This window comes from Leptodactylus fuscus, chromosome 1 (genome assembly GCF_031893055.1).
Source record: "Leptodactylus fuscus isolate aLepFus1 chromosome 1, aLepFus1.hap2, whole genome shotgun sequence".
NCBI classification, from domain to species: domain Eukaryota; kingdom Metazoa; phylum Chordata; class Amphibia; order Anura; family Leptodactylidae; genus Leptodactylus; species Leptodactylus fuscus.
In genome coordinates, this window is record NC_134265.1 from 318218278 (window position 1) to 318362456 (window position 144179).

General features: G+C 42.4%; 3 protein-coding genes across 3 annotated transcripts; 2 read left to right on the forward strand and 1 right to left on the reverse strand.

Annotated features, from left to right (window-relative positions):
• Positions 1-4743: 4743 nt before the first annotated feature.
• On the forward strand, positions 4744-17286 carry SLC34A2 (solute carrier family 34 member 2). The gene is made up of 13 exons (XM_075266175.1): positions 4744-4773; positions 6819-6912; positions 7041-7175; positions 7479-7607; positions 8242-8385; positions 10426-10537; positions 12063-12258; positions 12987-13073; positions 14132-14246; positions 14482-14649; positions 14773-14889; positions 14981-15105; positions 16240-17286. Exons 1-13 carry the CDS (start codon positions 4762-4764, stop codon positions 16813-16815), a joined length of 2010 nt encoding a protein of 669 aa, XP_075122276.1. The 5' UTR covers positions 4744-4761; the 3' UTR covers positions 16816-17286.
• A 12088-nt stretch (positions 17287-29374) lies between these two features.
• On the reverse strand, positions 29375-75997 carry SEL1L3 (SEL1L family member 3). Its single transcript, XM_075259875.1, has 24 exons — positions 75870-75997; positions 71749-72304; positions 68410-68539; positions 67542-67663; positions 66185-66300; positions 65328-65386; positions 62317-62449; positions 59685-59817; positions 57164-57307; positions 53516-53715; positions 53229-53408; positions 52068-52187; positions 49770-49910; positions 47233-47295; positions 45602-45778; positions 41310-41437; positions 41039-41122; positions 39735-39825; positions 39034-39118; positions 37587-37696; positions 37322-37449; positions 36820-36922; positions 36664-36727; positions 29375-29749 (listed from the first exon to the last, which is right to left on the reverse strand). The coding sequence occupies exons 1-24, from the start codon at positions 75924-75926 to the stop codon at positions 29598-29600; spliced, it is 3276 nt and encodes a 1091-aa protein (XP_075115976.1). The 5' UTR covers positions 75927-75997; the 3' UTR covers positions 29375-29597.
• A 7362-nt stretch (positions 75998-83359) lies between these two features.
• On the forward strand, positions 83360-92282 carry SMIM20 (small integral membrane protein 20). The gene is made up of 3 exons (XM_075266189.1): positions 83360-83509; positions 88602-88658; positions 92226-92282. The coding sequence occupies exons 1-3, from the start codon at positions 83401-83403 to the stop codon at positions 92261-92263; spliced, it is 204 nt and encodes a 67-aa protein (XP_075122290.1). The 5' UTR covers positions 83360-83400; the 3' UTR covers positions 92264-92282.
• The last annotated feature ends 51897 nt before the right edge of the window (positions 92283-144179 follow it).

Genomic DNA, 144179 nt, shown 5'->3' on the forward strand with positions numbered 1-144179 from the left:
ACTATAAACTATGCAGGTATCAGCTCACACTTGGGATTTCCAGGTGTCAGACCCCAACTAATCTCCTACTGATGACCTATCCAAAGGACAGAGCATCAATATGTAGTCCTGAAAATTCCTTTGAAGATATCTGATTGTTCCGGTTCTTGGACCACCACCAATTCTGGCTAAAGGACAAAGTTATGCTTTAAAAAAAAATCATAATTATTGGCTATTCATCACTGGAATTTTTATTATGTGTATTATGTGACGCTTAATTTTCCTAGATGGCATCATATGACAGCACAGAAATCATACTTTACTCCTTATACTAAAGAGCAATTGGATAAGGAGACCTGGCTGCCAAATCATGCTGACGAGGAAACGGAATAAGATCAGAGTGGAGGCAGGTCCTTACCACACACGCAATCATTTATCAGATGCAAGATATAAATATAAAATAGCAGATATAAACCATGCATGGATATGTAAAAGAGAATGGAAAACTTTCAGGTTTATACAATTCACTTACGTTATTTGCTGCAGTCACTGGAATCAGGCCCGGGGTCAGGACTGCGCTGGTAGTACTGTCGTCAGGGGCTCAGAAAGGAATGCTTGGCACCAGAAATTAAAATTATGTGATGTACGTTTGGGCCCTTTTCCCATTATATTGTGTGGAGGTCACTGGAGATCATTGTACTGTATCTGGCGGGCGGTGGCTCTGAGGAGCATTATGCTGTGTGTAGGCCAATGAGAAGCATTATACTATGTGAGGGGCTACTGGGGAGCATTAGGGTTCATTCACATGGGGAAAAAGGGGGCGGATTTTGGTGCTGAATCCACGTCATAATCTGCCCCCTCACAATGGAGGTCTATGTAGACCACTAGCTAGGTAGACCACTCACGGAAAAAAGAAGCGAGCTGCCCTGTCTTCAGGCGGATTCCGCAGCTGATTCAGCCCCGGCGTCCGCCTCGTGGCAGCACCCTCTGGACTAGGCCCATTCATTCCCTATTATTTAGGCCCATAAACCTGGAGAACACGCGGACAGAGTATCACCTTTGTGAGTTTCATCGTGTGAATCTAGCCTTAGTCCCCCTTCAGTTGCCCCCACTGTATATATCAGACAAAGAAAAAAACCTTAAAGAGGACCTTTCATGGTTTGGGGCACAGGCAGTTCTATATACTGTTGGAAAGCTGACAGTGCGCTGAATTCAGATCACTATCGACTTTCCCGATCTGTGCCCCGGGTAAAGAGCTTTCAGTCCCAGTACCATAGCTTTTTACAGTCAGAAGGGCGTTCCTGACAGTCTGTCAGGTACGTCCTTCTTCAAAACAGCGCCTATCGCGCTGTGCTGTGCTCTGAGACCGGGGAGGAACTCCCTCTTCCCCTCCTGATAACACTTGTCTATGGACAAGTACTGTGAGCAGAGCGAGGGGGCGTTCCTCCCCGGTCTCAGAGCACAGCACAGCGCGATAGGCGCTGTTTTGAAGAAGGACGTACCTGACAGACTGTCAGGAACGCCCTTCTGACTGTAAAGAGCTACGGTACCAGGACCAAAAGCTCTTTACCCGGGGCACAGATCGGGAAAGCCGACAGTGCTCTGAATTCACTCGCCTTTCCTCTTTTCCCTGTTCTCTTCTTTCTCGGATCCAGGAGTCTTCAGAGACAACATGAGCAATGCAATTGACGTCACTACATCACGCCTCCTGCTCCCAGGACACCGGGAGCAAAGACAGCGGCTTGACCTGCTTCACCATTCTCTTCAACTCATTGACGTTCGGAGTACGCGGATGAGTTGGAGTCGGGGCAGCTCAGATCCACTGCCAGCAAATTCTAGGAACAACTACCCACTGTGTAGCATGTCAGGAGTAGGCAGATACAACCCACATTATAATGGCACCCCCTTGCTAATGGGAAGACTAGTTACAGCCGTGTGAATCTACAGGTACATGTAAAATTCTTCTGTGCTGCAATGCCACCTCTAAGTGACATACACTTTGTTGGTGAGAGAAGGACACCCAAAAAAAGCCATATTATAATCCATTAATGAATACTTATAACAAGTAAACTGTGTTGGATAGACAAAGAACATAGCCATAAGGCAGACATTGTGGGGTCTTCTCACTATGCAGTGGTTGGTTCCAAGCAAATGTGGTCCGATCAGTAAATTGGTGACAATATCATGAGCGCCAATGGCTCGTTGTGTGCCTTTCTTATCCGATCCCACCTAAGAGCTAATGTAGCACAAATTGATGAAAAAGTTAGTGCCCTGTTAAAACGTGTGTCCCATTGCCCTGCATGGCCTTATTGAACGTTACATAAATATGCATTACTAGTCAGCTCATACCAGATCCAAGGACGCACCATGCAGATAATTGTTACAAAAGATTCTTTTACACTCTGATCCTAAACTATATTGATTTCCTTTATCAAAAATGTGCGATGAGAGACTGGGCAGTGGAGTGTCAGCATAGGCGGCTCAGGTTGCAGAACACAACAATTCCACCCTCTTGTGCACATGTAGAGCCAGACGCACCTCCTACCAGTCAGCACAAGGCAGTTCTGCTATCAATGCTTATTATTATATGAGCCGGGCCCTGTCATCATGGAGGGCGACCTGATAAGAAAGACTCAGCAACTGCCTACACTCACTTATCAGCTCCCTGATTGGAAAGTGCTGATTGCAAAGACTGGGGTTAGGGAGTCAGGTAAGAGGGCAGTGCTTGTCCAGAAGGGGAGGGATGGCATTGTGTCACCTGGGTGTGTAGGCACAGATATAAGTGCACAGAGCATCCTTTCTCATCATCTTTCCCTGCCTGCTTCCTCATCTACCAGAACATCAGGTGAGTCACATTTCAGGTCTTGTATATGGTATTATTATTATGCTAGTAATCTTCTAAAATATATTATAGTCATTACCATTGTTATTGACTTGGGCGACTGGAATGAAATGTGTAAGGGTCTGTCCATGCTTGTGTAAAATAGTATACAGTATTTCTGCTTTATACTTTGTGTATATCCTATGCCAGATCAAGGGTTGGTCATTTCTGAGTCTCTCCATGCTGGGAGTTGTGGTTGCAACCAGAGAGCCACAAGTTATACTAACCTGTACAATGAATAAGATTTCATGTATTGCTTAATATCACGTGATATACTAATACAATATGTGTAATATGCAATATGTACTATGTGTAATATATATGTCACTTATGTTTATTGTCAGGAGTTGTAGTATTTGTAGAAAAAATGTATACAATAATTAGTCTGGAATCACACTTGCAGTTTTTCATGCCAAAAATATAAAAGGACTCTTTCAAAAGACAAACTTGGTGCAAATTCATACATGGCAGATTTTCTACAATTTGTGCAACTGAAAATTGTTTCCATGTATTTAAAGGAGATGTACTTGGCTAGAAAACACATGTCCACGGGTTGTGTCTGGTGTTGCAGCTTTGCTCAACTGAAGCGAATAGGTTTGAGCTGTAATTCCATACGCAACCTGTGAACAGATGTGGCGCTCTTTTCTGAAGAAAGCAGTGATGTTTTCTGAATAAATGCAACCCCTTTAAATGGGGCTTTGTTTGCAACATTTCGGTTGATGCTGCACGTTGCAGAAACACAGCTTTTTTGTTGCATAATTTGCTGCGGTTTTTAGAGCCAAAGACATGGATTTTAACAAATGTGATGCCCGTGAATTGACCATTGTTGTGCCAAATGACAAACTTAACTCTGCTACATCTCTGTTTACATAAGATAAGTTTATAAGATGACTTCAGAATGCCTTTTATCTCCTGTGAATGCAATGAAGCATCTTATAATAATAATGTCCTCTTGTCCAAGACTGCGCTCTCATATTTCACATTCCGGCTGCTCATTAGAGTACTTGGCGTGAGCACAGTAGATTTACAGTACTTCATCTACTAGGTGACCTCTTTGCCTACCTCGTGGTCCTTCTTATTGAGCTACCTAATGTAACATAATACTCACTTTGGTTGTCATGTAATGTGTAAGGGCCAGTTCTGAAAAAAGTGTCATTATAAAATATAATTCCTCCATAAAATAGACATATCTGCCGAATATAATTCATTCATAAATTAGACGTATCTGCCGAATGTAATTCTTGTACATAATAGACATATCTGCTGAATATAATTCATCTATAAATTAGACATATCTGCCAAATATAATTCATCCATAAAATAGACATATATTCCCTATCTGTGAAATATAATTCATCCATAATATAGACATATCTGTGAATATGGACATATCCATAAAATAGACATATCTTCAATATCTACCAAGTGTATTATAGCCATAAAATAGAGATATCTGCCAAAATATCTGCCACCAGCATGCTCTATATTCAATATACACCATGAGACAGCTCTGCAAAAGGCTCTGTACACAACTATATGTCTGTAGGCCTTTCCACTGATAATGACAAGAATAGAGCAACCTGTACATAGTAAAACTCCCAACCAAACCCCTGATGGGCGCCATATTTCCTGAAAGTAAATTTGACTCTGAAGCAACACTTTATCTACAAGCCCTTACATGTTCTTGCATTTTATTGCCTGTCATCCTGTTGTATTATTATCACTATAAGTGGACAGGGTGTTACAGCTAATATACGGTATAATTATGGGTTAATTGGACTTCCATAAATCCCAGAATATTTTTAGAAGGTATTAGTGGGCCAGGCACTGGTGTGAGATGGGATGTGATTCATTCTAATCATTTAATAATTGCTTTCCAGTACTTGTCTGAAGCTAGAAACATGGACAAAAAGGTACTTGTTATGTTATGGTGGAGGACATGTGGCCACGCAGGGCTTCTCGCATTTCTTGACTTTTTTGCTGGGAGAATGCGCTTCATGATATTGCTGCATTAAAAAAAATATAGTAGCTGAGTCAGCGTTTCATCCTGTATATGTCTACATAGCTTATTGTCATAGTTTATCATAGTAAGCTTGATAATAACTAGCAGGCGACTGTGTTTTCAGCACAGCAGTAAAAAATTAGGGCCCCACCTTCTGTAATAGCCTGTTTTTGTCTATCTATTATATAATAGACAATGAGGATTTAATTTTTCCACCATCAGCTCCAATTCTTTGCATCCTTTAGGCTTTATTCACACAACAGTGCAGTTTTTCACGGATCTAATGTCCATTATAGACAGGCATGTTAGTCAGTTGAAGCCCATTGAATTGACTGTGAATACCAGCCGTGTGATTCCCCTTTTTCAGTCACCATATGGCCATTCTAAGATCCATGAATGTCTTTGGGTTTTGGACCCATAAACATTCATGGTTGTAAAAACAGTCATGTGACTAAGGCACATGACTCCGGCACAGTTGGAATTTTTTCTATAGCCCCCACTGTTCCAAAGCACTTAGTGGTTAGTTTTGATGCCTGATATGCCAATTAGGTTGTGTACTGTCAGGTAGGCGGCATCAGACGAGGGGTCTGACACTGCCCAGAGAGTGTTGAATCACGCCCCATTACCTGGTTCTGCCTGACACGGCCTACCTGACAGTACAGAGCCTAATGCCAAACCAGGCACCAAACCTAACTGCACTGATTGCTCAGGAACAGTGTGTGGTAGAGAAAATAATCCCAACTGCACTGGAACCAGTGGAGTGGTGCCTACAAAAGGATGGAAAGCTCTGGAGTTGGTGGAGGTGGTGAAAGGTCCTCTTAAGTTTAAAACAAAACTTACCATAAACCACCGATGTCTACAGGACCTGTTAATGATATCTTGTCTATGAGGCCTCCTGACTGCTAGGCAAAGAAAGATTGGGCGTGATAAATTTCACAACTGTTAGCACTTGGGTGCGAGCGGGGACAGACATCAACGAATCCTCTTCCCCCTACATAATAAACATGCACACTTGGCTGAATAATGTTCTACATGTCTTTATATTTTCTCGAAATCCTCTTCAGAATAGGTTACCTTGTAGACAATCCAGCCCCGGTACTTTGTTCTAGGCTAACAACTTGTGTAGGTTCTGTGTATTGTATTTAATACACTACATGTCTTGTCTCTCTACGAGGCTCCAGGATTGCGTAAAATTGATTTATGTATGATAGAGGTAATTATTAATAACTTGCCCAGCAGGTTAAGGGAGATAGTCTAGTTGGAGATGGCACGGGCTATAATTAAAACAATGAGAGTAGAATGTGTGCATTGATGTGTCTAGGCGTTATTGTCTAGATGGTTCCCACCCTTACACTGGAATTTCTCCTAGTAATATTATATTTTGTGTTTAGGGGTATATTAGTATATCCAATTCTTCTTAGGGACGTTGATTATAAACTAGAGATCGGTGTGATTTACAAAACCATACATTGTTATTTTCCTTATGCCAACCTATAAGTCATTGGCCCATGTTCTTCTGCAAAATATCTCATCTAGTTAGTTGCTATGGGAAAAATTGACGAGCGTATCCCATTGGTGCCTACCTAGAAATAAATTCTCTCTTCCTTTCCAAGTAGCCACCCAAGTTAACAGTCTATCAGTTCATCATGGAGGAATAACATTTTCTATTCATTGACATATCTGGTCCCTTCTTGTCCTTTGTGTAAATTATGTGAGAAAATCCACCATAGTGTTGAAACCGCTCGTCAAGGTGTATACGATATACAGAACCCGCTTACGGCCTATTCACATCTCAGCTTTAGCACAGTCGCAGTTTATATCCTGCCATAAAAGGTGATGGGTCGTCTCCAACCTTATTGCTTGAAGTTACTGGTGAATGGGCTCTTTTGTTCAAGATGGTGGATGGCTGAGATTTGTGATGCAGTTTTCTTAACATTCACTTTTATTTGTTTGCAGAAGATGTCTCCTTTCCCAGAATTCCAGAACCATGTTCCAGAGGATCTTCCCAAGAAGTCCCATCCTCCTAATGGCAATGCAGACCCTCCACCTGGTGAGATTACATTTTCAAGCTCCATTGTTACCAATTTCCTATTGATATCCAATATTGGCCTCATGAATATAATGCAGGCCCCATTAAAATAGACATGTACTTATTGCATGTTTTCTATTTTCTACAAGACGGTAGCTCTATTGCCACAGAATCACTACCTCCATCTTACTCTACCTTGACGCTATGCAACGACAAAGCTGAAGAAAAAGAGTTTGACCCATGGGAGATGCCAGAACTGAAGAGTACTGGACCAAAGTGGGCAGGTGGGTCTATATATGCAGATGATCACTCAACGTTACATTGAAGAACATGATATAATAAGGTCAACAAAGCCAATCACAAATATACCTCTGCACCGGGTCTAGTATTTTTGTACTTGTCATTACCAGAACACTAAGGTAACAGTGCTTCTAATCTTTCCAAAAGGATGGATGGTATATAGTAGATCTGAACATATGGGAATCTAGTCTGGATTAGGGGGAGGTTTTGGATACGTTTCACTGGACATCACTGATATTTCTCCATCTTCAAGTGCATTTTAATTGACTGAAATTTTTGCTTTACAGAAATGAACACAAAACAACGTATCCTCTCAGTTCTGCTGTCAATCACAAAATTGATCCTCTTGCTGGCCTTGTTATATTTCTTTGTTTGCTCCTTGGATGTCCTAAGTTCTGCCTTCCAGCTGGTCGGAGGTAAGAGAATACGATTGTCCTGTTATAGCCATTGACTTCTTATTATGACCTCAAGCACACAGTAATATTAATATGGATACATTATATTGTATTAAGATAAACTATGAGTTCTAATAGTTTTTTTTATCAATTTTAATTAGTTTTTTCTGATGTCAATAGTTCAGAAATGATAAAAAGTCAAATGTCTTATTGCAGTTGGTTCAAGGCCAGGTGACTTGTATGAAATCACTTGGGTTAGGCTCGATTCATATCTGCCCCTGCCACTCCATATGGGGATTCCATTCTCCTCTCCACATGGAAAATGCAAGCAGCACTTTTCTTTCCGCATTTTTTGACCTTTTGGGGCGGAAACCGAATGGACATCACATGAACCCCATTATAGTCTAGGGGGTCCGTGGGCTTCCTAAGATAACTGCTTTGTTATTCAGATTAGGTTTCTGTTCAGGGCGTCCCTAAGCGAACCCCTCAAACAGAAACCCTTGAGCAGATGTGAACCAAGCCTAAGACATTATGTATGGGTAAACGTGAAATGGATATCCCCCTTGGCAATGAGATATTTACCTTTAATTCACCTTTAATATGGAATTTTCCATTCCTTATACATCTTAATGAACTTACAATTAACTCATTATAGGGAAGGCTGCTGGAGATATATTCAAAAACCACTCTGTACTGTCCAATCCTATTGCTGGACTGGTGATCGGCGTTCTGGTGACCGTCCTTGTACAGAGTTCAAGTACATCGACATCTATTGTGGTCAGCATGGTGTCATCTGGACGTAAGTATACCTGTTACTAATGTATATATTGTCTAACTATCTATCACACTCCAGTGCAAATGTTTAGGGGTTCTGATCTGGCAGATACAGCATGCTTATGTTATATTGGGGCAGTGTTAGGTTGGACTAGGATAGAACCTAGCATCATATAGAATGTATGACAGCAAGCCGAGATCTAGAAAACCGTGAGGAATTGATACAGAAAATACAGTCCTATGAAAAAGTTTGGGCACCCCTATTAATCTTAATCATTTTTAGTTCTAAATATTTTGGTATTTGCAACTGCCATTTCAGTTTGATATATCTAATAACTGATGGACACAGTAATATTTCAGGATTGAAATGAGGTTTATTGTACTAACAGAAAATGTGCAATATGCATTAAACCAAAATTTGACCGGTGCAAAAGTATGGGCACCTCAACAGAAAAGTGACATTAATATTTAGTAGATCCTCCTTTTGCAAAGATAACAGCCTCTAGTCGCTTCCTGTAGCTTTTAATCAGTTCCTGGATCCTGGATAAAGGTATTTTGGACAAACAATTCAAGTTCAGTTAAGTTAGATGGTCGCCGAGCATGGACAGCCCGCTTCAAATCATCCCACAGATGTTCAATGATATTCAGGTCTGGGGACTGGGATGGCCATTCCAGAACATTGTAATTGTTCCTCTGCATGAATGCCTGAGGATTTGGAGCGGTGTTTTGGATCATTGTCTTGCTGAAATATCCATCCCCGGCGTAACTTCAACTTCGTCACTGATTCTTGAACATTATTCTCAAGAATCTGCTGATACTGAGTGGAATCCATGCGACCCTCAACTTTAACAAGATTCCCGATGCCGGCATTGGCCACACAGCCCCAAAGCATGATGGAACCTCCACCAAATTTTACAGTGGGTAGCAAGTGTTTTTCTTGGAATGCTGTTTCCTTTTGGACGCCATGCATAACGCCTTTTTTTATAACCAAACAACTCAATTTTTGTTTCCAAAATGAAGCTGCCTTGTCCAAATGTGCTTTTTCATACCTCAGGCAACTCTATTTGTGGCGTACGTGCAGAAACGGCTTCTTTCTCATCACTCTCCCATACAGCTTCTATTTGTGCAAAGTGCGCTGTATAGTTGACCGATGCACAGTGACACCATCTGCAGCAAGATGATGCTGCAGCTCTTTGGAGGTGGTCTGTGGATTGTCCTTGACTGTTCTCACCATTCTTCTTCTCTGCCTTTCTGATATTTTTCTTGGCCTGCCACTTCTGGGCTTAACAAGAACTGTCCCTGTGGTCTTCCATTTCCTTACTATGTTCCTCACAGTGGAAACTGACAGGTTAAATCTCTGAGACAACGTTTTGTATCCTTCCCCTGAACAACTATGTTGAACAATCTTTGTTTTCAGATCATTTGAGAGCGGGCTGTCCATGTTCGGCGACCATCTAACTTAACTGAACTTGAATTGTTTTGTAGAAAGAAATGGTCCAAAATACCTTCATCCAGGATCCAGGAACTGATTAAAAGCTACAGGAAGCGACTAGAGGCTGTTATCTTTGCAAAAGGAGGATCTACTAAATATTAATGTCACTTTTCTGCTGAGGTGCCCATATTTTTGCACCGGTCAAATTTTGGTTTAATGCATATTGCGCATTTTCTGTTAGTACAATAAACCTCATTTCAATCCTGAAATATTACTGTGTCCATCAGTTATTAGATATATCAAACTGAAATGGCTGTTGCAAACACCAAAATATTTAGAACTAAAAATGATTAAGATTAATAGGGGTGCCCAAACTTTTTCATAGGACTGTATATTGGAAAATTGTACAACTTTTCATTATACACATAATAACATATATTTTCTGAAACTGGACAAGCCCTTTAAATTCAATCATATACAAAAGGTTACAGCCATTGCAATGACATAACATAGCCTTGAACGTAGAAGAATAGCAGTGTCGTAGTAGATGGTGTCGATATGGGAGTTTATAATGAATGTAATAAAAACAGAGGAGATTACAATGTAAAATGAATGCTGTTTGTGTCTTGACAGTTCTTACGGTTAGGACGGCCATTCCTATCATCATGGGAGCCAATATCGGCACATCAGTCACAAACACCATTGTGGCTTTGATGCAGTCTGGTGACCGGAATGAATTCAGAAGGTACAATGCCCGCTCTTATTATGTCAATTACCAGAATGAGGAACCAGTGAAGCACAGAAAGTCCTTTCCTGTTGTCACTGAATGAAATACTACCATGGTTGTTCTGTATGTTCTTTAAGGCGGACGTACAAGAATATTCTTTCATTACTTTCTGATGTTCTTTTTGATACATTGAATTCACTGAACGTATATTTCGATACACTTGCCCATACATGCTGTTCGTGTTTTATATATTACCCCTGTTTGTAGAGGCAGGAAACGAAATCATGGGCCACACCCCGAAAATAAAATTTTAGTCATATATATGGTTATAGATCACTTGCTCTTAGATGCCAAATACCATAAAATTATAATATTATCTCTAAATAAGCCCATAAATCCTGGGCAATATGGCTTCTAAGACAGGTACAGAGGCAAACACATATTTGTAAATTGGAACGTTGAGAAAACTTGCAGTCCAAAGAAAGCACAAAGCCAAAAATTACCGGTATAATGCAAAAAATACCCAAACTCTAATAGTATAAAACCCAAAAGTGTCTGAACAGATTGCATATAGGATATCTGTGCCTAGGGTATGCAAAGTATATAAAGATAAATGTCCTTACCAAGCACAGAGCCATATATTGTATAGTGAGTGTGCTTGGTATTACAGTTCAGTCCCATTCAAGTGGGACCTCTATCATGTAGAATCTGTATTTTGTATTCTGTATTATCTATACTTCTGTAACACACTGAATTTCCCCATGGTGGGACTATAAAAGGATTATCTTATCTTGATGTGACTAAGGTATGTGACGTCACTGGCTTGTGAACCGTAAGTGACACTCACCCAAGTACTACTGCCACATCATAAAGCTAATGGTGTGGGTGCTCAGTGTCAGCCCCCATCAACCTGATAGTGTTGATCTATTCCAAGACAGGTCATCAATATTATAACCCTTTAAGGTCTCATGTACATAAGTGTATTGTAGCTTTATACAGCCTCCATATTGTACATAGTCATAATAGGGTGCTCATTGACTTCTTTGGTGCACCATTGCCTTCAATTTCATATTGAGGCATCCATAGTTGTTTCCGTCAGAATGCCTATGTACCTAAAAGTAAAAATAAATTGGGACAAATTTATTATGACTGATATGTCGTATGCCATACTGTGCTGACAACTATTACTAGGTCTAGGTCTGAAGTGGAATGAATGGTAGAAAAATCCAAAAAGTGACACACGTGTGACAAACATTGCATCACTGTTAGAACAATATTCTGGTGCACAGATAGTAGTAAATTTCTTCCATTGTCCCATTCTATCAGGTGCCATATTGCTTGTAGGGGAGAATAATCCTGTAATATGTTGCTGTAAGGAGCACCATACACGGAACGCCTGTGGCTTTGTAATACGTAGCTACAGGGACTCTCTGTCACTCAGATCAGCGTCCATGCACATGGATAACAAGTGTAATGAATATAAGCAGTCACCATTAAACTGGTATCCAATGATATAAAAATATATTTTTTTTTTTCATTTCAGGGCCTTTGCAGGAGCCACAGTGCACGATTTCTTTAACTGGCTGTCAGTGCTGGTCCTACTGCCTATTGAGATAGCATCAGGATACTTGTATCACCTCACCAGCGCCATTGTTGACTCTTTTAATATAAAGTCAGGAGAAGATGCCCCGGATATGCTAAAAGTTATCACCGAACCCCTCACCAAAGGAATTATTCAGGTATACACATGGCTCAGGTGAAAAATGGAGAATGAAAACATAATGGTGTAGTGGGATTGCAATAGTAAACGCCAACCATTGTTACTGTTGTAATGTTTATTATAAATAAAGTTGGTGCAATTAGGTTAGAGGGGTGGAGCTATGTCTACTAGTCAGTTCTCACCACCAGTAGGGATCACTGTCACAGAAGAAAAGTAGGATAAGTGTCCATGTAAGAAAAAAATTGGATCTCATGAAAATAAAAATGTTTCAATCGATCAATCTGGGATAATATTACAAAGAAACTGAACTATATTTATTGTCTGAAACTGCCCTTAAATTTTTTTAGCATAGGGAAATTAAAAAAATATATATTTTACATGTCCTCCTTTGTCGCCCCTACACATTCAGTAGCTTGGAGCCAAATAATTATTCATCCAGTAGGTATCCCTCTCACTAATACACATGAATGCTCGGCTTGGACACGCATATATGTATTGTTAGTGGGTATAGGGAGCAAGCTGCAGATGAGAACTCTGGTGACAGCATATCTATGGGGAATACAAGGGCCAGGCATCGAAATTCCTGCATGCCTTCATTTCTCCTGTTGGGGAGAAGAGTTAGCTGGCCCTTGGACAATTAGCTGGTTCATCCTACTTTTTTCTTATAGTATGTGTATAGGGGCATATATACATCCCTTACATGTATTATATAGGCTACAGCGCATGACCATGTCTTTTCTATTGTAGCTTGACAAGAAAGTCATTCAGGAGATTGCCAATGGGAACCCCGCTGCTCAGAATATGAGTTTGATCAAGAGGGACTGTGGGTTCAAGGTAAGAAGACATCCCTGGACTATGATATACTATAAAGCCATACCATCTACAAATCATCTACCGTTTAAAAGACGTATTATAGGATGTACTGTATGCAAGTTATCTACCATGTACAAGTCATAATATACTGTGTGTTGTACTGTATACAAGTAATAATATATGATGTACTATACACAATATATCTACCATCTACAAGTCATAGTATATGATGTACAATTTATAAGTCATAATATCTACACAAGTGTATACAACTATACTCAAATGATACTATATGATATACTATATACAAGTTATGTACCATCTACAAGTTATATTATATGATGTACTATTTAGGGTGGGTTCACACCAGCGCCCGATCTCCGTTTCCTGCCTGAGAAACTGGACAGGAGACGGAAACCAGCAGGCAATTTTCAAACCCATTCATTTGAATGGGTTTGCAAAATGTCCGCCCGTGAGCGTCTTCTGCAATCTGCGTCAAAACAGTTTTTTTTTTAACCGGACACAATGTCGGACATGCAAAACTTTGTGTCAGGTTAAAAAAAAAAAAAAAAAAACGGTTTCGCCACAGAGACCAGAAGACGCTCATGGGCGCTCACCGGTGGACACAGAATGCCGGGTTTCTGTCTCCTGTCGCCAGAAGACGGAAACCTCAAAACGGTGATCGGGCGCTGGTGTGAACCCGCCCTTAGAAGTCATATTATATGATATACTATAATATACACAAGTTATTTAGCACTTACAAGTCATATCATAAGATCTAATATATATATATCATATACCATCTACAAGTCATATTATATGATGTACTTTATACAAGTTATCTACCATCTGCATGTCACATTATATGACATACTATATACAAGTTATTTACCGTTTAAAAGCCATATTATATGACGTACCATTTCTAAGTTATATTATATGATATACTATATGCAATTCATATTATCTGATGGAATAAGTTATTTATCATCTACAAATCATATTATATGATGTACCATTGTGTATCAGATCACTTTTTCAAGTGTCTACAAATAATATATGTTCATGATTTTACATAGGAATGGACAAACATTAGTGTGCCTGGTATGGATTACTGCACTGCCAACAGAACCTGCTGGACCGATGAAAATAATGTGACATGGACAGAGATGTATGAGAGTGTGAAAGTCAGCTGTAAGTTATTTTATTTACGTTGTTTTTTAATGCATTTTGAACTATCAGTGACAATTACAGAAATGTTCAAAACATATTCGGAGCACATGCATGCTCTCCTGAACCAAATGTTCATGTGTATAAGGGTCGCACTGACAGCTTTTAAATGTGCATGGTCCACTTTACTTTGATTAAATACAAGTTGGAAGAAGAACAGACCATTGTGGTAACTATTCCTATCTACGTTGTCTTCCAGGCTCTCACATATTTGCTAACACTACTCTCCCGGATCTAGCAGTGGGACTCATCCTGTTGGCACTGTCATTGCTAGTTCTTTGCGTGTGTCTAATTTTGATTGTCAAGCTTCTGAACTCCATGCTGAAAGGACAAGTGTCTGTCGTGATCAAGAAGATCATCAATACTGGTAACTATCAGTGAGACAATGTCCATGTAGATGTCTTCTATGGTTACCATATAGATTTGGAAGTCTTCATATTTTCCTTTTTCCATCATTTATGACACGTCCTTTCTTGTTTTTCTCCCCAAGACTTCCCCTTCCCATTCTCATGGTTGACTGGATACCTTGCAATGTTAGTTGGTGCAGGAATGACATTTATTGTACAAAGTAGTTCTGTCTTCACATCCGCCATTACTCCACTCATCGGTAAGGAACATGGATGACTCTAAGAACATGTACTTCATGGTTATATTGTTTCTAGTACATCATGTTATATATTAACATATGTTGCTTGTAGGTATTGGAGTGATCAGCATTGAGCGTGCCTATCCATTGACACTTGGGTCCAACATTGGAACAACTACAACAGCCCTGTTAGCGGCATTGGCCAGTCCAGGGGAGACCTTGCAAAATTCTGTACAGGTGTGTTTTACAGTACTGTCTTTAGTCACTCAACTTCAAAAAATATTGTCTAAATTGGGTCTCAACATCCAGAAATTCTGGAGCAAAATGTGGCTTTTGGCATTGACAGCTGAAGCTATATTGTATTGAGTGCACTGCTAAAATTGTTACCATGTCATAGCAGTTTACAGTAGGGTAAGGGTAAGTTCAACCAGTGCAAAATCAACAAGAATTTGAGGTGGAATTCTGTCTCAAATTCCTCTTCATTTTTAAGCCCTCCAAGCTTTCCACCAAGGCTTTTACGAGCTTGTTAGGCTCAGATGAATGGAGGTTATACCAAAGTGACTCAGTGGTGGGACCCCTAGTGAACAGACCATTATTATCTTCCCTGTGCATAAGCAATACTTTGTGATTGGGGCATAGACTTTTTAATACCAACTTAAAGTTTGCTATGCACCACCAATAGTTGCCAGTGAACATCGACCAGCTATTCCCACTGAACCCATTCCCATTTGGTTGAGTGTGCATGTGTTTTCAATGGGTAGAGGAGAAGTAGGAAGACCTCTTTAGTGGTGACTTTTCTTCCCTGAGAATAAAAGGATAAGGCATGAAAATTCCACATGCTCTATGCCTCCCCCCCCCAAGATCATCACCTTTATGAGGAATAGTTGGGATATCCGTATACACAGGAGATAGTTAGCTGGCCACACAAAAATTGCCAGATTCAGCTAACATTAATTTGGGCCCTTTAATATTCTGTGGAGTCTTCCAATCTGATCAGAATATCCTATCTAGAACTGAGGAGAGGAGGAGGAGGCCATCTCTAGATAGATTTTTATGTTAGCAAAATCTCAACTTGGACTTGAAGGAAGACATAGGCAAGGGGAATGCAAGTCTAAGGCTGGGTTCACACTAGCGCTTGGTTTCTGTTCAGGGATTCTATCCCACATTCCGCTTGGAAAATGCAGAGAGAAAAGTCCTGCAAGCAGACCCCAAAAAAGGAAACCCACAGGTGTGAACCTAGTGTAACAAAACCTCATGTAATGTTGGACCATGTATATTATGTATGAGCCAGAGTTATTAGCACAAAGTATCTTCTCATAGTTTTAATGTGTTTCGTCAAGTTAAAATAATATATTTCATCCTGTTTTTCAGATTGCGTTATGCCACTTTTTCTTCAATATATCTGGAATACTTGTTTGGTATCCCATCCCCTTTATGAGGATACCAATTCGATTGGCCAAAGGCTTGGGGAACAAGACAGCAAAATACAGATGGTTTGCTGTTATCTACCTGATCTTGTGCTTCTTCTTGTTACCGCTGGCTGTCTTCGGCTTGTCCATGGCTGGATGGGCAGCACTTGGGGGAGTTGCTCTTCCAATTGTGCTGGTAATTATCGCTGTAATCGTTATCAATGTCTTACAATCCAAATACCCCAGAATTTTACCAAATTTTCTAAAAACCTGGGACTTCCTACCCAAGTGGATGCATTCTATGAAGCCTTGGGATCACTGGATAACCGCCAGCACTCTGTTTTGTGGCCGATACTGTTGCTGCTGTTGTAAGAAATGTAAGTGCTGTAAGTGTTGCATGGAGAAAGAAGATGAAGAAGCAACACTGGACAAGCCCCAGGCTTTGGAGTGTCACGAAAATGTTGTAGACCTGACAGATGAGCTCCCGTCTAACGATAACAAAGATCGAGGAAAGAATATGAACCTTACTACCTTTTAAGACAAGTCGGAGGAGGATCTAGGGGATCTTGGGACTGTAAAATAACTTTTATTCTATGGAGTTCTCATCAAATTACTATTTATTTTGTGACCCAATTGGCGAAGAGAAGATTAGAAATAACATATAATAGCGGTGGCAATGATGTCTATGTCCACGTATTTCTAATCACTAGCAATATTATAACTAGGTTATGACATAGAAAAGGTTATAAGTGATACAATTGCTGCTATGGGCCTTTGGCTCCTATGGACTGTTGAATGTTTGATGGATAGAATGGAAAGACTGGGGAAACCATTAAATGTAGCACTCAATACACATAATAATATGAATACACATAAGGAATATACACATAAGACGTGTATTTGCAATTGAGACCAAGCCAGTCCAATACAGTCTGTGCTCTGTACTGTGTACATATTAATACAGATCTGTAAATCTCATTAAACTCATGTATATAGTTAAATAAAATGCATATTTTACTGTAAATACATGTAATATTTTTTTATCGTATACTCATGTTTCTTACGCATTTGGCAATTTTGGCCATGCTAGAATCCATGTCCAGTTGTCATATACTTCTAATGTAATATATAATAAATATGGTGATTTTAGAAATAATACTCAATTGTTTCAGTTTTATTACATTTATTAATAAATTACCGTATATACTTGAGTATATGCCGGTATACTCGAGTCAAGCGCAGGGGGGATATTGTTATATACACTCCAGACACTGTATTGTTTGCACGGTGTAGGTTGCACTCACATTCTACTGCGGTTGTCCAGCCAGAAGGTCCACGGGGAGTGCAGCGGGATGCCCTCACTGTCCGCCTCCTGCGGTAGCTCCAGGCTGGTGATGGTTCAGGTGCAGCTGCTCCTCGCTCTCCGCCTTCAGCTGCCGCCGGTCCGGACCCGTGGGGAGCACCAGCATCGTCACCGCGGGTCCGGACCGGCGGCAGTTGAAGGCGGAGAGCGAGGAGCAGCTGAACCTGAACAATCACCAGCCTGGAGTTGCACTCCCCGTGGACCTTGCTGCCAAAACTGCTGACTCTGCGCAGTTAAGTGACTGGCGGGGTCCACAGGAAGATGGTGCTCCCCGCGGGTCCAGGCCGGCGGGAGCAGAAGGCAGAGAGCAACGAGCAGCTACACTTGAACCATCACCTGGAGCTGTCACATGAGCCGGACAGTGAGGGCATCCTGCTGCATTCCCCGTGGACCTTCTGGCTGGACAACCTTCTCTCCCTGGAACAACTGCAGCATAATGTGAGTACAACCTACACCATACAAACAATACAGTGTCTGGAGTGTATATAACAATATCCCCTTCCACCCCCAGCCCCCCTTGAAATCAATAAGTAAGAGTGATCTTTCAACTATTTATCCCCTATCCATAGGATAGGGGATAAATACTAGATTGATGTTGATGGGGGTTTGGGGTGCAGTAGGTGCTGAAATTTTTGAAATTTTCCAGTAGCTGCTGCATTTCCCCCCTAGGCTTATACTCGAGTCAATTTTCCAGTTTTTTGTGGTAAAATTAGGGGGGTTGGCTTATATTCGGGTCGGCTTATACTCGAGTATATACGTATTAGCAGTAACATGAAAGTGAAACATCATGGCCGATGGGACATTGATCCATAAATGGAGTCAGGAAGGATTTTGGCATTGTCTACTTCTTGAGGATCAACATGGTTGAATTCTATTTTGGACATTTCAGCCATGTCAACTGTGTACTGTAAGTGAGCATGTCCTAATACACATGACTGAGATATTGGCACATTATATTTCAGCACATGGGTGGGCTAGCAGCTAAACATCGGCATGGTACACTGTTTTTACACACGATAGAAGAAAATTAGTATACTATGTATAATATATTATTAGTAAAAATTTGCACTAATTAGATTCAAGTTGAATCATATTTATCAAAAACATCTCTGTGCTTAAGTCTCCATCATCCTGAAATATTCCTTATTTTTTGCTTTCTTCTCCATTAAGCTTGGACTTTTCATAATATCCCAAAAAATTGTGATTAGTCCATCTATAAAGTCCTAGTGTAACACCCACAAAGACACAGCGGCAAACTATGTACACGTTTCATGTACTACATGACTGGGCATGACTGAAGACACGCTTAACGAAAAATTGGGGCCGGCCTGATACAATGATCGGCCTGAAGAACAGCGCTCACCCAGAAGATGACAGAGACTTCTTTAATAACAAATGGAACAGCACAACGCGTTTCACACATATGGTAGTCCTTCCTCAAGTGCACAGTCACTTCAAGCAACATAGATATATACATAAGAAACATTAAAAATCATCAAACAATAAGAATAAAAAATAATAAAAAAAAGAACAACTGTATGACAAATGAATCTTTCTTCTTTGTTCTTTTTTTTAATTTTTTTATTCTTATTGTTTGATGATTTTTAATGTTTCTTATGTATATATCTATGTTGCTTGAAGTGACTGTGCACTTGAGGAAGGACTACCATATGTCCGAAACGCGTTGTGCTGTTCCATTTGTTATTAAAGAAGTTTCTGTCATCTTCTGGGTGAGCGCTGTTCTTCAGGCCGATCATTGTATCAGGCCGGCCCCAATTTTTCGTTGTACGTTCCCGTTTGTGTAACGGTCCTGCAGCTGCTGCTCTCCACCTTATTCTACATACCCTGGACTTGCTTGCTCTCAAGGCTATTTGGGTTGTTGTGACCTCCTGACAACCCACCCAGGTGAGCAAGCACTTGTCTCTCCATTTAAACCACATTTTCTTCCAGTGGTAATACACGAGGATCGGCTTGGTGTTGTTTGTTTTTTGCCTTCTAAAGACACGCTTAGGCTGGTTCACATCTGCGTTCGGTACTCCGTTTGGGGAGTCCATTTGGGGACCCCTGAACGGAATAGCGAATGCATTAAAAAGAGGTTAGCTAAGAAACCATACGGACCACATAGACTACAATGGGGTCTGTGCGGTTTCTGCACAAAACATGCAAAGAGAAAAGTGCTGCTTCCCGAACGGAATACCAAATGCAGATGTGAATCGGGCTTCAGAATCTTACACAAAGGTGACTCAAATCCATGTCTTTGTGGACATTGCGCTGGATTCTATTCATGTAGTTGTAACCCATGATACTTTTCTCTCAAATGATTTTGGGCGGAAACCGGATGGACGTCGTATAGTCTATTAAGTCTGCGGGTTTCCTCAGGTAACTGCTTTAAAGTGGATTGGATATCCATTTTTCAGGTCCCCCTAGCGTGAACCTGCTGTAAGACAGTTATGTATATGGCTCTTTATGTCTTTCTGAATGTTGGGAACACGTCAAAACTCAACATTTCATCAACTGTAAGGCCTACTTCATTGCCCCACATGCCTGATGTATATGTCATTACCTAGATATTGCCACTTTATGACCATTTCTTATAGATATTCGCTTGATTGCAGGTGTCATGTATGTCATTGCCAAGGGTGGTAACATGTACAATGGCTTGGCTTACAGTGCGTCTCCTCCGCAGATACCTTATTGCTTTGGATAGATTAAATCATCTCTGGTAAATTCTTAGATCAGATCTAAATTGTCTAGATCCTTGGTTATTATTTTATTTATTATGCTTACTTATATAGCACCATCATATTCCGCAGGGCTTTACAGATATTGTCAGTCACTGTCCCATATAGAGCTCACAATCTACATTCCCTATCAGTATGTCTTTGGTGTGTGGGAGGAAACCGGAGTACCCGGAGAAAACCCACGCAAACACGGGGAGAACATACAAGCTCCTTGCAGATGTTGCCCTTGTATTTGAACCCAGGACTCCAGGCTGCAGTGCTAACCACTGAGCCACCGTGTTGGTTAACTTCCTTATATCTTTTGTGCTATGTAACTTCATTCTGGATTCTCTCTCTTCCTCATTCAGAAGGTGTCCACCCGTGACTTAAAAGTTTACACAAAAATTTTAACATTACTTAATTACTTATTAACCTTGACGATTCTTCTTATGTGCTCTGGGCCTCTATTGCTGAATTATACCAAGGATCTGTTTCATTTTTGGCCAAAGCAAACCAATGGTAAAGATAACCAAGTGAGTCTACTAAGGTGACAATTGAATGATAGCTCTACACTGTTCACGACACATACAGTATTCATTGTATCTTACTTTCTATGATGTGTCATTCTAAAAGACATAGCTATTTTTGACATGTAATATACAGTGAACTAAGTTGTCATTATAATAAGGTCATCAGCTCAACAGGAAGTCATATTATGTTGTCACATATTTGGCTTGATCCTAGCTATATTATATTGCCTGTACTAATAACCATTGGGCAATTATGAATCATTGGGAGGCATTGTCTGTAAACAATTTATGTTAAGTTCCCAGCGCACACCCTTGTAGTTACTATTCCCATACCTTAAACTATAAGCCAAAAATGATCAGGAACGCAGGGAAAATGCATCTTGTTATAATGGAGTGGTGCCCTATTGATGCATGTTGTGAGAACACTGTCTATGTGCACCATAAATTTGATCTTCTTCTCATTTATAAGAGTATGGACAACAAGCTCCTTTCTCGGTGTCCACCAGTGTAAGTCTGGCCATACAAATAACAGATATGTCAGCCATGCCTCACAATTCTGGTAGGACCCGATGACCATCTATGTGTACGGTGTCCTCCAAATTATCTCTCAATGGCAGGTCTGCAACGTTGAAACTTTTTTTCTCCAGAGAGATAAACCACCACCTTTGAATCCCACCAGACTTTGAATCCTCCGTTTCCTTGTTTATGGCATTTCTCACCCAGCGGCCCCATTAACCTTTGCTTCTTTCCTTAGTTACTTATTGCTATTATACCTTGCTATGCCTATTTTTCCGTCCAGTCTCTGAATATATTTGGCTAAAATTGTTTCAGTCAAGAAATGGCTTGTCTTGAATGTTACGTATTTAATACTTTTTATATGATTTGTACTTTCTATAAAGATTTTACGTATCGATCCTACTATTCTGTCGAGTTCCTCTAAACTGGTTTGACTTAGGTCTACTGCTGAGGACATTGCCTATATGATCATCCCCTTTGCTGCAGCCAGGTTGCTTCCTCAGAGTAGTCCCAGTTTAGTGACAGCTGACCAAGGTGGGTCAAAGAAATACCATTTGGCACCAAAGCGACAGGCAGTGATGTAGTTAGTAGGCCAGCCAAGATTGGGACAGGCGGAGTTCTCTTGTAATTTTACAACTAGCATAGATCAGAGCAGGTAGAATAGGTTCAGATAAACAGGCAGAGGTCAGACAATGAGAAGAAAGACTAGCTTTGCAGAGATACTAAGAACCTTATTGCTCAGGCACCTTCTAATGGGGAAGGTGCCTTAAATACCCCAATAAATAATGGGATTAGAAGGGGACAGGCTACTTTGTGTCTTTAAGAAGCAGCTAGGGAGCATGTGCACACCCTAAGGCCTTGGTGGTAAACCTATGGCACTTGTGCAAGGGGGCACCCTTGGAGCCTTCTTTGTGGGCAAGCATGCCATTGCCCCAATCAGGCCCCAACTAACCCACACACATTGACTGCTTGCTAATAGGGAATCCATGACAGCTGTACCAGATCACCCAGTGAGTGAGAACTCCTTTCAAGTGTATGTGCAAATGCACATATAGCTAAAAGCTGTCAGTGTAGGCCATGGGTCTATGGGACAGAAGATTGTGACCTCTGACTGTGGCCATACACATTAAACTTAGGTTGGCTGAACTTTACAATATTGTTGGGACTAACCTACCATCTAATGGGCATTTGGCATATGTTGAGGGAATAAAGTACTGCGCATTTAGAGTATACATGTGAATGGGGCGTTTGTTAGGAATACCTGTCAGCAGACAACCATTGAAAGTATAAGGCCAGCTTAAGGCCACTTGGTTGTATATGTATATATCATGTTGTAGACATAGGCCATATTTTACAGCATATACCCTGATTTATTTACTGAACAGTCCTAAGAAGTATGATCCTGTTAGGGGTTTCCCACCCTTCTAGAGTTAGGACAGTAGGAGGGGGTCATTTAGGGATAGGATAGCATGAGCTCCTCTATTTCCTCCTTGTAGTGGACTCCATATTGTAGTTTGATTAGTTCCAATTATCACTGAATCTTCAGTCTTTGGACTCCTTCAGCGATAGACACACCCCTTTGACTAATTTACTACCAGCAGGACTTTTCCCTCCACTGATTTTAGGTGGAAACTTATTGGACCCTATTATAGTCTATTGGGTCTGTGGATTTCCACGTGTACCTTGTTTTAAGCAAATAGTATTTCCATTTTTTGAGTCCCCAAGGGGACCCTAAGAACGGCAACCCAAATGCTAGTGTGAACCTAGCCTAAGTAACAGATGTTATTTAACTAAATCTTGTTTACCCCCAAATAAATAGAGGAGCAGGTAGCACATGTGTGCAATTTTATGGCCAGATAGATTTCTACCGATACGACTTTTGTATAAGTTGCTTTCATTGGAATTGCCTTTCAAAAGCAGAAAAAAGGTTAAAATAAATAGCTATAAATCTGAATATTTAAATAGAAATATCTGGACTTTTTCCGAGTATAATAAACCAATTTTCTGGAATTAGTGTTTTATAATATGGATTACAAAGTTCACCTCGTCCTCCAGTCATACAGATTATTATGGACATTGCCTGCGCTCCTGGCTAATGTGTGACAAATATAAGGGGGTAGTCAATAGACAGAGGTCGGCTGCTAACTGGATTCAGCCTGTCTGTAATCTCACTCTTTAGCATATGGTTTTGTAATACATAGGAGTCTGGATATGCGCAGGATCCATCAGGTCTTGGTCGGAGGCTGAAACTAGTAAAGATTTATTTTAAAGATGTGCAAATTCCAGTTCCAACAGTATTAGATAATATTGCTTAATAGCAGCGTTACATCACTATTGACTTCTATGAAGGGAAAAGTTACGTGACTCCAAAGACACAATAGTCTCTTTGTGTAGTGTAAACTGTGTCTTGTTCTTGGCCGAGCCATGGCACGTGAAGCCAAGAAACAGTAGACACAATAAGCTGCAGTCGCCATTGTGTTGCCTTTCACAGTGTTGGAGGCCGGATTCATGGACATTTGCATGAACCCACCATTGCCCCTGTAAGGGTAAGTTCACATGGTGGTTTTTTGGTCAGGGTTTCGAGGCCGTATCCGCTTCAAAATCCTGACCAAAAAGATAGGTCCTATTGAAATCAATGGGAGCCGCTCAGGTGTTTTTTCCGGGAGCCAGTTTGTTCCGGCTCCTGGAAAAAGAAACGAGATGCTCATTCTTCAGGCCGTTTCGCCTCGCAATTTGGCCTAAAAAGACACTCTCTCCTCCCGACTAGGCCCATTCATTGGGCCTAATCCAGAGCGAAGTATGCGGCTACCCAGTTTTTGGTCCGGAACCTGAGGCGACCTCCGCCTCAGGTTCCGGACCAAGAAACTCCATCTGAACTTACCCTAAACCTGCACAGGAATCAGACAAGCAAATGCTTATTTGTTGGATCTTTTACATGGGCATAAAATTGTTATTATCATTGAGGGCATCATATCTAAACATGTAAATAAGGGATATGCGGCCAACAAATGCATACCGTATGGGGTCAAACTACTGTATGGGGTCAATGATATTAACAATCAATGATACAATGATGGCTGCATGTGAATCGTGACCTAAAGAGACTTGACTGACATGGTACATTGTCAAATGGCACCCATTATGGCCAGCAAATCTGTCCATAGGGATGTGGCCAGGTTGCCTGTCATAGGCGCTTTCTACAGTACATAGCTGTGGGTGGAAAATATCAGATTTAATGATCTAGCACTAAACAGAGTTCAGAAACCCAAAGATTTCGTCGTCATATGCATCATATTACATATCTGGAAAGGTATAAAGTTCCAATGCAGATGTAACAAATTGTTGATGAAGGTAAAGAACATCCTTTTCAGCATTAAACGTTATATGATATAAGTGGGAAGCGAACTGATCTGAGAAGCATTTGGGGGTATAAAGCAATGGTAGACTGATTTATAGCTCACAGTGCCAAGACAAATAAGGTCTTATAATATATGAAAAAGTGGGGTATTGTGTGTATTTGTACAGCACTGTATAGGAATTACTTGGAAGAGCTGGAGAAGGTCCAAAGGTGCTTTCAGTAAGAGATGAGATTTACTGCGGTACTAAGAAATATTACAACATTGTGGTTCGTTAGTAGTACGGTACAAAGATAGTTTAAAGGAAATGTGTCGTCAGAAATGACATGGGTTTTAATCAAGTTTTGTTGAGGTTTAAAAAAAAAAAATTACAGTTCTGACTCTGGCCACTTAGCCAAATAACATGCTCAGACTTCCTATTTCCTCTAGGAGATTTCTTTGCAGCAGTTACCTCACTTTCAGTATCAGCACACTGATGACCACGGCTTTTCGGGAAGGATTAGCTCACTAGAAAAATTATGTTACAGTTGTCCACTGAAGTCTATGGAGAGGGTAGGAAGAAGGAAAACAGAAGCAGAAATACCCACAGACACGCCTGACCAATAAGTGATTTATTGTCTTGATTCATGACTAAACTGCTCAGCATGGCTGTATTTGTCCTCCATGATGCTGTTACTTATGAGGGAGTGCTGCAGGTAGATAGTACAGTAGATTCTCCTCTACTTTCTGTGTGCAGTGTATGGAAGACATCATAGTAGCTAGTCTTCACCGAATAGCTCAGGTAGAACTGAAAATTGGACTTAGAGACTGCAGAACTGGTGAAAATTGTCATATACAAGTCATATTATCGACAGAAATTGTGTTATTCCTCATGTACAGACATATACAGCTTGTTCGAAAATATAACCTCAAACAAGTCAGCATCCAGACGGGGTCTCCTCTAGTGTCTCCTGTGGTTAAGGGCTTCGATGTCATGTTATACTAAGGGATTCACAGCTTTTAGCTTGAGTACAGGCTTCATAAGTGGCATAACTAGAGTCTTGTGGGCCCCGATGCAATCCTTTGTCCGGGGCCCCCTACCTCATCCCTACAGTGAATTCTTGATAGTGATGGTTATGGGTGATAAGGAGTTTAATCCACCTCAGTGTGGTTCGGGCAATCTGTGGGTCTCCTTGGCTTATGGGCCAGATGGAAGCTGCAATCTCAATACTGATGCCAGTGCTTATGGGCCACCAAGGCTCCTGGGCCCTGGAGTGACTGCATCCTCTCAAGTTACACTCCTGTGCTTTATCTACTGTTTTTTTTCACTCTGCACTTTCATAATATTCCTTTATTATTTTTGCTTCCATCCTACATCTATATCACCATAGTTGTGTCCATAACTCTAAGGAATTGTGACCCCCTGCACTATCCTCATATTCACACTACAGGAGACATTGCTCTCTCTCTCTCTCTCTCTCTCTCCTGGAACTTGGTGAGGAAACTTCCCAAGAAATAGAAAAGACAGCTTTTTTTCCCACTCTAATAGGTTGTGACACCTTGCTCAGATATGATATATATGATGTGGCTCAGGGGCGTAACTACCATAGAGGCAGCGGAGGCGGCTGCCACAGGGCCCGGGCCATTAGGGGGCCCGGTGACAGCCGCTTCCGCTGCGTTTTTTTATTTTTTAAATAGGCCGTTACGGCCCCTATTCACTTGCTGATCCTGGCTGGGCCGGGATCGGCAAGTGACACCGCAGGCCCCACAAATACTATCATTATACAGACCCCAGAGTATAATAATTGTTTATGGGTGTCCACTATGGGGGATAATACTGTGTGCAGGGGCCAGTAAGGGACAAAATACTGTGTGCAGGGCTTACTAAAGGACATAATAGAGTGCGGAGGAGGGGGTCGGTCGATGTCTTCGGGGAGGGCCCCATGACAAAAGTTCACCACGGGGCCCCGCCATTCCTAGTTACGCCACTGATGTGGCTACATATATATATATATATATATATATATATATATATATATATATATATATATATACAGTATATAGCACATGGTATTTGCTTCCTTCTCACTTCTGCTGCCACTACATGCATGTTAGTTTACCAGTACTCACTGTCCCTGGAGATACAGTTTGCAAGCAATAGTTTCACTGACCTCTAGTGGTGTATATTATATATACTGTATATTGTATTTAAACTACAAATGACCTGCCAGTTCAAACTATGATAAGAAAAAATGAAAAAAAAAAAAATTTTTTATAAATATATAAATATATATATATATATATATATATAAATTTTACTATTGGACGCAACTGTAAGGGGACTTAGTGGCCATACACAGAATTCCTGCCCAAGGAAGTCATTTCACTAGCAATGGTGTTTGTTCTGTTTATTGTACATTTTGCTGTTGTTTTCCCGTGGCGTGCGGAGACTGTCAATTGTGCTTTCATACAGGTGACTTGTGTATAGGCAGAACATTGGTTACACTAAAGTGTACTGCCTTGGGAAGAGTTCAAGAGAGACATAGTGGGGTAGATAGGTAAATCACCTGAAGCAAACGCTGTTGTCTGCATGTCAATCTGCACCTCCATTGCTGAGATATAGCCTCTCTTTGTTAATATGCAAATCAACTCTTTGGAGCTCCAAATAACTCATTTGCATATTGACAAAAATGTAGGTATCTTAGCAAAGGAAACACCAATTCACAATCCCCATCCTTCTTTCCCAGCCTTGTGTCACTTTGGCATTGAACTGATGAATGTACTGAGGGTGAACAATGACTGGCACTGATATGAGGACACTGCGATGATCTCCTCATAGGGACGCCTTATCGACAATCATATGGTAGAAATGGCTGGTGTCACTTTGTTAGGAGTAGGCGGCACATCCCTTGGTGCTCATCAACCTTGATACTTAAATGTGGATCAGTCTCTAACAAAGGTTATCAATATCATCAGTAAACATCATCCCTTGTATACATATACGGTCTGGGCTGTTCTCTGCTAAGAGCTGGGACATGGTTGGAGTTATTTATGTTGTTGATGTCGATTGTTATAGGCGGCTGCTGGTATGTATTATTTATTCATCTTTTCTTAGTTTTCTACTGAATTTTATTTGGGATATCAACAAGTTATTTATAAACAAGGTTTACTAAGTAAGGAAATATGTTATCTAGATTACTTGCGAGTCACACCTAATATTACTATGATATCATATTAAAGCTAAAGCCCCAAGGGACGTTCCATAGCAAAAAAACAGCACTGCGGGAAGAACCGCGGCGGCAACGCAACACGGTTCTTACCGCAGCGCTTTAGACAGAAAATTTGTGGAGTTTTCCTCTGCGTACTATCTGTTACGATTATACAGATGGGGAAACCACTGGCGTTTTCGTAGGTATAATTGACATGCTGCAATTTCTAAAATCTCGCTGGTTTTGGAAATCACAGCATGTCCGCACCACAGTTATTACTGCAAAGTGGGCATGGGATCCGCTACAATCCCATCCACTTTGCCCTTACTCTAAAACCCCGTGATTTTTCCTGCAGCGTCTCCGTCGTGCGGGGCCCCAGCCTAAAGGAGTATTCTAACAATTCAAAAATTTCAGGAATCTTTCACAATAAGGGATGATTTCTTCCAAGGTGGACAACCTATTGTATCATGAACCAAATTTATGACGAGGCTCACTTATGGTCAAGAATCAAGCAAATCCTCCACCATCATATGGATCCTCAAGTCTGGTGTATAATATGCCAATCTTGATGAATCCACCTCCTCCTGGCACCAAGAGAAGCTACTGGGCAGCTCTCCTTTGTCTTTCCCCATTTTGCCGAATTGGCAGCTCCCTCCCCACTGAGAAGACCCTGCCAGATCCTGTTCACATTTTGACATGAGTTCAGCCATGTATAAGTGGAAGACCAAAGATTATGACAAAATACAATTGAGTTGTCATTTTATGGCACTGTTATGCACCATGACAACCTTCACAGACCAACTTGAATGCCAGTCATCTGAAATTCGTGATGTTTGGCCAGCTATAAACTGAACATACTTGTTCGTACTACCATGATGTACTGGCTACTAAATGAGGACCTAGTACTCCAGCTTTAAGTCTTATCAGATATTAATTATTCCACTGATTCCAGCACAGTAGAAATTTTCTCTCTAGCCTCCACCATTCCTGAGCAATTAGTGCAGTTAGTTTTGGTGTCTGATATGCTACTTAGGCTTTGTACTGTCAGGAGGACAGTGTCAGGCAGGGGGCGTGATTCAGAGCTCCAATCAGAGGCAGCCAGTGTCAGTGCTCAGAATGTCACAACTTGTCTTACCTGGCCTGACACCGCCCACCTGACAGTACATAGACTAAATAGCATATCAGACAGCACAACTAACAGCATTTATTTCTCAGGAATGGTGGGGGCTAGAGATAAAATCTGAACTGTGCAAGAATCAGTGGAATGATGCAAAGAGCAGCTGGATTTGGCAGAGGTAGTAAAAGGTCCTCTTTAAGATCTCAGAAGGTCACTGTGTTCATCTTAGTCCTTCAAACAATGATTAATGATAATGATTATTAATAATTTATGAGACTGAAATGTTCTTTATTCTCCTACATATGTAGAAAATTGCCTGCAATTTCTCTTTGTCAATTTCTTCCAAAATTAAGCAGAAATATTCCTTCATATAGTCAGATTCCCTGTAATGATGACATACTAGTGCTGCACCTTACATTGTCCACTGAGCGATGATTTAGGACACCTTTTGCCATTTAGATCACGTCTACAAGTGACAGAAGACCAGCACTATAAGTCATCACTATATGGCCATCGCTGTGCACTGTGTGTCATCTGGTCAGGTCCATGTTTCTAGTCTCTGAATGGGGTGGTACAAAACTATTGCCATCTGTTTGCTCAGCCCTTGGAGTAGCATTGGGATTGTTCTCTGATGGTGGAGAACTGTGGACGTTGTGAACTCTTCTATACTCCAAAATATTACCTGTAATAAATGATAGAATTGCATGACGTCATTTTAGTAAATGCTTGTAGTACATATGGAACCATTATGGATATTTACAAAGGATGGGAGATCACAACAATAAAAATAAGCACGCAAGGTTTCCGAAATACAGGCTCATATTTGGTAACGTATTTAGTAATGTTTTTTGGTACCAACGTTTTAGGGAATTGTTTCAATACTAATAACTCTGCTTGCACAAGCCAAAGGAATTGTCATTGTTTACTTTTCCAAATGTGATGTGTTATTCAATGGAGGCTGCTGATGGATGGGTTTGGTCATTACCTCCTCTATAGGTGCAGGGACCAGAGTTTAGAGACAACAGGGCATAATTCCCACTAATGTGTATGCTATCTATAAGGACAAGTGTAGATATGATCAGGCAGGGTACTAAGCTCTCCAGTAATGTCATGCTGTTAAAATGGTCACCAAACACTAATGGAATGAAGTTTACCAGCTGTCAACACTAATGAAAGTGCAAATATTAAAGTTTACCATCTACAGGGATTAAAATCCCAAAAGAAGACAGATTAGACCATACAAATATTTACTCATACAACTCTGCATTCCCTACTACCTAGGATAGTGACTGATGGTGACTACCTAGGATGGTAAATGATGGTGACCTAGGACAATAGAGACAACAAAAGAGACACAAAAATAGACTAAATTAATAGCTTTGTGAGGAACTAAGGGAACAAGGTTAGAAGCACTTACATGTGGCTTCCTCCAGTGCTGTACAAGAGTACTATATAGTTAACTTCTATAAGGTCAACAATTATGTTTGCTTCAATGGAAAAAGGAAATCTTGCTCTAGCACCACCTTTTGCAAGGTGGCTCCCTATGGATCAATGCCTAATTTTCTAAATACTTAGAGACATTGGGGTAGTTTATTAAGACTGGCATTTCCTACTCCAGTCTTAATAACTCCCATGACTAGTGCAAGGTGTACCTAAATTATTGCAGAAATTGGGCACAATGCTGTGCATCAGCAATGAAATCTACACTAGCCAGGCAAAGATTTCTTGTATAATTTACATTAGTTTTCTGGTGTGATATTAAATTTCTTGGGCTGAGGCTCAAGAAAGGGTTGTGCACCAAAGATGCTCAACGATTATATCACTGACGTAAATGGGTTAATGAATTCCCTGCTTCATCTGGGATTAAAGCCAAAGCAGAACATAAGAACAGTGATGTAAGACTGTGTAGCAAGCAATGGGCTGCTGGATAGGCCAGAGGCTGGACATATATAGCAATAAAGGATGGAATGGTGAAAGTTTATATCACATGTCCTTCCTACAGTAATTCTACTTCTACATAATGAGGGTTTTTTTGGGGTATAAATTAGATATTCATGTTGACTTCAGAGATTTTACGACCTTATTTAAATATTGAATATTTTTAGTGCAATATTCTGGAGCAAAGTGAAAAACTAAAAGATACATAGGTTTATATGTAAACTGGATTTGGTAGGGAATAAATGTAGACTGGTTCGGGTAAGGTATAAATGTAGACTGGTCCAGGTAAGGTAAAAATGTAGATTGGGCCGGGTAAGGTATAAATGTAGACTGGTCTGGGTAAGGTATAAATGTAGACTGGTCTGGGTAAGGTATAAATATAGACTGGTCCGGGTAAGGTATAAATGTAGACTGGTCTGGGTAAGGTATAAATGTAGACTGGTCTGGGTAAGGTATAAATGTAGACTGGTCCAGGTAAGGTAAAAATGTAGATTGGGCCGGGTAAGGTATAAATGTAGACTGGTCTGGGTAAGGTATAAATGTAGACTGGTCTGGGTAAGGTATAAATGTAGACTGGTCTGGGTAAGGTATAAATATAGACTGGTCCGGGTAAGGTATAAATGTAGACTGGTCCGGGTAAGGTATAAATGTAGACTGGTCTGGGTAAGGTATAAATGTAGACTGGTCCGGGTAAGGTATAAATGTAGACTGGTCTGGGAAAGGTATAAATGTAGACTGGTCCGGGTAAGGTATAAATGTAGACTGGTCCGGGTAAGGTATAAATATAGACTGGTCCGGGTAAGGTATAAATGTAGACTGGTCTGGGAAAGGTATAAATATAGACTGGTCCGGGTAAGGTATAAATGTAGACTGGTCTGGGTAAGGTATAAATGTAGACTGGTCTGGGTAAGGTATAAATGTAGACTGGTCTGGGAAAGGTATAAATGTAGACTGGTCTGTGTAAGGTATAAATGTAGACTGGTCCGGGTAAGGTATAAATGTAGACTGGTCCGGGTAAGGTATAAATGTAGACTGGTCCGGGTAAGGTATAAATGTAGACTGGTCCGGGTAAGGTATAAATGTAGACTGGCCTGGGTAAGGTATAAATGTAGACTGGTCCGGGTAAGGTATAAATGTAGACTGGTCTGGGAAAGGTATAAATGTAGACTGGTCCGGGTAAGGTATAAATGTAGACTGGTCCGGGTAAGGTATAAATATAGACTGGTCCGGGTAAGGTATAAATGTAGACTGGTCTGGGAAAGGTATAAATATAGACTGGTCCGGGTAAGGTATAAATGTAGACTGGTCTGGGTAAGGTATAAATGTAGACTGGTCTGGGTAAGGTATAAATGTAGACTGGTCTGGGTAAGGTATAAATATAGACTGGTCCGGGTAAGGTATAAATGTAGACTGGTCCGGGTAAGGTATAAATGTAGACTGGTCTGGGTAAGGTATAAATGTAGACTGGTCCGGGTAAGGTATAAATGTAGACTGGTCTGGGAAAGGTATAAATGTAGACTGGTCCGGGTAAGGTATAAATGTAGACTGGTCCGGGTAAGGTATAAATATAGACTGGTCCGGGTAAGGTATAAATGTAGACTGGTCTGGGAAAGGTATAAATATAGACTGGTCCGGGTAAGGTATAAATGTAGACTGGTCTGGGTAAGGTATAAATGTAGACTGGTCTGGGTAAGGTATAAATGTAGACTGGTCTGGGAAAGGTATAAATGTAGACTGGTCTGTGTAAGGTATAAATGTAGACTGGTCCGGGTAAGGTATAAATGTAGACTGGTCCGGGTAAGGTATAAATGTAGACTGGTCCGGGTAAGGTATAAATGTAGACTGGTCCGGGTAAGGTATAAATGTAGACTGGCCTGGGTAAGGTATAAATGTAGACTGGTCCGGGTAAGGTATAAATGTAGACTGGTCTGGGAAAGGTATAAATGTAGACTGGTCCGGGTAAGGTATAAATGTAGACTGGTCCGGGTAAGGTATAAATATAGACTGGTCCGGGTAAGGTATAAATGTAGACTGGTCTGGGAAAGGTATAAATATAGACTGGTCCGGGTAAGGTATAAATGTAGACTGGTCTGGGTAAGGTATAAATGTAGACTGGTCTGGGTAAGGTATAAATGTAGACTGGTCTGGGAAAGGTATAAATGTAGACTGGTCTGTGTAAGGTATAAATGTAGACTGGTCCGGGTAAGGTATAAATGTAGACTGGTCCGGGTAAGGTATAAATGTAGACTGGTCCGGGTAAGGTATAAATGTAGACTGGTCCGGGTAAGGTATAAATGTAGACTGGTCTGGGTAAGGTATAAATGTAGACTAGTCCGGGTAAGGTATAAATGTAGACTGGTCCGGGTAAGGTATAAATATAGACTGGTCCGGGTAAGGTATAAATGTAGACTGGTCTGGGTAAGGTATAAATGTAGACTGGTCTGGGTAAGGTATAAATGTAGACTGGTCTGGGTAAGGTATAAATGTAGACTGGTCCGGGTAAGGTATAAATGTAGACTGGTCTGGGTAAGGTATAAATGTAGACTGGTCTGGGTAAGGTATAAATGTATACTGGTCTGTGTAAGGTATAAATGTAGACTGGTCCGGGTAAGGTATAAATGTAGACTGGTCCGGGTAAGGTATAAATGTAGACTGGTCTGGGTAAGGTATAAATGTATACTGGTCCGGGTAAGGTATAAATGTAGACTGGTCCGGGTAAGGTATAAATATAGACTGGTCCGGGTAAGGTATAAATGTAGACTGGTCTGGGTAAGGTATAAATGTAGACTGGACTGGGTAAGGTATAAATGTAGACTGGTCCGGGTAAGGTATAAATGTAGACTATTATTATTATTGTTTATGTACAGTCCTATGAAAAAGTTTGGGCACCCCTATTAATCTTAATCATTTTTAGTTCTAAATATTTTGGTGTTTGCAGCAGCCATTTCAGTTTGATATATCTAATAACTGATGGACACAGTAATATTTCAGGATTGAAATGAGGTTTATTGTACTAACAGAAAATGTGCAATATGCATTAAACCAAAATTTGACCGGTGCAAAAGTATGGGCACCTCAACAGAAAAATGACATTAATATTTAGTAGCTCCTCCTTTTAGTCGCTTCCTGTAGCTTTTAATCAGTTCCTGGATCCTGGATGAAGGGATTTTGGACCATTCCTATTTACAAAACAATTCAAGTTCAGTTAAGTTTGCACCGGTCAAATTTTGGTTTAATGCATATTGCACATTTTCTGTTAGTACAATAAACCTCATTTCAATCCTGAAATATTACTGTGTCCATCAATTATTAGATATATCAAACTGAAATGGCTGCTGCAAACACCAAAATATTTAGAACTAAAAATGATTAAGATTAATAGGGGTGCCCAAACTTTTTCATAGGACTGTATATAGCACCATTAATTCCATGGTGCTTTACATTTGGGGGTTACATATAATACACAAAATATACAGGTAGATATAATACTAACAGTGATCGGCTGGCACAGTGGGGTAGAGGACCCTGCCCGCGAGGGCTTACAATCTATGAGGGAAGGGGGGTAGAGACAGAAGGAGAGGGGAGACTGTACAGATGGCAGTGCGGTGATAGTGTTATTGGGGGGTGTAGGCCTTCCTGAATAGGTGAGTCTTCAGGGCCTTCATGAATCCTGTGATTGTGGAGATCAGTCTTATGTGTCTTGGTAAGGAGTTCCAGAGTATGGGGGATGCACGGGAGAAATCTTGGGGTTGTGTGAGGAGCGGATGAAAGCAGAGCGGAGTAGGAGGTCATTGGAGGATCTGAGGTTACGTGTAGGCAGGTAATTAGGAAGGAGATTAGTTCAGAGATATATGGAGGGGACAGGTTGTGGATGGCTTTGTATGTTAACGTTAGTAGCTTGAACTCAATTCGCTGGGCTATGGGTAGCCAGTGGAGAGACTGGCAGAGGGGAGCAGTCGATGAAGATCGGGGCGTGAGGTGGATTAAGCGAGCAGCACAGTTTAGGGTGGACTGGAGGGGGGCGAGGGTGTTAGCTGGGAGTCCATGGAGAAGGGTGTTGCAGTAATCTAAGCGGGAGATTATGAGGGCCTGGACGAGCATCTTGGTAGTTTCAGGGGTGAGGAAGGATTTGATGGATGTTCTTGAGCTGGAGGCAGCAGGAGGTTTTGAGGGTTTGAATATGTGGCTTAAAGGATAGGTCAGAGTCCAGGGTTACCCCAAGACATCGGGCCTGTGGGACAGGGGTGAGTGGGGTTCCGTTAACTTTGATATATGGGTCGGGTGGAGGGGCCATACGGGATGGGGTGAAAATGATGAACTCCGTTTTCTCCATGTTGAGTTTGAGAAAGCGGGAGGAGAGGAAGGAGGCTACGGCCACTAAACAATCTGGAACTCTGGCCAGCAGGGAGGTAATATCTGGTCCAGAGATGTATATTTGGGTGTCGTCGGCATAACAGTGGTATTGAAAACCATGAGATTCTAGGAGTTGGCCCAGGCCAAGGGTGTAGATGGAGAACAGGAGGGGTCCTAGGACGGAGCCCTGGGGGACACCTACAGAGAGAGGGTGAGGTGAGGAGGTGGTGTGCGAGTGGGAGACGCTGAATGTGCGGTCGGTGAGGTATGAGGAGATTCAGGAAAGGGCCAGGTCAGATACCAAGGGATGAGAAAATTTCTAACAAGAGGGAGTGGTCAACTGTGTCAAAGGCAGAGGAGAGGTCAAGGAGGAGGAGGACAGAGTAATGGTGCTTGGCTTTGGCCGTTAGCAGGTCATTGGTAACTTTTGTTAGGGCAGTTTCAGTGGAGTGCTGGGGTCTGAAGCCTGACTGTAGTCTGTCAAAGAGCAGGTTGGACGAGAGATAGGCGGAGAGTTCAGAGTGGACGTGTTGCTCAAGCAGTTTTGATGTGTATGGGTAAGATGGGACGATAGTTGGCAGGAGAGGACGGGTCGAGGAACGGTTTCTTAAGTATAGGAGTGACAGTGGCGTGTTTGAAGGAGGAGGGGAAGGATCCATTGGCTAGGGATAGGATGAAGAGATGGGTTAGGGCCGGAGTAATGACTTCAATGAGCTTGGGGATGAAATGTGACTGAATCGGGTCAAGCACGCAGGAGGTGAGGTGGGATTTGGAGATTAGGGAGGAGAGTTTTTCATCAGCGATAGTGGGGAAACAGGTCAGGGATGAGGAGCAGCAAGTAGTTGGGTCAAGGGGTTGTTTGGGGTGTAGGGTGAGACTGTCTCTGATGGTGTCAATTTTAGTTTTAAAGTAAGAGGCGAAGTCGTCAGCTGAGATAAGTGATGTTGGAGGGGGGCAGGAGGACAGAGGAGGGAGTTGAAGGTGGAGAATAGCTGTTTGGGGTTGCGAGAGAGTGCAGATATGAGTGTGGTGAAGTAGACCTGCTTTGTGGAAGTGAGTGCGTTCTTAAATGTGAGAACTGCCTCTTTGTAACTGAGGAAATCCTCCTGGGAGTGGCTTTTCTTCCAGAGGCGTTCTGCAACCCGCGAGGCACGTCAGACTGGTCTGAGTAAGGTATAAATGTAGACTAGTCTGGGTAAGACATAAATGTAGACTGGTCTGGGTAAGGTATAAATGTAGACTGGTCTGGGTAAGGTATAAATGTAGGTACACTAGTCTGGGTGTGATTATTTGATAGGATCTCACCTTGTAGGGAAAATATACACTGTAATGTGAATGTAGCCAGGATGACAGACACTAGCACATGGACCTGGAAAAGAAAAAAATGAAATGTTATAAAGTTTGTACAATGACTTTTCACAATTCCAAATTATTATTATAAATATTGGTTACAAACCGTACCAAGGAGGACTTCAGCATGAAATACCAGGTGTCAGTCAGCTGCAGGTAAAGCAACACCAATGTGCAAGGACTAATACTCTCATCACTGCTATGATTCTGACATCTGAAGAAAGAAGAATAGGACAGTTTTCATACAGGTATACAGCTATTATAGTGAGGAAAGTCTCTTATCAATGATTATAAATCCGGCCATACACATACACTTTACAGGGCGATTGCGGCACATTGTAATTGGACCAAATTTCTTCATATCACACTGAATACAATGGCCACTTTACACAAATCTGACCCAAAACAAATGTAATAAAATTTGTTAATCTTAAGGACCATCACTGACATCGCTATGGGTGGGCTGGTGAGATATACTGGAGAATATAGATTGTGGCCCTATATGGGACAGCGACTAACAATGTCTGCAAAGTTCTGCAGAATACATGTAGGCGCTATACAAGTAAGAGAAATATAGGAATAAATGATTATATAGGCAGCTGTGCAGTTTCACCTTTCATAGAGCTGTATTGCCAGGGAATGGTTGTTATCATACAAGGATGTCTCAATTTTAAGGTGTCTCAACAAATACTCAGGTATGGAAATTCCTTCTTGAGCCAGCTGGCCTAGATTGAAAAACCCCTAAAAGGAAAAGAACGTAGTCAACAAGGAAACGTCCAAGTACCCAATATTAGCATGGATTATAAAGATTTTGCAATAGTCTGTTATGTCAGTTCGTATATATAATGCTGCCAATATAAGCAGGCTGATATGTTTACCTGAGAGTCGCCCTGAAGTGCTGCCCGAGTGTACAACTTCATTGATAGTTCCAGGTCTTTGTGCTGATTTGTGCAACCATAATAATACATATCACCCAATTTCAATAAAGCTACGAAAAGAGATATGTTATAACGAAATCAACTTTTATGTATTCATTTTTATCCTCATAAGTATGCAGAAAAAAAAGGTACATGGATATTGGAACACCATGTAAATGACTGAATTGTGTCAGATATATGGCGCCATCTCCTGGTCAATAGAAAATATAGCACTTTTACAAAAATACAATTGACCCGTTTTGTGTGTGTAAAATATAAATAAATATAAAACAGTTGCACATGTCCATATCGTAGATATACTTGTGCTGCTCGGCTAATGCTACGTTCACACTAGCGCCGGGTCTGTCAGGGGACCCGAATGACGGAGGAGCCGGACCATTATAATGGTTACACACGGAGCCCTGTCATTCCTATGGACTGTAATGGGGTTCATCAGTTATTACCTGTTTTGAAATTGAAATCAGCAAAGAAAAAAATCCTCCGTGCAGGAATTTTTCCTCCACCAATTTTTGTCGGTCTATGCTATGGAGTCTCTAATGGGGTCTACAACATATACCCAGGGACGTAACTACTGAGGTAGGGGCTACTACAGTGCCTGGGATATCAAGGGGCCTGACGGGCCCCTGATGTGTGTGTTTTTTTGTTTGTTTTTTCTATAGACAGCTACCTGCTGGAGTAACCCCAGCTGGTAACGGGCCCTATTTACTTACCAATCTTCGCTCCTGCTCACAGCTGCCTGTGCTACCACTTCTGCGGGGAACAGTAAGTGAGGTTGCGGACCCGCAATTCCCACAAATATTGCTATCATGAAACTCGAGGGGTCTTTTCAGACCCCCAAGTATACTGATTGGAGGGCCAGGGGAGGTGAAGGAACATAAAACACACTTTTACTTTCCTCTCCTGCATTCCAGCAGGCTTGTTTGGTTTCCTAGACCAGCGTCATTATGTATCGCGGCACCGGCCTGGGTCAGGTGACTTCTGGACCAACATTGAAGAGATCTGCGGGGAGTGTGCCAGAACCAGTGTTTTTTATGTTTGTATCCTCCCCTGGGTCTACAAGCATTATAATCTAGGGGCTGAAAAGACCACAATGGGGCATAATACTGTGTGCAGGGGCCCCTATGGGACATAAAAATACATGCAGGGGCTACAATGGGGCATAATACTGTGTGCAGGGGCCCCTATGGGACATAAAAATACATGCAGGGGCTACAATGGGGCATAATACTGTGTGTAGGGGCCACTATGGGGCATAATAGTGTGTGCAGGAATGTGGTTTGTGCGGGGAAGGGGGGCGTTCAGGGGGCTGGGGAGACCCCATGTCAAATGTTCACCATGGGGCCCTGCCATTCCTCGTTACGCCACTGCTTATACCAATATGACATACCATAATTAGAAGGATTGTGCTGATGTACTGACATGTTATAATATCTCCAACTGCAAATATGTCCTAGAGGTGTTGTTGGCAATGCCTAAAAAAGACAAAAGCAATAACAATAATAACACATAATAAAGAACACATTAAGGGAGTTGTTTGGCTGACATATGGCTGACTTATCTCATGTGTAAAGCTGGCTCAAAGAGCTATTCCCTTCTAGGTAAAACACTATCAAGATGGGAACAACTGCTCCCAATTCAGGAACCCTAGGAATGGAATACTGTTTCCATAATTCCAATAGAGAAGAATGTGAGCTACGGAAACAGCGCAATACAGCTGACACTAGGTTCACACTAGTACTGGATCTCTGTCGTTTGGGGAACCCTAATAAGAGAGAGGTGGACTACTAAAAAAAGCACTTACACATGGAGCCAGCGAACCTCAGTAGTTTTAATAATGGGGTCCATCGTTTTGAAACCAAATCCGGCAGAGAAAAAAGTCCTCTGTGCAGAACTTTTTTTCTCCTGATCTTCAGCAGAATCTATCACAGAGTTTCCAATGGAGACGCCGACGTAGATGTGAACCATCGCCTGAGCTACACAGTTTCCATCACAGGCGTAACTTGAAGCTCCAGGGTCCTGTAATGGGGCCCATACCTGCATTGTGCCTTTTAGACTAGTGGTATATCAGAAAAACAAAAATATACATACTAAATGCTCTTCACAAAGGTACGCCACATTTGTCTGAGACATCTCCACTCCGGCTTCAGCAGTCAAGATGAGATTCAGAAACGCTTCATCTCTGCAAGAAATCAAGAATTAAGAACTATATGACAAACTGGTTGTTAATTTCAATCCTTAAACACTTTGGGGGAGATCTATTAAGGCTGATGTTTTCTCCCCAGTAGGATTGAGCAATCATGTTCGGAAAAGATCGGATTCCGATCGGCGATCGAGAAAATTTCACGATTGCAATCGCCCATTCCCAACACGATCTTTTTAGGTGGGATCGAGATCAGTACTATTTCCCACAATGCTATGCTTAGCCTTCACACTGAGTATGCACTCCGTACATTCTGAGCAGAGTGTATACTCAGTGTGAAGGCTCTGCTGCGGTTCCATAGGAATGAATGGAAGCAGCCGGGAAATAGCCTTAACCCCCTACGCGCCGGCTGCCTCCATTCATTCTAATGGGAGACTAAACTAACATCTCTAGTAGCTACTTACCTCCATTGATGGCTGGTCTGCAGTGCCTGGTTTTCTTATTCGCCTCACTGCCGCTCCACGCTGCTCTTCTCGCCTCGCTGCCGCCGCCTCCCAGGATAATGTTTAAAGAGCTAGGAAGGCGGGGCTTGTGACTTAGGAGAGTGTGGGCGGGTACAGGGCGGGGAGACGTGACGTCTCCCCTCCCAGTACCTGCCCACACTCTCCTAACCTTCCCACACTCTCCTAACCTGGGAGTCAGGGGGTAGCGAGGCAAGAAGAGCAGTGTGGAGCGGCAGCAAGCGAAGAAGAACACCGGGCAGCAGAGCAGCCATCTCTGCAGGTAAGTGGACACCAGGGGGGACTAAGTAGCCAGAGGATTAAAAATAAATCCTCTGGCTACTTAGTGATTCACTACACAGCGTGGATTCTAACAATTAAAGCGTTCAATTGTTAGATTCCATGCTGTGTAGTGAATAGGATTGCTTTTAAAATCCGATCTCCGATTAGTAAAAAAAATCCCATTGACTTGCATTGGGATTGGAATTGGGATCGAGATCGGGTTCGAATGAAAAATGATCGGCAATCGGATTTTAAAATCGATCCTGAAAAGTCAAGATCGGCTCAACCCCACTCCCCAGTCTTGACCTCCCCTGCACCGAGGGAGACTTCTGCTTAAAGGGGTTTTCCCATGAACATGACCATATTTAAATTTATAGAAAATTAAAAGTTAAATTTTTTTTTACAAATAATGTTAAATTGTTGCTGAATAGCTTCGCTAAATGAAAGGAATATTCGTAAGCCCGACTTACAGAGCACCATCCAGGTAAGCATTCACAGCTTTCCGGATAACAAGTCCAATGTTTCCATTCTGTTCTGCAACAAACTTTGCCAACCTAGAAGGAATAAGTTGTTTGTAAGGATTATAATCTTTGTGAAACAATTACTACTGGGTTTAGCGGCTACCATTGTGGGAAGATCCAATCCAGTTGTATTTATCATTATACTATTATATTTTCGGATCGGCTGAATGTTATTCCTTCATAACACTAACCATGAATCACTACTGCAGATTCTACTTACAGGATTGCAGTACTTGGATTCCTCTGGACACCGTCCAATATTCCAGTCATTAGATATTGTGCCACATTTATAGAAGCTTCAAGATGGCCGCCTTCAGAGGCTTTCAACATGAATTCATAGGCTTGGGTCTGGAAGAATAAAAAATAGCATGTGACTCAATGTATATAGTGATGAAGAGCTTACCCAGCTTGATCTGTTTTACATGTTCAAAGTGAATGTACAACTACTACCTAAACCAGTGATTTCTACTGTGTATTTTCAGCCTAGAACATCATCATCATAAACAACTATGTAAATATAATACATTGCTTATCTTCTACTGGTACTGAGTTATAACCTGTATTATAGTCCAGAGTCACAATTCTGTTGGCCCCTATTGGAAACTGTTGACAAGATTATTAAGACACACATCTCAATTAGTTAAGTGGCGTCTTGTGTTTTTTTTTTATATATACAGTATATTAGATTTCTGAAAAGAACCAAAGGAACAAACAGGAGTGATGTCTGGGAACAGGCCGAGGTCTGGGCTGGCAGACTACACTTGCAATCAAAGATACAGACAACAGGTCAGGACAGGAAGCATTGGTTCGGAGTTCAGATAACAGGCTGGGGTCATGGGTAAGCAGCAAAATCAAACAAACAAGAAAGTCCCACAACTGCACAAAAAATAGTTCAGATTTATTTAACATAATAAATACACAAACATGTCACATAAATAAGGGGAAAGCACATTTGGGAGAACCACAAAAATAGTGCTGGATGGAGGTTAGTATGAGTAGGGTAATAGTATTTGGATCTGTATTGGTACTGTGATGAGATATATATTGCATACAGCAACAATCAATTCATTGTGGACATCAATGATAGTGGACAAACAAATAATACGTTATAACAACACTGTATATAATACACAAGTCATACTAAACCACCTTACCCAAACAGCACATACCCTGATGCATATGTTGTCACTGGCTTCATCTGGGGGTCAGATATGGGTAATCGACAGTAAGATGGGAACAAAGGAAAGTAACAAGCCGGGGTCAAGCACAGATAAGTGGGGAATACACTAGGGGTCGGCAACCCCTGGCACGCGTGCCAAGACTGGCACGCAAGGCATATTTTGCTGGCACGGCAGCCAGCCTGCAACCTTCATACACTAAATTGAGAGAGAGAGCGTCCTTTCAGTGCTCTGGTAGAGCTGCGGTGTAGGACACGCCCCCTTCTCTCCCTGCCACCAATCAGAGGTGAGCCTCTCACTGCACAGGATAAGGGCTCCCTGGACCTGCTGCTACATGTGAGGAGGAGCTCCTGCCGTCTGCAGCCCTGAGGAGGAGAGGAAGCTCCGGGGAGCAAAGTGAAAGTAAACACAACACCAGGTACGTGTGTTACTAACTATTCTTATTAATGTCAGGCATTTGGGGTTATTACTTTAGTTTTAGTAACTCCATGTGCCTCACATTAATAGCAGTTAACCCCATCATGTCCTTCACATTAACCCCTGTGTTGCTCACATAAGGGTTACTGATATGTGAGACATATGGGGGTACTAATAAGGGACCTATATAATGAAGATATTCACTTATTACCTCCATATGTCTCACATATCAGTGTCCCTTATGTGAAGCACACAGGGGGTTCATGTGAGGGACATGATGGGGTTAACTGCTATTAATATGAGGCACATTGAATCAACCTGAAATGCACATGACCAGACTCTTTATCTACAACTGCGGATAAAGTACAGACCTATATACTTCTATTGACCCATATATACAGCCATTCTTTTTGTGGCTGTGTATCTGGGCCAAATTGAAGAGCTGAAAACTATTGAGCAGGTCCTATATCTGTCCTATACATACCCTATATCTGTCCTATACATCCCCTATATCTGTCCTATACGACTCCTATATCTGTCCTATACATCCCCTATATCTGTCTGCATTTGCAGCCCTGTCAACTCATTTTTAATGTATAGGTCAGTGAAAACCACATCCGTACCACTTGTATGCAGGAGGCATAAGGCTGAGGCCCCACATTGCAGAAATGCAGAGTTTTTGTTGCAGATTTTGATGTGGTTTATTTCAACCAAAGCTAAAAATGGCTACAGAAGGAATGGGAAATATATAGGAAGCTTCTTATACGTCTCCCTTCTGCTCAGTCCACTCCTGGTTTAGGCTTAGAAAAACACAGCAAAATATGTAACAAAAAAAGCTGTGTTCCAACAACGTGGGGGCCTTAGGCTAAAGCCCCACGTTGCAGAAACAGCTTTTTTTCATTGCAGATTTTGCTGTTTTTTTTGAGCCGAAGCCAGGAGTAGATTGAGCAGGAGGGAGACATATAAGAAGCTTCCTATATATTTCCCATTCGTTTTCTAGCCATTCTTGGCTTTGACGGAAAGAAAAAAACGCAGCTAAATCTGCAATAAAAAAAGCTGCATTTTTGTAATGTTGGGCCTCAGCCTTAGTGTGATTCTATTGGGTGGTGACACTGTAACTAGATGCAGTTATAGCCAAATCCAGTTCCTGGGCACCAGTGCATTCACTTTGTTGAAAGTGTGACACCCATTTATTCCTGGCTGGGTTTTTGCTGTTACTGCACCGCCAACTAAAAGTGACTGAAATTAATCTGCATGGGCATATACCAGTACCCTGTCCTACCATACGGGGCCAGGGGAACTGTGGTTTTTACCGCATCCATCCACTACCATTGTGAAGCTTACTCCTCCTGATGAATTAACCCGAGATAGGGTTAGGGAAACGCGTTGAGGAGCGTTATGTATTAGAGCAGGATAGGCTGTGTCTTTCCCTATCATGGGTGGTCTAATTGGGACACTTGTATGCCCACAGTCCCTGTTAATCCTGCGTTTATGTCAGAGCTGATATCCATAGGCTCCTGGCATGTATATTATCCCCTTGTCAGCACATAAGGGGTTACTGGTAGTGTGTCAGTAGGACAGAGCAATATTTGTATCCTATTTGCCTTTATCTACAGGCTTATCATTGACCATTCTGTCCTTTACACAAACTGCTATTTTTTGGACTACTATTTTAAATCTATTTTAATTGAATTTAATAAAGGTTATATTTTATTAGTTACTCTTTCAGTGAACCCTTGTAATTAATCTGCGTTTCACTTAGGGAGCGTTCACACTACCGTCTGTGTCCAACAGCTAGCATCCACTGCTAATGTCTGTTCAAAATCTTGTGCGGATATTAGTATCGGACACTAGCTGTGTCTGTGACATTTTGCATTGATTTAAATGGACATCGGGTGTGTTCTTTTACAGTCAGTGCCTGTCGTTAAGTGTCCGTTCCCAAAGATGTCTGACTTTTCAAGCGGACAGAAAAACCTACATGTCCTACATCAATGCAAAATGTCACGGACACAGCTAGTGTCCGATGCTAATGTCCGCACAAGATTTTGAACGGACATTAGCAGCGGACACTAGCTGTCAGACACCTACGGTAGTGTGAACGCAGCCTTACAGAATACTGAAGTTACTAACGGCCAAGGACTGGATGGAGCATACAGGTACATTGTGTGTCAGCTCTTTACAGGTATGACCTTACTCTGCTCCCAGTCACATACATTACCACTAATTGTGGGTTACGCATGTACTTACATTGCTTCTAATGGAAAAGAACATGTGTATCCAGGCAAATAGTGGTAAGCGCATGTGGCTGGGAGCGCAGTATGACAGCACCCCTATGTTGCGGTTTGTGCTATATGACTTTAGTGTAGGTGTCGTCAGCTTTTCAATTATTGCCCGGCACTCCGAGGACCTCATCTTTGATTTTTTAATTTAAATCGGCACGCCGAACAGAAAAGGTTGCCTACCCCTGCACTAGAGGCATACTTTCACGGAACCAGACAGGGCTAGGAACCTAAATTGCTCAGGAACCTTTATGTGGGGGAAGGTGCCTTTTAGAACAGGGATTGGATGATGACATCTTATTCCATGCAGATAAACAAGCCCTTTAAGAGTCAGCAAGGAAGAAAGCATGCTCACTATGGATAGTCACAGCAGTAGGGAAAGGAGAACATGAACAGCAGTGAGAGGACATGAATGCAGCATGACGCCATGACTGGCCACCATGACTGGTCATGTCACAGACCAGTGTTACACTGTGAATGCAACTCTGGACTATAAAACAAGATGTAACTCATCTGTAAAATGATGAACCTCTCATTGTAGCATACAAAGACAATGGTAAAATACAAATATCCCTATCTTTATGTAGCATAAAGCAGGTGGTGCTTAGATGTCACCCACATGCCACTTCCATACTCACTTCATTGGCACCATCTTCCCCTGGGTAGGTGCCATATAGATACATCACTCCCAGGTTAAACGCGGCATCGGCATTTCCCTTCTCATAGGCTTTTCTCCAATATTTCACAGCTCTGATATAATCTTTCCGGAAATTATGGTAATACCAACCCAAGCCATTCAGAGCTTCAACCTGTCCCTGGGTGCAAGAACAACATTCTATTGTTAAAATCATCACACATGTCACTTTTCAGTGGTGTCTAAGATGGCAACAATGAGGAAGAAAATGACTTCCTTATAAAGTCTGGAACAACACATTACTAAACTACAGGTAAGGAACTAACACACCTAAAGGTACAGGAAGGGCTAAGCCTTAAAGGGACATTTCAATACAGACTGGTCTATGGTTTCAAACCACTGAAACCACAAAAAATCTATACACAGATCACTTTCTATCAATGTGAATAATATATTATGATACGTTTTGTCAAAATGCCATAAAATGTATGACAAGGAAACATTTGTGGCATATTCATGCCATGTGCACAAATCTCTTCACATCAGAAGCGACAAGACATGCTTGGTCTTCTAGTTTTATGCTTTACCTATGATCTCCCTACTTCGATACTATATTAATACAATTATATTTTTCAATAAAAAGACATTCAACAAAAATTCTGTTATATGGTGATATAGATACGTGGGATGATAACCTGTGCATGGTCTAACATGTCCATCAACACTCGTTTCTTTAGCATTTACATAAGTTGATGTCATGGGAGGGGGGCTAGTTATGTCAGAAGCACAGCCCCTGTCTACACAATGAGATGTGCTGACGACCATTTGCAGGAGTTTCGGATGATCTGGGTGTATTTAAGATGAACACGTTTGTGCAAATGTCTGCTACTGATCATTGGCCCATGTAAAAGGCTTAAATTTGTGATCTTATCAGTATAAAGCTCCAGGTCTTGTCAGTGTGCTAGCTGTGTTTTTAACCCATTATTTTTTATATCCTCATACACAATCCCATATATTATCAAGGGTCCATGATCCCAGACAAAATTCCTGTACCTGTCCGTTTTGTGGCCTGGGCTCACTGAAACGAATCAATGGGTCAGTGAAGGTATGGGCGTCACACAAATATCATCCATTATTCGTCTGTGCGGTTTTACTATGGACCCAGGATATGCATGTAGCCTCAGAGTGAGAATATGGGTCAGCTTTATTTTCAGCCATACAGTAGACCACCTCTATCAGTCTCACTACCAAGAAATGATGATAGGAAACAAGACTGAGAGAGCAAGTGAGGGACGTGGCATGTGGATTATGCGGATGTGGTCGTCCCACTTTCCACCTATCTCAAAAATAGCTACCTGAAGTCAGAAGGGACACACTGCAGGAAATTCAGTAGAGTGATCGCCCTGTGTGGCCCTGGCTATATGCTGTTGTAGGCCTGCTAGTGACTTTTTTGGTGTCACAGTATACTTTACTAGTGCATTAAAAGTTCATTTGATTTTAGATTAATGATCATTTCTGCCAGTTTACAGGAGTAAATGGTGCTTGAAATCTACACCAGCTATGGGTAAGTCTTCATAAAATTCCCCCATTGAGATTTATTTGGTGAACTAGAATACCCCTTTATGTTATCGTCACCTTTGCAGCAGATTTCTTCATTAATTTTAAGGCCATCTTCTTGTTCATTTGGACACCATCACCCTAAAAAACAGACAACTGTAAGGACATGTGTCATTAAGGGCTCGTTCACATCAGCGTTCATCTGTCCTTATTGCAGGTTTCCGTTTCCTGCATAAAACAGATGCAGGAGACGGAAGCCTGCAGGAGACTTTCTCACCCATTCATTTGAATGGGTGAGAAAGCTGTCCGGCCGTGAGCGGCAGTGAGCGTTTTGCGCTCTCCGACGCGAAACTGGGTTTTATAATCCGGACACAGAGTCGGACATGCACTACTCTGTGTCCGGATTAAACAATCCGGTTTCGCGGCGGAGAGCCTAAAACGCTCACCGACGCTCACGGCCGGACCCGGTCTATGGTTTCTGTCTTCTGCCATGCAGAAGACGGAAACCATAGAACGGAGACATGAACGCAGGTGTGAACCTAGCGTAATCCTGTATGAAATTATTATTCAGAGGCCAGAACACATACTGAGGTCAGGGAAGTGACTTCTATTTTAATAATGCAGAGCAAGGTGGCTCAGTGGTTATCACTGTTTGCAGTACTGGGCTTCGATATTATATCTATGTGGAGTCTATATGGTCTCCCAGTGTTTGCACTGCTTTCTATGCTCTGTTTGATAACAACCTCCTGTATAGTGATACAGAATATATTACACAGATGTTAGGCTGCTTTCACATCAAGTTTTTTTTTACATCCATTTAGCAGATCTATTTAACAAACGACAACCTATTTACATAGAAATCCATTAATTTTTGTGTCATCAAGGAAATCGGACAGAAATGGATCCTTTTGTTCACATTCATCTATAGGTATACAGGTGTACGTATTGCAATCCAGCCAATCCCTTACTTACCGTCATAGCACCAACTAGAGTTCCAGTATGTCCTCCTTTTACACAGGTGCTTACAATTGTACAAGATCTGTGTGGTTATATAGAGGCAAAACCATGTCCTTGTATTGAGCATCTACACCTCTAATGGTTTATTTGCCTTGGCAGCAGCTGACTAGCATTGGTCACTAAAAAAGACTTTATTGTCCAGCATAATCACTATTTTTTTTCAGTGACAGTTTTATCCAGTGTTTCACTATTATAAGATGCATTCACACTGAGTATACGCTGAGCTGATTCTGAACGTAAAACACATTCAGAATCAGCGCGTATAAAGCAGATCCCATTCATTTCTATGGGAGCCGGCATACGTGCGCTCCCCATAGAAATGAATGGGCTGCTTTTTTCCCTATTGGTTTCAATGTGATACGCGCATATCACATGTGAAGTGGAGAGGGGTATAGTGTGGGAGAACCGCTATTTTTCCCCAAGACTGTTGCAGTATGCACAGGCGTTTAGCTTGTAGGTCCCGGAATGGAGTAAAGTTCGGGCCAGTCCTGCAGGGCCATCCACTCCGGGCTTGGAAACAGACCAGCAGAGCTCTGTAAGTAGCACAGGTTAGTGAGAGAGAGAGGAGAGAGACTGAAACACACACTCAACCAGTCTGGGAAAGCTCTGCCAAAAAGGACGCTGTTAAAGGGCCGGGTATGTGTACCCCTTGTTTACTTGTGAACCCTGTTTGTTAGGAGGTCAGCGGTAGGCTGACCCTCTGGTTAGTGAGGGCATAACTCGTTTAGTAAGCCGCCGGAGAGGCGTAGGTCTTTATTTTCATTTGTTTGTTTTGACATGCTGAGCTGTTGAGCAGCACTACCTGTACCTTTAAGCTTGTCTGCTGCAATAAAGACTGCTGTTGGGAAAGAAACCAGAGCTTCTGAATCCCCCCGTACATCACACACATTGAAACCAATAGGGAAAAAAGTAGCCCATTCATTTCAATGGGGAGCGCACGTATACCGGCTCCCATTGAAATAAATGGGATCTGCTTTGTATGCGCTGATTCTGAACGTGTTTTACGTTCAGAATCAGCTCAGCGTATACTCAGTGTGAATGCACCCTAATACATCATTGTAAAGCTTGTTTCCTCAGCCCAAATGCATAACATTGTATTTATTCACATTAAAGCCCCTGGCGTCCCCAAATCCCTCTATAATATTACAATTCCTGTCTGTGTTGACTACTTTATAGAGCGTAGTATCATCTGTAAGTATTGAAATTATACACTGTATACCCTTTACATAGTCATTAATAAAAATATTGAAAAAAATTCCTGCCCCTATAGTACCCCACAGGTGACTGACCCAATCTGAGGATGTACCATTAATAACTTCTCCCCATATTTAAATTGCCGTTAATCAGTTTTTGCCCAATATTCTCATTTTATGCACAATATTAACCAAATGCTTTTCAACCACCATAGCCCCTACCATATGACTTAGATATATGTATATGTTCTTGTACTTCTGAATACCCCCCTGCTGGGCAATTCTTATGACTAAAACCCTGCTTTAGTATTGTACGTTTTGTATGCGTATGAACTTGCCTGATGACTGTCCAATGATACCATAGATAATGTTGCATGAAAAAAGGGTGTCAGAAGTGGGATATACCTTAAATAACAGAACAGCATAGTCATACATTATCACTGGCTCTTCATTCTCCAGGGCTCCTCGCTCATACCATTCTATGGCTGCTCTAGTGTTCTTGGTCACACCCTGCTGACCCCAGAAAAGCATCTGTGCCAGTCTGTGCTAAAAGACAAAGCAATGGTGTCAACATTGCTGGTATCATAATGGTGACAACATAATGCAAAAGACACAAAAATAACGATTAACTTGTATGCATATATTGTATCACCCATTGGGACTTGGCATATACTTTGTGATAACAGTGATGTCTGCCGCATGAGGACTGCTGCAGGTTTCGGTGGTCAGGGCTGGACTGCACCAGAAGATCTTCTAGTTTTGATACAATAAATGGCTCCCAATATAACTCCCAAAGGTCTAGAGAAGACAATCTTATTTTGATCTTACTTTGGAACCAATAATCAAATATACTATTAAATCTTAATGATACATGTGCAATGGTAACAAAAATTACTAGATAACAAGAACATGTATAAAGAGAGGGTAGGACTTCAGAAACATATCCTCAGACATTGGTGGTGACTACTCTATAGCAATCTGACAGGCGAGTCAAGGTTTGGCAGACACAGGGACGACTGCTAGAGTGAATCATTGTCTCTAATAGGAAGCATAGCATTGTGTGGGCATTACAGAGGAACTGGGCAGACCCTATTATAAGCCCATGGGGTCTGTCAGTCACACCAGTGTCCATCCGGTGAAGGATCTGACACTGCTTTATGTATATTTTTATCAATGTAATGCTAAAAGAATGTCACAAAATAAGAAAATGGTTAAATATAGACTACAACAGTACAGGAACTAGAGGCGAAAAATTATCTTTGCCCTATAACAGTGTCAGTCATACAATGCCATTCAATTTCCTCACTAGTGCCAGCTGCACATTGTACCCAAATAGTGCCCAAGACAATGAAAGTGACACACAATGCACCACTAGCACCGTGATCGTCTTCTTCTCTCTGACATAGATGATATAGGTGAACAGCCACAAGAGGGCGCCTTTGGTATATGTAGTATATGTACACTAGTGTCATTCCCTGTTATTCTGTTATAAGATAAGATAAGATAAGACCAAACCTATGACATTTGCGATGTTTTCTGCTATTTAGAGCATTATAATTAGAGATGGGCGAATATGCTCAATCTAATTGACTAATAATGAGGCTGTCAGCTTGCTTCAGTGAACTGCAGATTATACTGAGGTCGGCATTAGAAACTGAAACCTGCCCAATGTCATCCTAATGGTAGTGTGAACAGAGCCTTAGAGTGGATATGATCATCAATTCTGAAAGCAACTGGCATATAAATAAGATTACATGCAAAACAAAAATAGAAAGAATATTAAAAAATGTATGCAGAGTTGTCATGAGAATATATTGTAATGGGCATTCCCATTTTAAGAGGTTATCTGGATACATAGAATCGGGAATAACTTGCAGATCAATGAGTGGGTGAATGGGCTCCTTACATGTCTGATCGGTACCCTCGAGACATTGAAAGCTCCCGGCCTGTCATGAAGCCATTACATGGCAGTAATATGTACTATATACTGCCATAGAGACTGCAGTATGTGGTATATGAGTGATAACATGTTCAATACCCTTTAGGGGAACTAAAAAAGTTTTAAAAATTTAAAAATAAATGAAGGATTAAACATGTGAATCCAGGTTTACATATAAAAATAATAATAATAAAAAAAACCCACTATACATAGTTGTTCAAAAATATAGTAAAACTACTGAAAATCACAATGCGGATTGTTGTTTTTTGGCTTCTCTATTTAGAATGGCTCAACAAATGACAGCGCCTTTCAGATGATAGATGTCATTGGGTTCTTCAGATCTGGTAATAGATCCTTATTAGAGATGAGAGAGTACTGTTCGGATCAGCCGATCCAAACAGCACGCTCCATAGAAATGAATGGATGCACCTGGTACTTCCGCTTTGACGGCGGCCGGCCGCTTAACCCCCTGCGTGCCAGCTACGTCCATTCATTTCTATGCGAGCGTGCTGTTCGGATCGGCTGATCCGAACAGTACTCGCTCATCTCTAATCCTTATTTAAGGAGTTAAAAAAAAATGTTGTTTGTTTGTCTGAAGCAATTTTTTTACAGTACAATAATTTCACATTTCCTTAGCTATTTACATACAATGCTTGGCCTGGATGAAATCAATGTGTTGTTCTGAGGTAAACAGATACATTGGCTGGCTCCATTAGAAGAATATAATAATGCTAATAACAGTCAAGTCTAGAATTCCCGGTTACCTGGGCGTACACGTCTCCTCTCTCCGCATTCTGTTTGAGCCATAAAAATAGGTCGTCGTTCTCTCTGGTCTGCTCTTTTAATATGTCTTCATCCATTAACCTTATGGTTTCTACAAATGCCTTCCAGAAAAAAACGTAGGTAAGTATTTGTCATGACATTCATATTCCTACTGCCTATACAGTGGCATACCTCGGCAGAATAGGCTGAATATATACAATGGGAAATCCTCCTGATGTATACCTCTAAGACTAAGTTCGGATCTACTCCAGGGTCTCCGTTGGAGATTCCGCCACAGAAACCACCAAAAATCGGCGGAGACAACAATCCTGCACGGAGGACTTTTCAGTTTTGAAACAGTGGCCACACGACAGACACCCATTGGACTCTATTATAGTCAATGGGGTCTACACTGTCTGTGTGTAACCTCTAAAACCGTGGTCTATTGCTCTGTCATTTAGATTCCCCAGGAGAGACTTGTGCATATGTGAACCTAGCATAAAAGATGCTGCATAAGGCCGTGTGACAATAGCCTAGCACATGTTCAGATGGCTGATTTTTTTATTTTATGCAGAAAATTCTTTCCTGGATTTTGGCTACTTATTATCGCAGTCTATGGGACTATGGAGCATGTGGCTACCCGCAGTGGAAACCGCTTTAAGAATTGATGTGTCCGTTCTTTTTTCCTGTACCACGGATTTCTAATCCACACAAGGAATGGTCTGCAGTGCGGACTCCGACTTAAGACAATTAAGGGAATTTATTAAGACTGGCGATTCTTACACCAATCGTAATTCATTCCCTGATATGCACAAGACGTTCCAGATTTACTAAGAGGCAAAGGCCTCTTAGACATACCAGATCTGGTATAGATTTGTGCTATAACCCATGCCAGTTTTCTAGAGTGAGCTGTAGTAAATATGGTGGACCGGGCCCACCCACACCGGGCTGCTTAGATTCCCAGCCCAAAGTGGCAAGCAGGAGCTGAGATGCGCCATGGAGAGGCAAAAATAAGCTGAGAGCATTTTTGGCCACATTCTGGACACATCCCCGATAGTAAGTCTGGGCCAATGGGAGGTGAACTGTGTTCAAAATCAGCATTGTGAGCATGTCTCAATAGGGGGCATGGAATATACATCTTTTAAGTGAGAGAAACACATTACTTGATCCGCGTTTCTCGTTAATCGATCCTTTGGAGTTTTTTTTGCAACATTCATATAGTAAGAGAAGGAAACATCCAGATCCAGAGTATGATTGTCTATTCCTTGGAAATGCTTATATCCGAGTTTCAGAAGAGCAAGCCTATCGTCTCCTTGTGCTCCAACTAGGTTGTAGAGAAGAGCCTACAAATAGAGGAAAGTCAAAAGTCATTGAAACTATCCCATTCTTAGAACCTATATAAAGTGAAATGATGAACTGGTGAAGAGATTGTTCACATGATAGTACACACCTCAGCCGGATCAGAAGGTACGCCGAGACCAATCTCATACATTACAGCGAGTAGGTAAGAAGCTTTATGGTATCCACTACAACTGGCATCCAGTAAATTGGGAACAGCATCTTTGAGGTGATGAAGACTATGTGACAAGTTCTTCATCGTTTCTTCAAATATATATTTTCCAAACTGGACAACTGGGTCATTCAAAAAATCTAAAAAAAAAATAAAAAAAAAAATTATAAAAATTTATACAATAATTTATATGATATAAATTTGTACATAAAGCTGCTGACCTTCATCTCAAAGAAAGTACGGAAAAGTCTGTTAATGGTGTTATGGTAGACTTTACATCAGACTATGAATATACCTGGGTTATTGCTATCAGGGTGTAGCAATAGGGAGGGCAGAGGTAGCAATCGCCACAGGGCCCTGAAGCTGGAGGGGCCCCAATGGTTTCTCAACAACATAAGTAAGACACCAGTATTATAGCTGGCACATCATAAGTGGTAGATTTTGCAATGGGGCCCTGAAGCGTGACGCTAGACCTCTGTTTGCTATTATCACATATATCATATGGATATTCGTGCAATTTCCAGTTGTTTGCAGTAGCACTTTCAGCAATTTTCATATCAACACAACAGCGCCCCCTAGACACATGTGTATCAACTATAGAACAGATCCAAACAATATAAAATGTTTATTATAGGGGTGTTATGGTAAGACTATATTAAAGGAGCTTATCACAATAATATGAATATGCAGACCAATAGGCAGGCAGTATGTTATAGAGAAGGATGAGCGGAGTAGATTGATATATAGTGTTGTGGGAAAAGATTCAGCATAATTTACATTGCATTGATCTTTATCTCTGCTTATTCCAGACTAATAAGGGTGAATTCACACGGAGTAAACGCCAGCTTATTCTGAACGTAAAACACGTTCAGAATCAGCTGCGTATAAAGCAGTTCCCATTCATTTCTATGAGAGCCGGCATACGAGCGCTCCCCATAGAAATTAATGGGTTGCTTTTTTCACTACGAGCGCTCCCATTGAAGTGAATGGGAAGTGCCCGCGTGTACGGCTAGCTCTACTCCTTCAGAGCCGTACACGCAAGCACTCCCCATTCACTTCAATGGGAGTGCTCGTAGTGAAAAAAGCAACCCATTCATTTCTATGGGGAGCGCTCGTATGCCGGCTCTCATAGAAATGAATGGGAACTGCTTTATACGCAGCTGATTCTGAACGTGTTTTACGTTCAGAATAAGCTGGCGTTTACTCCGTGCGAATTCACCCTTAGGAGACCAGTAGGTGGCCCTACTCAGTCACTGACAGCCTCTACTGTATGGGTGTGCCTACAGCTAACTGTCAATCGCCAAGTAGCACCGCCCACTGGACTCCTAAGCCTAGAAAGTGCAGAGATTTAGATCAGTGCAATGCAAATTAGACTAAATCTTTCCCAAAAATGATATACACTATATACATCAATCTGCTCAGCAACTCCTGGTCTATAATATGAAGCCTATAGATCATATTGAAGTCCAAATGTTATCCTGGTCTTTACTAGCAGCACTCTCTAAGTTATCAGTTGTTCTGTCATTAAAAGTTTTTTTTTCTATTCAGTAATAGTAAATCTACTCTGGGATCAAGTAAGCCATACACTAATGTCGTTTCACTTTTTTTTTTTTTATTATTATTACTTTTTCTGGGTTCACACTTGCGTTCGGGTCTCTGGATGCAAGAAGACAGAAACCACAGCCCAGGTCTGGCCATGAGTGGCGGTGAGCGTTTTATGCTCTCCACTGCGAAACCGTTTTCTTTAAACCGGACACAGAATACTGCATGTCCGACTCTGTGTCCGGATTTAAAAAAACAGTTTCGTGGCAGAGAGCATAAAACGCTCACCGCCGCTCACGGCCGGACAACTTTCAAACCCATTCAAATGAATGGGTATGAATGAGTCCTGCAGGTTTCTGTCTCCTGCCTCTTTTTTGTGCAGGAAACGGAAACCTGCAGAACGGAAACCGGGCGCAGATGTGAACGAGCCCTTAGGGATTTCTTTGGTGAACATTTTTGTAATATACTTTAATAACCTCTTTTAATTCGCTGTAGTTGAAAACAGGCTCTAAAGTTCTCCCTAGCAAAGCTCTAACTACACGTTTGCAGAGGAGAGATCATCCAATACACAATGGAGGATATTTACTATCATGCCTAAAAGAAAAACCGTCTTTATTGACCACAGCAACCAATCACAGCGCAACTTTTATTTTTCAAAGTTAAAATGCAAAATGAAAGCTACGCTGTGATTGGTTGCCATAGTAAACAAAACCTGTTTTTCTTTTAGATATGATAATAAATCTGCTCCATTTTGTACTGCCGTTATGTACATGTATAGCAGCTGCTAATGGAGGGGGGAAGGATCATTTCAAATATGGTTCTGGTGTCATATGATAGCTAAGATTCTCAAAATTACTATATAAAAATCAAGTGCCACTAGTTAAAGACATAACTGTAAATGTGATTTGTATCTGCAGTTCCCGACTTTGCCTAGTGATAGCTCCATAATTAGTGATAGCTCCATAATTAGTGACAGCTCCATAATTAGTGACAGCTCCATTTTCTAATTACTAGAACTGCAATCTCATCTGCATATGAGATATACACAATAAATAAGTGCAGATGTATGGGACAGATTCTCCCTGACAACACTTAGAGCATTGCTAGGGAGAACTTTGGAGCCTGTGTTCTACCACAAGGTTAAAGCCACATGTTTTGGAAATGCAGCGTTTTTTGTTGCATATTTTGCTGAGGTTTTTGAGCCAAAATGAGGAGTGGAATTAGTAGAAGGGAAACGTCTAAGAGCTTCCAGTATATTTCCCATTCCTTTTGTAGCCACTCTGTAACATCTCTGCCTGCTCGGATCACTGCGCTGCCCTCTGCTTGCATGCTGCGGCGCAGGAGGCGTGTGCAGTTTGATAACTTGCTTAGAGTTTTTGGTTGCATTGTCTGAACACTGTCCTATTCCTTCACCTTGTTAATTGAGTTTCCACCACACCCGTCTCCTTCACCTTTATTTCCCTCTGCTCCTCTAAGAATTAAGTTTTGCTTTGCCCTGTGATTGACAGCTTTACTTCCTATCAGGTTCAGGGCGGGTACTTCCTCCCTATTTATTCTTGGCTCACATTCACATTAACGCTTGCTATTGCTTTGTGCGTGCTGGCTTTTTCTCTTGCTGTTTATTCGTGTATTCTGATTCTTGACCTCTGACTTTCCCTATTGACTACTTTTTTGGATATCGATTTTGACACTGCATTGCTCGCCTGTTACCAAACCCTGGCTAGCTGACCTCCCTTTGTTGTTGTTGTCTTGTCTGCGTTTTTTGTGTCACATATATAGGAAGGGATCGTCTCCAAGTTATCGCCTATCACTTAGCAGGAAGGGACAGTGGGGGTTACAGACCAGGGCTCTCTGTCTCTTGTGCCCCTTCCTCCAGGGCTCAGCAGCTACTGAGGAATTGTTGCTCCTATTGCAATTCCCTAACACACTAAATCTGCAACAAAAAAAACGCTGCGTATATTGCAAAAACATTCACCAAACGCCCCCACCCCCCAACACAATAGTCAAAAAAGTCAAATGACACATACACTTTAATGCAATACTTACCCCAGGAAACCCTATCATTAGTACTGAGCAGTGAAAACAAATTGCTATATTTATTTTGCTCTTCTTGCGTCCAAGGAACCATCTTAGTAGTTGGTCTTTCTTTATAGTTTAGATACAGGTCATTGTAATAATTCTGTGCTTGACCTGCAATGAGATTGTAAGGTTAAAATTTGAAGGCCATTTTTTATATATTGGTTATTTGAAAGCAGTACATTTCAACCCCTACTTTTTCTGCTTTAGAGGATAGTGCCAATAACATGAACATATTAAGGAAGTGACATTTATACAATTTCAAATAATTTGGGGACCATTTTGTAATATACTTTATTAAGCTATCAAAGGCCTGGTTCACATCTGCGTTCAATATTCCCAACAAGATGTCCTGGACTGGCTTAGGGTCACCGTCACTGAGCGGTGGATCGGGTGACCGCTGGAGCAGCGCTGCTCCAGTGGCCACCCCTCACGCTCAGGCAGAGAGCAGGTCCTCTCCCTGCCTGCTCTCTGCCTGCTAAAGATGCCCGCTCCGCCAGGCCCGCCGCCTCTGCTCGGCTCCGCCCCCTTCCGCTCGGCTCCACCCCCTCCTCCGGGGGGGGGGGGGGGGCTTTCTGACGTCTGCCTCAGGCGGCAGAAACCAATGGTTCACCCCTGCATCTGTGTTGGAGCCTCCGTTGCAGTGTGCGTACAAAACTGCAAGTCCGGTACTTTCAGTTTAAAAGAATGGTCACCCAATGGACCCCATTATGGTCAGGCTCTGTATGTGATGCTGCCGTAGCTGTCCGCCTATTAGTTGTTCAATGGAAAGGCCAACGCTAACGTGAACCTACCGTCACACAGTCAACTCAATGACCTTAGTAATTTTTATTATTCCTAACAGTATAATTATAAATATCCTAGCTACTACTTTTGTTTAACTTCCATAGGGTAATATTCTAACAGATACTTTATGAATATAATCCTATATTAAAAAAAAGACTAAAAAGTAAAAAAATCATATTGGGAAAACAAAAGTAATAAAAAAATATATGAAGGAATGGCTCGTTAATGAGTGGATTAATACATTATATTAATAATATAGTTGGATTTAGTATTCCAAAATCCACAACAATCTGTACAGTAAATACATAAAACTATTTCTATGCTCAGTTAGACATTAGTGGAACGGTAACCATGGAGGAGACTCCAAACAGAATCCAAGGAAGACACAAGGGACAAGGAAATTTACAACACAGACCTTTGTAGCCATTCACGATTAGAATAATCATTGGTAATCCATTATGCAAATTAGGTAACTAGTGCAACACGGACAGTCCCATTCCAGGCATGGGCTCCAGGCTTCACTTGCTAGCCGTGCTCACACCTCACCTTGTATCCTAATTGATAATGCCAACCTCTGCGATATCATGCAACTCTACATGGAAATGTTCCACATATGCCGATCATTTGTGGTCTGGGGGTGGGGGGAATTTCACATGTGCCAGGCTAAAAGTGCCAGAGCAAGATTAAGGCACAAAGGAAGGTGTTAGCTACGTCCAGCGAACAAATGCTAGAGCACATGCCAACAATGGGGTCAGATTTGTGGCAAATGCCATCCAATTTTCATAAATGGCTAAAAATGAATTAATATGATTTGTAAACTGCCTAAGGGGGTTTTCAAACTTGCGCCTGCAGTCTGCCCACCGTGATTTTGCTGAATTTGTTTGGGAATGGCTTGCATATGGTCAGTTTAAAAACTCATTCATATCAATGGTTTTTTAAAGCAAACCTGGGTGTCCGTATGCGACCTCTCCTCCTCTCCTCTCCTTTTTTTGCACAGATACAAAATCCTGCATGTCCGACTTTGTGTCCATTGAAAAAAGTGGTTTCATGGAGGAGAGGTCGCATACGGACACCCACGGTTTGCTTTAAAAACCCATTGAAATGAATGGGTTTTCAAACTGACCGTATACAAGCCGTCCCCAATCCGTTTTTTTCTATTATGTTGATTGTGAGCCCCATATAGGGATCACAATATACCTTCTTTTTTTCCTAGCGGTATGTTTTTGTAGTATGGTAGGAAAGCCATACAAACACGGGGAGAACATACAAACGCCTTGCAGGTGTTGTTCCTGGCAGGAATCGAACCCAGGACTCCAGCGCTGCAAGACTGCATTGCTAACCACTGAGCCACCATGTTACCCCTCCCCCAATCCGTTTTTGTGCATTTTCAGTGGAATCATGGTGGGCAGACTGCAGGCGCAAGTGTGAACGCCTCCTAAAAGAATCTCATGTTATTTAATGCTAACATAAACAGTATGTACCCCAAAATTGTTACAACTATCCAAAAATCCCTTCGTACAGCCTGTCAGACAAAAAAAAATAATGGGTATGGTTATGATGGTCTGAATGTACATAGAGAACAAAAATGAAAGATCTTCAGTAGTTAAATGAAAAACTATTCTGAACCAAAAAGGGTTGGACATATACAATGTATACATGTGCACGAGACTTTAATGATATATGTATATTAAGAGCTTGCACTTACATTTAGTCTCCATTTCCCGCTTATCCTGTAGAATACTGCTATGTAGTCGCACTATCTCTCTGACACGCATACACCTGCTGTAATAATCGTCTATCTGGCGGTATATCTTATCATCCGGCAGAGGGTTGGAAATCTGCAGAAACAGGAATCCTTTTCATTACATTTTCTTCCTTGTAACGTTCCCCATTGATCTCTATGAACTGCACGATTTTTGGCCTTTTCAGTTATAAGTTGGTATCATATTTACTAGTGCATCTCAATAAATTAGAATATCATCAAAAAGTAAACATTTTTTTTTTGTAATTCAATTGAAAAAGAGAACCCCATATTTTATATTGAGTCATTACTAACAGAGTGAACTTTTCCAAGTGTTTCTTTCTGTTAATGTTGATGATTATGGCTTACAGCCAAGGAAAACCAAAATGTCAGCATCTTAGAAAATTAGAATAATTAAACCAAAAAAGCTGCAAAGGCTTCCTAAGCATTTAAAAAGGTCCATCAGTCTGGTTCAGTAGTCGACACAATCATGGCGAAGACTGCTGACTTGACAGATGTAAAGAAGACAGTCACTGACACAAGCAAGGTAAATCACAAAAGGTTATTGCTAAAGAAGCCAGCTGTTCACAGAGTGCTGTATGAAAGCATATTAATGGAAAGTTGAGTGGAAGAAAAAAGTGTGGTAGAAAAAGGTGCACAAGTAACTGGGATAACCACAGCTTTGATAAGATTGTTAAGAAAGGGCCATTCAAAAATTTGGGGGAGATTCACAAGGAGTGGACTGCTGCTGGAGTCAGTGCTCTAAGAGCCACCACACACAGACATATCCAGGATAGGGGCTACAAGTGTCAAACGCTGTATGTGAAGCCACTCATAGACAACGCCCAACGTGTCTTACCTGGGCCAAGGAGAGAAAGAACTGGACTGTTGCTCAGTGGTCAAAGGTGTTTTCAGATGAAAGTAAATTTTTCATTTCATTTGGAAGGTCCCAGAATCTGGAGGAAGAGCGGAGAGGCTGCTGTACACAATCCAAGCTGCTTGAGGTCTAGTGTGAAGTTTTCACTATCAGTGATGGTTTGGGGAGCCATGCCATCTGCTGGTGTAGGTCCACTGTGTTTTATCAAGACCAAAGTCAGCGCAGCCGTCTACCAGGATATTCTAGAGCCCTTCAGGGTTCCCTCTGCCCACAAGCTTTTTAGAGATGGAATTTTCATTTTCAAAAAGGATTTGGCCCCATTCCACACTGCCAAAAGTACCAAGACCTGGTTTGATAACCACAATATCACTGGCCAGCAAACTCACCTGACCTTAACCCCACAGAGAATCTATGGGGAATTGTCAAGTGGAAGATGAGCGATCCAAGACCCAACAATGCAGACGAGCTCAAGGCTGCTATCATACAACCTGGGCTCCCATAACACCTCTGCAGTGCCACAGACTGATCCCTCCATGCCACATTGATGCCGTCATTCATGTAAAAGGAGCCACCACCTAGAACTGAGGGCATTTACTGGACAGACTTTTCATTTGGCCAACATTTCTGTGTTAAATAATCTTTTTACCATTGGTCTTATATAATGACTTTTGGGTTTTCCTTGGCTGTGAGCCATAATCATCAACATTAACAGAAAGAAACAATATAAGATATGGGGTTCACTTTTTCAATTGAATTACGTAAAAAAAAATAACTTTTTGATGATATTCTAATTTATTAAGGTGCACTTGTATCTACTATTATAGCAATGGTTTGGGCACTTTTGCTGTGTTTTTAAAAATTTTTCTCATATAAGAATTACTTTTTGGAAATATTTTCAGGTATAATTCAGTGGAGAAATACTATAGCATGTAACAATGTCAGCATTTATAAGCTTGTTTTAGTATGGCTCCAGGCACACGACCACATTTTTTTGTCTGTGTGCTATTATCTTTTTTTTTTTACGTTTGAGGACTAAGATTCTTGGCTGAAAAGTTCTGGGTAGATCGTATTCCTGTACATACAAGTGTATGGGTCCATGGAGAAGGTAGATGACAAAAAGACCATGGAGATGATGAATGACATACGGATAATGGAGATGGTAGATGACACGTGGACCATGGAGAAGGTGGACGACACATGGACCATGGAGAAGGTGCAAGACACATGGACCATGGAGAAGGTAGATGACAAACAGACCATGGAGATGATGAATGACATACGGATAATGGAGATGGTAGATGACACATGGACCATGGAGAAGGTGAACGACACATGGACCATGGAGAAGGTGGACGACATAAGAACCATGGAGATGATAGATAACACGTGGATTATTTGAAGGATGAGGATACAGAGACCATGGAGATGGTGGATAAGGTTATTACTCACACACACTGGGGGAATTTATTAAGATTTTGGTTTCTTATGACAGCCTCAATTCAGTCCACAAAAAGTGCAAGAAGACTGTCAGAATTATTAAGAGGCTTCTGACCCAGTGGACAATCTTTTAATAAATATCCAGGAGGAACAATAGAGGAATGGCACAGTATATAGTTCTAAAAATATATTCTATAATTATGGGTAATTCTAGTATTTATCACAAACAGATATGTCAAAAGAGTTCATAGCATGAGGCACATAAAATATATCACCAAATACCTGGTCCATCTGTAGAGCCCTGAGCCGATAATATTTCACAGGTCCAAAGAATCCATCAATTCCGACGACATATTTGCTCCCTCCTAGAGTCATGTATCCATCAGTGTCATCCAAATAGATGTCCTCATCCACACTTTAAAATAAGAATACTGTTAGACATTCAATGGAAATTAAATATATATTTCCTTACCATTTTCCTCCCTTACAGAAAATATGTATTGGAAAATTGGATAACTGTTCAATATACAAACAATACTTGTCTCTTAATATTGGCTTAAAACTGGACAATCCCTTTAAGTACAACAGAAGTCATGACAGCTATTCTTGCTGTCTATTCTAGCTGACTTTTACTGTATGTCTTATGCCTCTGTTAGCATGACTTGCAACATCTGAATCCCCATTTGCATGATATTGTCCTCTCTTAGCCTGGACACCTGCAAAATCCATTTTGGGGTACATTGGGTGCACATGTTTAGAGTTGGGGTAATACTATCTAGAGTACATGCACACCTGTGATTTGTTTCTTTGAGTGTATTTTTTTTGTTTAAGAAATGACCATAAAAGTTATTCATAGTTTCTCACCTTTTATGATCTACACCTGGTTTTGGCTTCAAAAACACTACAAAAAATCCTGAGCGTGTGTCCTTGCCCTCCAGCAGGCTGGATACTTTCGGATTTATTATACGCAGCGTCCTTACCTGTATTCACTGTTCAGCAGTGATGGATCCCAAATCTCACATTACTAAAATAACTAGGCATGTCCAAATAAGACGCTGTAATAGCAGCCCTATTAGTTGTCATGTTTCAAGCCCAGAAACAGACATGGCTAAATAGCGTGCGTGCGTGCGTGCGTGCGTGCGTGTTAATGCGGTGGCTCAGTGGTTAGCACTGCAGCCTTACAGCACCTGAGACCTGGGTTCAAATCCTGCCAGGAGCAAAAACTGCAAGGAGTTTGTGTTCTCCCCGTGTTTGTGTGGATTTCCTCCCATGCTCCAAAGACATACTGATAGAGAAAACTGTACATTGTGAGCCCTATATGGGGGCTCACAATCTACATTTAAAAAAAAAAAAAAAATCTTGGTGTGGTGCCAGTAAAATCCTTAACAGGTTGTGGCTTCCATAGCTATCATTTTATACTGAAAGACTGAACTGTGACTGGATTTAAAGGCATTGTGCTGGAACATTTTACCCCATCAACAGGACAGGGAATAAGGGGTTTGACCTCCATGTCCCCGAGTGATCAGGAGGCTTTGTGAATGGAGCACCAGTGCACTTGTGTGGCTGGCACTCCATTCATTGCTATGGGGTTGCCAGGACTGTAATCTCCAGCAGTACCTGCAGCCCCATAGACGCAAATGGCACTTCATGCAAGTGCACTGGAACGCCATTTACTAGGATGCTTTAGGGGGACTTTTCGTCTCTGGATCACTAGGTTACACAGCGGTCAAACCCCCATCGACTGGACGCTTTTTCCTATCCTGTGTATCCGTATAAATGTCCTTAATGGCTAAAGCCCTGTGTTGTGGAAACACAGCTTTTTTGTTGCAGTTTGTTGGGTTTTTTTTTTAGCCAAACCCAGAAGTGGATTGAGAAGAAAAGAGAAGTATAAGTACTTTCTATATCATTCCCATTCCTTTTGAAGCCATTTTTGGCTTTGGCTCAAAAAAAACTACAACAAAATCTGCAACAGAAAAAGCTGCGTTTCCACAACATGGGGCCTCAGACTCAAGGTGTTATCCAGGGACAAATCAAGCTTACCAATGAGATCCCTGTATTGGATAAAATTTATTACTAATTCCACACTCCAAAGACATACTGATAGGGAATGTAGATTGTGAGCCCTATATGGGACAATAACTGGCAATGCCTGTAAAGCGCTGCGGAATACGTTGGTGCTATACAAGAAAACTAAATAAATAATAAATATATAAGTAGGGTTAATTTTCCTCTGCCTCCCCTGCTGACGCTCTGACTCTCGGTCACAAGACCATCTCCATTCTACTCTATGGACCTGAAGATGGAGTACCGCAGCTTGGTGACATCACATACAGACGGAGCAGCAGCGGGGGAGTCAGCAAACATCCAGGCTCCTTATAGATCAGTAATAAAGCTTATCCATTGCAGGGAATATACTGGTAATCCTTAGTTATCCCCGAATAATCCCTTTAACCCAATCAGTGACAAAGATAGATGATACCACTTAGGCTAATGCAATAAATAGTAAAGGAGGTAATAATACACAAGTCAGCCTTCCCAGGAAGGGTTACTCCGCAGAGCTAAGCCTGTGCCCTGTGCCAGGGAATAATGTCACAAAACAACACCCTCTTGTACTCAATGTAAATAACAGTCGTGTTTGTCCTAGCAAGTACAAGACAAAAATGTAAGTAACACGACCAAACTGGGAAAACTGGGTCAGAGAGTTTAGCTTTTCTATGCACTATAAAACACTATAAAACAGGGTTACATACAGTAATTCACAAAAGTAAGTACACCCCTCACATTTTTGTAACAATTTCATTGCATATTATCATGAGATAACACTGAAGATATGACACTTTGATACAATGTAAACTAGTCAGTGTACAGTTTATATAAGGCCCTATTTACATTTGCATTTGGGATTCCGTTTGGGGAGTCCACTTGGGGACCCCCAAATGGAAGCCTATACGTATTAAAAAGTAGTTACCTGGGAAACCCGCAGACCCCATAGAGTATAATGGGGTCCATGTGGTTTCTGTGCAAAACATGCGGAGAGAAAAGCCCTGCAAGCATCGCTTTTCTCTCCGTGAAGGGACGCGCAGCACACAGATTCATGACATTCAACCACAGACCCAGGTCAAGACAAATAATTATAAGAAATATATTAACCAATATATGCAAGTGTGACTGAAGCCTAAAAATGCTGGGGGGTAGTTTGCACTTATGATACAGGTTCTGTACACAGTATAGCTATAATGGGATAAATAAGGAGCAAGGCTTAGTATGCAATGCAGAAAAATCCCTTGACTTACCTAAAGGATTGCCTGTCAGAGCTCTTTAATTCTTGTCCAAGGAAGGTGCTTAATATAATCTACAGATAACAGGATACCAAAATAGCAGTAACTATATAGAATTTGTTGTCAAGTCACACAAGTGTATTGATTTATTTATTACTGATTTGCACCACTGTAATGTGCCAGTTTTTGGAGCAAAATATTGGTTTACATTATACCCCTTAAGGGAGATATACAGAAGGAGAAAGAATCTGACCTACTAACAGTGTGCACAACTGTTACATGGCCACAGAACGCCTCAGCGGCTCTAGCATATATAGACGTTACAGCCACACAGTATACATTTAGTGAAATAGCCATCCACTTTAACAATTTAGAGGAGTTTTCAACTATAGACTATATACTACAGGATAGTAGGGGATAAGGGATAAAAGTCTGTTCACTGGCAGTCTGGCTGCTGGGACCCTCAGTGATCACAAGAACAGGGGCTCACAAAAATACTTGACTGAGCTATGTTAATGGAGCACATGCTCGGCCGCCGCTTTCTTCACTTCTACAAGCTATTCATGGGGCTCCCAAAAACATGAAGGTGCATGCAAATGCTGACCTTCTTTTTTGTGATTTCTGGGGAAGTCAATGGGGGTATATACCGTTAAAAATGTTAAAGTAACAGGGTCTCTTTCCTGGGCATAATTGATAGAAAAACCCCTTTACTTACATTTTAATCATAGGCCATATTACATAAGCATTGCCATGTTCATAAGCCCCTTCCACTGTCAGGGTGGTCACATATAATACTTTATGTCATTTAGCATTATAGGTTTCCATATTATAGCCACATAGATTCCATAATCTGCACGACACCCTGAAATTACCAGTTTTCTTGAAATTGTAACATCTAGCCGGACCCATTGATACAGAGGTAGATGAAACTTTGAGACTGTTGCAATATCATTCCCTTCTGTGAGCTGCATCTGCACATGGACTTGACCTAGTAAGAGAAACATGATATATAACTAAGTGTATCGTTGGTATATGGAGTGGTTTAGCTTCCTAGAAACAATAAATGTCATATGTAACAATACTGCAATACACAACTCTGTAACACATTACCATGGACTCCTGACATAAGTGGCATTCCCCAGAGTTATTACACTATGATGCTTGCAGCGTATGCTGTGCCTGCAGGCCTGGATGTGGTCACCTGGCTCTGTAGTAACAGGAATTGTCACGAACAGCAATATCATCTGATCTGCATGTTCCTGTGGAGATTGGGGTTTTAGCACCAAGTATAGTGCAGAAGAAATAGTAGGGGTAGACAAACCATATGGTGAGATATTCTTGCACAGGGGTCCTTTGCTGTTTTTGTTGCCCCTTATGTAACATATTGATAAAAGCCATCAGTAATCCTGCCCCCTGCACTCTGTATGGAAAAGCACAGAGCAGAATGCAACCTATGCAAACACATGGATAGATACAAGATAAAAAGATGGATGGATAGATAGATAGATAGATAGATAGATAGATAGGTAGGTAGGTAATGGAGGGGGTGTATATCTCACCCAGACTACTCAGGTGGGTGAGATGAGAAAACTCCAGGAATGTTTGTTCTCAGCAGACAACTTTCGTCTGATGAGCATTTTGGTAAATGCTCAGTACTGGGCTGGATTTTTAGGGTGTCAGGTAGGTTGGTAGTGGGACCTGTCATTCCACCTCCCTCCAGTCCACACTTTGGGGATGTTACGGCAGCGGCTCAGCTGCAGAGAGTCTCCTCGTCAAGAAGGCTTAAGAAGCCAGCTCCAGCAGCAGACTGGGGGCAGAGTTTGGCTGGAGAGCTGAGAGAGAGGTCATATTTGTGGAGCTGTGTCCTGAGTGATTCTACTGGCTTTTGGATTTCTGCTATTCTAGGTGAGGTAACCTATTCTATGTTTAGTTATAGCCTATCCGGGCAGGGATTTATTTTTGTATTGTTTCCTTTTGTTGCTGCACTGTATTTTTGAGTGAAAATAAAACTCTACCTTTGTTTTGGACTAGAAGAAACTGGACTTGTGTGTCTATGCCACCCCACCTAGCAACCCCAGACCCTGATAGATAGATAGATAGATAGATAGATAGATAGATAGATAGATAGATAGATAGATAGATCTGCATCCATCCTAAACTAATCTGCAAAAGAACTCAACATTATCTCACTCTCAGTCATGTTCTTAGTCTTCTTTCCAGGTTACATACCTTTATCAGTCAGGAATAGAAGTGGTGTTGCGTACATTTTATTTGTATCCACATGGTGGAATATTCCACATTCTTTATTAGTACAATAATCTAGCAAATATATCCATATGGAAACAGTAAACCTGAAACAGAAAGAACATGGGTGATAAGACCTTTAAGTGGATGATGATATTGAAAAGATGGTAGGAAGGTGTCAAGAGCATTGAAAGAAGAAAGTCAGATGAAAAACAGAGAAAGTGAGGGGATGGCTGCAGATAACACCTCTGGTATCACTAAAACATGATCTAGTTGCATCCATAGACACAACTTTTGTCAGTATACATGAACATGGAAACATGGCAACCCAATTGCCTGGATTTCTTTAGTTATCCATAAAAAACAGATTTTTCCAACAATCTGATGTTTCCTTTACAAGGCTAATGACCCCATGATATGTTGAGGAAAGAAAGCCTCCTATTGAAAAACCAAGGGTTAGGCTAGGATCGCATCGGTGCTCAATGACTGTTCAGGGAATCCGTCCCCAATCCATAATTTTTGTATAGAAACCTGGAGAACCCATTATAGTCTATGGTGTCCTCAAAGTAACCTCTTTTTAAGTAATTTGGGTTTCTGTTTTTTTGGGTCTCCAAGCAGACCTGAAGAACAGAAAACCCAACACAGGTGTGAACCTAATGTCACAAGAGATTTTGGCTGATGTTCGGTGACATCTACAGCATGTCTATGGCATTAGATACAGTATTATAGCTATGTAGCTGAAGTGGTATACACATCTCAGCAGATAATGGTGCAGTGGTGGAGAAAAGAGATTGATCTTGAAACAACAAGCATATCTAAGGTAAAAGAATGTTTAAAAATGATAGTATCTTACATGGGATAGTGACTGACAAGTTGCCGTCTCCTCCTCTCCAGATCTCTGTTGGTAAATGTGTCAAATATCTTGATAAGGCCGCTGTGTTCATTACTGGATACAAGTGGAAATGGAAGGAAGGTGACTGCATCTAAAAGGTACACATTGAGGGATATCGGTCATCGGATGGACTAAATACAGTATCTAATATATAACAATTGGATTAATTGTCTCTATATATAGAAATAACACTTCATTATACATCAGGCTACGACTAAGGAAACTTGAACGTTCCAAAACGCGTCAGCTAAAGCTAAGATGTTGTTCATATAGCAGAGGCAATGCTTGTTTTTTGGCAACCTCGTTTTTTATGTCACAAGTTATAGTTGATTAAAAGTTATGTTTTAAGAAGAAGTGGATTGCTGGATTTTTTTAGCTTCTTACTACTGGATTCAAGTTTTCAAGCTGAGGAAACTCATATACCCATGCATCCATATCTTCAGAAATGACACGAGTTCAAGACTTTTTATATATGTTCTTATGCAAGAGGGCTGTAACTTCTTTTTCCCTCTCCCTGTATCCTACTTTGTGCTATCATGGCTTATGTTGTTTAACACCATGACAATACACAATACTGAGGTCCAGCCTAACACTAGGCTCACACTTGTGCCTGGTATCCATCCACTGCCAAGCTGCTTAAAAAAATAGATTGGCTCAAAATCGGTTTTCACACAATGGATACCAAATCCGGCTTTTAAAAAGTGACTAGACAACGAGTCTCCGTCAAAAACACTATTCATTTGTATCCATTTTTGACAAACCTGTTTTTTCTCCTTCTTCATTCTGCGCATGTGCAGAGAGAAAAACAGACTCCAAAACAGACACAAACAGATTGTTATCTCAATGCTAAAAAAACAATTAAAAAAACTGATTTGTTGCTATCCATCTGGTATCCTTATTTTTTGGATGGAGAAAAAGTCCTGCAAGTCTGACTTTTTTCTCCGCCAAAAAGAGCAGATACAAGATGGAAATGGCACAAATGGACACCTGTAGATGGTTTTTACAACCCATTGAAAATCAGTGGGTTTTAAAACGAACCTTTCAAAATCAGTTTTTGGGGATTTTGAGCCAAACATTGATGTGATCCCAAACTTATATGGCTCATGTTGTTTAGCACCATGACAATACAACACGTATCAGACCCCCTATTTGCAGAATACTTGCTGGTAGAGGAGGAAATCTAGTCAGTACCCCCAGTTCAGCTGTACTTGTTGTTAAAGACACAGCTGGTTCACCAAACCTGGTAGGAGCAGGACCTGATCAGGTCCTGATCCTGCTGAGATCCTCCTCCTGACCCCCTGTGTGATGCCCCTGCCCGTTCAGTGACAGGAAGAGATACATACATGCTCAGCCCAATCTGACAGAGTAATGGCTGTCTGTTATGTTAACTCCACTCTACTCCTGTTCCTTGCACATAGAGTAGAGCAGGGTCGGTCATGTGTCAGAATCATTCCTGCAACTCTGCAGGCAAGTCAATAAAAGTGGCTTCTTCTCACCAACAGTGGACACATTAGGTTCCGGGAGGGAATTAAAGATCAGTATGAAACATCTAGACATGGAAAGTGATTGAACATTTGTTATCTATCTAGTTATTACATTGTGTGATCTAGTGGATAAATGGAAATGTGGAACAATCCATTGGAACAAATAAAATCAACAGAAAATGCGGATGTAGTGACAAGTCTATACAAGATCCCAGACGAGACGCCGCAGGTTAACCACAGGTTATTTAATATGGCTCTCTCCGTGTAACTGGGTATTTTATTTCTGATGAACTGATAAACTATTTAGTTACAGGCTTGTTTAACCAGGTCAGAGAGTCATTATCTTTTACTATAACCTCTGGCAAGCCCTTTAAGAGGAACCTGCTATATAAAGAACATTACCGCTTCTATCCTCACAGGTTATGTGGGATGGCACCGTACCAATGATAGGGCAAGAAAAAACACTTCAGTCTCAAGTAGATCACATGGGTGTAAAGTGATCAAAACGAAAGATGTCACCCAAAACAATCATTTGTCGGGTGCAATTAATCAATGAACAATCATTTTAGCTGACAAACCATCATTGCCTGGTGTCACTGAACATGCATGACCAGTTGGTACAATTGTACCAGCCAATATGGACTAAAATGTGTATGGCTGCGTCAGCTGAGTGCCCACCAAATGAACCATCAACCCACTTAGAGACACCTTAACATTTTCAACCTACCTTTACCTCTTTGATCCTCCATGCTGTTTTTTTCAAAATTTGGTTTCTTCTGATATGCTAATGAGGATCACGGAGCACCGGGGTCATTCCCCCAGTGCTCCGAGCAATCCCCGCATCATACATGTCCACCGCCCCTTTAATACTTATGCTCCATCCCCTCCTCCACTTCTCTGGAACTTGGGCCTTGCACAGGTCTCTGACGCTGCGCTGTACCTATCTAAATTCTCACGCATGTGCAATAGGCTCTGCCACTCCGGGTTCAGGCAGAGCCAACTGTGCATGCCCAAGCGGCCATTTTGCGGTGGTCTGCTACACAAGCATACTACGCCTGCGTACTAGACGCTCGGGCATGCGCAGTTGGCCTATGAAAGGACAAAGTTCTGGAGAAGAGGTGGAGGGCATGGAGCACAAGTATGAAAGGGGAGGTGGACATGTATGACGCAGGGGGTGCTTGGAGCGCTAAGGGAACCTCCCTGGTGCTCCATGATTCTGGTTATCCTACCAGAAGAAACCGAATTTTGAAGACATGGCGGGGAGAATCAAAGAAGTAAAGGTAGGAGTAGAATAGCCTTTTTAAAGGCTATTCCAATATGCCTTTAGTTGAAAAGGTGTTTTCCAAATGACAGACTCCCTTTAAAGGTTTATTGACATGAAACCTTCATTGCTCTTAGTGCTGAAATCCTAGGTTCAAATCTGACCAAGGGCAACATCTGCTTGGAGTTTCTATGTGTTTATGTGGGTTCTCTTCCCCACTCCAAAGGCATACTGATAGGGAATGTAGATTGTGAGCAATACATGGGACAGTGGCTGACAATGTCTGTAAAGCGCAGTGAATATGTTGACGCTATATAAGTAGAACACAGCATTCCCAAAAACCCAGGATAGGCCATCAGTATCATATTGGTGGGGTCTGACTGATCAGCTGTTTGAGAAGCCAGCAGTATTCGGATGACCATTGTGACCTACTCACTAAGTAAAGCTCCATAGAATATGTTTCTCCTGAATATGGACATTCCAATTATATATTTTATACTAATTTTGAAAATAATACATGTAAAAGATCAATATTCCAAATTTCAATAGGTCTACCTGTTTCCAAAGGACACACCAATATTGCTTTTTCTTCCAACTTCCGCAAATGTTCATAAAACCAGGACATGCAGATACGATGATCCTTGTATGGTCGTTGGTGAGGAGGACTAACGTCCAACACTGCATATGTTTTAGCCACGGCATAGAACATAGTTTCATTGTGTCTGACTTCTGTTCCTACATCCGCATTGTGTACAACCCAGGCCCTGATGACCGCATAGTGTATATCTATAGAGTTCTTCATGAAGAAGTCATCCCTGTAGACCATGCTGCTTGGAAACTTCAATTTGACCGATCGTCTCTGTAACTGGTGGAGGTTTTGTTCATTTTTCCAACGTTTTTTGAAGACTATAATCTCTATTCTAAACTCAGAGGAAGCGACAACATCCAGATGCACCGTGCAAGGACCGCTGCACAGATATTCTACAGAGATATTAGTATTGGCAAGTGTTTTTGGCAAATCTTCAATCGCTACATAGTCTATGCTATTCAAGTATTGTTCGGATTGTTTGGTTACAGATGCTGTCTCCTTCGTGGAGCATAATAAAGGAACCTGTAGAAAGAGGAAATCATTAATCTAGGTGACATTACATTGACAGATCATCTTGTAATTTACAGCATTAGTGAACAGGATATACTTACAAATAGATACATGTGACACTTTAGCTAAAACTATTCTCATGACAGAGTAAACTGCTTGTCAAATGTTCCATCAAAACTTTGCCGGAAATTGGCATCCTTATAGTGTTCATTTACCCATTGCATTAAGTAGTGTAACCCTTTATGTATCTGGCCATTTTAGGCTGTCTTTGCATTTTTCCTCCTCACCTTTTAAGAGCCATAACTTTCTTTTGCAGTCGACATAGAGTTTTGATGGCTTATTTATTGCAGGACATTGTTGCATTTTCTAAGGACACCATTTCATTTTGCATACAATGTATTGCAAGACGGTAAAAATAAAATATCTGTGGTGCTGCTCCGGCCCATGGCAACTTTCAATTACTGGACAATAGTTTGCCTCTTTTGCTCCAGCAATGGTTCCTATCTTCAAGAGAGCCAAGGTTGTATCCAACAAAAACATGACTCTCCTCTATCTGCACTGTCGTGTCAGGTACACAAGGCAGCCAACACCTGAGAATTACATTAAGTCCTCCAGTTTCTGCACCTTGCTTGAAGGCATATTAGTAGCTATATCATTGACTCTGCTTTTATTCCTGATCTTGACCCTGACATTGACCTCTTTCCTGGATTACATTCTTGTCTTATTCATTCGATTGTCCTCTTGCTTCAATGGTTCCTCTACTGGTACCAACTCCTTCCCTGTAACCTGACTACAATTTCATCGTCACCTCCAGTTTGCTTCATCGTGATTGCTGTTCCATTAAAGACCACTGGCTACAGTCTTGACATCACATCAAGATCTACAGTGAACCATTTGTGAATTCCTTACCGTGACTAGAGAATCCATTTAGAGAAGACTATTGTATATTGTGGGGTGTTAAGGTTAAAGAATGGGAAGTCTGAGGTAGTTTTGGTTACCATTTATAAAATTGAAAAAAGTCAGTATGTGATAGATAACATGTGCATCACCTGTACAGTCTGTTCCAATGCAATCCTTAAACCATAACTTCATTGCCTCCCACAGTAAGGACCAAGGCTCCATGCACACTCCATGGACAATGTCAATTTCCTAGCTGTGTTTTTCATGAGTAACACACTGACATATTATATTGTAATGGTCCAGTACATATACCCTATATTATAAAGGGCCTGTGTATAGGGCCTTGAGCCCTGGACAGAACTCAGTGTAAAGTTCTATGGAAGGGAACAAATGGCACATTACCATACACTTCAATAAATGCATAATGGAATGTGTTCTCCATTTTGTAGCCCAGCCTCACAGCCCCCACACAAATTCATGAACATCACCATGTGTATGGGATCCTTGTGCTGACCATTAAAGCAATAAGTAGCACACAAATATAGGTATACAGTTGTGTGTATAAGGCCTCCCTTAACGTGATAGTTAGTACAGCACCATACAGTATATCTACCTAAATTGAAATTTCCATAATGCATCCTGTATGGGCAAACAGGTTTCAATAAGCACAACTACTTGCTACTTCCAATATCTCAATGAGACCAAAGAACAATGGGGGAGATTTACTAAGCCAAAAAATTTATCATTCTTTCTACGCCAGAAAACTGCATCTTTTTTTTATAATTGTCTTGCAATGTGGATGTGCTTTATATGGAGCATGTATGTGTTTAAGCCTAATTTATTCTTTATGACTTTTTAAAAAGTTGCAAAATGTTTGAGCAAACACACCACATTTAACTTGCCTTAAAAATGCACCAAAAATAGTGAATTCTGCTCCTTACCCCTACAGAATTGCGACAAATTTATGAAACAGCATTTGATATTTTGATAAATTTGTCACAAAAACACACTAGTAAAACTTTAATTCAAAAGAGTGTCATAAAACCCCCTTATAATAATCCACCCCAATATGTACCAAAATTCTGTTGCAAAGTAAGCGAACTGCTAGTAGTGAAAACTTAGTCTGGACAGCCTAAAAATGCATCAGATTTATTATCCAGCTTCAGGCACTGTGATAAATCTGGCACAATTTTACATTGTCTAGTCTAAGTTTACAACGTCTAAAATTTAGACAGGATTAGTAAATCTGCCTCATAACCTTTAACAGGAAATCTATGGCACAGTGACTAGAATCCACAGATCTATCACATCAAACAAAGTATCTTGCATGGAATTTTTATGTTACGCAGATTTTATTGGATTTGTCACTAATTAAATTAATACTTTGAGTGCATAGGAGAGCTATTATGTAGAATTTAGTCTTTCATAGATCTAATGCAGACCTCTAATTGAAGTCTCGTAATAACAGGGATTTGGATTCCCAGAGCTGGAAGGATTAGCAGCAAAGATCAGGGAAAGAAAAACATGTCCAGAATAATCCGAGACTCACATATTAGCTGGGACTTCAAGAGAATTCATTAATATAATGAATCAATATTACTAGTTTATCTTTCCATCTTAATATGTGTGTATACATATTTTTATTTATTGAAAAATAATCAATCATGTTACAATTAAAGTGATCAAATATTACTATATCCAGTATAAAGAGTTAGTGCCTGAACTAATGCCTTCCTGCAGGTTTAGGCTAGATTCACATCTGTGCACAGCTTTCAGTTGTTTGGGTCTACTGGATGACCCGAACGTCAGAGACAGACCACCAAAACAGAGATTTATGCCCTATGGTTTTCTAGCTGATACCAAAATACATCTAATAGCATGCTGAGAGTTGTAGTTTTGCAACAGCTAGAAACCACTGGCTTATATAGCTTGATGTAACTATAAATCCCATGGGTTTGATATAGAAAAACTATAAGGGAAAATCTAGTCTAATCTTCTCCATTAAGGGTAGATTCACACTACATTTACTAATGTCCATTGCTTTTCATCAGTCATAAGATAAGAACAACAGACCATAAGTAGCTAAACAAAAGTAAATACACATGATGGAGGAAAGCTTCTATCAGTCAATGGGAATGGATACAGATGTGGTCTGCATCCGTCACTCTACTACCGTTAACGTCTATTGCTCTCATCCAATGACAGCATCAAACATTCATAACGGCAGTATGAACTCACAATACAATGAAAGAATACGAACTTATATATGACAATGTGTGGTATCTTTACCACCTATGCGGCATACCCTACAACTGTTCATGCAACATCCATTGATTTACTACATATAGAAGCAAATATAATATGATATTATATAATATAACGAAGTATAAAATAGTATAACGGCTATAGGTATTGTGCCAAGGGTTTTCATACAGGTAGAAAACCTGGCGGTCATGTCCCTGACCATAGAACAGGTTGTTACATGCATAGGGAAAGTGAGTCATTCCTAGAAACGGTGTATGCAGCAGCACAGATCACTGACAGATCTATAGCACTTGTAATCTGTATGTAGCAGAGATACATTGTACATGACACAGGGCAAGGGGCATTGTATGCAGCCTCACTTCTCTAGCTACAAAAGAGAATGAAAGGAATAGGAGAGCCTGGCAATCCTCACCATGCAGAGTAGCAGTAGAAAGTGGGCTCTGGCACCTATGAGTGTCCAGTGCAGCATTCTTCCTCTATGTCTGTCCTTCTTGTTGTGCTATGGGGTGGGGCTGCCAGGTGGAAGCACAAGGAGACTTGTGTACATGGGCAGGTGCTGCACTGATCCTCCCCTCCTGGTGTGCCCCCTCCCTCTCAGGTAATCTCTTCAGATCCACGTCTGTGTTGGCGACTTATTTTTAGAGCACTGATATACAGTAGGCGGGGAGGGGGTTTATTATATAGGCGTTATATGTACAGTTTCACTATAAATAGCTTTTCTCTAAAATGTGGTTTCCATGGACTTCACACTGATATCGCTATAGGAGGTGCAAAGGTGATAGTTTTATCTGGGCCCTGATGTCTGGTGTCTTCTCTGCTGTATAAAAGGAAAGATGTGCTTATAAATGGGCCATGTAAATGTGTGGTGGCATGTACCGTATCCATCTGCATTCATCCCATGTATAAAAAAAAACTTATAGAAGCTTTCTTCCATGATAATTTTTACTTTTCTGACAGTGTAAAAGGTCCTGCTTGCAGAACTTTTACTTCCTTTACAAAAGTAAACAAACACGACAGAAGAACGCGTCCGCCATATTTCTATGACAGTCCAGGAGGTTTATTCTATAACGCTACAAACAATAGATTAGACTCAAGAATTGATACTTTTCTCTCCACTGCTTTCAGTATAAAATTGTCAGAAACCTGGCGGACCCCATTAAAGTCTATAGGTAACCTGTTTTTAAACGTATAGGGTTTCCGTTTCTCGACTCCCTAATAGAAGAATAGTTTAGTTTTCTTAATTAATAAATTGAAGTGAATGAAGAAAAGATAAATCTAAATCCCATCAATATTTTATGTACAGTATCTTTTTCCCTTGCCTTCCATCACTTCTTCTAGGTACTTGCAGACGGTTTTTGAAGAAAGGCAGGGAGGTTGTTCTAAATATCTTGGAGAACTAAGCACAGATCTTCTGTAGATGTAGCCTTGCCCAATCCCTCTGTCTCTTCATGTCATCCCAGACGGACTGAATGATGCTGAGATCAGGGCTCTGCTGGGGCCGTATCATCACTTCCAGGTCCACTAACTACTGAGGTGTTTTTAGATTTCTCTTTTGTTCGTTCACTTAAATTTGTCAATTCACAAAAATAAGCTAGTAACACTTTTATTTCTGAATCTTGCTTTGCAGCATTTTTATCACACTTGCCTGAAAGTTTTGCACTGCACTATACTGTATATATATATATATATATATATATATATATATATATATATATATATATATATATACACCGTATTTTTCGGACTATAAGACGCACTTTTTTCCCCCAAAATTTCGGAGGAAAATGAGGGTGCGTCTTATAGTCTGAATGTGGGTTTGCAGCATGGCCGCGCTACTGCCACCACTGGTTTTCTTCAGCGGCAGTAGCGCGGCAATCCGCAGGCCCCGGCAGCTAAGACAGTCCCCGGCATCTGCTGTAATAGACCGGCGGATGCCGGGGAGTGTCTTAGCTGCCGGGGCCTGCAGATTGCCGCGCTACTGCCACCGCTGGTTTTCTTCAGCGGCAGGAGTGTGACAATACTGCAGGCCCCGGCAGCTAAGACACTCCCCGGCATCCGCCGGTCTATTACAGCAGATGCCGGGGACTGTCTTAGCTGCCGGGGCCTGCGGATTGCCGCGCTACTGCCGCTGAAGAAAACCAGCGGTGGCAGTAGCACGACCATGCTGCAAACCCACTGCTCCTCCGCAGGTCCCGACAGTTAGTTAGCCCCCCCCCCCCCCCGGCCTCATACCTTTAGTGATGCAGGCCGGCTCCTGCACGGCGAGGCCGCAGGAGCCGACCTGTTCCGATGACAGCCGGGAGCCTAATGAAGGCTTCCAGGCCTGTCATAGATATACAGTCCTATGAAAAAGTTTGGGCACCCCTATTAATCTTAATCATTTTTAGTTCTAAATATTTTGGTGTTTGCAGCAGCCATGTCAGTTTGATATATCTAATAACTGATGGACACAGTAATATTTCAGGATTGAAATGAGGTTTATTGTACTAACAGAAAATGCGCAATATGCATTAAACCAAAATTTGACCGGTGCAAAAATATGAGCACCTCAACAGAAAAGTGACATTAATATTTAGTACATCCTCCTTTTGCAAAGATAACAGCCTCTAGTCGCTTCCTGTAGCTTTTAATCAGTTCCTGGATCCTGGATGAAGGTATTTTGGACCATTTCTTTCTACAAAACAATTCAAGTTCAGTTAAGTTTGATGGTCGCCGAACATGGACAGCACACTCTCAAATGATCTGAAAACAAAGATTGTCCAACATAGTTGTTCAGGGGAAGGATACAAAACGTTGTCTCAGAGATTTAACCTGTCAGTTTCCACTGTGAGGAACATAGTAAGGAAATGGAAGACCACAGGGACAGTTCTTGTTAAGCCCAGAAGTGGCAGGCCAAGAAAAATATCAGAAAGGCAGAGAAGAAGAATGGTGAGAACAGTCAAGGACAATCCACAGACCACCTCCAAAGAGCTGCAGCATCATCTTGCTGCAGATGGTGTCACTGTGCATCAGTCAGCAATACAGCACACTTTGCACAAGGAGAAGCTGTATGGGAGAGTGATGAGAAAGAAGCCGTTTCTGCACGTACGCCACAAATAGAGTTGCCTGAGGTATGAAAAAGCACATTTGGACAAGGCAGCTTCATTTTGGAAATAAAAATTGAGTTGTTTGGTTATAAAAAAAGGCGTTATGCATGGCGTCCAAAAAGAAACAGCATTCCAAGAAAAACACATGCTACCCACTGTAAAATTTGGTGGAGGTTCCATCATGCTTTGGGGCTGTGTGGCCAATGCCGGCATCGGGAATCTTGTTAAAGTTGAGAGTCGCATGGATTCCACTCAGTATCAGCAGATTCTTGAGAATAATGTTCAAGAATCAGTGACGAAGTTGAAGTTACGCCGGGGATGGATATTTCAGCAAGACAATGATCCAAAACACCGCTCCAAATCCTCAGGCATTCATGCAGAGGAACAATTACAATGTTCTGGAATGGCCATCCCAGTCCCCAGACCTGAATATCATTGAACATCTGTGGGATGATTTGAAGCGGGCTGTCCATGCTCGGCGACCATCTAACTTAACTGAACTTGAATTTTTGTCCAAAATACCTTCATCCAGGATCCAGGAACTGATTAAAAGCTACAGGAAGCGACTAGAGGCTGTTATCTTTGCAAAAGGAGGATCTACTAAATATTAATGTCACTTTTCTGTTGAGGTGCCCATACTTTTGCACCGGTCAAATTTTGGTTTAATGCATATTGCACATTTTCTGTTAGTACAATAAACCTCATTTCAATCCTGAAATATTACTGTGTCCATCAGTTATTAGATATATCAAACTGAAATGGCTGTTATAAACACCAAAATATTTAGAACTAAAAATGATTAAGATTAATAGGGGTTCCCAAACTTTTTCATAGGACTGTATATTACTATCGGCGCTGGTCTATGACCCTCCGCGATAGTAATGTATAGAATCTCCCATAGACGGCAATACACTTGTATTGCCGTCTATGGGACTTGCAATCAAATGATTGCAGGTTCAAGCCCCCTAGGCGGGGGATATTAAAATAGTAAAAAAAAAAAAAAAAAACCACAAAAAAAATATAATAAAAAAATAAAATAAATAAAAGTTCACCTCCTTTCCCTAGAATACATATAAAAGTATAACATTACTGTGAAACATATACATTAGGTATCCCTGTGTCTGAAAATGCCCGGTCTACACCTGGCCCCACAAAAAAAACGCCCTATACATCCCCGTACAGCTGCAGGGTCACCTGTCAATGTGGCCTTGCAGCTGTTCCAAAACTACAACTCCCATATATTAAATATTTTACCATTTTTTTGCCTGAAAATTTTTTTTCCCTATTTTTCTCCTCCTCTCCTCTCCTGGGTGCGTCTTATAGTCCAGTGCGTCTTATAGTCCGAAAAATACGGTATATATATATATATATATATATATATATATATATATATATATATATATATATATATATATATGTTTCCTTCTGTTGAATAAAAAACAGATAACTTTTATAGTAAAAAAATATATATATGATCAGTTTAGGCATTTATCAATATTCCAGTAGTGGTGACTGGTGTATTGCATACCGGTTAAAGATCAATTGTATCAATTACATTTATACATTAATCTCAAAAGAAGAAAGAAAAAGACACCGAGCAAACCGTAGTGTAGATCTGTGGTTTTAAGGTTTTGATGAAATAACAGTATAGGCTCGCCTTTCAGAGTTGTGTGAATACACAACACTTCACAAAGCAACAGGATCCAGGCAGGGATCCTGTAGATGGGTACAGCTGCAGGGTACCTTCCACCACGTGGGTGTAGAAAAATGCAAAATAAAAGGACCAAGTTGTCTCAAGACAAGGAGGACCCGCGCTGATACATTTAGGTGAAAGGAAACGACTTTATTGGAACAACACACAACGCGTTTCGGGCATGCCCCTGCCCTTCTTCAGGTGTAATGGTTCTAAACAAATAATAATAAATAAAAAACATATAGCAAAATTTATCCTAAAATCCTTCATGGTCACATAAAAACAACAAATCCCTTTGACCATTATAAGACAACATAAGAAGAAAAGGAGGAAAATTCATTCCTTAACATAGTAGGCAGAAATATTAAGTGGCTAAAAGTATTGTAACGCGTTGTGTGTTGTTCCAATAAAGTCGTTTCCTTTCACCTAAATGTATCAGCGCGGGTCCTCCTTGTCTTGAGACAACTTGGTCCTTTTATTTTGCATTTATACATTAATGAATGGCACCAGCAAGGGACATACATACTCATACATGCACATATATACTGCTGCTGGCTAGTATAGGCTTATACACACAACAGTGATAAAACGGACATGTGTCATATATTTTTACAACACCCCTCGCAAAAGCCCCACATTGCGGACACAGCTTTTTTTATTGCAGATTTTGTTGCGTTTTTTTGAGCTAAAGCCAGGAGTAGATTGAGCAGAAGGTAGAAGTATAAGAACTTCCTAGATATTTCCCATTCCTTCTGCAGCCATTCTTATCTTTGGCTCAAAAAAACTGCAGCAAAATCTACAACAAAAATAGCTGCGTTTCCGCAATGTGGGGCCTTAGCCTTAAGGACACATTTAATCCAATATGTGTAATCACATGTCTGTTTTTCACGTTTTTCAGTAACATTCAGTGAGAAACAGGAACAGATCTCAATACAGAAACAAGGGAAAGAATAAAGAGATGCAGGATTTCATAAAAAGGAGACAAAATCTGTTAATAAAGTAAATGATAAAATTTATTAGTGACACAAATACTGGCATAAAAACAAAAGTTGTCCAAAAGTTTAGTTAGGTTTTGGCCTGAACCTATACCTTTCAACCATCCTGGATGATTCAGCAGGACAGTCCCAGGTTTCAGCTGCTTAAACTATACCTATGTCCAGAGGATTTAAATGGGTTGTCTATTCTAAAATTATTGATTACCTATCAGTTGAATTTGATGATTGATTACTGGCAATTATTGTCTGTGCCTCCCATTCATCCTGGATGATTTAATGACAGCCCCAGTTTCAGTTGCTCTCCCGGGTGGCAGGTAGTATCTCCAGGCTTCAACTCCATCTGCGTCCAGAGGATTAAAAGGAGTTTTCTGGGCTAAACTTATTGATGACCTACAAGTTGTATTTGACTGGCAACTATAGACTGTGCCTATACCTCCCAACCATCCTGGATGATACAGAGGGACAGTCCCAGGTTTCTGCTGCTGTCTCAAGTGTTGGCTGGTATTTCCTGGCTTCAACTCTATCTGCATCCAGAGGAGAGTACAATGGTGAAGCAGGGAGCCAACAGCTCCCTGCTCCAATATTCACCTCCCACGTTACTACATTGTGTTTGCTGCTCCGAGTTGTAGACTGTTGTGGACTCTGGAGAAATACGGCAAAGTTTTATTTTTTATTTTTTAGGAGCCACAAGGGGACATCAGAATATGTAGGGACCAAAGGGTGTGACATTATACTTTGTTCGGGCCACAAGGGTGGTAATACACTATATGGGGGCCTCAAGGGGATATTATACTGTATGGGGGCCACAAGGGGGGCATTATACTGTATGGGGGGGGCATTATACTGAGTCAGAGGGAGCTGGGAGAAATTATATTCTGTGTAAGGGCCACTGGAGGGATGTTATACTATGGTCTATTATACTATATGGGGGCACTATACTATGTAGGGGCACAAAGGGACAGGGTGGGATTGCCCAATCCCACCCTGTCCCTTTGTGTCCAGGAATGCTGCGCCCAGAAACCAGCAGGTATACATACCTCCCAACCGTCCCAATTTCCGCGGGACACTCACGACTTCGGTGTCCTGTCCGCGGTCCTGGTCAGCGGGAGGTATAGGTATACATAGGTGTTTAAAGCAGGAGCTATCACAGCTCAGCTCCTGCTTTAACGCTGAGCTCCGGCATTTGTAGCCACAATGTGATGACGTCACATCGCGCCTACAACTATGTGTATGAGTGAGAGAGCGGCGGGGGATCGATGGAAGGTGAGTGTAAGTGTTTGTTTGGGTTAAACATTAAGGTGGAACATAATGTAGGGGGCCCATGAAACTGGGGGCAGATGGGGGGGGGGAGAGAGAACGGCATGACACTGGAGCAGATGAAGGGGGGGAACGGCATGACATTGGAGCAGATGAAGGGGGGAGAATGGCATGACACTGGGGCAGAGACAGGGGGACATGAAACTGGGGACAGAGATGGAGGACATGAAACTGGGGACAGAGATGGAGGACATGAAACTGGGGGCAGATGAAGGGTGAATATGAAACTGGGGGAGAGATAGAGGGGGGACATAATTTATGGGTGACTGTAGGAGGATTATACTGTGTGGGATCACATGAAAAATGACTGAGAATGGGCGGAGTCAACATAAAAGTGGGTGGAGCCAAATTGCCAATTTTATAGGTATATGTGCCATGTAAATAAGTTGCCCATCTTCTGTAGATTACTATATATTGGGGATAGATAATGTGACACGTGCTTACTGTGCAAACCTCTGCCATTGTATACTAATGGTGTGCCAGTACTACAGATGGTCAGTGTAACTAGCAGTTGCCCCTAGCAACCAATCAGGACTTGCCTTTCATTTTGTAAAAAGCCCACTAAAATATGAATGTTGTGATCTGATTGGTTGGTCTTTCCTAGGCGCCACTTCTGCTAACGATCCGTGTACGGTACGTATGCACAAGCACACGGAGCTCTCCCTGTGTACTATAACAAATGTCATCCTTCTATCATGGAATGACAGCGCAAAGAAACCAACCAATAATAAGGCGCTTTTTAAAATAGTGTCCAAGTACTATCCAATCAGAATCAGCGTTAGATTACAGAAGGTTTCCGGGTCCGGAAGCACGTGGTGCAAGTCCTTCCAGTGAGCGGCAGCAGCGGGAGCTATGGGCAGAGGCAGCAGAATGGTGCTGATATTCGGGGGGTTCACGGCTGTAGTGGCGGCTGCGCTGTACCCCATATATTACCACCCCATGGCGCACATAGACCAGTACAGTGAGTGGCGGCTCTGAGGGCGGGCGGAGTGTGCTGGGTACCATGGAATGAGGGGACAGGGGTCATGTGACCTAGAAGAGGGACCACAGGTCCTTGAGTGAAGGAGAGGGGTCATGTGACCCAGTTGTGGGACTGCAGGTCTTTCCCTTCACACAGTAATATAGGTTACATTGTTTTTCTTGCTGTATTGTTTCTAGTATTGGTTACATTCTTATATATGGCTGCTAGGTGCAGAGACCGTCAGCCATTTCAAAATGAGGGCTCAATAACCCAGTTCTATCAGTAAGTGACAGTCCTATGGGACCTATAGGGGATTCATGACATAGCCTGTGGATATGTAGTAAACGCTTAAAGGGGTTGTCTCAGGCCGTGCCCTTGTCGCTGGAAGTCCTCCTGCGCCCCATGTGATTGCAGAGGTTTTAGTGGTCACTGGAAAAGAAGTGGTGATATATGCGAGTGATGTCACCGGTCCCTCTCTAGTCACTGCTGAGGCCATTGATTGGTCTCAGCGGTCAAGTGGGACACAGGATTCCTGGTGACAAAGGCGCGAGCCAAGAACAAACAGACAACAGAGCTCCAGTGATGTCCCTTTACAGGGATTTTTCAGGCAGACATTACTTGTGAACTATCAGATTAGTGGGATTCCAGCTCTGTGATCCCCATTGAATAACTTTTTAAAGGGGCAGTCACACTCATGTAAATGCAATGATGAGACCACAGTGGTTGTGCAGCGGGTCCTTTGTGCCCTGTATAAATGAAGCAGCAGGTCATGCATAACCATTGTCTCTTCACTCATCTCTATGGGACAGCTGAAGACAGCCAAGTACTGTGCTCAGTCTCTTAGAGGTGAATGGAGCTTTAGGGCTAAGACTCCACATTGCAGAATAAATGCAGCAAAATCTACAACAAAAAAATGCTGTGTTTCTGCAACATGGGGCCTCAGCCTAAGGTTAAAGCCCCATGTTGCAGAAACGCAGCTTTTTTTGTTGCAGATTTTGTTGGGGTTTTTTGAGCCAAAGCCAGGAGTGAATTGAGCTAAAGGTAAAAGTATAAAAACTTCCTATATATTTCCCATTTCATTTGTAGCCATTCTTGACTTTGGCTGAAAAAAAACAACAGAATTTGCAACAAAGAAAGCTGCATTTCTGCAACTTGGGGCACCATGGCTGCTATGGGACCCACGACCTTATGGCATCTGCTGGGCCCCTGATGCTTTTTTTTTTTTCTTTTTTAAATTAGGTCTTTAGTTTCTGAAATAACCCCAGCAGGTGATGGGCCTAATTTATTTACCGGTCACCCTTCCTGCTTATGGCCTCCTTCACTTCCCCTTCTACTCTCCAGGGTGATTTGTGTGTCCCAGCGAAGTGATATGGGACATACGGGACCTACTGAAGGGCATAAAGGGAAGCAGAGATGGCCGTGAGCGGGATCGATAAGTAAGGCCATGGACCCGCGGCAAGAGTATTTATTGGGCAAACCCCAACAAATACTGCTGTTATTCTCTGGGGTCTTTTCAGACTCCAGAGTACAAAGATCGGAGGCCTGGGGGAGGTGAGCGAACATAAAAAAACAAACAAACCCAAAAAACAATGTTACTCAACTCTCCTGAGCTACAGCGCAACAGTGCACTGTCTTCAGGCCTCTGTAGTGACATCGCTGAAGTGGAGCATTATGCTGTGCGGAGGGGCCTGTAAAGCCGGGACCCCATGTGATGTAAACAGCGCGAGAAAAATCATGGGATTTTACAGTCAGGACAAAGTGGATGGGATTCTAGAGAATCCCATGCCCACATTGCAGTAAAAACCGCGGCGTGGTTTTGGAAACCGCTGAATGTCAATTATACCTACGGAAACACCGGCAGTTTCCCCATTGGTATAATTGAAACAGAAAGTCCGCACAGGCAACCTCTGCAAACTTTCTGTCTAAAGCGCTGCAGGAAGAACCGAGATGCATTGGTTTTTCCGCAGTGCTTTTTTACTGCGGGATGCCCTGTGGGGCCTTAGGGACATTATCATTTGGAGGGGCACTATGGGACATTATACTGTTTGGCGGCCACTGTGTGACATTATCGTGTGTGGAGGACAGGAAAGGGGGCACTGTGCCAGGGAGGGGTGGGGGGCAAGTCAAAACTTTGCTATTGGGCCCAGTTTTTACTGGTTAAACATACGAAAACCTCCTTGAAATTCCATCGGACACTATATGCAGGGTCTTTCTGGGATACTTTTATTTAATATTGCCCATAATGACCATGTTAATTACTTTATTGTGTGTAGTCCAGTTTCTTTACAGTGCAGTGTTGCTCATACATGGCCTCCATCCCCCGATACGTTGCGAGGAGCACAGCTCTGTACATCATCCAGCAGGAAATAAGACTGGGAAGTCATAAAAAAAAAAGTTACTGACTCCGGCTTCAAAATAAAATAATTGATATTGTATAATGAATTAGATCTGGAGTTTGTAGCATATGTATTTTCATAGGAATTCAATCAATGTCTTTTTAATGAATTAGAAGATATTCACTTCTCCTGTCTGACCATGGCTGCCAGACATTTATGAAGGCGTCAGAGTTGGGCTGTGGAAAAATAGAGGATTTTGATCTTGTGTTTGACCTGCCGACTCCACAGCCCTTGCTGGATCTATTACTATTACGATTTGCTTAGAGCAGTTTTGATTTTCTAAGTTCTCGGATCAGGGATCATAGGATTATTTGTACGATCAGTCAAGCATATTACTGCCAACTTTTATGTGTATGGCCAGCCTTCGACCCATTATAGTATGGCAAACATGTCAACAGAAAATGACTTATTCTTTCAACCAAGTTTTTATATTAAACATACTTTATTTTTATTTCTTTTTTAAAATTTTCCACGTCACTACCTATATTTTAACAAAAGCGCTAGGTCCCGCAATTTTCACTCTAGTTGGGAAGCTTATTAATAGACTGTAATAGACTGACACTTTCCTTTTCTATAGGGGTTTTCTTTCCATCAGTCACATCAGACAGGATTACAATAGAAGATCACTTATCCATCATTACAGTCACTACTGACAATACATAATATCACATCTTATTTCTCCCCCATCCCTGTACAGAGCATGTCTAGAAAACTCTCCCATAGGCCCAGGTCACATCAGTTTTCAGATGATTGCGTTCCCTTCTCCGCATGAAAAATGCGAAGAGAAAAGCGCTGCAAGCAGCGCTGTTCTCTCTGCATTTTTCATGCGGACACCACACGGACCCCATTATAGTCTATGGGGTCCGTGGGTTTCCTAAGGTAACCGCTTTTTTATGTGGATGAGGTTTCCATTCAGGGGTCCCCAAATGAACCCCCCTAACGGAAAACCCATGTGCAGAAGAGAACCTAGCCATAGACCTCAATGAGTTAGCTCCAAACTATTGCTGCTATGACTATGCTGTAGAGCAGATCACTAAATGCTGTTAACAGAGCAGAGAAGAAGCGAGGCAAGATGGCGGCCTCCACATCTGTAAATAAAAATGTGTAGAAAAAAAGTGATATTTCATTTACTGATTTTAATTAGAAAAAAATTGATACATTCAACTTTAATAGAGATGAGCGAGTACTGTTCGGATCAGCCGATCCAAACAGCACGCTCCATAGAAATGAATGGATGCACCTGGTATTTCCGCTTTGATGTAGGCCGGCCGCTTAACCCCCGCGTGCCGGCTACGTCCATTCATTTCTATGCGAGCGTGCTGTTCGGATCGGCAGATCCGAACAGTACTCGCTCATCTCTAAACTTTAAATACAATGTCTACGTACCCGTAATCTCAGCAACTCCAATTGTTTTACTCGAATTTGAAGGACTAAGGGTAAGTTCACACTGGGTTTTTTGGTCAGGATTTTGAGGCGGAGCCTGACCAAAAAAGATGGCTCCCATTGAAATCAATGGGAGCCGTTTAGGTCTTTTTTCCGGAAGCTGTTTGTTCCAGGTCCCGGAAAAAGAAGCGAGATGCTCATTCTTCAGGCCGATTCGCCTTGCGATTTGGCCTGAAGACACTCTCTCCTCCAGACTAGGCCCATTCATTGGGCCTAACCCGGAGCAGAGTGAGCGACTGGATGCCTGTGCAGTGCATCTGCATTCAGTCGTGGCTACCCATTTTTTGGTCCGGAACCTCCGCCTCAGGTTCCAGACTAAACAACCCCGTGTGAACTTCAGTTCGTAGCCCATATGGGATGTCATAGGGGCTGGATTAGGTGGTGATGTCACTAGACACATGAAGTGTCTGCAAAAATAAAGACCGGGTGTAGGTTTAGAACAGAGGTACATTGCACACAACAATTTGAGGACATCAAGGGGGTATCATCTAGGAAACAAAAAAACTAATTTGAATAACCCCTTTAATTCACGTCTTTTTTTATGAATGTTGTTAAGCTTTATATAAGTGTTTGGGAGATAAATTCTTAAAACTGACTTGCTTCAGATAGAAAACCTGCCCTGCAGATCACTTTGCTACGGAATCGCATCCGGCAAGTCTGTGGTGGCGAATCTACTAATAGTTCATCCAGTACTTGGTAGTACAGTGTAGACCTAACAATTCCGTGATGTACCAGGGATCTGCCCAAGTGTGCCCATGGGTATGAAATCTGCTCCTTCACTCTCTACTTTAAAACCTGTGGGTGCTGGGCGCTCTTTGGGATAAAGCATGTGCCACAATGTACTATAGAAACGTATCAGACCTCCAAAATATTTCTGAGTTATCGATTATACATCCAGATCTCCATCTGTCAGACCTTTATACATATATCCTCTATTATCACTGCAGATTGATAAACCTAGTGACAGCCGATGGATGGCGTCTCCTGCTCTACAGTATTGATATCTTATGGTATATCCAGAATTCCTCGGATGCGCCATTACACAGATATCTCTCTTATAAGGCGGCAGATAGTCCCTTACTGTTTACCATGTATCCTGTAGTTGCCATTGAACATTGTGATGAAGAGTGGATTGTGTAAATGACACAAGTTGCTTTATGTCTTTGCTGTCACACAACTATAGTATTACTTGTGGGATACATATCAGTGTATGCCATGTCATCCTAAAGTCCACTGTTTCTGGGTTTTTTTAGAGAAAGAACAAGCAGTAAACCGAGCGGGAGTGATCCAGGAAGATGTGCAGCCACCAGGTACAGTGTGTGTGGGTGTAATTAAAAAAAAATAAATATATATATATATATATATATATATATATATTCCTGTACATCCACACCCATATATAACTGATGCTTGTGAGTGATTTAAGTAGCCAGTATGTAGCTTGTGTACCCAAGGCCCAATAGATGACAGTGTATTGTTAAGGGGGGTATTCTGGCTAAAAATATTTACTAATTATCTATCTGTGCATTGGAAAATAAGCTATATATGTAGCAAGTGCAAAAAGGCTACTGTGATGGAACTCTAGGAACGTACATTACAATGTTGCAGCATTATTTTGACAAGAGTTCAGTAACGCTTCAATAACTTTCAGGATAGCTAACGGATTACTTGGTTTTAATATTAATCTACATAAATAGTGCCACCTTGACTTTTATTGAAGGACGCAGGACCTAGTCTGACAATCTTGCACCTTTATATTATTGTCCAGTGTTGCTGACCTCTTTAACTCAATAGCTAGCTATGTATTCTCTATGGATAATAATGGGGTGCATTTACTTAGCAGAAATAAGCATGCTTTTAGGCCTCACAGCAGAGCTGATGGGGAACCTACATGTGTACGGGATAGTATTTTATTTTATTTTTTGCATTGTTCAGATAAAATAAACCTAACCTCCTATATAAAAATTGGGGAAGCTGTATACAGTAAAGACCTCATACACCCGAATAGCAGTTGTATTCTGACTTTTGACTCTTACGGCAAATTAAAACTGAAATATGGTTGGGTCTTGGGTAGTTTTACCATTTAGGAAACTCCCATTTTATTTATTTTTTGTTTGCTATTATGTCGGGGGTGTGGTCAACTTTTTTGTAAAATACTTTACTAACCTATCAAACTTCCTTTAATAGTAAACAGGCTGTAACTTTCTTCCTATCAACTCACTATCTAAGCATTGCCAGGGAGGCTCTGTCTATGCTGCAATGAGTACACCCTGTATTCAATGTACGGTAGTATGTAGAGCTAAAGCATTTACCAAAGGCTGTATCTCCGGTTGTATACCACCTAAAAAAATGAGATTCTTAGCTTTCATTTGATGCCAAGATTGAAGTACCAGCTATAGAAGAATAAGAGATATTGCTAGTTAAAGAGGATCTTTCATGTCCTCACAAATCAGCAGTATTACAGTGGGGCAAAAAAGTATTTAGTCAGTCACCAATAGTGCAAGTTCCACCACTTAAAAAGATGAGAGGCGTCTGTAATTTACATCATAGGTAGACCTCAACTATGAGAGACAAAATGAGAAAAAAATTCCAGAAAATCACATTGTCTGATTTTGTAAGAATTTATTTGCAAATTATGGTGGAAAATAAGTATTTGGTCAGTAACAAAATTTCATCTCAATACTTTGTTATATATCCTTTGTTGGCAATGACAGAGGTCAAACGTTTTCTGTAAGTCTTCACAAGGTTGGCACACACTGTTGTTGGTATGTTGGCCCATTCCTCCATGCAGATCTCCTCTAGAGCAGTGATGTTTTGGGGCTGTCGCTTGGCAACACGGACTTTCAACTCCCTCCAAAGGTTTTCTATAGGGTTGAGATCTGGAGACTGGCTAGGCCACTCCAGGACCTTGAAATGCTTGTTACAAAGCCACTCCTTCGTTGCCCTGGCGGTGTGCTTTGGATCATTGTCATGTTGAAAGACCCAGCCACGTTTCATCTTCAATGCCCTTGCTGATGGAAGGAGGTTTGCACTCAAAATCTCACGATACATGGCCCCATTCATTCTTTCATGTACCTGCATCAGTCGTCCTGGCCCCTTTGCAGAGAAACAGCCCCAAAGCATGATGTTTCCACCCCCATGCTTTACAGTAGGTATGGTGTTTGATGGATGCAACTCAGTTTTCTTTTTCCTCCAAACACGAAAAGTTGTGTTTCTACCAAACAGTTCCAGTTTGGTTTCATCAGACCATAGGACATTCTCCCAATACTCTTCTGGATCATCCAAATGCTCTCTAGCAAACTTCAGACGGGCCTGGACATGTACTGGCTTAAGCAGTGGGACACGTGTGGCACTGCAGGATCTGAGTCCCTGGCGGCGTAGTGTGTTACTGATGGTAGGCTTTGTTACATTGGTCCCAGCTCTCTGCAGTTCATTCACTGCAGTTCATTGAGATTTTGCGTGGAGCCCCAGATCGAGGGAGATTATCAGTGGTCTTGTATGTCTTCCATTTTCTAATTATTGCTCCCACAGTTGATTTTTTCAATCCATGCTGGTTGCCTATTGCAGATTCAGTCTTCCCAGCCTGGTGCAGGACTACAATTTTGTTTCTGGTGTCCTTTGACAGCTCTTTGGTCTTCACCATAGTGGAGTTTGGAGTCTGACTGTTTGAGGGTGTGCACAGGTGTCTTTTTATACTGATAACAAGTTTAAACAGGTGCCATTACTACAGGTAATGAGTGGAGGAAAGAGGAGACTCTTAAAGAAGAAGTTACAGGTCTGTGAGAGCCAGAAATCTTGATTGTTTGTAGGTGACCAAATACTTATTTTCCACCATAATTTGCAAATAAATTCTTACAAAATCAGACAATGATTTTCTGGATTTGTTTTCTCATTTTGTCTCTTACAGTTGAGGACTACCTATGATGTAAATCACAGACGCCTCTCATCTTTTTAAGTGGTGGAACTTGCACTATTGGTGACTGACTAAATACTTTTTTGCCCCACTGTATATAACACTAGAAAGATGATCGTGTGCTGAATTCAGTGGGTGTTGGCATTCCTCATACACTGACCTGTAAGGCCTGACCGTCTGACTAAAGGCACTGATATCTCCGGCACCTGGGCACGCACCGACAAAGCTAAATTAAGTATACTGTCAACTTTCTAGCGGTATATAATCCCACTGATGTCAGAGGACATGAAAGGTCCTCTTTAAAAACACTGGGGAATGTGATTTTATTTGCAGCATATGAAAGCTGATAATCTCCACTTTCTTGTGATACCAGAACCATACAGCCATTTGAAGTGACCAGCCACCCCCATTGGTAAATGTTTCTCCTCTGCATATTCACAACACAAATGTGTAAGGACTAGAGATGAGCGAGTACTATTCGAAACTCCCGTTTTGAATAGCACAACACCCATAGGAATGAATGGACGCAGCCAGCACACAGGGGGTTAAGCGGCCGGCCCCCGGGAAAGTCTGCGTGCCGGCCGCTTCCATTCATTCTTATGGGTGCGTGCTATTCGAAACAGCCGTTTCAAATAGTACTTGCTTATCTCTGTTAAGGACTTTCCTTAGTAACAGCTCAGTTAGAGGGGCTCTAAGGAGAATGTTACGGCCTATTTTCTATTAAGAAGGAAGTTACATAGGTTAATAAATAAAGTATATCATAAAAATGGTCACCAAAACCTTCCAACACAATATAAAAAAAAATAAAAATGGGAGTTATATTTTTATTCCAGTTTTCTTAAGTGCATTGGTGGAGCCACCTGATGGGATGAATGCTAATCACATCCATATAACCCTATCCTATATACGCAATAGTGACAGTGGTGAATGTAGCTGAGCGCTCTGTTTTCTTGTCCCATTTTAGGTTTGAAGGTGTGGAGCGACCCTTTCTCAAGGAAGTGAAACGGAGTTTGTTGAAAAACAAACAAACATCACTACTTTTCCTAGTAGACATTGTACATATGTAATAAACTTCAGAGTTTTTGATTTTTGGAGTGAAATCTGTTTCCATATTTAAAATAAATCTATAAAAAAAAATGACATGAGCTTTTTTTTTTTTTTTATTAGCATGTCGCAACATATGCAGATTAGCTCATTTCTATATGCTCTTTACACAGAGTGTTGGCTTGGCCTGTGCCTGCTGTAGCATGTTTCACAAGGGAACATCGTGTCCCCTCAGACCTGTACTACATCACAACATGGGGATTCCTACTGTAATTATTTTGGAGTGCTAAGGGCACTTGTGGAGCCAGTTGCCAAGGACAAGAAGATGGCAGAAGGATCTGAAGCTGGATTGAGGAATATTAGGGAAGTTCTGTATTACTTGACTGTTTAGGATATGCTGTCTACTTTTTTAAAACATTTTTTAAAACATCATTCATAACAGATAGTTGGTGCAAAAACAGCCGTAGGATAAGGCCCAACATGTCTGCTGTGGGATGTCCTGCAGCTTTCGGCTGTGATTTATGGGAGGCTGACCCTGGCTTTCAACCTTTGCAACCACATGAACATGCAATAATAATTGACATGCTGCATTTTCAACATTTTGCAATATACACTGTATTTTATTACAGTTTGGGAATGAAGATCTTGAGGATCCCAGCCGGGTGTACATAGGTGCTGTGCACAGACTTCAGATGCAGATTCAAATGGTCAAGCAGCACAACATGGTACAAATTGTACATAACATGCAGATTCTTCATATAATAGTATTACAGAATTACACGTGCATTAAGCATAATCACCACTAGGTGGCACTATAATCTAGGCTTCTGTTTACTGCTGGGGTTTTTTTTTAAACTGTAAACTAGTATTCTGCAATTTTTTCTTTTATTTTTTATGTATTTTTTTTTTATTTTTTTTAATAGATGTCTAATTTAGCAACTATTTTTAGGTTTGGTTACAAAACACTGCATATAATTGAAATGTATGAACTACGCCTATGAGTACACATACCATTACAAAATAAGGTACTATTCCGTTATCGGGCCAGCAGCAGCGCAGTTCAGCAGCAGCTTTCGGGACAGCAGTTCAGCAGCGGGAATTACAATGACATCCGAGGACTGCTGGCCCGATGCTTGTGCCCAGTAACCAGTACATCGATGACCCCCCTCCCCCATCCTTCTCCTCCTGCCAGTGCTGCCCCCCAGCTCTCCTTACATCTTCCCCGTACCCTCTCCCCGCCACACGACTAGGCCTCACCTCAGCGCTAGTACCGAGACCGAAAGGAAAGACACCGGGGCTCAATCCAGGCCCTGACAAGAAACACGCCGACTATAGGAACGGTGAGCTACAGCGAGCCGGAGGGACAAACTTTCTGCAGCGTCCGGCGGCTATCTAGTAGCATTCATTGCTCAAGATTTACGGTGAGGCCTATTACAGGGAGAGGGTACGGGGCAGATGTAAGAAGAGCTGGGGGGCAGCACTGGAAGGAAGAGGAGGATGAGGGCATCGATCGATGTACTGCCTACTACACACAAGCACGGCCTCTATCATCGGGCCAGCATCGGCTTAGTCATGTGGCGGGGAGAGGGTACGGGGTAGATGTAAGGAGAGCTGGGGGGCAGCACTGGAAGGAGGAGGAGATGGAGGGGGGGTCATTGATGTACTGGCTACTGGGCACAAGCATCGGGCCAGCAGTCCTCGGATGTCATTGTAATTCCCGCTGCTGAACTGAACTGCTGTCCCGAAAGCTGGTGCTGAAATGCGCTGCTGCTGGCCCGATAACGGAATAGTACCCAAAATAAAGATGGGAAGAATATGAAAATCTGTCTTCCATGATGTAAATAGGAAAACAGTGCCTCAGTCATGCAGCCCACTAGGGGGCGCTCCCTTTAACATCATGCCCGACCTTCCTAGAGGCCTTTGCTGCAATGATGTGGGATTTTACCAAGTCAGTGTCTCAGCCGAGGACAGCTGTTTTGATCTATTTGGATCTCTTCAGCCCGTCACACAGAAGACTGACTTGGCATTGCTGAGAGGCTTCTAGACAGGGTTAAGGGGATATCGTCACTCCTTAGGGGAGAGAACACTATGTAGGTGTGTGGAGTCTTATTAAGCCATATGTGCTCCTCTATGAGGGATCATGGGAAGAATATGCAAATCTGTCTTCCATGATGTAAATAGGAAGACAGTGCCTCAGTCATGCAGCCCACTAGGGGGCACTGTCTTCCTATATACATCATGGAAGACAGATTTGCATATTCTTCCCATGATCCTTCACAGTGGAACATACACTCACCGGCCACTTTATTAGGTACACCATGCTAGTAACGGGTTGGACCCCCTTTTGCCTTCAGAACTGCCTCAATTCTTCGTGGCATAGATTCAACAAGGTGCTGGAAGCATTCCTCAGAGATTTTGGTCCATATTGACATGATGGCATCACACAGTTGCCGCAGATTTGTCGGCTGCACATCCATGATGCGAATCTCCCGTTCCACCACATCCCAAAGATGCTCTATTGGATTGAGATCTGGTGACTGTGGAGGCCATTGGAGTACAGTGAACTCATTGTCATGTTCAAGAAACCAGTCTGAGATGATTCCAGCTTTATGACTTGGCGCATTATCCTGCTGAAAGTAGCCATCAGATGTTGGGTACATTGTGGTCATAAAGGGATGGACATGGTCAGCAACAATACTCAGGTAGGCTTTGGCGTTGCAACGATGCTCAATTGGTACCAAGGGGCCCAAAGAGTGCCAAGAAAATATTCCCCACACCATGACACCACCACCAGCCTGAACCGTTGATACAAGGCAGGATGGATCCATGCTTTCATGTTGTTGACGCCAAATTCTGACTCTACCATCCGAATGTCGCAGCAGAAATCGAGACTCATCAGACCAGGCAACGTTTTTCCAATCTTCAATTGTCCAATTTCGATGAGCTTGTGCAAATTGTAGCCTCAGTTTCCTGTTCTTAGCTGAAAGGAGTGGCACCCGGTGTGGTCTTCTGCTGCTGTAGCCCATCTGCCTCAAAGTTCGACGTACTGTGCGTTCAGAGATGCTCTTCTGGCTACCTTGGTTGTAACGGGTGGCTATTTGAGTCACTGTTGCCTTTCTATCAGCTCGAACCAGTCTGGCCATTCTCCTCTGACCTCTGGCATCAACAACGCATTTGCGCCCACAGAACTGCCGCTCACTGGATGTTTTTTCTTTTTCGGACCATTCTCTGTAAACCCTAGAGATGGTTGTGCGTGAAAATCCCAGTAGATCAGCAGTTTCTGAAATACTCAGACCAGCCCTTCTGGCACCAACAACCATGCCACGTTCAAAGGCACTCAAATCACCTTTCTTCCCCATACTGATGCTCGGTTTGAACTGCAGGAGATTGTCTTGACCATGTCTACATGTCTAAATGCACTGAGTTTCCACCATGTGATTGGCTGATTAGAAATTAAGTGTTAACGAGCAGTTGGACAGGTGTACCTAATAAAGTGGCCGGTGAGTGTATATGGCTTAATAAGACTCCACACATCTACATGGTGGTCTCTCCCTAAGGAAAGTAAAGATGAGGCGTGTTCTGTGTATGCAGACCGGTGCTGCCTTGTCTAAATGCTGTTAATAGGGATTGTATACTGTATCATGCACATTATATGTTGCTGGTAATTAAGATAAATTATTACTATTATTGTGTTCAGAGTTTGTTCACATTTGGTAGATTTGCAGAAAATGACTGTTTGTTCATCTGAACTTTGCAGAAATTCATGCAAACACTACAGGCACAGGCCCGTTTGGATGTTCGGAACAGATTTTGAATCACAGAAATTGCAGCAATAAATCTGCTACATGTGAACATACCCTTGTGCTACACATCTCCCTAAGGTGAAGATTATCTTGATGTCCAATAAGGTACCATCTCCAGTATTCAATACACAGCTATATACTCTTCCTTCATCTAGCTGTAAACAGCTCTGCTTCCTCATTCCTGCAGTCTGCCACACATAACTAAGCCTGTGCATAGCTATTAGCGATGAGCGAACACTGTTCGGATCAGCCGTTCCGAACAGCACGCTCCCATAGAAATGAATGGAAGCACCTGCCACGTACACTTTGCCGGCGGCCGGTCGCCGTGCCAGGTGCTTCCATTCATTTCTATGGGAGCGTGCTGTTCGGAACGGCTGATCCAAACAGTGTTCGCTCATCTCTTAATAGCTATAGTTCTCATATTCTATTCTAACTGGTTGGATATGCTAGGACAGCTCTGGGGACAGGAGGACATTCATGTGAGGCTACAGTAAGAGAGGAGTCAGTCATGAGCTGGAGTAAGACCAGACAAATTTATTTAGAGAGTCATGCCTCTTATACTATGTTCACATCTGCGCCTGGTATTCACCCATTGCAATTCTGTATATATAAAAAAAAAAACTAGCAGATTCGTCAAAAGATGTAGCGCATACCATAATCCATCTTTTTTCAATGTGTAAACTGTTTTTGGCAGATACGTTTTTGAATTTTTTTCCCCCTTCTTCATTCTGACGTTGCGCAGGGGATTTTGAAGAGAGAAAAACGGATTGCAAAACAGACACAAATGTATTGCTATCTGTTGATAATGCACTTGTGTCCGCCTTCCATAGACCTCAATGTTATAAAAACGGATTTGTTGCTGTCCGTCGTGTATCCTTACTATCCTTTCTGCAAGTCCGATTTTTGTCTCTGTCCAAAAGAGTGGATACAAGACGGAAATGGTACAAATGTGCACCTACAGATGGTTTTAAGAACCCACTGAAATCAATGACCAGTTCTAATCAGTTTTTATGATCTTTAGACGGATCATAGAAACTGATTCCATGCAGAGACAACAAGGGAAAGTCTTAGAATTATGGAAATCACAGAAAAGATAGACATGTTATTTCTATGCAAATCAAGTATGAGCGCCACACGCTGAAGTAAGCAATGTTATGGAGCTCCATTGCAATTGCCAACCAATGACGTCCCAGATGTGCTTGATGGGAATCTGGAGACACTGCAGATCATGGGAGCTTGTTTAGGCCACACAGGCTGCTCACCCTACTATGAGTAACATGCCATTGGCCTGCCGTTGTCCTGTTCAAAATAAGCTCCTTGGATACTTTGGAGAAATGGCCGTACCACTTGTTCCATAAGTAAATCAATGTACCACTGAGCTATTAGGGTATCTGAAATGAAGACTAGAGGAGTACGGCTACTTGTACATTACACCACACCATAATCCCTGGAGTAGGAGTAGTGTAGAGTTCTCTTATGAAGGCTTCCTCATGGACTTGCCCACATGGTCTCCAAACCAATCATTGCATGTGAGACAAAAGTGTGATGGTCTGTATCATTGCTGTCTGCCATCCTATACTTGGGATGTAATGTCCAATTTCACACTGTGGGGAATCGCTCAGGTAGATGCTCGGTAGCAGTGTGGGAAACAGGGACACAGACACTGGATTGCACATGAGTTTAGGCTTTATTCACATGTAGCGCATACACTGCCTTTGCAGAGGCACAGAATAAACAAAACAAAACCCTTCTCGGCTGACAAACTAACTTAAACGTAAGGAAACTTTTCCCTGACTATACAGGAGACTGGCTACCAGTCTCCCACCTTGGCAATAATAACGGGTGGCTCAGTACCTGCTTTGGCGGTACGGTCTGGACAGGTCAGCTCTGTCAGTGTGGTGCCATCCTGCTAGTCTTCACACTCAGACTGTTATCAGGCCTTGATTAGTCCGCCGACCTCCCTGGTGTGGGTCTCACCACACACCCCTTAGGTGCCTGGCTGGAATATACTTATACCACACCCTTAGACCACACCCTTCACTCTCTCACAACAAGGAGTACAGAATAGATGACTACACGCCATTCCTCCAATAACACCATCTATCCGTGAAGTGGTTTGCCTTTGCCTTTCCATCATTCCAGTTTGCTGTCATTCTCACAACTTCTGGGACACACAATGATGAACAGTGCTGACATCTCACGTAGGGTCTTAACCTAAAAGTGGTTTTTCCACATAGACGTTAGTAGTATAGTGACTACCTATGCCATAAAGTTGTGGCGATTTAAATGCTGGGACCCCCTTAATGCAGAGAGGGGATGACAGCCCTAATTTGGGCAGTGAACAATAAGGAATATATTGTATAACTTTTCATTATACAACTAGCAGGAGGACCCGGCTTCGCACGGTATATTTCATTTTTTATTTGTGTAGTGGCCCCCTATAAGAATTGTCCAGTTTTGCACTTGTGTATTTTGTATGTTGTTTGTGTGTGTGTCTCTGCCCGTGACTTCATATGCGTGTTGTTGGCGCCGATGATCTGCCTATATTCAGCAAATTGCTGCCGTGAATGGTTTGCCTGTTCCAGAGTTTTGGCAGTTTTTAAGCTGTCCTGCTGCTGAACTTGTTCCTCACACCGTTCCTGTGATTGTTTTGGCATCTCAGCAGCTCACTGGGACACCATATAATGAGCATGTTGTTGGCACCGATGATCCCCGTCAGCTCCGCTTGAGGAGAGCTCTGTGACTTCTGGCTAGCTTCATAGCTGTCGTTGTTTTAGAATTTTGCAACAAATTAGATTTTCTTTTTCCCGGCATGTTTAAAAGTAGCAAACTGCCAATGTGGATTAAAGGTGTTTTCCCATGTCACTGTGTCAGCACTGCCTGGAGCAGATCAGATAATATGCAAATGTGTGTACAGAATCCACTGAGGGTTAGTGTGTGTTTACACAGAGAGATAACAGCCCTGGGACCTGAGATAAGCTGCTGCAAGAGCTGTTTAATATAGTATGTGTACATAAGTTCATAACAGTCGTAAAGCTATGTCATTTACTGGGATAAAAAGTAGCCTATATGTTAATCGAGGTTACAATCTATCTATGTGCTGAATTTCATTCAAATCCGTTCAGCCGTGTTTGCGTGATTGAATAACAAACACACAAACATCCAAACTTTCTCATTTATAATATTAGTAGGATAGGAAGAATATCCTTTCCCCATACGTCCAACACAGCAGCACAACAGATGGGGTATTCCTGCCCCTGCACGCAATTAGGACAGGTGGAACTTTTGCTCAATCAATAACCTCCCCTATAAGAGGTCACCAGACCTCCCCCTCCACGTGTTTTTTTCTGTCCTGCGGACAGGGACAGGTGGTGGGGGGGGAGGCCGGTGTCCTCTCCCCCTGTGATAGTAAGAACTTAGCTTTGTTAGCCTCTCTGCCTGTGGATGTCGCTCCGTGCGCTCGCTGGTTCTCTGTGGACGTCCGGCCGGGGGATTTCCTAGGCGCGCGCGCGCGCTCCGGTCAGCTGGGTTCGGCAGTGGAGAGGCGCATGCGCAGTGCACTCTCCCTTGCTCCGGCCGTGTGTCCCCTCCGTCCCTGACATTCAGGGTCGGGGGGGGGAAATAGCGTGAGTATGTGTTGGAGGGGAGGTTTCCCCCTCATACAAAGCAGCAGGTAAGAGGCATATTACTACGTATCATTATTATTATGCACAGAATCCTTCCCCACCTGGTGGTGGGGCGGGGCTTGATCTCCCTCCCCTCTGGGAGGTATTTAAGACTCAGTTGCACTGGGACCTGATGCAGTGCAGAAGTGGTTTGTGATTGCTGACACATTCTGAGGGAAATTGGAAAGACCTTGCAATAAGTTTGAAGGTAGTAGTCGCCCTATGGTTTCCAGCAAGGGGGTATGGTAAGGTATATTGAAACAAATGTTATTTTCCCTTATAGATGTCTTCTTCATCCTCGGTGTCTGAAGGACGTGGGGGAAGGTCGGCTCCTAGGCTCCGGCATTTACCATGCAGGGATTGCAAGACCCCCTTGCCGGATGACTATGATTTTTCCCGCTGTCGCCAATGCCGGGCTTCACAGCCAGTGGAGTCGCAAATTGGGGAGGCGATGTCATGGGTGAAGGAGTTTGTGAAAGACTCAATGAGGGAGATGAAGGAGTCTATCTCCCACTTAGCTAAACGACCGCGCTTGGATCTCCCCTCTGTCCCCTCCCCTAGGGGGGAGGAGTTCCAGGTGTTGGATGAGATCTCTTCGGATGAGGAGTCGGATGTTTCAGGTCCATCTTTCTCATTAGAAAAAATGCCGAAATTATTGAAGTTGGTACGCCCAGATAGGGGCGAGGAAGGGGACCCAAGGGCCCCAAGAGCATTTAAGGTAGAACCTTCAGTCTCAAGATGTATGGAGACGGAATGGAAGAGACCGGAGAAATCGTTTCAGATTTCTAAGAAATTTCGTACACTCTTTCCGGTGGAAGACGCGGAATTTAATCGTTGGGGGCCAACCCCGAGAGTTGACATGGCCGTGTCTAAATTATCAAGACGTACAGTCTTACCTTCGGATGACGGATCCAATCTCCAGGACGCAATGGATAGGCGGGCAGAGGGCTCTCTGCGCCGTATATATACAACTGCAGCAGTGCAGGCCTCAGTAGGAATCTCAACAGGGGAGGTGGTCCAGTTTCTTCGGGGAAACATAACGTCTCTTCGCAGAGATATTGATGCAGGCGTTCCGCGTGACGACCTTCTGACGTTTCTGACCTCCACATCCATGGCTGTTGATTATCTAGCAGAGGCGGCGCTCTATAATGTAAAAATTGCAGCAAAGTCCATGGCGTTGGCGACGGCCGCAAGACAACCATTGTGGCTTAAGCCCTGGAGAGCGGACAATACGTCCAAGTACAATTTATGTGCACTCCCGTACGAACCAGGTAGGCTCTTTGGGAAGGAGCTGGACGTCATTATGGAGGGGATGGCTGACAGCAAGGGGAAGAGTCTCCCCCAAGGTGCCAGAGGTAGACCCGGTCCATCATATAGAGGGAGAGGATTCTCCAGAGTATATGGAGCCAGGGGCTCCTTTCAAAGACGCCCGGGGATCCAGGGCAGAGGAGCAGGTAAACGCACCTTTCGCGGGGAAGAGAAAAAGAAGCCCTCCTTCTGACGCCAACCCCTTTGGGCTCCCCTCCCGCGGAGACACAGCACCCTTACCGGTGGGAGGTCGGCTGGCCCATTTCGCAGCAGCATGGGGTCGTCTCATCCAGGACCCATGGGTCCTCCAGCTCATGCAGACGGGCTACAAAATAAAGTTTGTGTCTCTTCCACCCGACAAATTTGTGAGTACCCGTGTATTATTTGGTCAGAAGCAGATCCTTCTAGAGAACGCCGTTCAGGAATACCTGGACAAAGGCGCTCTAGAGCCAGTTCCTTTGGCAGAATGGTCGACCGGAGTATGTTCTCCGGTGTTTTTGGTCCCCAAGACATCAGGGGGATGGAGGATGGTGGTCGACCTAAGATCTCTCAACCAGCATGTCCTCAAGTCTCGTTTCCGGATGGAAACTATCAGGTCTGTGATACCATTTCTGCAGCAGGGAGACAGCTTTGTCACCCTGGATTTAAGGGACGCCTATTTGCACGTCCCGATCTTTCCGCCACACAGGAGGTTCTTGAGGATCGTGGTTGTGCTGAACGGGACGCTGTGTCACCTGCAGTTCACGGCTCTCCCGTTCGGGATTTCCTCGGCCCCCCACACCTTTACAAATGTGGTGGCTCCGGTCGTTGCAGCACTTCGGCTCCAGGGGGTATTTATTATACCGTACCTAGACGATTGGCTGTTAAAGGCCCACTCAGCAGAGGTTCTCGCTGCCCACCTAAGGACCACAGTTACCTTCCTAGAGGAATTAGGCTGGATGATCAATTGGAGCAAATCAAGAATTGTCCCCACCACCAGAATCCAGTTTCTGGGATTCATTGTGGATTCTCAGAGGATGGAGATATCTCTTCCTCAGACTCGGAAGGAGAAGATTTGTCGGGCGGTGCAGCATCTGGCGGTCACACGGAGGGTTCGAATAAGAACCGCAATGAAGGTCCTAGGTCTAATGTCAGCAACTGCAGATGCAGTGCCATGAGCGCTATGGCATATGAGGCCACTACAAAGCGAGATCCTCAAGGTCTGGAGCCGCAGCCCCACAGGGCTGAAGAAGCCAGTCCAGTTGACCATCAGTACCCGTCGATCACTACGATGGTGGTCCCAGCTGAAAGACGGTATGTCCACGGTCCAGCCCGACTGGACCCTGTTGACAACAGATGCCTCCCTGGTCGGATGGGGAGCGCATCTGGGGGAGACCCTAGCACAAGGAACATGGGGCCAATCAGAGAAGATCCAGTCATCAAATTGGCGCGAGTTGCGAGCGGTGTATCAAGCCCTGCTTCACTTTGCCCAGGAGCTCCGCGGCAAGGCGGTAAAGATCAGGTCAGACAACATTACAGTAGTCCTTTATTTGAACAAACAGGGTGGGACAAGGTCCACCTCTCTTCTCAGACTGACGGATCAGATCTTTACTTGGGCAGAGAGAAACTTAAGCCACCTCAATGTGGTGCATATAAGGGGACACCTGAACGTGCTGGCAGACCAGCTCAGCAGGGGAGAAGCGGTGTCAGGCGAGTGGTCCCTCAACCAAGAAGTGTTTGCGCAACTAACTCAGATGTGGGGTCTCCCCGAGGTGGATCTGATGGCCACCCAATACAATGCCAAGGTGGAGAGGTTCTGTTCCCTCTACCAGGAGGACAACCCCTTGGCAGTAGATGCCCTATCAATACCCTGGAGGTTCAGGCTGGCGTACATCTTCCCTCCACTTCCCATGATTGCGAGGGTATTGGCCAAGATCAGGCAAGACCAGGTATCGGTGATTGCCATCATCCCGTTCTGGCCGAAGAGGGCATGGTTTACCCACCTCATACAGATGAGTCGAGGGAATTATTGGAGGCTTCCACTTCTTCACAACCTGGTAACCCAAAACAAGCGGCTATGCCAGAACCTGAAGAGGTTCAACCTGACAGCCTGGAGGTTGACCGCACCCTATACGGACATAACGGATTGTCACAGGCCGTGAGAACAACTATGGCCTGTGCGAGGGAAGAATTTACCAGCAATGGTGCGCGGAGAGACAGCGCCCATTAACACCAATAGATTCAATATTGGAGTTCATGCAGAATGGGCTGGAGAAGGGTCTCACCCCAGCAACACTAAAGGTACACATAGCTGCCCTCTCAGCCGTACTGGGGGTCAGATTGTCTCAGAATCCGTTGATAAATCAATTCCTGAAAGGGGCCACTAGGCTCCGACCTTCGGTGCAGTTCCCAGTACCACAATGGGACTTAGCCACGGTACTACATGGGCTTTGTGGGCCCCCCTTTGAACCCCTACAAGAGGTGGGGTTAAAGTTTCTTACATACAAAGTGGCGTTTCTGCTAGCCGTTACTTCGGCTAAACGTACAGGGGAATTGCAGGCGCTGGCAGCCTCGGAACCCTATCTGTTGTTCTTTCCAGACAGGGTACAGTTAAGATACCTTCCGGGGTTTATACCAAAAGTCCCTTCAGGTCAAAATATTAACCATACAATTACTTTACCTACATTCTTTGCATCCCCCTCCTCCCCAGAGGAGGAGAGGTGGCATACCCTAGATCTGAAGAGGGCTTTGCAGATCTACCTGGAACGTTCCAGGTCCTTCAGGAAGGCGGAGAACCTGCTAATAAATTTTGCAGGCAGATATAAGGGATGTAGAGCATCCAAAACAACTTTGGCACGATGGATCAAAGGAGCCATCTCTCTGGCGTTCTGTACCCAGGGACTATCGCCGCCTGGGTTTGTGAGGGCTCATTCGACCCGTGCGGTTGCCGCTTCTTGTGCAGAGAGACATGCTGTCTCCCTGGACCAGATCTGTGCGGCAGCAACCTGGAGCTCTCACCTAACCTTTGTTAGGCATTATAGACTAGATAGGTTTAGCGAGGAGGCAACTGCCTTTGGTCGCTCAGTTTTGACGTCAGTATGTCAGGAAGTCCCACCCTAGGGGGATTTTTCTTGCTACCTCCCCATCTGTTGTGCTGCTGTGTTGGACGTATGGGGAATGGAGGATTATGTAGATAATCTGTTTTCCCATAGTCCAAACAGCAGCACAAAGCTCCCTCCCTATTTATTTGGTTTGACATTCTGAAGGTTTTTTTGAAATTTATACTTTATAATTAACACGTGGAGGGGGAGGTCTGGTGACCTCTTATAGGGGAGGTTATTGATTGAGCAAAAGTTCCACCTGTCCTAATTGCGTGCAGGGGCAGGAATACCCCATCTGTTGTGCTGCTGTTTGGACTATGGGAAAACAGATTATCTACATAATCCTCCATTATTTACTAAATTACTCCCTGTAACCTGTATGTATGTCTTACATGTCCCTGAGCTGTAAACCTACACTAGTGTAAGGCAGGTCGATAGACCATGATGAAGAGACAGAAGCCATTTATAACCACTTGTGTCTTGTCTTTTGCAGTCTCCATAGCGCCTTGGTGAGTGATAGTCAGAGAATAGAGAGCGGGTTGCATGCTGCTGCCTCTGCTGAATCCACAGTCATGTATCACTCGCTGCCCCCTGGCCCCCTGGAACAGCTAGCTTAGCAAACCCTGATCAGCTCTGCCAGTGGCTTATGTCACAACAGGGGGCTATTTTTCCTGTATCTGTTGCCTACAGATATCCTAGTTATAGCAGGACATTGCAAATAAAAGTGAATGAGTGCTACTATAACATACATTGTACCTTGACAAGACACATTGAACATTGAGCATGAATCTCGCCTCCTCCGTTTTGCAGAACATCCTATTAAAAACTTTGCCTCCTAAACGTCATCCATCTTCACATAGCATTATACACACATTTGGTGACAGGGTAATGAATGTAATGAATGTCTGTTACATGACAAATTTTCGTCCTGTACCTGATCTTGGCAGCGTTCTGATTAGAGATGAGCGAACACTAAAATGTTCGAGGTTCGAAATTCGATTCGAACAGCCGCTCACTGTTCGAGTGTTCGAATGGGTTTCGAACCCCATTATAGTCTATGGGGAACATAAACTCGTTAAGGGGGAAACCCAAATTCGTGTCTGGAGGGTCACCAAGTCCACTATGACACCCCAGGAAATGATACCAACACCCTGGAATGACACTGGGACAGCAGGGGAAGCATGTCTGGGGGCATAAAAGTCACTTTATTTCATGGAAATCCCTGTCAGTTTGCGATTTTCGCAAGCTAACTTTTCCCCATAGAAATGCATTGGCCAGTGCTGATTGGCCAGAGTACGGAACTCGACCAATCAGCGCTGGCTCTGCTGGAGGAGGCGGAGTCTAAGATAGCTCCACACCAGTCTCCATTCAGGTCCGACCTTAGACTCCGCCTCCTCCGGCAGAGCCAGCGCTGATTGGCCGAAGGCTGGCCAATGCATTCCTATGCGAATGCAGACTTAGCAGTGCTGAGTCAGTTTTGCTCAACTACACATCTGATGCACACTCGGCACTGCTACATCAGATGTAGCAATCTGATGTAGCAGAGCCGAGGGTGCACTAGAACCCCTGTGCAAACTCAGTTCACGCTAATAGAATGCATTGGCCAGCGCTGATTGGCCAATGCATTCTATTAGCCCGATGAAGTAGAGCTGAATGTGTGTGCTAAGCACACACATTCAGCACTGCTTCATCAAGCCAATACAATGCATTAGCCAGTGCTGATTGGCCAGAGTACGGAATTCGGCCAATCAGCGCTGGCCAATGCATTCTATTAGCCCGATGAAGTAGAGCTGAATGTGTGTGCTAAGCACACACATTCAGCACTGCTTCATCAAGCCAATACAATGCATTAGCCAGTGCTGATTGGCCAGAGTACGGAATTCGGCCAATCAGCGCTGGCTCTGCTGGAGGAGGCGGAGTCTAAGGTCGGACCTGAATGGAGACTGGTGTGGAGCGATCTTAGACTCCGCCTCCTCCAGCAGAGCCAGCGCTGATTGGCCGAATTCCGTACTCTGGCCAATCAGCACTGGCTAATGCATTGTATTGGCGTGATGAAGCAGTGCTGAATGTGTGTGCTTAGCACACACATTCAGCTCTACTTCATCGGGCTAATAGAATGCATTGGCCAATCAGCGCTGGCCAATGCATTCTATTAGCGTGAACTGAGTTTGCACAGGGGTTCTAGTGCACCCTCGGCTCTGCTACATCAGATTGCTACATCTGATGTAGCAGTGCCGAGTGTGCATCAGATGTGTAGTTGAGCAAAACTGACTCAGCACTGCTAAGTCTCTGCATTCGCATAGGAATGCATTGGCCAGCCTTCGGCCAATCAGCGCTGGCTCTGCCGGAGGAGGCGGAGTCTAAGGTCGGACCTGAATGGAGACTGGTGTGGAGCGATCTTAGACTCCGCCTCCTCCAGCAGAGCCAGCGCTGATTGGTCGAGTTCCGTACTCTGGCCAATCAGCGCTGGCCAATGCATTCTATTAGCCCGATGAAGTAGAGCTGAATGTGTGTGCTTAGCACACACATTCAGCTCTACTTCATCAGGCTAATAGAATACATTGGCCAATCAGCGCTGGCCAATGCATTCTATTAGCTTGATGAAGCAGAGTGTGCACAAGGGTTCAAGCGCACCCTCGGCTCTGATGTAGCAGAGCTGAGGGTGCACAAGGGTTCAAGTGCACCCTCGGCTCTCCTACATCAGAGCCGAGGGTGCGCTTGAACCCTTGTGCAGCCTCGGCTCTGCTACATCAGAGCCGAGGGTGCGCTTGAACCCTTGTGCACACTCTGCTTCATCAAGCTAATAGAATGCATTGGCCAGCACTGATTGGCCAGAGTACGGAATTCGGCCAATCAGCGCTGGCCAATGCATCCCTATGGGAAAAAGTTTATCTCACAAAAATCACAATTACACACCCGATAGAGCCCCAAAAAGTTATTTTTAATAACATTCCCCCCTAAATAAAGGTTATCCCTAGCTATCCCTGCCTGTACAGCTATCCCTGTCTCATAGTCACAAAGTTCACATTCTCATATGACCCGGATTTGAAATCCACTATTCGTCTAAAATGGAGGTCACCTGATTTCGGCAGCCAATGACTTTTTCCAATTTTTTTCAATGCCCCCAGTGTCGTAGTTCCTGTCCCACCTCCCCTGCGCTGTTATTGGTGCAAAAAAGGCGCCAGGGAAGGTGGGAGGGGAATCGAATTTTGGCGCACTTTACCACGTGGTGTTCGATTCGATTCGAACATGGCGAACACCCTGATATCCGATCGAACATGTGTTCGATAGAACACTGTTCGCTCATCTCTAGTTCTGATCACTCATGATTTCCACCCAACTCTTGTGCTTGAAGTCTGCACATTGAGAACATTCCCTCTCTTACTGCAGGGATAGGGCATATCGGCCTGCTCTGGGGAGTCTAGAGAGTGGATTCATGTGCTCACCTCCCACCACCTAACACTGCTTTTGAGTGAGCGATGCATGGAGAAGGTCCAGTTTCTGGTGCTCCCCTCTAACACATATACCATATATACTCAAGTATAAGCCAAATTTTTCAGCCCAGTTTTTGTGCTGAAAAAGCCCCCCTCGGCTTATACTCGAGTCAGCAAAAAAAAAAAAAATAATAATTTTTATTTATTTATTTATTTTTAGGAGGGGGGGGGGAGGTCTATGACCAGCCACAATATTAATGTATAGAATCTCCCATAAAATAGTGCAAAAGAAAAAAAAAAAAAAAAAAAAAAAAAAAAAAGAAGATTTTAAAAACATAAAAGTTCTAAAACACTCCTTTTCCTAGAATACATACGAAAGTTGAAAATGACTGTGAAACACCTACACATTAGGTATCCCTGTGTCTGAAAGTGCCCGGTCTACTAAATATAGGGTATCTGCAGTGCTCCTGTTCCGTCAGGAAGGGGTTAATAAAAGCACTGCAGATACCCTATATTCAGCCAGACTGAATTCCAAGTGGGGGGGAAGAAAAAACCCAGTCCTCAAGCTCAGGGAAGGAGCAGACAGACAACCAAAACAGCCCCTCTCCTTCCCCAGCATGTACTGCACCCAAAAACTCCGACCATTTTAATTTTTGAAATTTTCCAGTAGCTGCTGCATTTCCCCCCTAGGCTTATACTCGAGTCAATAAGTTTTCCCAGTTTTTTGTGGTAAAATTAGGGGGGTCGGCTTATATTCGGGTCGGCTTATACTCGAGTATATACGGTACTCTATAACTGACCATATTTTAGTGTTATGGACAAGGATAGTACACCATAGACTATGGACTAAGGCTAGATTGCACAGGCCCTGCCCTAGGATAACAATGTGGTCTGGCCACTGTGGGGAAGGTAGCTCGGTGGCAGCAATGGTGCAGACCCGACCAGTCAGAGGGACACAAAATCTGGTGCAAACAGGTTTATTACAAAAAAAAAACAAAACAGCGGAGTGAATAAATTTTCACGTCAGGTACAAAAATAAGTAAAATAAAATACAGTAAAAAAAAAAGGTAAAACAAAACTCCTGCTCGTCCGAGCTCTATTACAGAATGAGGCTAACTATACATGTGGCTTACTTCTGGCAACATGAACAAACAAAACAGCACACTACAGTCTTACCAAACACAGTATAGCAGGACCGACTCAGGCACTTCCTCTCGCTCCCAGAATTTGCTCTGCAGCCTTTTATGGCCAGTAATGAACCAAGGACCTACATCTGGGCTGAGGCCTATTCCAGACCCGTCCTGGACCACACGTATATCAGAAATCTGGGGGATATATATTGTAATTCCAGCACTCTGCCTGTCACCTTCTCACACCCCAAAAGGTCAATTTTTTGCAGCATAGTGTGTTTGCACGGAAATAGTGCCTTTCTTCCCCCTTTTCCGGCTAATTAACATTTATTTCATTTTATAACACATGGATATCTCCATGTACCATGTAGAGAATTTGGAACATCCCACACTAGTGCAGAAGCTGATTAAGTTTGATGTACTACAGGTATCAGTTCTTCCTGGAGTCTTGAAGATGACATTTTGTGGATATTTTATATGCCGCACTATACCTATAAATACACCTGCAGACACTATACCTATAAATACGCCTGCAGACATGTGAACAGAAGCCGCCTGTGCTTCCATTTTTCCTGGCTTGCACTATGCAGGGCTGCCAGTATTGGCACGCCTATATACCACACTACTGGTGCTATTAATTACTTTGCACTTTCTTCTTTACTTTAATTGGCAAGCTATGTTTTACAGTTACGTCTATGACTATTCTTTCGTGTGCGCCAGGAGACTTTCGAAGCCAAATGTCAGCTTGGCAGCTGTATGTTCTTTCACAATCCAGGTTTGTGAAATCTCTCTGGAACTAGAGGAATGCTGTTCCCAGTCCAAGATATTGTCTTATCTTTCATTCATTGTTATGTTTTAAAAAGAAAAAATGTGCTTTGTGAGCTGGACGGACTAATGAAACGCACACTTGCCTGCCCAGATGTCATGTCACCTGCCATCTTTAACTCTACAGGTTTGTTTGCACTGCCAACCAAAAAATCAAATTTTACCAGGATCGACGTTGACCTTTACTAAGTTGTCATGGCATATCACCTGCAAATGAGTGTCTGTAACAACACCCGCCCAGATAATGATTCCTCTTGCCAGTTGGGTGTCACTCACCCCAACCACGGCAGACTGGAGTTCCTAGCAAATCCTCTATGTTAACCAGACTGAGAGGTAGAATGTGAGGTCTTCTATGACTTGACCTTCTCAAGGGGTTTGGTCGCCAACACAGAGCAATTCTGAGATGTGACTCTCATAGTAGAATCCTGTTACTGGTGGCGGCCCGTGAGGGCACTTTATAGAGCTTTTTGTCTAGTTGTGCACCTTGTCAGGTGGTTTAATGTATATGTCCTAGCCCTTATGCACATGATGGTTCCTTCTTTCACAAACCTAACGTACACATGTCAAGTCAACAAGATTTCCTGGGAGTTACCTGATTTTTAAGGTTCCTCATCTGGTTATATAGGGTTTACATCTTGTCCCTTGCTTAGGCTTTTGGCAATGTAACACTCCCTCTGCTCCCACCATTGGTATTAATCCTGTGATCTGATAGAGTATCCTCTATGTCTACCACCATATAGAGCTTTAAATTTCGCCCCTGAGGGTGTAAGTAGCATGAGGTTGGAGCCTTCATGTGAAAAGTGAATCTTGGCCGTTGTATCAGGACTGCAAACTGGTTTAATGCAGAGAATGGCTGAATGTTAGGGCCATACTGATGGCTATGACTACAGGCCGTGCTCTTTCTGGCCATCTCATTCCTAGAGCTGTATACTTGCCTGTGACCTGTAGACTTGCCTATTACCCTGCAATAGCGACTAACTACTGGGCTGGGTTTGGCTAGTCCTGGCCACCTGTGGTCACAGTTTGGTGCTCTTGTTATTGCTGGGCGGAGGTGCTCGAGGGTATTGCAGGTCAGTATGGCAGCCAGTCTGTGCTTCGCATCTGTAGTGCTGTTCAGTGAAGGTGCCAGGTATGCTGGTTCATGTACTGTGGTTTGACATCCTCTCTCTTATCTGTTGTTAAAGCTAAAAACATGCCCTGACATCCATACCAGCTAGGATGCTGAGACGTGTGTTTTTTTTAACAGCCGTCATACAGGTGGATTCAGATCCATTCTTATGATTGGGACTATTCACATAACATTTTTTATTTGATGGTCCAGTTTAATAGACCATCAAAAAATAGGTTATATTTTATTGCGCTAGGTTCACACTAGAGTTCAGGTCTCGGTTTTTCAGGTCCCAATGCCTGTCCGCTTAAAAAGCAGTTACTTGTAGACACTTGGACTCCATAGACTATAATGCAGTCGCCAGGTTGCCACTGGTTTTATACTAACACTGGTGGAGAGAAATCACCTTCTAACAGGACCTCCTAGCAGGACTTTTCTGTTCGCCAACTTTAGGCAGAATCTGCGGTGAAGACTCTTATGGAGGCTCTAACAAGATGTGAACCTAGCCTTACTTGAATAGCTACCCGTACACAAGCAACTTCCGGTATCTACAGTCTGCTAGAACAGATAATCTGTTCAGAGTCTGAGTGTCAGATCCCGACAGATCAGATACTGATAATCCCGTGGATTGGTCATCAGTGTGAACATTTTATTTGGGGCCAGAAAACCCCTTTAACATCATGAATGTCACCATTATATATAGGAGGGAACTATTAGTGATAATATTTCGACAACTAATATCGTATCCTTAAGTACTATACTTATTAGTCATGTCCTATTGTGTAGGCCACACCCCTTGGAAAAGGCCACTCCCATTTTGTTGTGACCCTCGGCTTAGGGATCACCCTGTGGACAACTCACCCAGGTTGATGTCTCAATATTAAGGCTACATGTACTGTACACAATGTATGCAGTGTATGGGTCAGTAAAAAGGCACGGATGATACATGGATTCAAAGTCACAAATATGGACATGTTGTACCTTAATGTTTGGCACCTCTTTAAAATTATTCCTATTTTATACAAGGCCCCTGTGTCTACTGTATATGGTGGTTCTTGGTAACCCAGTCTTCAGTCTTCTAGTATAGTATGTTGTGTATAGAAGAGAGGACACACAATGTTATTGTCCCCATCAAAGAGACTGACCCCCATAACACTTAGGAGTTGAAATTATAACATGGAGTTATGTGTGATCTGCACTTGGTATATGGCGCCCCTATAGTCCATGACCCTGCAGCTGCTGTCACCATGTATGTAGGTGATACACTTTATTATATACCATGTATGTAGGTGATACACTGTATTATATACCATGTATGTAGGTGATACACTGTATTATATACCATGTATGTAGGTGATACACTTTATTATATACCATGTATGTAGGTGATACACTGTATTATATACCATGTATGTAGGTGATACACTTTATTATATACCATGTATGTAGGTGATACACTGTATTATATACCATGTATGTAGGTGATACACTGTATTATATACCATGTATGTAGGTGATACACTGTATTATATACCATGTATGTAGGTGATACACTGTATTATATACCATGTATGTAGGTGATACACTTTATTATATACCATGTATGTAGGTGATACACTGTATTATATACCATGTATGTAGGTGATACACTGTATTATATACCATGTATGTAGGTGATACACTTTATTATATACCATGTATGTAGGTGATACACTGTATTATATACCATGTATGTAGGTGATACACTTTATTATATACCATGTATGTAGGTGATACACTGTATTATATACCATGTATGTAGGTGATACACTGTATTATATACCATGTATGTAGGTGATACACTTTATTATATACCATGTATGTAGGTGATACACTGTATTATATACCATGTATGTAGGTGATACACTGTATTATATACCATGTATGTAGGTGATAAACTGTATTATATACCATGTATGTAGGTGATACACTGTATTATATACTAGATCAGCAGCCAAGTCTAGTTCTGGATTACGGAGTAGCAGCGATCACTCTCATCGCGACCAATGTGTAAGGAGAGATTCAGACAAAAGACAAAAAACACAATATAGATTCTTTTTTTTTTTTTTTATTGAATAGCAATAAGCAACATTGTAATAAAATTATTACTGGCCCTTTAATATATTATAAAATGGGTGACAGTGACTCTCAGGTCAGGCCGGTGCAGACTACAGAACTCGCTGCATTCTGATCACCATGTCCTGAGATGAAAGCCACCGACCCAAAGATCCAGAGGAAGGCGAAACAAACTCCCCGGAGCGTTATACCTCAGGGGGGCCAAAAATTCCTTCCTGACCCCAGATGTGGCGATCAGATTTCTCCCTGGATCCCGACTGTCCTGCTGCATATTGCTCTTATATATTTGTATATTGTTGAATTTTCTGGAAAGCTGATCCTGTAAGGAAAGAAAGAGACATCCTGCCCCTAAGAGCTTACAATCTAATACAATACTCATCCTGCCCTTAAGAGCTTACAATCTAATATAATACACATTCTGCCCCCAAGAGCTTACAATCTAATACAATACACATCCTGCCCCTAAGAGCTTACAATCTAATACAATACTCATCCTGCCCTTAAGAGGTTACAATCTAATGTACAAGTAAGCAATAAATACAATGTAATGCAATAGATAGTCTAATACTTAGGGTATGTTCACACAGTGAAAATTTCACATGAATTTTGGGGCATATTCTGCACCAAAATCCATGTGATAATTGTGTAGAAACCAGGACAGGTAGCCACATGAGGATTAGTTCCAATGAACAAAGCTATTCCCTGTGCGGACCTGCAGCAGATCAGAATGAAAAAATTTTCTGCATATTCTACTACAGATACAAGAAAAGTTTGCTGTGTGTGTGAACATACCCTAAGATTGCCCATACAGCTTATATAGACCTCAACTAAACACATTCATTCAGCCCACAGCTATTCCTCCTGACTATACACATGCACACCTGGTTAAGTATTCATGTGTTTTTTTCAGTGTAAGCAATGAGTAAGCTGCTTGCAGACCCAGTGAATTTTTACCCCCTAGAAATTTAACATGTCCCATCCCTCCCTGTGACATATTTGGTCAGTGGAAAGCTGGCTACTAGAGATGAGCGAATATACTCGATCGAATACCTCCGTCGCATAGCTCCCGTTGCAAAAACACTTCCGGGGCTTCGAATTTTTATTGCCCCTCTCACCTCCCTGGCGCCGGGAGCTATGCGATGGAGGTATTCGATCGAGTATATTCGCTCATCTCTATTGGCTATGTGTCATACACACTAAGGGTATGTTCACACGGAGGAATTTGCATTCCATGTGTGAACATTCCCCCACGGCTAGCATTCTGCTCCGGATTAGGCCCAAATGAATGGGCCTAGTTGGGAGCGAGTCTCGCGCCGTGGATGCTGGTATAGGCCACCTCGCTTCTTTTTTACGCTAGCGATAAAAAAACACTAACGGAAAAGAGAAGCGAACGGCTACCATTGAAGTCAACGAGAGCCATTTTTGGCAGCGGATTTTGAAGCGGATTTTGCGTCAAAATTTACTGCCAAAAAACTCAGTGTGAACACACCCTAAATCAGGTTCACCCTAAGTCAGTCAACCAACTTTTATCTAATGTGTATGGGGGTCTGAAAGGACAGGATGACTGACAGGTAATAATTTATCACATGGCATCTTACAATAAGTAACAAGTCACCATTAGATCTACGGTATATACAGGGATGATGAGGATACAGCAGTGATCCGCACCATAAACCCTCAGGTACATGACACCACCAGAGATTGTAAACGTTTTCACCCTGATTTCAGCACAATTTCTGTGCCAGTATAAGCGTGAAAAAACTTGCTACTGCTCCCCATAGTTTTCAATAGGAAACCACAGTGCAGATACCATGTAGATTTTTCCATGCAAAGAATTGATTTCTTGCGTCACAGAAAAAAAAAACAGCCAGTTCTATCTTGAAGTGGATTCAGCGATAAAATTTGCGCCGAAACCGCAGCGAGTGATCGCACACAACTTAGCCCAGACATTGGGTCAAGACTACAAATTGCCGCAGAAACTCAAGGAATGGTCTCAGATTTCTGCTGCAGGCTCTGGGGCAAAAAAACACATTGGGTATGAATTTACCCTAACAAAATCAGGAAAATGTTCCTGAAGGCTGTGCCAAGAATGGAACCAATATAAGGGGCTGTTCACATCAAATTTGTAGCCTCCATTTCGTGTTTACACTGGGAAAAGTTCCCAGATATACCTTTAATGGTAGACAATGATGTATAAGATTGTATAGCCATACACTGTGATAAGTCATCTATAGGATTCTACTGTAAAATGTAGACCATGTATGGAATAGCGTAGTCTACGATACTATTACATACCACAGAAATGGTATATACTGGCATGACAGAGATAAAAGGGCACTCCTTTGGCCTTCATAGAGTGAATGGCGTCTTATGGATATGCCTGGCTGATAACAGAGAATAACAGCATTTTGCAGCCAGGTTTAGGCTACAGAATGCATTGTTACTTTGCTTTTCTCTATTATTGTAAAAACTACTAATTAAAGGGAAGGTGCAACCTGAAGCACCTCCATGTCCATATGCCCTATTAGGGCACATAGATGTCACAGAAGGAAGGTCCCAGTATGTGACCCCCTTAAGTCAGAGTAGAGACCCCCTGCTAAAAGCAGTCCATACTCTGAAGGATTCAGAGATCTTGTATTACATAGTCCCCCATTCGTTTAAAAGGGGGCCATATAATCCCTCATGTGTCCTGGAGAGGACATGACTTCCCTAGTGATAACAGCTGGGGGTTGTGGTGCCAGACCCATGACCATCAGCAGATTGCCAGTGGGTCCCCATTTAGAGCAGGGGTTGTCCAGTTAGGACAACCCCTGTAAGGCCGGGTTCACACATGGAATGTTTTGTGCTTTTAGAAAGGCAAAAATACAGAGGCCAGATGTGTATAATATCAGGTGACGTAACATCATCCTGACAATCTCTACATGATAGAAGAAGAAAGGACTTCTCGCTGAAATTTTTGGGGGCGAATGGTTCAGTTCTGTACTTCACCACCCCCCTGTCATCCCATGTGTGAAGAGGCCTCAGCATGGAGAGAGGAGCCACCTACCTGCTCATACCGTCCTCTTCAAGCGATCAAGCTCAAGTGACCCAAGATGGTGCCAGTGTACAACTTTACACATTCTATTCTGATTGTGATGTCATATGGAATCTGTGATGTCATATGGAATTTGTGATGTCACCATAACTGACACTGCTGTTTATGTATCAGGTTCACCAGTAATTCTCATCCAGTCCTGGTTTGCACTGTTTATCTTTATGTGCCTATAATGTGGTTGAATTTTATATATTTTATATTATACCCTATGGTCTAAAAGCAAAACTGTCTTTGTTGCTCATAGCAACCAATCACAGCACATCTTTCATTTTGTATTCTGCTTCTGAAAAGTGAAAGCTGCTCTGTGATTGGTTGCTTTGTCAACTAAGACAATTTTGCTATTAGACTATTTTAATAAATCTGCCCCTATATGTATAATAGTCAATAAATCACACACATATACAGTCCTATGAAAAAGTTTGGGCACCCCTATTAATCTTAATCATTTTTTGTTCTAAATATTTTGGTGTTTGCAACAGCCATTTCAGTTTGATATATCTAATAACTGATGGACACAGTAATATTTCAGGATTGAAATGAGGTTTATTGTACTAACAGAAAATGTGCAATATGCATTAAACCAAAATTTGACCGGTGCAAAAGTATGGGCACACTTATCATTTTATTGATTTGAATTCCCCTAACTACTTTTTACTGACTTACTGAAGCACAAAATTGGTTTTGTAACCTCAGTGAGCTTTGAACGTCATAGCCAGATGTATCCAATCATAAGAAAAGGTATTTAAGGTGGCCAATTGCAAGTTGATCTCCTATTTGAATCTCCTCTGAAGAGTGGCATCATGGGCTACTCAAAACAACTCTCAAATGATCTGAAAACAAAAATTGTTCAACATAGTTGTTCAGGGGAAGGATACAAAAAGTTGTCTCAGAGATTTAACCTGTCAGTTTCCACTGTGAGGAACATAGTAAGGAAATGGAAGACCACAGGGACTTGTTAAGCCCAGAAGTGGCAGGCCAAGAAAAATATCAGAAAGGCAGAGAAGAAGAATGGTGAGAACAGTCAAGGACAATCCACAGACCACCTCCAAAGAGCTGCAGCATCATCTTGCTGCAGATGGTGTCACTGTGCATCGGTCAACTATACAGTGCACTTTGCACAAGGAGAAGCTGTATGGGAGAGTGATGAGAAAGAAGCCGTTTCTGCACGTACGCCACAAATAGAGTTGCCTGAGGTATGAAAAAGCACATTTGGACAAGGCAGCTTCATTTTGGAAACAAAAATTGAGTTGTTTGGTTATAAAAAAAGGCGTTATGCATGGCGTCCAAAAAGAAACAGCATTCCAAGAAAAACACATGCTACCCACTGTAAAATTTGGTGGAGGTTCCATCATGCTTTGGGGCTGTGTGGCCAATGCCGGCATCGGGAATCTTGTTAAAGTTGAGGGTCGCATGGATTCCACTCAGTATCAGCAGATTCTTGAGAATAATGTTCAAGAATCAGTGACGAAGTTGAAGTTACGCCGGGGATGGATATTTCAGCAAGACAATGATCCAAAACACCGCTCCAAATCCTCAGGCATTCATGCAGAGGAACAATTACAATGTTCTGGAATGGCCATCCCAGTCCCCAGACCTGAATATCATTGAACATCTGTGGGATGATTTGAAGCGGGCTGTCCATGCTCGGCGACCATCTAACTTAACTGAACTTGAATTGTTTGTCCAAAATACCTTCATCCAGGATCCAGGAACTGATTAAAAGCTACAGGAAGCGACTAGAGGCTGTTATCTTTGCAAAAGGAGGATCTACTAAATATTAATGTCACTTTTCTGTTGAGGTGCCCATACTTTTGCACCAGTCAAATTTTGGTTTAATGCATATTGCACATTTTCTGTTAGTACAATAAACCTCATTTCAATCCTGAAATATTACTGTGTCCATCAGTTATTAGATATATCAAACTGAAATGGCTGCTGCAAACACCAAAATATTTAGAACTAAAAATGATTAAGATTAATAGGGGTGCCCAAACTTTTTCATAGGACTGTATATACACAGCTACCTACATAAGGCCAGCTGAACAAACCATCTGAAAGCAAAACTTTCTTTGTTCTCCATAGCAACCAATCACAACGCAGCTTTCAATTTTCAGACACAGGAACCAAAATGAAAGCTGAGCTGTGATTAGATGTTATAGGCAACTAAGACAGTTTTACTTTAGACCAGTATAACAGTGTGCGACCAGTTCTGCAACAAAAATATTTGTGTGACGTTTCTGAGACCTTCTGGTTTATACAGTGGCGTAACTAGGAATGGCGGGGCCCCATGGCGAATTTTTGACATGGGGCCCCCCCCCCGACCGACACCGAAGACCTCGACCGACTCCCTCCTCTGCATTCCTGCGCACTGTCCCTTAGTGGCCCCTGCACACAGTATTATGTCCATTAGTGGCCCCTGCACACAGTATTATGTCCTTTAGTGGCCCCTGCACACAGTATTATTCCCCACTGTGGACACCCATAAACAATTATTATACTCTGGAGTCTTTTCAGACCCCAGAGTAAAATAATCAATAAAAACATAAAAATCTACTGTTACTTACCTGTCCCCCGGCTCCTACACTGTCGGCCTCCGCTGCCGTCCTTGTTCAATGAGGGCCTGAAAGCCTGTCCGGAACATGGAGAGGTAAGTAACAGTGTTTTTTATGTTTCTTACCTCTCCCGGGCCTCTGATGATTATACTCGGAGGTCTGCAAAGACCCCCGAGTATAATGATAGTGTTTGTGGGGCCCGCGGATTCACTTACCGATCCCTGCCCAGCCACGGTCGGTATAAAAAAAAACAAAACAAAAACACAGCGGTAGCAGCTGTCACCGGGCCCCTAATGTCCCGGGCCCTGTGGCAGCTGCCTCTGCTGCTATGGTGGTAGTTACGCCATGCTGAACTGCTGGCCCGATGCTGGCTGACACTGGAGCTGTGTAAAGGAGCAGCAGATCACAGGACGCCAGAGAGGGGCGCCCAGACCCTGCCCTCACCTGTCAGATCGGGTCCGGCCGTGAGTGGTAGTGAGCGTTTTATGCTCTCCGCCGCAAAACCGTTTTTTTTTTTTAAATCGGACACAGTACTGCATGTCCGACTCTGTGTCCAGTTTAAAAAAAAAAAAAACGGTTTCGCGGCGGAGAGCATAAAACGCTCACTGGCGCTCATGGCCGGACATCTTTCAAACCCATTCCGTCTCCTGCCTCTGTTTTGTGCAGGAAACGGAAACCTGCAGAACGGAGACCGGGCGCAGATGTGAACGAGCCCTAAGGGAAGTTTTGTTTATTTAGAGCTCAGCCGAGCAGGTTTGTGTTGCTGCTACTGAGTTTATTTCACACAACTAAGACCTTGTTCACATCAGCATTTGGGGACCACCCGAATGGAAACCTATACACGTTAAAAAGCGGTTACCTAAGAAACCACCTATAATAAGGTCCGTGTGGTTTCTGCTCGGTTTATGCATGAGACATGCGGAGAGAAAAGTGCTGCTTGCAGGTCCCCAAGCGGACTTCCCGAACAGAATACCGAACGCAGATGTGAACTGAACCTCACAAACATACAGTCATGGCAACCCATCTGCACGCTGGGTACTCAGTTTTGCCTCCTGGATATCACCTGCAAATGAGTGTCTGTAACAACACTCGCTCAGATAATGATTCCTCTTGCCAGTTGGGTGTCACTCACCCCGACCACAGTAGACTGGAGTTCCTAGCAAATCCTCTATGTTAACCAGACTGAGAGGTAGAATGTGAGGTCTTCTATGACTTGACCTTCTCAAGGGGTTTGGTCTCCAACACTGAGCAATTCCGAGATGTGACTCTCATAGTAGAATCCTGTTACTGGTGGCGGCCCGTGAGGGCACTTTATCGAGCTTTTTGTCTAGTTTTGCACCTTGTCAGGTGGTTTAATGTATATGTCCTAGCCCTTATGCACATGATGGTTCCTTCTTTCACAAACCTAACGTACACATGTCAAGTCAACAAGATTTCCCGGGAGTTACCTGATTTTTGAGGTTCCTCATCTGGTTATATAGGGTTTACATCTTGTCCCTTGCTTAGGCTTTTGGCAATGTAACACTCCCTCTGCTCCCACCATTGGTATTAATCCTGTGATCTGATAGAGTATCCTCTACGTCTACCACCATATAGAGCAGTGATGGCGAACCTTTTAGAGACCGAGTGCCCAAACTGCAACCCAAAACCCACAAAATTTTCGCGGAGTGCCAACACGACAATATAGACTTAATACTATGCGGATCCACAATTGCGGACAGTTACTGACCAAAAATTACAGTCATGTGGGGCTTTACAGAGCTTTCAATAATACAAACAACGTTGTACTGAAATGTAAAGGTCTCGGCATTTGGTACTTTGAACAATTAATTTTCACTATTTACATCGCACAGGATCTGTTTTATAGTTACCGTGTAATATTCTTACATCCTGTACTAATATCACGTCTGCTATAAAACAGATACTGTGTGATATAAATAGTGAGGGGACCCCAGACAGTATTATATGCTCTGCAGTGGGCCCACCACACAATATTATATTCTCCACAGTACCACAGTAGCCCCCCAGTGTTATATGCTCCGCAGTAGGTGTCCCCCCCCACAGGATTATATGCTCCACAGTGGCATCCACACACAGTATTGTGTTATTATAAATAGGCCCCCCCCCCAGTATTATATGCTCTTTAGTACACCCCCCAGTATTATAAGCCACCCCAGTATTATAAGCCCCCCCAGTATTATACACTCCCCCCAGTATTATAAGCCCCCTCAGTATTATACACTCCCCCCAGTATTATACACTCCCCCCAGTATTATACACCCCACCCAGTATTATAAGCCCCCCCAGTATTATACACTCCCCCCAGTATTATAAGCCCCCTCAGTATTATACACTCCCCCCAGTATTATACACCCCACCCAGTATTATAAGCCCCCCCAGTATTATACACTCCCCCCCAGTATCATACACCCCACCAAGTATTATAAGCGCTCCCCCCAACATCATATACACAGTGAGCCACTCTCATACTCACCCCTGAAGAGCCGCCGGCATCCACCTTCTTGTCACTGGCGGCGCTGATGACGTCATCGCGCCCGCGTCGGGGCAGAGGTCAAACTCTGCAGCCAGTGTAGGCCGCGGTCGCGCGATCCGCGGCCTACCCTGACAGCTTTCAGCTGTATGTGCATTTGCACATACAACTGAAGGCAGTGATCGCTCATCAACGGGGAATCCTGTACCGGATTCCCTGTTGGTGAGCGATCCGGGCGACCGCACGCGTGCCAGCATGGAGGGCTCTGCGTGCCCTCTCTGGCACGCGTGCCATAGGTTCGCCATCACTGATATAGAGCTTTAAACTTTGCCCCCTGAGGGTGTAAGTAGCATGAGGTTGGAGCCTTCATGTGAAAAGTGAATCTTGGCCATTGTATCAGGACTGCAAAATGGTTTAATGCAGAGAATGGCTGAATGTTAGGGCCATAGTGATGGCCATGACTACAGGCCGTGCTCTTTCTGGCCATCTCATTCCTAGAGCTGTATACTTGCCTGTGACCTGTAGACTTGCCTATTACCCTGCAATAGCGGGTTTGGCTAGTCCTGGCCACCTGTGGTCACAGTTTGGTGCTCTTGTTATTGCTGGGCGGAGGTGCTCAAGGGTATTGCAGGTCAGTATGGCAGCCAGTCTGTGCTTCTCATCTGTAGTGCTGTTCAGTGAAGGTGCCAGGTATGCTGGTTCATGTACTGTGGTTTGACATCCTCTCTCTTATATGTTGTTAAAGCTAAAAACATGCCCTGACATCCATACCAGCTAGGATGCTGAGACGTGTGGGGTTTTTTTAACAGCCATCATATGGGTGGATTCAGATCCATTCTTATGAATGGGGCTATTCACATAACATTTTTTATTTGATGGTCCATTTTAATAGATCATCAAAAAATAGGTCATATTTTATTGCGCTAGGTTCACACTAGAGTTCAGGTCTCGGTATTTCAGGTCCCAATGCCTGTCCGCTTAAAAAGCAGTTACTTGTAGACACTTGGACTCCATAGACTATAATGCAGTCGCCAGGTTTCCACTGGTTTTATACTAACACTGGTGGAGAGAAATCACCTTCTAGCAGGACCTCCTAGCAGGACTTTTCTGTTCGCCAACTTTAGGCGAAATCTGCGATGAAGTCTCTTATGGAGGCTCTAACAAGATGTGAACCTAGCCTTACTTGAATAGCTACCCGTACACAAGCAACTTCCGGTATCTACAGTCTGCTAGAACAGATAATCTGTTCAGAGTCTGAGTGTCAGATCCCGACAGATCAGATACTGATAATCCCGTGGATTGGTCATCAGTGTGAACATTTTATTTGGGGCCAGAAAACCCCTTTAACATCATGAATGTCACCATTATATATAGGAGGGAACTATTAGTGATAATATTTCGACAACTAATATCGTATCCTTAAGTACTATACTTATTAGTCATGTCCTATTGTGTAGGCCACACCCCTTGGAAAAGGCCACTCCCATTTTGTTGTGACCCTCGGCTTAGGGATCACCCTGTGGACAACTCACCCAGGTTGATGTCTCAATATTAAGGCTACATGTACTGTACACAATGTATGCAGTGTATGGGTCAGTAAAAAGGCACGGATGATACATGGATTCAAAGTCACAAATATGGACATGTTGTACCTTAATGTTTGGCACCTCTTTAAAATGATTCCTATTTTATACAAGGCCCCTGTGTCTACTGTATATGGTGGTTCTTGGTAACCCAGTCTTCAGTCTTCTAGTATAGTATGTTGTGTATAGAAGAGAGGACACATAATGTTATTGTCCCCATCAAAGAGACTGACCCCCATAACACTTAGGACTGGAGTCAACATTATAATATGGAGTTATGTGTGATCTGCTCTTTGTATATGGCGCCCCTATAGTCTATGACCCTGCAGCAGCTGCCACCATGTATGTAGGTGATACACTTTATTATATACCATGTATGTAGGTGATACACTGTATTATATACCATGTATGTAGGTGATACACTGTATTATATACCATGTATGTAGGTGATACACTTTATTATATACCATGTATGTAGGGGATACACTGTATTATATACCATGTATGTAGGTGATACACTGTATTATATACCATGTATGTAGGTGATACACTGTATTATATACCATGTATGTAGGTGATAAACTGTATTATATACCATGTATGTAGGTGATACACTGTATTATATACTAGATCAGCAGCCAAGTCTTGTTCTGGATTACGGAGTAGCAGCGATCACTCTCATCATGACCAATGTGTAAGGAGAGATTCAGACAAAAGACAAAAAACGCAATATAGATTTTTTTTTTTTATTTTTTTTTTTATTGAATAGCAATAAGCAACATTGTAATAAAATTATTACTGGCCCTTTAATATATTATAAAATGGGTGACAGTGACTCTCAGGTCAGGCCGGTGCAGACTACAGAACTCGCTGCATTCTGATCACCATGTCCTGAGATGAAAGCCACCGACCCAAAGATCCAGAGGAAGGCAAAACAAACTCCCCGGAGCGTTATACCTCAGGGGGGCCAAAAATTCCTTCCTGACCCCAGATGTGGCGATCAGATTTCTCCCTGGATCCCGACTGTCCTGCTGCATATTGCTCTTATATATTTGTATATTGTTGTATGTTCTGGAAAGCTGATCCTGTAAGGAAAGAAAGAGATATCCTGCCCCTAAGAGCTTACAATCTAATACAATGCACATCCTGCCCCTAAGAGCTTACAATCTAATACAATACACATCCTGCCCTTAAGAGCTTACAATCTAATGTACAAGTAAGCAATAAATACAATGTAATGCAATAGATAGTCTAATACTTAGGGTATGTTCACACAGTGATAATTGTGTAGAACCCAGGACAGGTAGCCACATGAGGATTAGCTCCAATGAACAAAGCTATTCCCTGTGCGGACCTGCAGCAGATCAGAATGAAAAAATGTTCTGCATATTCTACTACAGAAACAAGAAAAGTTTGCTGTGTGTGTGAACATACCCTAAGATTGCCCATACAGCTTATATAGACATCAACTAAACACATTCATTCAGCCCACAGCTATTCCTCCTGACTGCCTCATGCACTGACTATACACATGCACACCTGGTTAAGTATTTATGTGCTTTTTCAGTGTAAGCAATGAGTAAGCTGCTTGCAGACCCTCTGCCAGTGAATTATTACCCCCTAGAAATTTAACATGTCCCATCTCTCCCTGTGACATACTTGGTCAGTGGGAAGTTGGCTACTAGAGATGAGCGAATATACTCGATCAAAAAAACGGAGGGGGCGTGTACATCTAAGGGGCGGGGCTTAGCACCGTTCGCAGGCAGAGAGCAGGCACGGAGAGGACCTGCTCTCTGCCTGATCGTGAGGGGAGGCCGCTGGAGCAGCGCTGCTCCAGTGGCCTCCCCAATCCACTGCTCGGTGCTAAACCAGTCCAGGACAGCTTGTCCTGGACTGGCTTAGGTAAGCAAAAATGCCGCCCTCCCTGGGGCCCTGGCATAGCGCTGCCTGAAGCGGTCGCTTCAGGTCACCAGATGAGAGGTGCGGCGCTGACTAGGGGTATGTTCACACGGCGGAATTTGCATTCCATGTGTGAACATTCCCCACGGCTAGCATTCTGCTCCGGATTAGGCCCAAATGAATGGGCCTAGTTGGGAGCGAGTCTCGCGCCGTGGATGCTGGTATAGGCCACCTCGCTTCTTTTTTACGCTAGCGATAAAAAAACACTAACGGAAAAGAGAAGCGAACGGCTACCATTGAAGTCAATGGGAGCCATTTTTGGCAGCGGATTTTGTGTCAAAATTTACTGCCAAAAAACTCAAGTCAGGTTCACCTTAAGTCAGTCAACCAACTTTTATCTAATGTGTATGGGGGTCTGAAAGGACAGGATGACTGACAGGTAATAATTTATCGCATGGCATCTTACAATAAGTAACAAGTCACCATGAGTTCTATATACAGGGATGATGAGGATACAGCAGTGATCCGCACCATAAACCCTCAGGTACATGACACCACCAGAGATTGTAAAAGTTTTCACACTGATTTCAGCACAATTTCTGTGCCAGTATAAGCGTGAAAAAACTTGCTACTGCTCCCCATAGTTTTCAATAGGAAACCACAGTGCAGATACCATGTAGATTTTTCCATGCACAGAATTGATTTCTTGCGTCACAGAAAAAACCCCAGCCAGTTCTATCATGATGTGGATTCAGCGATAAAAATAGCGCCGAAACCACAGCGAGTGATCGCACACAACTTAGCCCAGACATTAGGTCAAGACTACAAATTGCCGCAGAAACTCAAGGATTGACCTCAGATTTCTGCTGCAGGCTCTGGGGCAAAAAAAACCCACATTGGGTATGAATTTACCCTAACAAAATCAGGAAAATGTTCCTGAAGACTGTGCCAAGAATGGAGCCAATATAAAGGGGCTGTTCACATCAAATTTGTAGCCTCCATTTCATGTTTACACTGGGAAAAGTTCCCAGATTTATATTTAATGGTAGACAATGATGTATAAGATTGTATAGCCATACAATGTGATAAGTCATCTATAGGATTCTACTGTAAAATGTAGACCATGTATGGAATAGCGTAGTCTACTATACTATTACATACCACAGAAATGGTATATACTGGCATGACAGAGATAAAAGGGCACTCCTTTGGCCTTCATAGAGTGAATGGCGTCTTATGGATATGCCTGGCTGATAACAGAGAATAACAGCATTTTGCAGCCAGGTTTAGGCTACAGAATGCATTGTTACTTTGCTTTTCTCTATTATTGTAAAAACTACCGATTAAAGGGAAGGTGCAACCTGAAGCACCTCCATGTCCATATGCCCTATTAGGGCACATAGATGTCACAGAAGGAAGGTCCAGGTATGTGACCCCCTTAAGTCAGAGTAGAGACCCCCTGCTAAAAGCAGTCCATACTCTGAAGGACTCAGAGATCTTCTATTACATCAGGGGTCTCAAACTCGCGGGCCGCATGCGGCCCCCCAAACAATTTTGTGCGGCCCGCACAAGCCTAGGGACGCCGGATCCAAGTTGAATCCGGACGTTTCACTATTTTGCCCACAGGCAGTTTTATATACTGCCGGAAAGCTGACAGTGCGCTGAGTTCAGCGCACTGTCGGCTTTCCCGATGTGGGCCCAGTGTGAAGAGCTTACGGTCCCGGTACCGTAGCTCTTCTATGGTCAGAAGAGCGTCTCTGACACTCAGTCAGAGACGTCCTTCTTCACAGCACAGCCAATCGCGCTGTGCTGTGAGAGCCGGGAGGAACTCCCCCTCCCTCCCTGATAATACTCGTCTATGGACGAGGACTGTGAGCAGAGGGAGGGGGCGTTCCTCCCGGCTCTCACAGCACAGCGCGATTGGCTGTGCTGTGAAGAAGGACGTCTCTGACTGAGTGTCAGAGACGCTCTTCTGACCATAGAAGAGCTACGGTACCGGATCGTAAGCTCTTCACACTGGGCCCACATCGGGAAAGCCGACAGTGTGCTGAACTCAGCGCACTGTCAGCTTTCCGGCAGTATATAGAACTGCCTGTGGGCAAAATGGTGGAAGGTCCTCTTTAAACATTGAGGTGGAATGAAGGGGCTCATGACATGGGGGGCAGACGAAGGGAGGGGGGAGAACGGCATGACACTGGGGCAGAAATGGAGGGACATGAATCTGGGGGCAGAGATGGGGGGGACATGAAACTGGGGGCAGAAATGGAGGGACATGAATCTGGGGGCAGAGATGGGGGGACATGAATCTGGGGGCAGAGATGGAGGGACATGAATCTGAGGGCAGAGATGGGGGGAAATGAATCTGGGGGCAGATGAAGGGTGTATATGTAACTGGGGGAAAGATGGAGGGGGGACATATAGTTTACGGGTGACTGTAGGAGGATTATACTGTGTGGGGGCACATGAAAAATGAATGGGTGGAGTCAACATAAAAGTGGGTGGAGCTAAATTTGCCGCGGTGCGGCCCGCCGACTGGCTGGGATCTTGCTCTGCGGCCCACATGCTGAGTTGAGTTTGAGACCCCTGTATTACATAGTCCCCCATTCGTTTAAAAGGGGGCCATATAATCCCTCATGTGTCCTGGAGAGGACATGACTTCCCTAGTGATAACAGCTGGGGGTTGTGGTGCCAGACCCATGACCATCAGCAGATTGCCAGTGGGTCCCCATTTAGAGCAGGGGTTGTCCAGTTAGGACAACCCCTGTAAGGCCGGGTTCACACATGGAATGTTTTGTGCTTTTAGAAAGGCAAAAATACAGAGGCCAGATGTGTATAATATCAGGTGACGTAACATCATCCTGACAATCTCTACATGATAGAAGAAGAAAGGACTTCTCGCTGAAATTTTTGGGGGCGAATGGTTCAGTTCTGTACTTCACCACCCCCCTGTCATCCCATGTGTGAAGAGGCCTCAGCATGGAGAGAGGAGCCACCTACCTGCTCATACCGTCCTCTTCAAGCGATCAAGCTCAAGTGACCCAAGATGGTGCCAGTGTACAACTTTACACATTCTATTCTGATTGTGATGTCATATGGAATCTGTGATGTCATATGGAATTTGTGATGTCACCATAACTGACACTGCTGTTTATGTATCAGGTTCACCAGTAATTCTCATCCAGTCCTGGTTTGCACTGTTTATCTTTATGTGCCTATAATGTGGTTGAATTTTCTATATTTTATATTATACCCTATGGTCTAAAAGCAAAACTGTCTTTGTTGCTCATAGCAACCAATCACAGCACATCTTTCATTTTGTATTCTGCTTCTGAAAAGTGAAAGCTGCTCTGTGATTGGTTGCTTTGTCAACTAAGACAATTTTGCTATTAGACTATTTTAATAAATCTGCCCCTATATGTATAATAGTCAATAAATCACACACACATATATATATATATATATATATATACAGCTACCTACATAAGGCCAGCTGAACAAACCATCTGAAAGCAAAACTTTCTTTGTTGTCCATAGCAGCCAATCACAACGCAGCTTTCAATTTTCAGACACAGGAACCAAAATGAAAGCTGAGCTGTGATTGGATGTTAAGGGCAACAAAGACAGTTTTACTTTAGACCATTATAACAGTGTGCGACCAGTCCTGCAACAAAAATATTTGTGTGACGTTTCTGAGACCTTCTGGTTTATAGAAATAAATAGATATATAAAACATTTGTCCTGCAAATACCTCCTAGTTTTCTTGCAGGCGCTGTTGGTTTCTTGCCTGCCATTCAATATGTAGGCTAGGGCAACACGGCGGTGACACTTGTCATGTGACAAAAAGTCACTCCATAGTAATGCAACAAAATGTATCTTCATGTATTTCTATGGTGTTGCACTGCATGTGCAATACGGGAACTGCATTTTCAAACAATCCAAACCGACTGGATTTTGTCTAATGCGATTTTTTTTTTTTTTACCATACATGGAAGTCACATGCGACATGTGTATACAGCGCCAGCTCCAGGTTTATGTGGGCCCTTAGATGACAGAGCCTTATTGGGCCTCCTTTGCGGTGCACTTACAGAGCATTGATAAAACATGCTGTGAGAAGATGACAGGCAGGGTGCTGGAATGTCGCTATATCTCCCCCGGGTCCTCACCTATGTATGGTGATAATTAGTCCGGTCCAGGTATTCAGTATACCTCAGCCCAGGTGTGAGAGCATGTTATTGGTCCATAAAAGTGTGCAGAGACTGCACTCCTTGGTGGACCCTGTGTCTGAGTCTGTGTGGTGAGAAACCCATTCTTTCAAACCCATTCCGTCTCCTGCGTCTGTTTTGTGCAGGAAACGGAAACCTGCAGAACGGAGACCGGGCGCAGATGTGAACGAGCCCTAAGGGAAGTTTTGTTTATTTAGAGCTCAGCCGAGCAGGTTTGTGTTGCTGCTACTGAGCTTATTTCACACAACTAAGACCCTGTTCACATCAGCGTTTGGGGACCACCCGAATGGAAACCTATACACGTTACAAAGCGGTTACCTAAGAAACCACTCTATAATAAGGTCCGTGTGGTTTCCGCTCGGTTTATGCACGAGACGTGCGGAGAGAAAAGTGCAGCTTGCAGGTCCCCAAGCGGACTTCCCGAACAGAATACCGAACGCAGATGTGAACTGAACCTCACAAACATACAGTCCTGGCAACCCATCTGCACGCTGGGTACTCAGTTTTGCCTCCTGGATACCATCTATATGGCTTTTAGGGGGCAAAATAGCTTTGATCAGAGAAATCCCAGGACACCTGCAGCTTTCAACAATTGCATTGCAAAAGTAAAAATCAGTGAATAAAATTCATCAAATATGATGCTTCTATAGATTGCAGCGGGTTAAATGCTGGCAGAGCATCGGCATACCATCAGATGAATGGGCCTGATCAGCAGGGAGTCTCAAACAGTGGAATTCACTAACAAATCAGCCATGGGATCTGCGGCAAGATCGAGCAGAATGCCTATTTTTTTTCTTATCCTGCTGCAATCTCAGTAGGATTATTTTATATGGGAGGCAGAATCTGGATGGAAGACTGGCCATACATTTTAGATCATGGGCCTAAAGCAAGCTGTGAGCCATATTAGAAATCTGTACAACATAGATTATCTATAGGAAGGTCCAAACGTTGCCCAAGTATCTGTCAGGCATTTCATGTTCGGTTCATATGACTCTATATCTAAAGTGCTTTATGTATTTTTCTAGCACAGTTAATGAAGTGTTTTATATATCACGTTGCTGCTCCCTTCTCCATTGTATTTATTGCTGGTATTCATCAGTGCAGCGAGACTACTTTATGCTTTGACAGATCCTAGGAGATTTGAAGCAAATCCAAGTGACATAATAATTTCCACACATTTCATAGAAAATAGCAGAACTTCACGAAATTAAAAGCATTCCACCAAGAAGTCAAGAGAATCATCATCCAGAACTATGCATGATCTTGGGAGGTTTAACCTTTAATCTACCAAAGGGTGCATCCGGGGTCAAGGGAGGATCCATCGGTGGGCCAGTCAAACCCTGCCTGCGGTGGAAGGCTTTGACTCAATAATGGGTCCCTGAGGTTCAGCAGGAGACAACCACATTTTGAGTGACTTTGGAACCAATCACAAATAACCTATTAGAGTCTATAGATGTGTCCTGTATGTGCAATGATAATAGCAACTCATATGATGTAATAAAAGAAGAGGTGCACACATTCTTTATAACTTGAGAATTAAATATACTAAGGGCCCATTGAGTTCCAGTCCAATACTAACAACTGGTGCCTTTGGAATATACATTTTTCTATATAACTTCTATTTGCTATCTTACTTAATTCTCTTTAATAATATGCTACCTTTATTTAACATTACCGGTACCTGAACGCATTGTGTTGTGTTTTATATAGTAAAATTAAACTGCAAAGTCCACTGGCGCATAAAGTGGTACAACTTAGTCAAAAGGTGAGACTGTAGAGCAGGGGTCAGAAACCTTTGACACTCCAGCTGCTTTAAAACATCTGGACTGCTGAGGGTTGCTGACCCCCTGCTATAGGGGTCATAGATGTTACAGGTCATTCCTGGTGCCTAAAGAGTCCTAATTGCTATATAAAATAAGATAATCCTTTAATAGTCCCACCATGAGGAAATTCAGTGCGTTACAGCAGCATGGATAATACCATAATATATTACAAGAAAGAACACATACAAGCTCATAGCAGATAGAAAAGATACTAGGAGCCATAGCAACTAAGAAGAAAAAGAAAGACTCAGGATCATTTAGTTCTCTGTGTGGAGTGATCTCCGTTTAGTCTGATGTGAATTATACAGCCTGACCGCGGTTGGGTGGAAGGATCTAATTTCAGTGCCATTGGATGTAGAGAGGGGAGGATATAGGTTGCTTGATGTAGAAGAATTTCACTTCTTAACAATCTCAATTTAAGCAAAATTATTAAAAAGAATTTATTCCAGGATGTCCAAAGATCAAAGTTATAGATTTAATAGTGCTCATTCACTCTATATAGTTGTTGGATAATTTCTCAGGATCACTTCCACATTTCATGCCCACTCATAGGTAGTCAAGGATTGAGGAAAGTGAGTAGGGGATGAAATATAATATTACCTATGTATATGCCATTGATAGTGTTGGAAAGTTGAGTTATAACCTCTATGAGCACTGTAATGGCTGGCACGAATAGTTGTCACCTTAGCATCCTGCATGTGTTAGAGAAAAGTAAATCAGAAAGTGAACTTTATGGGATTGTAATAGTGATGATCTATTCTTAGGCTTGACCAGGGGCGTACATCAGGAGATCCTTGCCCACTACTGCTACAGATTGGTAACTGGGCTCGGGAGTTAGCCAGTGATCACTTCTTTCAGTACTGACAGAAACGTTTATTGGTAATCATGGGGGGGCCTGGTGAGTGAGCAGAGAGTATCCTTCTCAGTACTCACCACACTTAGGACAGCCTCTGTGCTGTGCACTGGTGTCGCTGTAACATAGTCTGTGCCAGAGCCAGGAGCAGAGAGCGGTGAGTACGGAGAAACATACCACTCACTGTGGGGACAACTAATGGGGACATTATACCATGTGAAGGACATTATACTCTGTAGGAACCATGGAGGAGGCGTTATACTGTATGGGGGTACTAAGAGGGCATTATACAGTGTGTATAAGAATAATGACCTAAGGATAAATGATCAATAATATATCCCAGAAAACAACCTTAGAAGGAGAACAATGCCAGGATTTATATTTGCAAGTAAAATTTTGATTTACACAGGAAATGTTCTGTAATACAAATAGACAGTGTATTTCTAGCCGGGGTTGTACATGCAATAGCTTTTATTCAGAACTGTAGTTTTTAGACTTTCTATTCGGTAACATAAACAACTCATATTTAGGATTTAAGAATATAATGGGATCCAAAGCAGACTGTGCAGTCTCCATGTCTGTCCTGTAACGCTGCCTCGTATCCTGCCAGGAATGCTGTTATTAAGCAGATAGCTATGTTGGCCTGTAGTGTCCATACCTGTGCGATGGCCTCATGCTATACACCACAAAAATGTAAAAAGATGTAATAAGCTTTGTTTGGGCTGCAATAGTCTTTGGAAGCAAAATCATCTGTGTGTGATGCTGGACGGTCTAGATATGAAAGATTGTAGGATAAGTATAATAAACACAAAAGAAACCATAATTTTGGGTTTGGCTAAGTACAATCATAAAAACAATAGCTTTATTATTCAATTTATAAGCATTGGTGATAGAGTACATACCCTTAACGATCAGCAATATGGCTCCAACTACATAAAATGATGGAATTAAAGGGCTTAGCTAGGATATGGAGCAACCATGGAGGTGAAAAATAAAAAACAACAAAAAACATACTTGTCCCTGGTGCCGCTTTCCACCACATGCTGGGGTCATGTTGCTGGAAGCCCCGAGCCTAACATGCCTGTTGAGACTTATCACAGACCTCAGTGGTCACTTACATACGTCACTGGTTCCTTACCAGAGACTGCTGAAGCATCTGGTTGTTCCCATCGGTCACTCGAGGCTTTGGACTTCCAGCAATACTGGCAAGGCACAAGACAGGGTACGGAATGCAGGCAATGGAATACTGGGGAAAGGAGAGTATTCTTTTATTTTTTTATTTTACACCTCCCTGGTCTCCCAACAAGTTGCCCCAATTCTTGTCCAAACATTGGAATTTGACACTGAATTTGTCAAGAAGAAAAACTCTCCTTCAGGAATTTGAAGCAAATTTTTTTCTGCTTGACAAAAACTGATGCAGATTTTGACACTGAATTTGAAGCTGATTTTCATACTGAATTTGAAGTGGAATTTGGAGAAAAGTATCACTATATTTTGCCTTTATTGCGCAGGGCCAAATTCCGCAATCAAATTTTCACAAATTTTGTATGAGGTTCAGCAGCCCATTTTGCATTGATGGAAAAGGTGTATTTTCTACATCCCATTAATTTCCATGGCAGCTCTCAGATGGAATCCGACAGCAGAATGAGCAGGATGATTATTTTTTCCACTATCTGAAAAAAATCAGCTACTGCTTGCCATTGAAAAGAATGGGAAGCGGAATTTGAGGCGGATTCCACCTCAGAGTCAGCATCAAATTCCTATCCCTAAAGGGGTTTTCCTGAACTGAAATACTGATGAGCTGTCCTTAGAATAGGTCATAACGATCTGAGTGGTGGAGGTCCAATATCTGGAACTCCTGCCCATCATCTTTTGGAAGAAGACATCCTGTGCCAATTATATAATTTTCATTTTTCACATGGTACAGGTAGAGCTCAGACTTGTTCAAGAAAGTGAGGCTGAATTTCAATACCAAGCATAGTCAGGTAAATTTCTAGCACTGTGGAACCAAGTAAGGAGGTCACTTTATTCTCCCGAATGCTGCGGTGTCTTCAAACAACTGATCTGTCAGGGTCCTTGGTATCAGACCTCCACTGATCAGATACTGATGACCTCTCCCAATATAGGGCATCAATAGATAACTCTTGGAAAAACTCTTCAAAAGAGTTTCTTGAGACCCCTGAAAATGTAGGTAAACTGAAACAGTGTTGTAAAATAAGACGCTTTACTCGCTTGTCCACTTCCCAGTCCTCCAGCGCCGCCACTCCAGTGCTCCCTACTGGTCTTTGTTTCCAGCACTGTAGTGATGACATGCCTGACTACCGGTCACGTGTCATGAATGACGTCATTGATCCAGCAAGTCCTATTTTGACAGTTTCCTAAATACAGATAAGGTCCCTTTAAAAATGAGGACGTGAGGAATGTCTACTGCATTCCCCTTTCTGCCCACTGGAGGGTAGCATTAACTACTTTTTATGCCAAAATCCCAACCTCGGGTATTCGTAAGTCATGTCTGTAAAACTGTAGAAATCATTATTGGCATTAACACTCCACAATTCCCCCAGGCAAGGCAAGCACATTCTACATAGCAAACCACATAATGGTAACCTATTATTTACTGGGTAAATCAAGACAATGCTATTTCCAACTCGCTGCCAGTTTTGTTCTACAATGTTTTCCTTCACGTCCACAGAAACCAGCGATTGTGAAAAAATACAACTGACATAAAATCTATAGTTCCTTATGCAAAAATAAGAAACATAAAATCCATTGGATGGGTCGGGGCTATGCAAGGATTTGATACATGATGTGGAATATTCACATTGTCACTACTCAACTTGTAGATCCATTCTTACAGCTAGGGATGAGTTAATAAGAATTACTCACCAGCCTGTCATATCCCTTGGCAAAGTAAAGCATGTCGGGAGTTAAAGGGGTATTCCCATGACGCTTGTTCACTAACCTGCAGGCTGTTGTGCTCTCTTCACTTCCTGCTTCTCTCAGCACATTGGTGGGCAGGGTTTCACTTGCAGGGGATTGGTTGTAAATGAATTACCACAGAGCTGATGTAGCAGAGCTGGATTTGAGTCAGTTTGCATTACATACAGAGGTAACGGACTCCCTATCTCAGCCCTTATCAGCCAAATTCAATTAAACCGACTGATAAGAGCTCAGAAATCCTGGAGCTCTCACCTCCCCTATCTGAGAAGCTCCTCTACTTATCAGACACAAACAGCTCAGAGCTGCTCCCAGCCCCTCCCTCCCCCTCTGAGAGCAGGCAGCTACATCACTTGACAAATCAGCAGATAATCCCAAGGGCCATAGAAATGGAGTGTAAACAATGAAGTGAATAAATTAAGATAGTGGCCAAACAAAGCAGTTTTGATAAAGCAATGCATTTAGGAAAAGTCTTAAATCCAAATAACCTAGCAGTATAGATAGGACCCTTATGATGGGACAACCCCTTTAAAGGGATTCTAGTAGAGATGAGCGAACAGTGTTCTATCGAACTCATGTTCGATCGGATATTAGGCTGTTCGGCATGTTCGAATCGAATCGAACACCGCGTGGTAAAGTGCGCCATTACTCGATTCCCCTCCCACCTTCCCTGGCGCCTTTTTTGCTCCAATAACAGCGCAGGGTAGGTGGGACAGGAACTACGACACCGGTGACGTTGAAAAAAGTAGGCAAAACCCATTGGCTGCCGAAAACATGTGACCTCTAATTTAAAAGAACAGCGACGCCCAGCTTCGCGTCATTCTGAGCTTGCAATTCACCGAGGACGGAGGTTTCCGTCCAGCTAGCTAGGGCTTAGATTCTGGGTAGGCAGGGACAGGCTAGGATAGGAAGGAGAAGACAACCAACAGCTCTTGTAAGAGCTAAATTCCAGGGAGAAGCTTGTCAGTGTAACGTGGCACTGACGGGCTCAATCGCCGCAACCCAGCTTTCCCAGGATCCTGAATGGAATACACTGTCAGTGTATTCCCGTATACCCGATATATACCCCGATACCCGTTCCAACGGTGTGCCCCCCCACCTTCACCCCAGAAATACCCTGCAAGTCCCCTAGCAATAGAATTGGGGCTATATACACCCACAATTTTTACTACTGGTATACAGTGCCATTGTCTGACTGGGAATTCAAAGAATATATTGGGAATACAAATACCCTCATTTCTTGCTACTGCCATATAGTGCCAGTTTCTGACTGGTAATTCAAAGAATATATTGGGGTTACGTGCACCCACAATTTTTACTACTGGTATACAGTGCCATTGTCTGACTGGGAATTCAAAGAATATATTGGGAATACAAATACCCTCATTTCTTGCTACTGCCATATAGTGCCAGTGTCTGACTGGTAATTCAAAGAATATATTGGGGTTACGTGCACCCACAATTTTTACTACTGGTATACAGTGCCATTGTCTGACTGGGAATTCAAAGAATATATTGGGAATACAAATACCCTCATTTCTTGCTACTGCCATATAGTGCCAGTTTCTGACTTGGAATTCAAAGAATATATTGGGGTTACGTGCACCCACAATTTTTACTACTGGTATACAGTGCCATTGTCTGACTGGGAATTCAAAGAGTATATTGGGAATACAAATACCCTCATTTCTTGCTACTGCCATATAGTGCCAGTTTCTGACTGGTAATTCAAAGAATATATTGGGGTTACGTGCACCCACAATTTTTACTACTGGTATACAGTGCCATTGTCTGACTGGGAATTCAAAGAATATATTGGGGTTATAAATACCCTCATTTCTTGCTACTGCCATATAGTGCCAGTTTCTGACTGGTAATTCAAAGAATATATTGGGGTTACGTGCACCCACAATTTTTACTACTGGTATACAGTGCCATTGTCTGACTGGGAATTCAAAGAATATATTGGGAATACAAATACCCTCATTTCTTGCTACTGCCATATAGTGCCAGTTTCTGACTGGGAATTCAAAGAATATATTGGGGTTACGTGCACCCACAATTTTTACTACTGGTATACAGTGCCATTGTCTGACTGGGAATTCAAAGAGTATATTGGGAATACAAATACCCTCATTTCTTGCTACTGCCATATAGTGCCAGTTTCTGACTGGTAATTCAAAGAATATATTGGGGTTACGTGCACCCACAATTTTTACTACTGGTATACAGTGCCATTGTCTGACTGGGAATTCAAAGAATATATTGGGGTTATAAATACCCTCATTTCTTGCTACTGCCATATAGTGCCAGTTTCTGACTGGTAATTCAAAGAATATATTGGGGTTACGTGCACCCACAATTTTTACTACTGGTATACAGTGCCATTGTCTGACTGGGAATTCAAAGAATATATTGGGGTTATAAATACCCTCATTTCTTGCTACTGCCATATAGTGCCAGTTTCTGACTGGTAATTCAAAGAATATATTGGGGTTACGTGCACCCACAATTTTTACTACTGGTATACAGTGCCATTGTCTGACTGGGAATTCAAAGAATATATTGGGAATACAAATACCCTCATTTCTTGCTACTGCCATATAGTGCCAGTTTCTGACTGGGAATTCAAAGAATATATTGGGGTTACGTGCACCCACAATTTTTACTACTGGTATACAGTGCCATTGTCTGACTGGGAATTCAAAGAGTATATTGGGAATACAAATACCCTCATTTCTTGCTACTGCCATATAGTGCCAGTTTCTGACTGGTAATTCAAAGAATATATTGGGGTTACGTGCACCCACAATTTTTACTACTGGTATACAGTGCCATTGTCTGACTGGGAATTCAAAGAATATATTGGGGTTATAAATACCCTCATTTCTTGCTACTGCCATATAGTGCCAGTTTCTGACTGGTAATTCAAAGAATATATTGGGGTTACGTGCACCCACAATTTTTACTACTGGTATACAGTGCCATTGTCTGACTGGGAATTCAAAGAATATATTGGGGTTATAAATACCCTCATTTCTTGCTACTGCCATATAGTGCCAGTTTCTGACTGGTAATTCAAAGAATATATTGGGGTTACGTGCACCCACAATTTTTACTACTGGTATACAGTGCCATTGTCTGACTGGGAATTCAAAGAATATATTGGGAATACAAATACCCTCATTTCTTGCTACTGCCATATAGTGCCAGTTTCTGACTGGGAATTCAAAGAATATATTGGGGTTACGTGCACCCACAATTTTTACTACTGGTATACAGTGCCATTGTCTGACTGGGAATTCAAAGAATATATTGGGAATACAAATACCCTCATTTCTTGCTACTGCCATATAGTGCCAGTTTCTGACTGGGAATTCAAAGAATATATTGGGGTTACGTGCACCCACAATTTTTACTACTGGTATACAGTGCCATTGTCTGACTGGGAATTCAAAGAGTATATTGGGAATACAAATACCCTCATTTCTTGCTACTGCCATATAGTGCCAGTTTCTGACTGGTAATTCAAAGAATATATTGGGGTTACGTGCACCCACAATTTTTACTACTGGTATACAGTGCCATTGTCTGACTGGGAATTCAAAGAATATATTGGGGTTATAAATACCCTCATTTCTTGCTACTGCCATATAGTGCCAGTTTCTGACTGGTAATTCAAAGAATATATTGGGGTTACGTGCACCCACAATTTTTACTACTGGTATACAGTGCCATTGTCTGACTGGGAATTCAAAGAATATATTGGGGTTATAAATACCCTCATTTCTTGCTACTGCCATATAGTGCCAGTTTCTGACTGGTAATTCAAAGAATATATTGGGGTTACGTGCACCCACAATTTTTACTACTGGTATACAGTGCCATTGTCTGACTGGGAATTCAAAGAATATATTGGGGTTACGTGCACCCACAATTTTTACTACTGGTATACAGTGCCATTGTCTGACTGGGAATTCAAAGAATATATTGGGAATACAAATACCCTCATTTCTTGCTACTGCCATATAGTGCCAGTGTCTGACTGGTAATTCAAAGAATATATTGGGGTTACGTGCACCCACAATTTTTACTACTGGTATACAGTGCCATTGTCTGACTGGGAATTCAAAGAATATATTGGGAATACAAATACCCTCATTTCTTGCTACTGCCATATAGTGCCAGTTTCTGACTGGTAATTCAAAGAATATATTGGGGTTACGTGCACCCACAATTTTTACTACTGGTATACAGTGCCATTGTCTGACTGGGAATTCAAAGAATATATTGGGAATACAAATACCCTCATTTCTTGCTACTGCCATATAGTGCCAGTGTCTGACTGGGAATTCAAAGAATATATTGGGGTTACGTGCACCCACAATTTTTACTACTGGTATACAGTGCCATTGTCTGACTGGGAATTCAAAGAATATATTGGGGTTATAAATACCCTCATTTCTTGCTACTGCCATATAGTGCCAGTTTCTGACTGGTAATTCAAAGAATATATTGGGGTTACGTGCACCCACAATTTTTACTACTGGTATACAGTGCCATTGTCTGACTGGGAATTCAAAGAGTATATTGGGAATACAAATACCCTCATTTCTTGCTACTGCCATATAGTGCCAGTGTCTGACTGGGAATTCAAAGAATATATTGGGGTTACGTGCACCCACAATTTTTACTACTGGTATACAGTGCCATTGTCTGACTGGGAATTCAAAGAATATATTGGGGTTATAAATACCCTCATTTCTTGCTACTGCCATATAGTGCCAGTTTCTGACTGGTAATTCAAAGAATATATTGGGGTTACGTGCACCCTCAATTTTTACTACTGGTATACAGTGCCATTGTCTGACTGGGAATTCAAAGAATATATTGGGAATACAAATACCCTCATTTCTTGCTACTGCCATATAGTGCCAGTTTCTGACTGGGAATTCAAAGAATATATTGGGGTTACGTGCACCCACAATTTTTACTACTGGTATACAGTGCCATTGTCTGACTGGGAATTCAAAGAATATATTGGGGTTATAAATACCCTCATTTCTTGCTACTGCCATATAGTGCCAGTTTCTGACTGGTAATTCAAAGAATATATTGGGGTTACGTGCACCCACAATTTTTACTACTGGTATACAGTGCCATTGTCTGACTGGGAATTCAAAGAATATATTGGGAATACAAATACCCTCATTTCTTGCTACTGCCATATAGTGCCAGTTTCTGACTGGGAATTCAAAGAATATATTGGGGTTACGTGCACCCACAATTTTTACTACTGGTATACAGTGCCATTGTCTGACTGGGAATTCAAAGAATATATTGGGAATACAAATACCCTCATTTCTTGCTACTGCCATATAGTGCCAGTTTCTGACTGGGAATTCAAAGAATATATTGGGGTTACGTGCACCCACAATTTTTACTACTGGTATACAGTGCCATTGTCTGACTGGGAATTCAAAGAGTATATTGGGAATACAAATACCCTCATTTCTTGCTACTGCCATATAGTGCCAGTTTCTGACTGGTAATTCAAAGAATATATTGGGGTTACGTGCACCCACAATTTTTACTACTGGTATACAGTGCCATTGTCTGACTGGGAATTCAAAGAATATATTGGGGTTATAAATACCCTCATTTCTTGCTACTGCCATATAGTGCCAGTTTCTGACTGGTAATTCAAAGAATATATTGGGGTTACGTGCACCCACAATTTTTACTACTGGTATACAGTGCCATTGTCTGACTGGGAATTCAAAGAATATATTGGGGTTATAAATACCCTCATTTCTTGCTACTGCCATATAGTGCCAGTTTCTGACTGGTAATTCAAAGAATATATTGGGGTTACGTGCACCCACAATTTTTACTACTGGTATACAGTGCCATTGTCTGACTGGGAATTCAAAGAATATATTGGGGTTACGTGCACCCACAATTTTTACTACTGGTATACAGTGCCATTGTCTGACTGGGAATTCAAAGAATATATTGGGGTTATAAATACCCTCATTTCTTGCTACTGCCATATAGTGCCAGTTTCTGACTGGTAATTCAAAGAATATATTGGGGTTACGTGCACCCACAATTTTTACTACTGGTATACAGTGCCATTGTCTGACTGGGAATTCAAAGAATATATTGGGAATACAAATACCCTCATTTCTTGCTACTGCCATATAGTGCCAGTTTCTGACTGGGAATTCAAAGAATATATTGGGGTTACGTGCACCCACAATTTTTACTACTGGTATACAGTGCCATTGTCTGACTGGGAATTCAAAGAATATATTGGGAATACAAATACCCTCATTTCTTGCTACTGCCATATAGTGCCAGTTTCTGACTGGGAATTCAAAGAATATATTGGGGTTACGTGCACCCACAATTTTTACTACTGGTATACAGTGCCATTGTCTGACTGGGAATTCAAAGAGTATATTGGGAATACAAATACCCTCATTTCTTGCTACTGCCATATAGTGCCAGTTTCTGACTGGTAATTCAAAGAATATATTGGGGTTACGTGCACCCACAATTTTTACTACTGGTATACAGTGCCATTGTCTGACTGGGAATTCAAAGAATATATTGGGGTTATAAATACCCTCATTTCTTGCTACTGCCATATAGTGCCAGTTTCTGACTGGTAATTCAAAGAATATATTGGGGTTACGTGCACCCACAATTTTTACTACTGGTATACAGTGCCATTGTCTGACTGGGAATTCAAAGAATATATTGGGGTTATAAATACCCTCATTTCTTGCTACTGCCATATAGTGCCAGTTTCTGACTGGTAATTCAAAGAATATATTGGGGTTACGTGCACCCACAATTTTTACTACTGGTATACAGTGCCATTGTCTGACTGGGAATTCAAAGAATATATTGGGGTTACGTGCACCCACAATTTTTACTACTGGTATACAGTGCCATTGTCTGACTGGGAATTCAAAGAATATATTGGGAATACAAATACCCTCATTTCTTGCTACTGCCATATAGTGCCAGTGTCTGACTGGTAATTCAAAGAATATATTGGGGTTACGTGCACCCACAATTTTTACTACTGGTATACAGTGCCATTGTCTGACTGGGAATTCAAAGAATATATTGGGAATACAAATACCCTCATTTCTTGCTACTGCCATATAGTGCCAGTTTCTGACTGGTAATTCAAAGAATATATTGGGGTTACGTGCACCCACAATTTTTACTACTGGTATACAGTGCCATTGTCTGACTGGGAATTCAAAGAATATATTGGGAATACAAATACCCTCATTTCTTGCTACTGCCATATAGTGCCAGTGTCTGACTGGGAATTCAAAGAATATATTGGGGTTACGTGCACCCACAATTTTTACTACTGGTATACAGTGCCATTGTCTGACTGGGAATTCAAAGAATATATTGGGGTTATAAATACCCTCATTTCTTGCTACTGCCATATAGTGCCAGTTTCTGACTGGTAATTCAAAGAATATATTGGGGTTACGTGCACCCACAATTTTTACTACTGGTATACAGTGCCATTGTCTGACTGGGAATTCAAAGAGTATATTGGGAATACAAATACCCTCATTTCTTGCTACTGCCATATAGTGCCAGTGTCTGACTGGGAATTCAAAGAATATATTGGGGTTACGTGCACCCACAATTTTTACTACTGGTATACAGTGCCATTGTCTGACTGGGAATTCAAAGAATATATTGGGGTTATAAATACCCTCATTTCTTGCTACTGCCATATAGTGCCAGTTTCTGACTGGTAATTCAAAGAATATATTGGGGTTACGTGCACCCTCAATTTTTACTACTGGTATACAGTGCCATTGTCTGACTGGGAATTCAAAGAATATATTGGGAATACAAATACCCTCATTTCTTGCTACTGCCATATAGTGCCAGTTTCTGACTGGGAATTCAAAGAATATATTGGGGTTACGTGCACCCACAATTTTTACTACTGGTATACAGTGCCATTGTCTGACTGGGAATTCAAAGAATATATTGGGGTTATAAATACCCTCATTTCTTGCTACTGCCATATAGTGCCAGTTTCTGACTGGTAATTCAAAGAATATATTGGGGTTACGTGCACCCACAATTTTTACTACTGGTATACAGTGCCATTGTCTGACTGGGAATTCAAAGAATATATTGGGAATACAAATACCCTCATTTCTTGCTACTGCCATATAGTGCCAGTTTCTGACTGGGAATTCAAAGAATATATTGGGGTTACGTGCACCCACAATTTTTACTACTGGTATACAGTGCCATTGTCTGACTGGGAATTCAAAGAATATATTGGGAATACAAATACCCTCATTTCTTGCTACTGCCATATAGTGCCAGTTTCTGACTGGGAATTCAAAGAATATATTGGGGTTACGTGCACCCACAATTTTTACTACTGGTATACAGTGCCATTGTCTGACTGGGAATTCAAAGAGTATATTGGGAATACAAATACCCTCATTTCTTGCTACTGCCATATAGTGCCAGTTTCTGACTGGTAATTCAAAGAATATATTGGGGTTACGTGCACCCACAATTTTTACTACTGGTATACAGTGCCATTGTCTGACTGGGAATTCAAAGAATATATTGGGGTTATAAATACCCTCATTTCTTGCTACTGCCATATAGTGCCAGTTTCTGACTGGTAATTCAAAGAATATATTGGGGTTACGTGCACCCACAATTTTTACTACTGGTATACAGTGCCATTGTCTGACTGGGAATTCAAAGAATATATTGGGGTTATAAATACCCTCATTTCTTGCTACTGCCATATAGTGCCAGTTTCTGACTGGTAATTCAAAGAATATATTGGGGTTACGTGCACCCACAATTTTTACTACTGGTATACAGTGCCATTGTCTGACTGGGAATTCAAAGAATATATTGGGGTTACGTGCACCCACAATTTTTACTACTGGTATACAGTGCCATTGTCTGACTGGGAATTCAAAGAATATATTGGGAATACAAATACCCTCATTTCTTGCTACTGCCATATAGTGCCAGTGTCTGACTGGTAATTCAAAGAATATATTGGGGTTACGTGCACCCACAATTTTTACTACTGGTATACAGTGCCATTGTCTGACTGGGAATTCAAAGAATATATTGGGAATACAAATACCCTCATTTCTTGCTACTGCCATATAGTGCCAGTGTCTGACTGGGAATTCAAAGAATATATTGGGGTTACGTGCACCCACAATTTTTACTACTGGTATACAGTGCCAATTTCTAACTAGGAATTCAAAATGCGCAAGGCTCCCGGAAAGGGACGTGGACGAGGCCGTGGGCGAGGTCGGGGGAATGGTTCTGGGGAGCAAGGTAGCAGTGAAGCCACAGGGCGTCCCGTGCCTACTCCTGTGGGGCAGCAAGCATTGCGCCACTCCACAGTGCCAGGGTTGCTTGCCACATTAACTAAACTGCAGGGTACAAACCTTAGTAGGCCCGAGAACCAGGAACAGGTCTTGCAATGGCTGTCAGAGAACGCTTACAGCACATTGTCCAGCAGCCAGTCAGACTCTGCCTCCTCTCCTCCTATTACCCAACAGTCTTGTCTTCCTTCCTCCCAAAATTCCGAAGCTTTACAGAACAATAACCCAAACTGTCCCTGCTCCCCAGAGCTGTTCTCCGCTCCTTTCATTGTCCCTCAACCTGCCTCTCCACGTCACGATTCCACGAACCTAACAGAGGAGCATCTGTGTCCAGATGCTCAAACACTAGAGTCTCCTCCATCTCCGTTCGATTTGGTGGTGGATGACCAGCAACCCACCCTCATCGACGATGATGTGACGCAGTTGCCGTCAGGGCATCCAGTTGACTGGCGCATTGTGCGGGAGGAGGAGATGAGACAGGAGTTGGAAGAGGAAGTGGTGGATGATGAGGACACTGACC

Coding starts and splice junctions, on each gene's coding strand:
- SLC34A2 (XM_075266175.1), top strand. Junction 6,913..7,040: donor CAATGCAGACCCTCCACCTG/GTGAGATTACAT, acceptor ATTTTCTACAAG/ACGGTAGCTCTATTGCCACA. Junction 13,074..14,131: donor AGAGGGACTGTGGGTTCAAG/GTAAGAAGACAT, acceptor GATTTTACATAG/GAATGGACAAACATTAGTGT.
- SEL1L3 (XM_075259875.1), bottom strand. CDS start 75,926: ATGCTGCACTGGACACTCATAGGTGCCAGAGCCCACTTTCTACTGCTA. Junction 59,818..62,316: donor GGGCTCTACAGATGGACCAG/GTATTTGGTGAT, acceptor CTGTTTCTGCAG/ATTTCCAACCCTCTGCCGGA. Junction 37,450..37,586: donor CACTTCAGGGCGACTCTCAG/GTAAACATATCA, acceptor TTTTCCTTTTAG/GGGTTTTTCAATCTAGGCCA.
- SMIM20 (XM_075266189.1), top strand. CDS start 83,401: ATGGGCAGAGGCAGCAGAATGGTGCTGATATTCGGGGGGTTCACGGCT. Junction 83,510..88,601: donor GGCGCACATAGACCAGTACA/GTGAGTGGCGGC, acceptor GGGTTTTTTTAG/AGAAAGAACAAGCAGTAAAC. Junction 88,659..92,225: donor GGAAGATGTGCAGCCACCAG/GTACAGTGTGTG, acceptor GTCCCATTTTAG/GTTTGAAGGTGTGGAGCGAC.